The 144,179-nt window shown below is 40.0% G+C and overlaps 1 protein-coding gene across 11 annotated transcripts; it reads right to left on the reverse strand.

Annotated features, from left to right (window-relative positions):
• Positions 1-558: 558 nt before the first annotated feature.
• GSAP (gamma-secretase activating protein) lies at positions 559-91,943 on the reverse strand. 11 transcript variants are annotated; one of them, XM_047097007.1, is made up of 31 exons: positions 91,758-91,939; positions 81,062-81,138; positions 79,914-79,970; positions 77,664-77,733; positions 77,282-77,335; positions 70,650-70,738; positions 66,526-66,595; positions 65,288-65,337; positions 55,412-55,516; positions 55,103-55,162; positions 54,101-54,144; positions 51,580-51,665; positions 43,841-43,945; positions 43,087-43,164; positions 39,531-39,623; positions 39,180-39,397; positions 36,715-36,784; positions 36,059-36,141; positions 32,793-32,846; positions 21,850-21,978; positions 20,939-20,997; positions 20,250-20,281; positions 17,916-17,977; positions 14,109-14,204; positions 11,232-11,302; positions 10,443-10,534; positions 5,050-5,169; positions 4,138-4,199; positions 2,001-2,102; positions 1,741-1,840; positions 559-1,312 (listed from the first exon to the last, which is right to left on the reverse strand). In XM_047097007.1, exons 1-31 carry the CDS (start codon positions 91,864-91,866, stop codon positions 1,221-1,223), a joined length of 2,589 nt encoding a protein of 862 aa, XP_046952963.1. In that variant the 5' UTR covers positions 91,867-91,939; the 3' UTR covers positions 559-1,220. The 11 variants fall into 11 exon arrangements, 9 of the variants coding, with proteins under 9 accessions (XP_046952963.1, XP_046952964.1, XP_046952962.1 ...); XM_047097008.1 differs by having other exon boundaries at positions 10,443-10,537; positions 43,841-43,918; positions 91,758-91,938; XM_047097006.1 differs by having other exon boundaries at positions 10,443-10,537; positions 91,758-91,938.
• Positions 91,944-144,179: the final 52,236 nt, after the last annotated feature.

The raw sequence follows: 144,179 nt of genomic DNA on the forward strand, positions 1-144,179 counted from the left end.
GTAATGAATAGCAAATCATTGAAAGGCTAGGAGCAGGACCAGTTTCAGCGTTAAGTCTGAGGAATCAGACTTTAGAAAGACACCAAAACGCAAGTGTGAAAAAGAAAAGGGTAGGGAATGAAAACCAATGACCTTCTCAAGAGAAAAAAAAGTCTAACATGCTGACAAGGCCCCCAGATTTGCAGCCTCTGTGATGATTAAATATGTGACCAAAAAGGGAAATTCTGTAGTGGAGGACAATATTTGGAACACAACTATGATTTCAGAAAAGAAGTTGAATTATGACACCAGCTAGTGATAATTATAATCGTTAAAATTTCACAAGATCACTGCAGGAAACAGGGTGAAGAGAAAAAAAGCAAAGGGTAGACTGACCCCGGGCAAGCAACTACCATTATAGATCAGAATGTAGTCACTGTAAGAGAGAGAGGGAAGAAAAAAGAAAAATAGGAGAACTAGTTAGGTGTCATGGGGGCCTCTGAGGGAATATACTCACAGACTCATGATTCCTGGCTGGGATAAAAAGGCCATGTTGAGAAAATGAAAGAGGCCAAAACCTTCAGTGTTTCTTATTTTAATGGCAAGATATTACTAAATCAAACTTTTATAAATACACACAAAAAAAGAACTTTAATATATACATACAGTTCCATCTGAACCATTATAAAAACAAATCCTACTCTAAATACTGGATGTACACACTGCCGTATGTTACAAATTATTCTATTCTAGAAATAGCAGATTTGACCTGGTCCAAATTCAGCTCTTTAAAAAGTATCCTCTTTCCAAATACAGTTCTTATGTAACATTTAATTTTTCTGCTTGTCCTATGTTGTTTTCAACGACACAGCTAGTTTCTGTTTTTCTACACACTGTTCCCTACATTTTTTTAAAGCATATTTTATTTCAGAGTGCAACAGAAACTAGCTTTTGGCCTAGGAAGCCACTAGGAAGGTAAGCCACTAGGGAAGAGCATCACTGATGACACTGCGTGCCTCCTGGGACTGTCGGTCACTGACCTCTTGTCTGCTGTCCAAAACTGGGATGAGGCACAGCAGTTTGATTCTGTCTCAACAAGTACCAGACTGAAAGTCAGACGGCTTGACAATGCATTCTGACTTTGGTTACCAATTTTAAATATTGGTCAAGGATTCCTGACAGAGGTCAAGCTAATGAGCAAGATTAAACTATTGGAGGCGGGTATAATTGCATTTTCTCTTTTACAAGCCTAAAAGCATCATGGTGTGTTTCAGAGCTGCTTCCTCTACAAATTTTGCATCCACATTGTCATGTCCTTCAAAAGCATACAGGGCTGGGAAAAAAACAAAAAGAGAGAGAGAGAAAGAGAGAGAGGAGAAAAGAGTTACTATGAAGCCATGGAACTTCTATAACATTGTGCTCGCAGCTCGTTGAAATTGTAATTCTTTTATATTTTGGTAATACACATTATTCTGAAAATGTGTGGTTAAAATTTATCAAACCTCAGCCCTAAGCAAGGTCATTTGCAGCAACCAAATGGGTTTTGAATCTCTTAAATCCTTTTAAAACCTCAAAGGTGATTATCCCTTTGGTAATTTACTCTAAGAACTAAATTGTACATTACAAACTAAGACCAACTGCAGAAAGGACTAAGTTGTAAGTAAGGGGTATTCTGGAAAGAAAAAGCTACACAGAAATGAATTGGGACTGATGTGTCAAGAGAACAGCAGGGAAATGCTAAGAGTGGAGGAATGAAATTACCTTGATTGGAGGATTCTATGTCTGTCAGTATTTCAACGAAGTAGTTCAGAGGCAGAAATTCCACACTGAATGACGACTTGTGAATCACGGAACTTGGGGGCTAAAAGAGAAACCACTTCTGGTATCAGTTGAATCTCCCCAACATGCACAAACTTACAAAAAGGGCACAGAATGACAATTGCTGCCTATATGGATACATTGAAGTGGGCAGACAGGCTCCAAAGAACATTTAGTGGGGCTGTGCTTTCCCACGGACTCACCTTTTTCTTATAGTTCTGCAGCAGTCTCTTCACGTGGTTCCGGGAAATAATGTTAGAGCTCATAGGATGGTCCCAAAGTCGACAGATCTTCTGACCAATAAGCTTTTATGCAAATTGAAAAATATGTAGAGGGGGAGTTTTAGGGCAGTGGAAACACTGTATGATACTATAATGATGAACCCATTGCATCATACACTTGTCCAAACTCACAGAATGAACAACACCAAGAGTGAACCCTAATGTTAACTATGGACTTTGGGTGATTGTGATGTGTCAGTTAGGTTCATCAGTTGTAACAAATGGACCCCTCTGGTGGGGGATGTTGATAATGAGGGAGGCTATGCGCATGTAGGGGCAGGGGGCATATGGTGAATCTCTGCACCTTCCACTCAATTTTCCTGTGAACCTAAAACTACTCTAAAAAAATTAAGTCAATAATAACAATAAAAGAACGGAAAAAATATAGAGAGGAGAATATAGCTTACAGTGCATTAAGTAAATGTACCTTGTATCTATTTATAATTTTAAAAGAATGGGGGCGCCTGGGTGGCTAGTTGGTTAAGCAGCCGACTTCGGCTCAGGTCATGACCTCACGGTCCATGAGTTCGAGCCCCGCGTCGGGCTCTGTGCTGACAGCTCAGAGCCTGGAGCCTGTTTCAGATTCTGTGTCTCCCTCTCTCTGACCCTCCCCCGTTCATGCTTTGTCTCTCTCTGTCTCAAAAATAAATAAACGTTAAAAAAATTTTTTTTAAATAATAATTTAAAAAGAATTATTCAAAAGTAGCTAGTTTCGGGTGCCTGGGTGGCTTAGTCGGTTAAGCATCCAACTTCAGCTCAGGTCATGATCTTGCAGTTTGTGGGTTCGAGCCCCACATAAGGCTCTGTGCTGACGGCTCAGAGCCTGGAGCCTGCTTCGGATTCTGTGTCTCCCTCTCTCTCTGCCCCTCCCCCACTCTCTCTCTCTCTCTCTCTCTCTCAAAAATAAACATTAAAAAAAATGAAAAAAATTTAAAAACAAGTAACTAGTCTAAAAGAGAGGCCCTTTATGGTTAATGGCCCTTGAAGAAAGGCCATTTCCTATGAGCTGTGCTTCTGAATTTTGAATAAATACTCCCTTAAATGCAACCCTCAGGAAAGTAGCTTATACACTGATGTTGCCAAATTCTTTTTCTGAAATGGAGTTCATCTGCTACTCTTCAAAATCGGGTACCTGCAACTCTAAGTGATACCTTGATAGGAAACAAAAGTCTGTAGCCATGTTTCTCTGCCAATGTCTTGCCCAGAAAATTATAATTCCCTAAGAGTTTGAGGCAAAAAAAAAAAAAAAAATTAGAGACCGAACTAAATGTTCAGAGGCCTTCCCCAGAGAGATATAGCCATGGAAAGTATGCTTTGTTTTCTACCCTCGCCTTTGCTTCACTAAGCTGTGAGGAGGAGAGGGTGTTACAAAGGAAGATGATTAGGTCCAGAAAGGCAACGGACATCCCTTTGTGGGAGGACTGTGCCAGAGATACGAGTGTTCAAGGTATGCAAACAGAGCAGAGAGCTGGCCGAGGCTCTCAGGGTCAGGAAGTTTGTGGAGTCCAAGGCTCTGAAGACCTTGCTGTGGAATTTCATATTTTCTTAGTATTTCTGACTCAGAGAGCTAATATCCTCCATAGAAATAAGGAGTGTCTGGATAACCCTTTCTCTCACGTTCCTCATTCTTCCTTCGACCTGGGAATGTTTTCCTGCTGTGGTGGAAATGACAGTGGGAGGAAATGCAGTTTCAGAACCTTCTGACCTCACCTGTATTTAAATTTCTTATCAGTTTAAATGCCAAAAGCACATGTTTCCCTTGTCCCTCCCCTCAGACTCACAGACGTAAATATTAGCGTGGTTTCCTAAGAGGGGAAAATGGCTCAGTGCTTCAGGCAGGCTGTGCCAGGCAGTACAAAGCCAGAGGAACAAGCCCTTTGTGGGCGCAGCAGGGAACGGCCGACGGGTGGGGATGGATGGGATTTCTTGGAAAGGACTGAAAAGTGAAACAATTCAGTTGACTTTAGCCCAAAACAAGTAAATGCTCCCTTTACAAGAAGAAACTGAAGGACGTTCATACCAAGGCTTATGGAGAGAATAAAATATAATTCAGGATTACCGGGGGAAGCCGCACAATGATGCTGAATTTTAGTTTTTCATTTTTCTCTGTATTGTCCAGATCTACAAGAAAGGTAGATTGGCAAATAAAACAAACCTCCACTTTAATATCTGAGCAAGCCAAATACTACTTTAGTGGTTCATTCTGATAACACACATCCCAACCTTGTATTCTCATGTTAAGTCTAACAATACCTTGAAAATTTTAGTTTGTGTCTCTGAATAAAAGGGCTTTGTTTTTATTGAAGCTGTTTCTATATGGCGTGGAACATGGCTGCCAGCCACAGAACAATTTTACTAACTTAAAACAGAAGGCACCTTGAGGAATGGCAAATACTTTAACACACATTAACAAAACTCATCTATAAAATACCACAATGAATAATTTCAGCAAGTGATTATACTAGGGGCTGTCGAGTGCAAATTCATGTAAGCCCTGCATCTCTTAACTTTTCTTGCATTTCAAGCCTAAGTCTGAGATGACAGAGTTAATCAGCTGAAAGTAAGCCATTTCATGACATTTTCTTGAGAAACAAGCCTTCAGAGTCTCGTATCCTCAAGTGCCCCCGTGTACAGAGAAGGAATGTAATAGCTGTGTGTGGACTGAGAAGCCCTTTGGGGCCTCTTGAAGGTCTAAGGCACTTTAAATGAGCCCAAAGGCTGGTTACAGGAAATGAACAGGACCAATGGCATATTACGTGGAATCCATTGCCAAAGGCCAATGAGGATCCCCTTGTTCCGCTACTAAGAATTTCAAGATTTAACGCAGAGCATTCAACAGGGCACAGGGCACTCCTGAGTGCAGCGGGGCCCCGTGTGATCCCACAGGGTCACACCCACGAAGCCAGCCTGACGGTGCTCAGCCTGGAGCACTCTGGCAGTCTGGCACTCTGGCAGACTCAGAGCCTCGTACCTTTCATGAGCCTTGTGACAGCTGTTTCCGTGAGAAGCAACACTCCGCTATCAATGTAATGCAGCAGGTTGTGCAAAGGGAGACAGTGGACACCCAGGATCGTGTGCAGAGTGTGAAAACCTAGCAGAGAGATCAGGAGGGTAAACACAGTCGGCCAGCATCCCAGCCTTCCAGAGGAAAGGAATTCGGTGATGAAGATAAAGCGCTCAGCTTGGTCCCTTGGCACCTAGAGTCAAATAAACGCTGCTAGAAGACAAGGTCCAAGTTTCCTTCTTTGTGTTATCACGACCAAGTAGTGCTCTGGGTACATAGTAAGTTCCCAACAAGAATGTACTGCCTTCACCTCATGTCCCTTCCTAGGCAAACAGACAAAATGCAAGGCCTGCCCAATGAAAAATAGTTTTACAGTTTAATAGGTTTGCGATTCTACAATAAGATGGCAAAAGAGAACAATTAACAAGAATTTCAAACCCCATATGGCCAGGCCAAAAGGCTGATAGATGGGGACCACATTGTTGAAGAGGAAACATTTTGGACCAGAAGAGGACAGTCTATATGCCTGATCTCTGGGTATGCCCTAAAGAAAGGCTTTGGGGGTCTACTTGAAGTAAATTATAAAAAAGAAAAATGTAAATAATATGGTCAGATAGCATATCTATAGGAATTCAACAGAGAAGATGGCCCACCCTCATACCTAAGTCCTGTGGGGAGGGTTACTCAAACACTCAGAAACCTAGAGTTCTAAGTACACTGTTAGCAACACACAATAAAAACAGGGGTGCCTGATGGCTCAGTCGATTAAGCGTCTGACTCTTGGTTTCAGCTCAGGTCATGATCTCACGGTTTGTGAGTTCGAGCCCCGCATGGGGCTCTGCGCTGACAGCACTGGAGCCTTTTCAGGATCCTCTCTCTTTCCTGTCTCTGCCTCTCTCAAAATAAATAAATAAACTTTAATAATAATAATAATAATAATAATAATATAATAATAATAATAATAATAATAATAAATAAATAAAAACAACATCCATGGGAGAAGAAGATAGCACTCCAGCAGATAATCAGAAAAGCCCTCTTGGAAAAGACAGCATAGAAGGGGACCTTTGAAGGGTAAATGCGATTCCTGTGTGTGGAAATGAGGCCAGAGAACATACAGAGTGGAGACAGTTTAAAAAAAAAAAAAAAAAGCCAGGCTTGTCATGAGCAGACCAAAGGTAGAATCCTGCCGTGTTGCTTACTCACCATAGGTAACTAAGCCCCTATGATCCTGTTTCTTCATCCCTAAAATGGAGCCACCAGTACGGTTCCCACAGTGTGGCTTTGAAAACTAGAGCAAAGTCTATGAAGCGCAGAGCACGTGGTAGAACAACAGTGACAAATAACAAACACGTATTGAGGCCTTCAGTCTAGGCACCGGCCAACTTGATCCTCATACAACACTATTAGGTGGGAACTACCTGATTCCCATTTTATAAATGGGGAAACCAAGATCCACAGGCACTAAGAAGGTTGCCCAGAATCATACCATTAGTAAGTGGCAGAGCTAAATTTGAAGGCGGGCTATGGAATTTTAGCCTATAACATTACCCTGCACCAATAACTGGCAGCTGGGTTAACGGGACAACAGGAACAGAGGCCCAAAAGTGAGAAAGTACAGGGCATGTTCAGAAAGCATTAAATGACCCAGCTGAGTTGGAATCAGGTGTATGAGAGGAATGGTAGGAGGTAAGGCTGGAATGGTTAGTTTATTTAACAAATCAGATGCCTTCCAGACAGCAGGCAAGGAGCTGGGTGCACGATAATGAGCAAAACAGACATCACTGCTGCTCCCATCCACCTTCCGGTCTGATGGGAAGACAATCAGATAGTCACAAAATATACATTCTTAAAAATGTGATCAGTTCCATGAAGGAAAAGTGCAGGGTGCCCTGAGTATTGGCAGGGACTAAATGCTGAATGATGGCAAGGAATATCTTATTTATTAGACTCTGGAGAGGGATACTGAAAGTTTCTGAGCAAGATGGAAAAAGGATTTCAGTTTTACTCTTGGAATATTAAAATGGCAACAGGCAAAGAATGGACTGGAGTATCAACACTTTGCTACAAGAGGTATGGAGACTTACAGGAGGCTACTGCATGAACCTGCACCAGAGGTGATGAGGGCATTGACCCTGAAAGAGGAAGGGAGGGATTGGGGGAGACACGTGGCAACAGGTACAGAATTGGAAACTGAGGGGGTGTGGATAGGGAATAACAAAGGATCACAGCCTAATCTTAGGAATTTACATGACAAGGGAATGATGCCCAAAGAGCAGGAACTTGAATTCAGAGCCATCATGGAGTTTTCTGTCTCTGAGCCCATGAATCATGAGCAATGAGGGACTGAGTCCGAAGTTCTGGCCACATCAAGGGTCAGATAAAGTGAGGACTCTGCCACAAACAGATGTTAATGGGCTGACAGCTGGAGGAGTCCACTGGCTTCTCTGAATCCAAAAAAAAAAAAAGTGACTTTTACTAACTAATCAACAACATGAGATTTTTCACATGGATTTGGACATTCTTCCTAAGATTAAAAACTGTTGTGAAATTAGTTCTCAAGAAAAGTTTACCTAAGCGTCCTATAGGTTTCCTGGATTCAAAATCCCTTCTCCAGCCCTGTGTCTGTGTCCTGGAAACCCCTGATGATGCTTCATTCTCTATCCCTAGGGCATAGCCCCACATCCAACAGTCCTTTCTTGGCTGCCTCCACACATCAGCTCCAAGTAACACAGCCAACTGGCTCCAAGTAGGCATCAGTTCCAAGGCAGAGCTTTTGCAGCCCCCGTCCGCATCCTCCGAGGCTCCTGGCCTCAGGTAGCCAGTGAGGGGAACCCAGGCTCCCTTCAAACTACAAATGCTCCAGCTATGGTTAAACCGTGACTTCCTTTTCGGGGTCCTTGTTGCCTTTTCCTCTTTAACCAAATGGATTACAAGTTTCTGACCCTTGGAACTCAAACAGTTCTCACTAATCCAGGAGGCTTGGAAAGCAAGCACACAAACACAAGGACATGGGAAAACACCGGTGTTTACACACACATACACATGCACACCCACGTGATCCAACCTCACTTCACCTCTATTTCCACGTCAAATGAGGGAAACAAAGATTTAAAAGAAGAGGAGAGAGGGATACTGCTCTTACTTGACCCATGGACACAAACCATTAAGTGTACTCCTAATTAGGGGCGCCTGGGTGGCGCAGTCGGTTAAGCGTCCGACTTCAGCCAGGTCACGATCTCGCGGTCCGTGAGTTCGAGCCCCGCGTCAGGCTCTGGGCTGATGGCTCAGAGCCTGGAGCCTGTTTCCGATTCTGTGTCTCCTTCTCTCTCTGCCCCTCCCCCGTTCATGCTCTGTCTCTCTCTGTCCCAAAAATAAATAAACGTTGAAAAAAAAATTCTTAAAAAAAAAAAAGTGTACTCCTAATTATTCTCAGCCACTATGGATAACACTTTTCCACCATGTTTCCCCTCCTTACACATGCCTGTGGAAGAATGTGATGTTCCACAGAAAGTAAAGTCTTCTGATCTCCCAAGTATAATGTTTTCCCCATGAGTCATGTTCATTTATTTACAAAAGAGGCTTGAACATCCACGGTGAACAAATCTGGAAGTGTCAATCATTCCTCTAACAAGTCTTCTGTGTTCATGACAAATAATTAAGAGCTTAAGGCAGAGAGCTATAATACAGTTTTCATGAAATCCCTTTAGTCTTTCTAGAGGGCATCTTGCAATTCAGATTCCATCAGGATCATTTAAAGCCATCTATAATGTTCATGAATGGTCACTTTCAGATCCCTACAAAATCAAAAGACACTCTTTTTGTACCTCCACTACAAGCAGCTCTTATAAGATAAGGTGTATGGATAGAGAAAGCATGAAGGATTCCAAAGCATGAAGGATGTATCACAAATGCTGACAAGCCAAGACTGCTGTGGGGATTCCTGGGCCCATAAATAGTCAATGTTTCAGCATCAACTAATTCAAATGGAATATAAAATTCAAGAGACAGCACAGAATAGTAGCTAAAAGCACAGATTCTGGAGCCAGACTGCCTGGATTTGAATACTGGCTCTGTTGCTTAATAGCTGTGTGACTTTTAGGCAAGTTGCTTAGCCTTTCTGTGCTTCAATTTCATCATCATAAAAGGGGAAGAATCATAAGTGGAACCCTATGAAAGTGCCATTTTTGTTGGTCAAAAACTGGTTGGATATTGACAATTTAATGTGGTTCAATTTAAGTTCCTACCATTTAGGACTGGTATGAAGATTAAATGTGCTTATTTATATAAAGTACTTAGAACAGTAATGAGCATAAAATGGGCACCATACTCATACTGGTTTAAATTTTTTTTGTGTGTTTATTTTTTTTGAAAGAGAGACAGACAGAATGTGAGCAGGGGAGGAGCAGAGTCAGAGAGGGAGACACAGAATCTGAAGCAGCCTCCAGGCTCTAAGCAGTCAGCACAGAACCTGACTCAGGGCTCAAACCCCTGGACTGTGAGATCATGACCTGAGCCTAAGTCAGACACTTAACCTACTGAGCCACCTAGGCTCCCCGATCCTGGTTTAAAATGAATAAATAAAAGAATGAATTACTGGTATATTATTGGATAGATGTATGTGTATAAATAAACAAAACTGGCTGATAAACATTATGTAGTGATAGTTATCATAAAGCTTAACACTCGTCAGAACTTAGATGTAATGAACACAAAGCCGATGGGAGCTTATTTGTTTCGTATAAAGGATACTGATTTATATACACCTGTTCCCAACTGGACTTCTGTTAATTTTTGTAACTGCTCTAATTTCTAGCACAGTACATGGAATGGAATTTAAAAAACCAACAAATTGTTTACTGAATGAACAAATGACCAATTAAATGAATGACTGCGTACGCACATGCCAAGGTTGTTTTGAGGCCTGACTTGCTCCTGTTTCAAAGTCCTAAGGGCAATTTTTAGCTTCCAAGCACATAAGAATCAGCTCAAGTTCTGACACCCAGCCAGACCCACTTCCTTCTGAGTGTTAACTTTCTCAATCAGATAAACTAAGCCTGGAGACATCAGAGAAAGATCTCCATGAATCATCTTCACTGGTTCAAAGTATCTTAGCAAGCTGCATGGGGACCAGCCTAGGCTCCCTAAAGTTAGTGACAAGGCATAGCATAGTTTAATAATTGGAGAGATCTGGTCTGCAGAGAACCAATGTCAGGCCCATCTCTCACGGTGACACCAGATACCCAATTTCTCAGACACAGGAGATCACATCCTTAAACTCATAATGTGCTAAGACTGGGACCACATGAAGAAGAAAAAACAAATTTCTTACAACAAAAGACAAAAGAGCCAAGACTTACCGGGAGGCAGCGGTAAAAACAAACTCTTGGTAGCTTCCAGAATCCTGGTCATGATGTGAAAGACTTTAAATTCAGCTGCACTGGCCCTCCCACTGCTGGGTAAAACGACACAGCCACAGTCAGCCAAGGGTTAATCTCTAAAACCCTGTTTGTAGGGGCACCTGGGTGACTCAGTCAGTTAAGCCTCTGACGCTTGATTTTGGCTCAGGTCATGATCTCAAGGTTCGTGAGATCGAGCCCCGTGGGGCTCTGTGCTGACAGTATGGAGCCTGCTTGGGATTCTATCCTTCCCTCTCTCTCTGCCTGTGCTCCACTCATGTGCACTCTTTCTCTCTCAAAATAAACAAACATACATTAAAAAAAAATCTGTTTTTCTAAGCAGTGGCTCTGAGTACCTAACAGAGATGGAATTCATGCTAATGGTGAAAGGCTAGGCCCTGCTGAAAGCCTCATAAGTATGATGGCGACCGTCAGTCTAAAGCCTAGAATCTAACCAGACAGAAGGCACATAAATGATAAATGGTATTAATTGAAATTCCCCTTCCTAGCAGTCCTGAGCTCACACGTCCCTCCCTCCTCATCAACCACATGTCAGGGAAAGAGGATGGGTGAAGTAACAGGGCGATTCCCTAAATACTGAGTATAGAATTAAGATAGACAGTGTCAGGGCTGGTGACAACTGCTGTCAACTGTTAACTTCCAAAAAAGCTTTGCCCAAACAGGCAGCAGTTAGGGTTGTTTTAACTCTTTGCACACCTTGATAAAAGAGAGCAAGAGATACTTGCGTACAAGTGGGGAACACAGGGGTGAAGACTGTGTTTTCTCCAACTGGTTTCCATTATCTGGCAGACGAGATCCAGCTGGAGGATAAAGACAGCCTGTTAGCCTTTGCCCATACCCTCTCCCTCAGGGGTCCCTATAGCTAGCCCTCCACAGGCCTGATGGGCACACTCAGGGCAGCTGGCATGTGGCCTGTGCCCAGACACAGAACCAGCCTTTCTGCAGTCCATTCTGAGGCACTGGAATCCAAAATGGAAAGACTGAAAATGCACACCAGAGTCTAACAGAGACCCTTCTGTCTATGCAGGCAGTGCCCCAACTGAGCTTCCCCAGCCTGGTTAACAGGCCCTCAATCATAGGCCCTCTGCCATCAGCGAAGGTCAAGTCCAACTGGATTTGTTCTAGGCCTGGTACATGACAAAGGTCAGCGGCTGACAATGAGAAAAAAGGAGACACAGAAGAGAATGGAGGTCCTGAGTGTCGACTGTGGAGTAAGACTGCTTTCAAGTCCAGGTCATACATTTGACTAGTTTGTCAGCAACAGAGCAGTCTCCATGGGGCTGTTGCCAGCCATGAATCCATGCACTACACATGTAGGCTTAAGGACAGGGGGCACAGGGGGCAAATCAGAAAGGATCTCCATACAGGCACAGGCATAAGAGTTTATTCTCAGTGACAGAGATTCTCAGTTTCTCTTTGGCTGAAATCAGGTAAGATAACTCATAAGCAATATAGTCTGGTTCTGCAGCAACTTCCTCCATTTGTTTTAGAAAGCCTGTTTAGCCACCCTCCCGAGAGGATTGGGAGACAAGGCTGTTTGCTGCTGGGCAGGAGCAGGTGGATTTGGCCTCCATCAGTGGCAGCCAAGTCTAGTCACGGGTATTGAGTTTTCTGAGGCAACAGCTCTACCACTTCTGGTCCTATTAGTTCTGGTGGTTGTTAACACAAACTGCTGTTAAAAGTTTTATGTGGGGGCGCCTGGGTGGGTCAGTCAGTTGAGCGTCCGACTGCAGCTCAGGTCACGATCTCATGATCTGTGGGTTCGAGCCCCATGTCGGGCTCTATGCTGACGGCTCAGAGCCTGGAGCCTGCTTCCGATCCTGTGTCTCCCTCTTCTCTGCCCCTCCTCCACTCTCACTTTGTCTCACCCTGTCTCTCAAAAATAAATAAATGTAAAAAAAAATTAAAAAAAAGTTGTATGTGATTAACTGCAAGGAAGCATGACGCCTGAACAAAAATCCTTTAACACATTGGAAGGTGAAATTTAAAGTCAACAGAAGGAATGATGACAGATGGACATGTTAAATAATTGTGTTATTAAAGGACAAAGAAAGCAAGTTAACGTCAGCATGGGAAGATCAAGAACACGTTCATAAATTGAGTTCCTGGGTATAGTTTTACTACAAAGAATTATTATTTAAGAAAGTTTCAGTGCCGGAGAGCCAGAGCTACTCAGTCGGTTAAGCGTCTGATTCTTGATTTCAGCTCAGGTCATGACCTCACGGTTCATGAGTTTGAGCCCTGCATCGGGCTTTGTGCTGATTGTGTGGAGCCTGCTTGGGATTCTCTCTCTCTCTCTCTCTCTCTCTCTCTCTCTCTCTCTCTCTCTCTCTCCACCCACCTGCCCCCCCCCCCCACACAACTGCTTGTGGTCTCTTTCAAAATAAACAAACAAATTTGGGGGGAAAAAAAGATGAAGAAGAAAGTTTCAATGCCCTGCTTGTAAATATCAATATATGAGGATTCCAACCTCTCCTAATGTATTAAAAACTGTGAAATTCAAAGATACTATTTAAAAAGACACTGGTGAGGGGCACCTGGGTGGCTCAGTCGGTTGAGCATCTGACTTCGGCTCAGGTCATGATCTCGTGGTCTGTGAGTTCAAGCCCCGCATCAGGCTCTGTGCTGACAGCTCAGAGCCTGGAGCCTGTTTCAGATTCTGTGTCTCCCTCTCTCTCTCTGCCCCTCCCCTGTTCATGCTCTGTCTCTGTCTCAAAAATAAATAAAACATTTAAAAAAATTAAAAAAAAATGAAAAGACACTGGTGATTGTAATAAAGGCAGAAAACTATAAAAGGTAATAAAATTAAACAAGAAATTCAATCAGGGCTATACCTAATACATATATGCAAACATATATGCTCACACACTGGTCATTTGCATACTGTTCTTACCCAAACTTGGAGAAATGGAGTGTTCTTTCTCTTTATGTGAATTTAAATACTTCAAGAAACTGGTCTACCCACACTATTTCTAGGTTCTTAGTAGGGTCACACCTGAACTCCATACACTTTCTGAGAGACTCAAGACTGCCTCAAAATTCAAACTGGTCACACCACTTCTATTTACACATGGACTGGTGTTATTAATTTGGATCACACAACTTCAGTGAGTGACTACTGGCTACTGAGTAGATAAGCTACCAATCCCATCAGCAGATTCTAATGTGGGAGTATTTATACAACTGAGCTAGAATCTGGCCTAATTGGGCTGTTAGGCACTCATTAAGAATTTAAGTTCAAGTTCTCTCATGTCTTCATAAACCTCCATGTACAGAAATCATTACCTATGGTTTAATAAGGAGTTAGAAGATGCCAAGATGACATATGACATATGAACATTTGGCAACCATGCCAAGTTCATTACTGTTCTATCCTTCCATGAACATAAAAATCACCATTTGAAGGAACTGCAATAAACTACTTTCATAACATTCCTTTTTTGGTTCTTTTTTCCCTTTATTCAATCTCCAGCACCAAATATACTGGTTTGAGGACAGGAAATCTGTAAAAAACCTAATCTGAAAAACTGAACCATATACTGGGAGCTACATACTGGGAGACCAGGGTGGAAGGAGCATGATAGAGAACAAAAAAGCAAAACTAACCAGTTTTGAAACATAGTCCAGAACCATCTGTTCAATTTTCTTCTTTTCTACACCCTGTAGGTGTCTCAGAAGATGGTCTTTTAGCTCAGACACCATCTGAAAACAGGATACAGATTAGATAAGTCACAACCTGCCCACTCACACCTGCTACTGGTTTAAACTAGATCCATTTATTAACACTCTTTACCAATATGAAAAATACTGGGTCTGAAGGTCCCACCAGCAGAAATGTACAAACCCATAGTGTTACTTCAATAGGCATAAGTCAAGGGCACCAACGTTCTCCTCAAGAGGAACTACTGATGATTCCCTCAGTGAGCAGCCAAGAATCAGATTCCCAGCCTTAATTAGAATTCTCCAGAGAAGCTGGGCAAAACCATTAACTTAGAAGTCTTTGGGATGTACCAGATGGTTGAAGTCTAGTGCTCCCAGCCCTGGAGAACTAAAAGGAACTACTCTAATCATAGAACAACTGGGAGTTGGAGGGGGGGAGGCATGGTGTGGGACCTTTGGAAGGACAAAGGCAGGAGTAAAAAGGAAATGCATCAGATACCTCCCTCTGCGCAGTGGTTACAGACACTGAATAAAGCCCCTACATGGAAAAGTAATGAACTTATTGATTCTATTGCCTCCAAACAGGCTTGTATACCTATTCTGTTCTTGGAGCTCACCAATCAGTGTGGCATCCCAGCCCTCCCCACCTTTTGTTTTTCTGTCTCCTTCCTTTCTTTTCCCCTCCCCTTTGCCTAGATGCCCTACTCAGCTAGATGCCCTCCTGGCTAGAGAGATTTTTGCATGAATAAACACCATGAGAATCGTACAATTGACATTATATGTGCACATATCTTCTATTTTAGCAGATTTGCATGTATAACATCCTAAGCAAAAATTAGCCTGTGGCATTCTGGGCCATGTGTTCATCAATTAGGCTTAAAATTTTTTGATTTATGACTACTGCATGCTTTTTTGTGCTTTTCAATTTTTCTATAATAGCTATAAAGATGAAAATTTAAGTCACCCATAATCCTATCATCTATGTAAACATTTTGAATTTTTTATTTTCCTTTTCTCTAGTGTGCACATTCATTCTAATGTTTCCTAATTTGTTTTTTTTTTCATATAATAGTTTATGTCACTAAATATTCTTAACCACACAGGTTGTGATGGCTGCACAGTATTCAATTTTAGGAAAGTACTAGAATTATTTATTCCCTTCTTACACATTATGAGATGCTTCTTATGCAAGTGTTAATAGTACTGAAAAAAATCCTTATACAATATTTGTTTGCCATATCCCCAATTATTTTCTCAGGCTAAATTCCTAGAAATGGAATTTGTTGGGTCACGTACTTAAGGTTTGTAGAGACACTGCCGAAAGACACAGAGACACCGTGGTTATACTAATTTTTAGCCACATCACATGAGACTGCCCAATTTCCCGTATGCTGAACTTTGTAATTTTTAAATTTTTGACAATTTGATACACACATACATAAATTTTTTATATTAGATTCTTTAATCTATCTAATATTTTTGTTGGTTTATGCTATAAAGTAGTGGTATTTGGGATAGGGGGACTTCAATTGTCTTTTCCAAATAGCCAGTCATTGATTGAAAATTCTTTCTTTCCATGGTGATTTTTAAATGCCTCATTTATCATACACTGAACATTCAGATTAAAACTAGAGTCTCCGGACGGTCTATTTTGTACCAGCACCACATTGTTTCAATTATCGTAGCTCAACAACATACTTAGCTATCTGGCAATGCTAGTTCCAGTCCTCTTTGTCAAGTGAGTCACTTGGTCAACTGTCAGAGAAATTTCATTGGCTTGTTAGTTGTAATTTTATTAAACCTAGAAGCTAAGGATTTGGAAATGGAATAATGTTTTTCATTTACTTTTCTAACTGGTTAATCCTAATAAAAAAGAAAATAAATTTAGAATCACCAGCTTATTAACTTTTTCCTTATTATTTCCCATTTCCCCAGTTGATTATTTTATTTGTTTGTTGCACTGGACAATCATAGCATCTTCTTTTACTTTTGTTTCTTATTGCACTGTATAGAATTGCTAGAACAATATAAAATTTTAGTGAAAATAGCAAGGATCCTTAACTTCCTTCTGATTTTAACAGGAATGCCCCCAACATTCCATTAAGAAGGGTGTTAACCGGGGCGCCTGGGTGGCGCAGTCGGTTAAGCGTCCGACTTCAGCCAGGTCACGATCTCGCGGTCCGTGAGTTCGAGCCCCGCGTCGGGCTCTGGGCTGATGGCTCAGAGCCTGGAGCCTGTTTCCGATTCTGTGTCTCCCTCTCTCTCTGCCCCTCCCCCGTTCATGCTCTGTCTCTCTCTGTCCCAAAAATAAATAAATGTTGAAAAAAAAAAAATTTAAAAAAAAATAAAAATAAAAAAAAAGAAGGGTGTTAACCATTAGTATTAGAATATCTTTTTGCCTAATTGATGTATTCCAGGAGTGGGATTTTACTTTTATCAATTTTAAGCACCTATAAAGATGATCTTTTTTTTCCCTCTTTGAACTAGTGATATGATGAATTACATTAGTGTATTTGCTAATATTAAGCCTTCCTAGAAAAAAGCCCACCTGACCATGCCATATTTTTCAAATGGACAACTGGAAAATATTTTAATTAAGCTTGTGGTATCTATGTTTATAAGTAAAAGTGGTCATTGTTAGATTTTGGTTTTAAGGTTATGCTAGCTTTCTAAAGTGACTGAGAAGCTTCCCATTTTTTTCCCCCCCAAAATAATTTACATAGCATGGGGATGACCTAGATCCTTAAGATCTAGATCCTTAAGCCAGTTTGAAAGAACTGACTCATTAAATAATTTGGTGACTTTTTTGAAGATAATTTTTGACAATTTTTTCAAATTATTTATGGTTATTGTGCTTTCAAGGACTTCTATTTCTTCTTGGCTCAAGTTTGGTATTTCTCTTTATTAAGGAAAATTTAACTGGAATTTTCAAATGTGTTTTTCTCATATTTTAAAATTTTCCGTAATTTAACGTAATGGATTACCCCATTCCTAAGCCTGTACAGTATTAAAAATATTTTATTAAACTTGTCAGATGTCTCTTTAATCATTTTTTAAAACATATTTTGGATTTATTTACCAATTCCGCTCTTACAGTAATTTATATAACTCTCTCTGGTCTTCCTACAGTAGGACTTCTTGAGAAAGAATACTTTATTCTGTTGTGTTTTAAACCCCAAATACAAATGCCACAGAGACATTGTTCTTTCCTTGTTTCAAAAACTCAGTGGAGTACATTTCCTTATGATGTTCCGTAATTATATATTTTGGGGGGTGACTGATTTATGTATGTCTCTCCCACTAAACTATAAATTCTAAAAGTGCAGGGGTGCCTAAGTGGCTCAGTTGGTTAAACGTCTGACTCCAGATTTCAGCTTCAGGACCTCATGGTTCATGAGCCCAGCGTTAGGCTCTGTGCTGACAGTGTGGATCCTGCTTGGAATTCTCTCTCTCTCTCTCTCTGCACCCCCCGCCACTTGCACGTGCTCTCTCTCTCTCTCAAAATAAATAATTAAACCTTAAAAAAAATTCTAAAAGTGCAGAAATCTTATCTGTGTTGCTTAACCACTGACCACACAGGGCCTACAGGGCTGATAACAGCTATATGTTAAAAGAATGAATGAATGAATGAATGAATGTGAATGAAAAGAATGAATGAAAGATAAGGTTAGCATGAGAAGTACAATCTAGCCCTTTCCCCTTTTCTTGAAGCCTATCATTTTCCAGCACCCAAATGGCCCACAGACCGCTTACCAGACCCATAAGCAGTCTCTGGTGGTTGTCCTCCTCCTGGAAGAGGGGTGTTAATCTTGGCTCTGAAATTAAACAGAGCACGAGTCAAGCAGAGTGGTTTTCAGAAAATGGGCTAGAAGAAGAGAAATCAGCCTGGGTTTCCCTTCTCTGACTTATTGGGAAAACTGAACACTTTGTTGATAGGATGAAATTTTTCATTACATGTGTGACCTATTCCTACAAGCTGAACTTATCACTCAGGTGATACGCAGCTCTATTCTAACAGAGGTAGAGACTAGGAAAGAAAGAAAATGAGGAACACATTTCCCAACACCAATAGGATCTGGCTTTGATTCCTCTTCAACATGAAAACTCACCACTAAGAATCTCTGCTTCACTGGTGTCAGGGAGACTTGCGTCCTCTTACTGCCAAGGAGGGCATAACTCAGGGACAGGGACTTGGTGAAAGGATCGCATGACTCCCTTCTTTGTGACCCCCTGTAGTTTAGTGACCTTGAGAGTCACAGAACTGAGGGGACCTGTCAATTCCTGCATCAAATAATACTAACTGAAACAAGTTATCCAACTAAAAGGTAACTAGATCAAGATGGGAAAGTGACAGGGAAGGGGCAGGCAAGCACAGTCTCACTAGATGTGCCCTCACACTCCTCTAACAGCACCTAGGTGCCCTGCTCCTCCTCTCCTGCAGCACCTGAGCCACAGCACCTGTCAAGAGAGCAGAACTTCCCCGCTCAGCAGGCTGGTGACCCTATGTGGGATGGCACAGAGGCCTCTTGACCCCTTTGGATAAATTCTACTGGATCCTACACAACCTTCCTGATTTAGATGAAGTCATTCCAAATTTGACTCCAGCAGTCCTGAATTTCACACAGATTGTTCTGTTTCTGTTAGCAATGACGTTCTTCCTAGGAAACTAGTACAAACTAAGCACGTGAGAGGAAGGGACAAGTCCCTAATGTGCCCTCAAAAAGGATACTGGTCACAGGATGCAAACTGGCCAAAAGTACAGGGGCAGGAGTGACGGACACGACAAAATCCTGGACAACCAGCAACACTTCCCAGATTGCAACATTCCCAGCAGTACGTGGAGGGTGAGCATGAATCAGACACATTCACACCCTGGCCGCTGGGCAGGACTCTGGCTAGTGGCAGAACCCCCTGGCTTCAGGCACGGATGGCCTGGTAACACAGGCTGAGGATGGTTCCCTTGGGGCTGTTCAGTGAGCACAGGCTCTGTCGGCCTGGGCTGGATGACAAGTTCACTATCATGGTTCACATGGGCTGTGCACACAGCTGCAGGATGTACCCCAACACACTATATAAAATAATTTCTGTTAGGGTCAGCCAATATGTACCTAAACACCTGAGCCTATAAAACAACAGTGGGATATAAAAATAACAGCTTTTCAAATGGAGGCCGGCCTCTATGAGGCATGAAAGGGTTCCAGGGGCAAAACCACAGAAAACTTGCACCTGGGTATGCTTAACATTCTCTTCCCCCAGTTTCACCTGGACAAACACCCTGTTCATCAATACTTACCTCAGATGTTGCTCCCTCTGGGAAGGCTTTTCTCACCTCGCTCTCTTCCCCAATCACCCCCACTCCTGACCCTCTCCCTCCCCCACTATGGTTCTATAACACCTGTCACCTGGTTTAGAAACCATGTGTTAGCACCTCTTCCTCACACATTCATGACAAAGCAGCCACCTCGCTGTGCTGTATGAGGCACTATAAACATCAGCCCATTCACACTCATTTTCTCCTCACCTTGCCCTAAAAAGGATAGACGGCTTGCCCAGGAGCACACTGAGAGCACTGTGGACAAACTGGAAGTCAAGCCAAGTTCTGTCCAGGTCCAAGCCTGTGCTCTTCCCCCATAACCACACAGCTCACCCAGAGACTCCTCATCTTTGTACCCCTATGGCCTAGCCTAGTGAGTGCCCGAGTGTTAACCAAGTCACAGACTCTCGCATGATCAGCCCGCTGGAAAGAAATCAGCTCTAGGCCAGGGGAACTGCCCAAGTGCATCCTGTGGGTACAGCCACAGGGCATGGTAATTAGATCAAGTCCATGAAGAAAAATAATGAAAACCACAAGGCTAACACTGAAGGACTGGCCCAGCAAAAGTACATTCAGCAGCTGCCCCTGCAGGTCCTGGTGCCAAGACAGACAGGGAAGGAGCTGGGTGGTCCCTCTAACAGGAAGATATTCAAGGGTACTGCCTTCATTATACTATTGGGTGTGATTTTCTTGCCAACTCACAGTGGTAGGAAAGACAGTGTTACAAACCAAACACTGACATCCAGAAGGCTTTATTATAGGTCTTTTCTTACCCAAATTCCTTGCTTCTAGGTTAGAAATCACCCTACAAAGAAATTAGCCAATGTTATTCACATATAAAGATTAAAAAAAAAAAGCCACAATACCATACAAAGACATCCTCCATAAAAACCACTGCAGAAACTGTTCTCAGGTCGCTGAAAACCTCAAACACTTTAATCAACTTGGCAAAAGCCACATTAGGCAATTATAAGATCTCAAAACCCTTTAGTGCAAACAATGACAATAATTCAGAACAATCGCAGCTCTCAGTTATTGGAAATAATGGGAACAGAAAATAGAACAGGGCTGGAATGGGGCCTACACTTGTAGCACTCTGAGATGACTCATCTATCCAGAAAATGTGCTTTCAAAATAAGAGCCAGTTCGTCAGTCCACTGACACTTTTTAAATGAACCTACTGTCTCTACCCACCTTAAAGTGCTCAGTTAGTAAGAGCTTTATCACTTATAATTCATCCATCCTCTCAATGAAAGTCTACAAGGTTTAACACATACAATTTTCCCACTAGAAACTCCAGCACTGAACTCAAGAATAGGGCCCAGGTGGCTGCATTCATTTAAGTTGACAGCATCATCTGAGGGTACTCAACAAAAGTAAGCTACTTCCATGAAAGTTACCCAAAAAAGGAATCGCAAAAGATAGCCATCTTATAGGAACACCAATCCCTAATTTTACTTACTTCGTTGCATTATCAAGAATATTCTTCACATACACCATGGATCTTCTTCTTCCTGTTTTCTAGAAGGGAGAACATGTCAGAGGTGTGGAAGGTAGAGGTTTTGTGGGTGACATTTTTCACACTAAGGACATAATGCAATATAGGAAAGAAGTATAATTTTAGCAAAAAAGAAATACACTTTCCAAGTAACCAAAATACCTAGGTTCTTAAAAATTAGTTTAGAAAACATTGTAGTCTGAAATTATATTTGTAGGAAGGTGCAAGTCAACTATACACTGTTGTGTTATACACAACAAAACTACAATTATATACAATGCTAAAGAGAGATTTCATGTACTCTCCACCCGGTCTCCCCCAGTGTCTCCATCTTCTATAAACAACTATAGTACAATATCAAAATCAGGAAACGGATGTTGGTAAGATGAGGGTATAGTTTGATGTCATTTCATCATATATGCAGATTCATGTACCATAGTGCACCACCTCGATCAAGTTACGCAACTGTTCCATCTTTCCAAAGATCTCCCTTGTGCTGCCCGCTTTGTAGTCAGTCCCAGCCACTCTTTTTTCAACTATCCCTAATCCCTAGCAACCACTAATTTGGGAACACCTAGATTTTTAAATCAAATTTTAACTATACAAGTACTGCAAGAACCCATGTTAAGACCTGGAGGTTAATCCCATTTCTACTATGAATATGCTGTGTGTATCCCTTAACCTCTGTGCACTTGATTTTCCTCCTCAAGAGAACAGAGAGCAGAGAAGCACTTTGGTCTTCTTGCAACAATGCAAAAGGACCTGGCAACTGGAGAGACCTGCAAATTTAAGCCAGCCTCAAGACTTAAGGGCATCACCTCATCAAATGTACTATGCTTTTGCTTTTTGCTTTATTCTTATGAATCCATACAAACCTCTTCTGAGACCAGGCTGTGCCATTCTCTCCTGACCATGCTGTTGTTATAATGCAAGTGTGGCTTGGAGTACTTAACATATTCCAGGTTGGAGTTCAGTTTTTCCCAGTAACCCTTAAAACTATGCACCTGTAGGAGACAAAAACATTGGTGAGCTTGAGAAGCAGGGCCTGTGGCCAAACTACCCGGTAAGGATCACTGGAGCCTTGCTGCAAAGCTGGGCTTGCTTTACTTCCTCAGCTCTCATAGGGTAGCATTTATGAGTGAATTCTTCCCACGAAAGATGGCATTTCCCTCCTGAAAGGAATTCTAAATTGGAGAGACCTGGGGTGCCTGGGTGGCTCAGTCGATTAAGCATCTGACTCTTGATTTCGGCTCAGGTAATAGTAATACATTTTTTTAATGTTGAAGGATATATTGACACAAATTGCTTTTAAAGTTTTAAATTTTAAATTTAAGTATAATTAACATACAGTGCTATATTAGCTTCGGGAGTGCAACACAATGATTCAAGACTTCTATATATGAATCAGTGCTCACCATGGTAAGTGTAGTCAGCATCTGTCATCAAACAACATTATTACAATCTTATTGACTAGATTTCCTATGCTGTACTGTTCATCCGTGACTTATTTCATAACTGGAAGTTTCTACCTCTTAATCCCCTTTATTTAATTCACCCATCTGCCCCCCACCCCAGATGCCCTCTGGCAACCACTAGTTTGTTCTCCGTATTTAAGAGTCTGGTTTTTTTGCCTATTTTTGTTTTGTTTATTAAATTTCACATAAGTGAAATCATAAGGTATTTGCCTTTCTCTGTCTGACTTATTTCACTTAACATTATATCCACTAGGCCTATCCATGTTGTTGCAAATAGCAAGATCTCATTCTTTTTTTAAAACTGAGTAATATTCCATTGTGTATATATACCACTTCTTTATCCATTCATCTATGGATGGACACTTGGGTTGCTTCCATATCTTGGCTATTGTAAATAATGCTGCAATAAACACAGCGGTGCATATATCTTTTCAAATTAGTATTTCACTTTCTTTGAGTAAATACCCTGTAGTAGAATTATTGGATCATATGGTAATTCTATTTTTCACTTTTTGAGGAACCTCCTTACTGTCTTTTTACAGTGGATGCACCAATTTGCATTCTCACCGAAAGAACATGGAGGTTTCCTTTTTCTCCACACTCTTGCCAATACTTGTTATTTCTTGTCTTTTTGATTCTAGCCACTCTGACTCTGACGAGTGTGAGGTGATATCTCATTGTGGTTTTGATATGCATTTCCCTGATGATTAGTGATGTTGAGCATCTTCTCATGTGTCTGTTGGTCATCCGGATGTCTTCTTTGGAGAACTGTCTATTCAGATCCTCTGTCCATTTTTTAATAGGATTATTTGGTTTCTTGGTGTTGAGCTATAGAAGTTCTTTATATATTTTGAATATTAACCTCTTATTGGACATATTCAGTAGATCGCCTTTTTGTTTTGTTGGTTTCTTTTTCTGTGCAAAAGCTTTTCATTTTTATATTGTTCTAATAGTTTATTTTTGCTTTTGTTTCCCTTGCCTAAGGAGACATATCTGGAAAAATGTTTCTGTGGCTGAGGTCAAAGTATATACTGACACAAACTGTTTTCTTAAATCAATGAAGATAGATTTATGATACACTTTCTTGCCAAAATATACGTGTTTATAAAAGATAGGACTGGAGCCAAAGGTGCAATGTGTAGCCATAAAACAAAGTGAGCTAATGCCTAGTGTGGTGACAGACTTGGCTGCATTGCAAGAAAAAAAAAAGAAAATTTATACAAAATATGTCTCAACCAAGAAAAATGCCCTTACGTTAAATTATAGCACATTATCCAAATTCTTATTGGAAGTCCATTGGTTCAAAATGAATTTTGGAGTATCAGTAAATTACATAATAATATTAACTTACTGTTTTAGAAGGCTGAAAGGCCCATCCAGCCAACATCCCTTCTCACAGAGACAAGAAAAACTATGTTCAAGAAAAGGGCATTTCTAGGGGAAACTGGCACACTGGCCAAGTCACACCACCAACCTTGACCTACCTACCTCACCTTTTCTTCCCCTTTCAATTTATTTAAAATTAATATACCTTTATCCACCCTTTGGTCTTCCTTCTATTGAAAAAAATTATAATGAAAGCAAATACTGCCAACATTTGGCAGTATTCAGTCCCTGACAGGAAGTCAGTACAGCTTTCTTGCTATTCTACCCCTGGGTTCAGGCACTCTAGGGCCAAAGCCCAAAAACTAATTGGTATTGTGGTGACACCTAGTGGTCAGTTAAAATACTAGCTCTGCCTGCTTTGCCACCACAGTCCCACCCCTCTGATCTTGTGAGGAACACGGATGCCCTTTTATCTGTCATGGGGCCTCTTCCCCTCAAGCCAAACACCACTGTGCTGTCTGAAGACCCCACTCACACACTGTAACTCCTAAGACAAGATCTCTCCCAAGCTACCTTCCTTCTCCTTCCTCCCCCATTAAAAAAATCCCTGTTCTCAGCTGAGAATAAACAGATAAAACAAGTCCATAGATAGGTTTCCAAGAGGGTTATGAACCCACTGATTGTATGTAAAATGGAGTGACTTGTAGGAGTAATTTTCTGGGGACAAGGTCTACAGCCTGCACCAGATGTTCAAAGGAATTCATAACCTAAAATAGTTCAAAACCACTGGGTTAGAAGGAGAAGGATCTAAGTTTTAAAAATAAACAAACAAAAAACACTTTAAATAAGAAACAACTGTTAATCAAAAGTCCCAGAAATATTTTACTTAAAACGGTGGGTCTTTCAAGAATGTCACCGGGCTGCATGCCATAACATAAGTGAAAACAATTAGTGGCTGATGTCGCTACATGGTATCTACAAGGTAAGTGATGTAATTTTTTAAGTTATGAAAATTCTCAGGGATCATTGTAATTGGAAAGTCTATTTGGAGGCCTAAGTAATAGATAAGACCCAGAGTTTGAAAATAGATTTGAGTACGTAAAAGACAAGGGGAGGATGTTCCAGATGGGGCATGTAGGGAGGGAGCAAAGACTGAATGAAAGACTGGAGTGATCCGGGGTTTAGATCAGAGAGCATTAGAGAAAGCAGAGAAAGCAAACAATAGTACTTGGTTCTCTGTGGCAAAGATTGCTGCCTCTAGCACGTCACTCCCAACCTCAGTAAACACCTGGCTTGCATCCACTAGACATTTAACTGGTGTGGGGTGTGACCTGAGCTTCCTGAGTTTTAGAAGTTCCCTGGGCAACCCCAATGCTCAGCCAGGGCAGAGAACCCTGCTTCAGCATGCCTGCCCAGGTAATCCCAGTCTCCCACCCAGCCTCGCATATTTGCCTCATCTACACCCCTGGTTTACAGGTTGATGAAGAACCAGCTGTCTGAAGACTCATGATTGTGTTGTTAAATAGTAGGAGAAAGGATCAAAGAGAAGGTCAGCCAATCTAGGACAGATCTCGAACGTCAATGAAAAACAAGCATACTCATTAACCCAGAGAATTCAAGCAGCTCCAAGATAAAATTTTAGATGCTTTAACACAGAAAGAGGGGGGGAAGAGGGAGTGAAAGCTACACAGTCACATCCTAACAGTCAACCTGGGAGCACAGAAAACCACTCCTGTGTTGCTCAATTAGCACTTATGGAACCAGTTGTGAACTCAACATGGTGTTCATCAGAAACAACAGCATCAACACAAAGTAAAAGCCACAACAGCCCAGAAAGAACATTGCAGGCTACTTCAGAAGAGCTCAAAGCTTTAAAATACAAAAAAATACTTTATAAAAAAATATTGATGAATTTAGCTACTTCTGGGAGATGCTAGTGTTAGAAGCCATCAGATCCTCAGGGAAGCCCCAGAAGTATTTTCTTGCACAAGAAGGAGTTTTAAAGTTTGATTCTGAAAGAAGGCAAATTTTCCCAGGTCTCCTCTTGAAAAATAATCTCCTTTTATCTCTTAGGAGGACATGAAATAATTATTAAAGGAAGCCCATCAAAACTATTAATTGAACCAAAGGACCAAAGAATTACATTAAGGGACTGTTCCCCATTAATGATTTGGGTTGCCAGTTGATTTTAGGAGGGAAAAAATATCCCTGTGGTACTGGCTCATCTGCAAATTACTGCCAGGAAAAACAAAAAACAAAACAAAACAAAATCTGCCTTTTATTTCTAAAAGTCCCTCTGGCTTTGGTTCTACATCTGATTAACCATCATCTTCTTAGAGGAGAAGAAGCCAACTCAGAGACCTTTACTCTTCATGCCAGGGCTCAACTAGCACAACTAAAGCATCAATCCAATTTGTTCAGTAGATACCATCTCAGTATCAACTTCTATTTGCAGCCCAGAGAAACACAGTGACCCACTACCTCTAGTGCAGATAAAACATAGAAACACCTGTGTGTCCATAAACTCAGCAAAGCACCATATTAAGCCAAAATGCTCTAAACAGATCATTAGATCCATACAGAGGACCAGTGACTAGATCTCCTGAAGCTTCCCACAAAGGGGACTGCATGTTGTAAGTGCCAGTTCTCCTACTTATAAATTAACTTACTCTTTCTTCTCAACACCTAGGAAAAAACAATCTCTCTTCTTTGCCCAGCCAGGTGGCTCCCTTAGCCATTTTTAATGGGCTGCATTTTAATGTAATCACTAAATATGACTCTAAACTATTCCATTTCACATTTCACAATCAGCATATACCCTGAGGAAGCCAATGCTATTTCCCTCCTTTCAACCTTAAGCATTCAACAGAACATCTCCAACCAAACCTATGAATAACAGCAGCACAGCCTAGTGACTCAGTCTGTTCCTCAGTTTCATCATCTGAGATATAAACTGAAGATACCCCCATCTCTGTAGATATAATAGAAATGAATATACCAGCCTAGTGCTCCATTTCTAATAGGTAGTATTTCTTTGTAGCATCATAAAATTATGTTTGACAATATTCACTGAACTTGTCATAACTCACCGCCCCAGAAAATATGTTGTACAGGAAAAACTTTTCTACAACAGTCTGTTCACAGAAGACTTCACTTCTGCTGTCACTAAATGTGTGAGCTCCACCCCTGCCCCCATCCATTAATTCTCCAACACCACCTGGGTGTCCTATAGTTTAACTCAGTTCTGATACTACCTGAAGACAGCATCAAATCCCACAGGCTGCCTATAAACTGGAGGTTCCCAACACCCCCTGGGGTTTGATAATTCACTGGAGTAGCCCACAGAAATAAGAAAAAAAAACCAGTTTACTTATTATATATTGGTTTATTGTAAAAGGATACAACTAAGGAAAACCAGGGGCACTTGGGTGGCTCAGTCGGTTAAGAGTCCAACTCTCGATTTCAGCATAAGTCAAGATTTCACGGTTCTAACATTGAGCCCCTTGTTGGGCTCCCCACCAAGCATGGAGCCTGCTTGGGATTCTCTCACTCTCTCACTGCCCCTCCCAAGCTCACTCATACACAGTGCCCATGTCCTCATTCCCTCTCTCCCTCTCAAAATAAAGAAACATTAGTGGTACCTGGGTGGTTCAGTTGGCTAAGTGACTGACTTTGGCTCAGGCCACAATCTCATGGTTAGTGGGTTTGAGCCCTGCATGGGGCTCTGCGTTGACAGCTCAGAGCCTGGAGCCTGCTTTGGATTCTGTGTCTCCCTCTCTCTCTGCCCCTCCCCCACCCCACACACACACACTCTCTCTCTCTCTCAAAAATAAACGTAAACAAATAAATAAACAAACATTTAAACAACAACAACAAAGGAACCACCAGATGGAAGAGACGAATAAGACAAGGCATGGGGGAAAGGGCTCAGAGTTTCCATGCATTCTTCAGGAACACCACCCTCCTACAACTTCACCTGTTCATCCATCTCAGAAACTCTTCAAACTCCTTCAGTAAAGGTTCTTTATGGAGCCTCCATTACATAGGCAGGATTGATTAAATCATTGGTCATTGGGGACTGAACTCAATCTCCAGCTACTCTCTCTTACCTCTGGAAGTGAGGAGGGAATGGGCTTAAATTTCCAACTTTCTAATCACGTGTTCGGTTCTTTAGATAACCAGCTCCTAGTCTTAGGTGCTTTCGAAAAATCACCTTATTAACATAACTCGAGTGTAGCTGAAAGGAGCTTGCTATGAATAAAAAAAAGACATTCTTTACACCTTTGTGCCCTGGGGTGATTTCAGGCACTGGGAACAAACACTAAATATAACACAAGATGTCCCTGTAGCTCTTACCACTTAAGAAATTATAAGGAACTCTCTGTCAGGAATCATGGATGAAGACCAAAAGTGTATTTCTAGTTTTACCATAGTATCACATATATACAGACTGATCTTTGGAAAAATCACTATTTGTCACATAACCAATTGACATTTCTGGTAATGCTACGTTGTTATCAAAGCAACAATCTTCATTTTTAAAATTGTAAGCTATTACGTTGTAATTTTGTTGTTACTTCGGATCTCTAACCAACCTTTTATTTAAATGATGGTGGTTGTCTGTACTGGGAGGGTCAAGGGAAAAAGTGTTGTATTTCACCAAGCACTTAATGACACCCGTGCTCTACCCAATTAAAACAGTATTCTTAAAACACTTTTTAAGTGAAGAAGCATAATTAAATAAATAAGCCTCTACACGGAGAAGAGCCCAGGTGCCAATAATTGTTTTCCCAATTGCTCAGGGGTACTGAGACCCCAAATAGGCATTTGACATAACACCCTCACTTCTGAGTGGAAGTAAGCGGGAAGGGGATTTAAGTCTCTGACTTTCCCAGTCTCTGGGTCAGATAGTTAATCTCTAATCAAATGACAAAAAGGTTTCCTTACTTTATAAAATGAAAATAGAGATGTCTGGCTTAAAAAATACTTTGGTAGGGGCGTCTGGGTGGCTTAGTCAGTTGGGCATCCGACTTTGACTCAGGTCATGATCTCATCATGGTTGGTGGGTTCGAGCCCTGCGTTGGGTCTGTGCTGACAGCTCAGAGCCCAGAGCCTGCTTGGATCCTGTGTCTCCCCCTCTCTCAAAAAATGAACAAAATGTTAAAAAAACAAAACAAAACCCCAAAAAAAACCTTTGGTAAAAATTCCCCATTTCTCCATCTGTGATATGCTTGTTCACCTTTTATCTTTATATCCAAGTAGGTGGTTTATATATTTTAATCCTTAGGTGCTCCTGTGGTTGGACAGTTTTAATAGTTTCTCTTCTCACCATAAAATCAAAGGTAATTTTGGGGCGCCTGGGTGACTCAGTCAGTTGAGCGTCCGACTTTGGCTCAGGTCATGATCTCTCAGTTCGTGAGCAGCCCCGTGTCAGGCTCTGTGCAGACAGCTCAGGGCCTGGAGCCTGCTTTGGATTCTGTGTCTCCCTCTCTCTCTCTGCTCCTCCCCTGCTCACACTCTGTCTCTGTCTCAAAAATAAATAAAGATTAAAAAAAATTTTGTTTTAATCAAGGGTAACTTTAAACCTTTCACAAAAATGGCCACTTCCCCAGAAAAAACCATGTTTTATGAAGGGGTAAAATCATTCATAGGAAGGTCACTCTTGATAACACTGCTTTTAAGGCAAGGACCTTGTTCCAATATACTTGTTGTTTAATTGTTTAAGATCTTTTGGAAACCATTTTATAAAGCAAGGAAGCCACTTGTCTTTCAGGTGATAAACTTCTAATGTAACTGTTTTATGCTAGTTAAATTACATATTCATATGTTAAACGTTTGTAAAGTACTCCACAGGAGAATTATTTGCAGAGAGAGCAGGAAGAAAGTGCTTATCTAGTTTCACTTTGCCTTTCCCTCTCCTGACTCCTTATCAGGGCAGTCATCTACCAAGGAGAATGGAAGCAAGTGTGGTCAGAGTAAATAGGGGTCCCTTGGGCCTCATGGAAATTCCGGCAGCAAGCATGCATTCAAAAGGTAACTTGTGATTCAGGTCATAGGTACTCAGAGCCAAGTCCTGTAGCTGAATAAGCATGGCAAGAACAGTCATATAACTGGGACCGGGGAGGGAGGAGCGGGATGGGGGTGGTGGGGGTTGAGCCACTGCAAGCAGGTCCATCGCAATATAATTAAGCTGGGACTTGGGGTAGAAGAAGTAGGTCAAAGGCAGTGGCTTATAGTGAGGGGTATTGTGCAAGCAGAAATGAGGAAACGTGAGACAGATCAGAGCCAGGTGTCCTGTGAGCTGGGAGGTTCTGATTAGGGTCTCCCATGCTGAGTGATTGGGGTGGGGGCTGGGTAGCTGGCGGAACCAAATTTAGTACCATCTCCTCCTGAGCCCAAAGCCCATCCCAGCAGTGTACCTTCAACTTCCCAGACAGATCTTGTCTGTGAGGACAAGGTCAGGTCGTGAAGAGATCTATAGTTGGAACCTGTGCTATTGTAACCCTTCCTGCCAGCGTGTAGATACATGTAGAGCAGTGGGAGAGCTCCTCAGCAGGTTTGGAAGACAGCTGTCTGCAAGGCCAAATGCTAAAGATAATTAGGGGAGAGGAGAAATTAGTGAGAAGGCAGAGGGAATATCAAGGGAGAGAAAACATGAACAAGATAAAAACGCATCATTTTACACACAAATACGCAAATAGAAAAAAGAAGAAAGAAAAAGTGCAAAAACAAGCCACTTTGTTCCTAAGCAAAGCAAATCATATTCTTAGCATTAAGCCAAGGGGTAAAAAATGAAGAGAACCTTCACATCACTCTTTTATACTTAATTTTTTAAATGAAAATATACAACAGTGATAAGGTTATAGTAAAACTGATGAACTCGTACATTCCTTGTAAGTTAATCACAACTTTTTTTTAAAGTTTATTCATTTTGAGAGAGAGAACGAGAGGTGGAGAGTCAGAGAGAGAGGGAAAGAGATCATCCCAAACAGGCTCCATGCTGTATGCACTCAGCCCGACACAGGGCTTGAACCCACAAACCGTGAGATCACTTACCTGAGCGGAAATCAAGAGTCAGATGCTCAACCGACTGGGCCACCCAGGCTCACCTGCAACTTTTTTTTTTTTTCAACGTGTTTTTTTTTTTTTTTTTGGGGGACAGAGAGAGACAGAGCATGAACGGGGGAGGGGCAGAGAGAGAGGGAGACACAGAATTGGAAACAGGCTCCAGGCTCCGAGCCATCAGCCCAGAGCCCGACGCGGGGCTCGAACTCACGGACCGCGAGATCGTGACCTGGCTGAAGTCGGACGCTTAACCGACTGCGCCACCCAGGCGCCCCACCTGCAACTTTTTTTAAAAATACCAATTTGGCAATAAGAATCAAAAGCTATCAAAACTGTCAGTCTTTCACCCAGTAATACTCCTGGACATTTAACCTTGGGGGGAATAAATCAAAGGAAAAACTGTCTATATAAAAATATTCACTGAGACGTCATTTTTAATAGCAATTTTTTAAAACGGGGGCTGAAGACAAAGTAAATATTTCAAAACAGAAAAATGATTAATGAGGACACAACAACCCAGCAGAATTCTATGGAGCCATTAGAGATCATAATCATGACATCATGTGGCAGCATGAAAACTGCTTGATATGATTTGCCATCTTTATTCAGTATCTCTAGATGGCCACTACTACTAGGTAATAAATGCATACCTAGGACAGAGACCAGGAGGAAGTGGGGGGGGGGGGAACGACAGTTGATATGTTAGGACCTGTAGAATTGTGGGTGACACTGGTTTCTCTTTAAAATTTTCCATTGTGCGGTTTATTGTGTGTCCACTAAACACATTATGGGTTTGGTAGGACTAGTGATAAAAGCAGAAAAAAAAATGAAAGGAGAGAGGGTCTTAAGAACCTTTTAAGCTATTAATCAAACCTTTCTTTCCCCTCCATCTTCCTCCCTTTGTCGAGCTTCCCAGTGGTCTCAGGCTGTGGCCGAGAACCATCACTTGTTGGTCTCCTTGAAGGACCCTTCTTAGGACCAAAACCCAGAACCACTACACCTGCCCCCATTGGCCCTCTCTCACTCGAAGGGCATCACCGTAACCTCAGACCTCATGGCTTTCACCCCAGCTGCCCAGGCCTGGCCTGCCCTTCATGAACCCACAAGAATCAAGTGTAAATGAAAGGGCACAGCACAGTGAGCTGCCTGCTGGCAAAACTTGAGATTTCCCACTACACACCAAACTACAATTAACAGGAAGCAATGCCAAAAACAACAAAAGAGCTTCAAGAATACTGCTAAAATACTCTCCAGTTTTTAACTACATACACATTCTTTTCTGCTCACCCCACCCCATTCTCCCTATTGTACTCAGAAACTCTTCTGAAACCACCAAACTGCAGAAAGACACTAATAGCTACCACTTCGTGGCAGGAAGGGGGTATGCAGAAGCTTCACAGAGACCACATACAGAGCCACTACAGATCACTTTTGAGAAACAGAAAAGCGGTTCTTAGAACCAGAAGGAAAGTAGATAATCCCAGTCCAGGTTACTTAATGGGTGTGTGTGTGTGTGTGTGTGTGTGTGTGTACGCGCGCACATATGACGAGGAGGTGGGAGCACAAATGAAGTAAAGAAACAGCTATCAGGTCCTCCAAGGACAGTTTACAAGAAAGAACTCCTCCAGTGTGAACTGATTTGAGGTGCGGTGGAAAGGACCAGTTCTATATGGTTTCCGTTGAGCCCTGTAATTCTCTATCTTCAGAAAACTGCCCTCTCCGAAGAGTATTCTTAAGAATTGCCATAATATCACTATCAGTGACTACTCAACCCCTTAGAATGGATTTTCTAGAGAACTAACCCCTACCCACATCCTCCCCCAACAGCTTACAAGCCCCCCTGGGAACCACCTTAATACTTGGGGCAGCAGGGACGGGACTCCAGTTGGGCCTAGAGACCAGCAAGGAAGCCCTGCACAGCCGTGGTCTTGCCTCTGCCTATAAGGACTTACCTTCATGAAAGGCAACGCGATCTCTTCTGTCACAAGGGTTATTCCAGGAATTTCCTATCGTGGGGAAAAAACATACACACAACTGCTAAACCTATCAACCACCACAAGCTTGAGCCTTCAGGAAGTGTTTTCTGCACAGACAGAAGCTGAGGGCAGCTCCCAGTTTGCTAACCTCTACTTTAAATAAACCTTGGGGTTTATAAATAACAGTGAACACAGCCCATCTTTTGCCTCGGGAAGGGAAATGTTCTTCAAAGTTATGATTACAATAGATGACAGGGTTTCTGAAGGAAAGGAGAAGACTATTAGGAATACAGAGCAAATAGTTTAATATTTACACATTTCCATTTAAGAACAAATTAGGCAAATTACATTTGCACCATGAAGTGTAATAATCAGGGGGACATGTTCCTTCTTTTTTTTATTGCTTCTTCGTCCCTCTTCTTCTCTTTTGCTTAAATGTATTACATTATAGTTAGCCCCTGCCTCACTAGGAGGAACCAAGATTAATGGGGTTCTTTTTTGACTTTAGCGGAAGATTTTTCTTTACCTCATTCTCCATCATAATCTCAGAAATAAAAAAATCTCCATAAAGAGTTTATACAGCAGTATCACCATGACAAATATGAAAGATATACAATTCACACCTGGAAGACCAAATTATAACATTCTGCTACCTAGTGAGCATTAAAACAAAAATTTCAGGGCACCTGGGTGGCTCAGTTGGTTAAGTATCTGACTTTGGCTCAGGTCATGATCTCACAGTTTGTGAGTTCCAGCCCCGTGTTGGGCTCTGTGTTGACAGCTTGAAGCCTGCTTGGGATTCTCTGTCTCCCTCTCTCTCTGCCCCTTCCCAGCTCATGCTTTGTCTCTCTCAATCTCTCTCTCAAAAATAAACATTAAAAAAATTAAACCAAAATTTCAATAAAAATTATAAACTTCCAAGATTGCCTTTCATTCAGTTATTTTGGAAGTGTGTTTCTATAATAATTATGTAGGTTAGACTCTCAACTAGTGAATTCACCTTTTATTTTCTAAAAAAAAAAAGATGATATACTAGAAATTAATTTAGAAGGTGTTATGTAGAAATAAAATCTGGTATTTATTTAAAACTTAAATGTCCTGGATTTTTACTGACCTACAACATTCCTGTGGAAAGGGGCATCATAGCAATGGAGAAATAAATTTCCAGAATATTCAAGCAACTGAGTTGTCTGCTATGACCACTGAAAACCAGTGATAAAAATATATTTTGTGTTTCACTTATCACTACTCAGTAGAGAAGACACTTTAAAAAAGCATTAAAATTTTACTACAGGTTTAGGTTATAAATGGCATCTCAAAATAGGTAGAACAAGGATAATTGTTTGCAAAGCACAATTCAGGATTATCTATGTGTAAGAGCATTGTATGTTCTAGTAACTTAAATACAATTCAGTTATTTACAGAAATAATCTGTCTCCATACAGATGCATGAAATTAATATCTCCTACTGTGGCAACTGTTTATTAAGGTGTAGGATTAAGAGCATTTGCAGATTAGAAAAAGCAAAAGTAAATGATTTACATCAGTGCTAAAGATATGCATACACTCAGAAATTTAGGATTAGAAGAGAGCTTTAAGGCAACCTACTCTAACCACTGGAAGTTTAGGGCAATGTGGAAAACACTAAAACAAGCTCAGTAGATGGTGATTACAACTGGGGGTTTTTTACACTGTACTGCTCACAGGACTTGCTGCCATCATTCTATGTGTCTACAAGAGCTCCTCTACCCCCACAAAGTCATGAGAAATGCAAAGGTGAAGAATTGCCTGTCAAGATGAGCCTGTCATGGGTCATCCAATGAACACATGCTCCATCCTTAAACACAACTCTGGGAATTAGAGGGGTTCCCGGTCCCCACCTGTCAGACACTGAACACAAGAGGATGACAGGGTTGGGTGGAGGGGAAAGGAGGCAGAGACGTGTATTTCCTGACTCCCTGTGGTTTAACCTGCAAACTTCCTGCTGCATCACTTACAGTCTGCATGTCTATTCACAAAGGTTCTCAAAGGAAACAGTGAGGGCCTGGTGAAGGAACAAGCTCATCTTTTCCTTGTTTTTCTACAGCGAAGCAGGAAAATTTAATAACTCTTTACAGTAAAAGATGGAAGGGCCTTTAGGAAAACACTACCACTGTGCATACAGAAAATTTAGGAATGAATCAAACACACCTGATTATATTTAGATAGTCTAAATACAAAATGGGCAAGTATCACAATTTATGCCAGTACTTATTTTCCTATGTCTGTGTTATCTAAAGTAAATTTATTTTTCTAAATGCCTTTTTGATACAAACCACTGCCTTGAGACTAAGCATATAGTTCTAACATCTAAATACAAAAGAAGAAACCTTTTTCAGGGGAAGCCTATACATGGTTTTTGCTTTAAAAAAAATGTTCATTTATTTTTGAGAGAGAGGGAGACAGAGCACGAGCCGGGGAGGGGCAGAGAGAGAGGGAGGGAGACACAGAATCCAAACAAGGCTCCAGGCTCTGAGCTGTCAGCACAGAGCCCCCTGTGGGGCTCGAATTCATGGACCGTGAGATCATGACCTGAGATGAAGTCGAAGTCAGACACTTAACCGACTGAGCCATCCAGGCACCCCATGGTTTTTGCTTTCTGATCCAACAAAAACTCAGTTTACTGCCCCATGTTTAGGGGAAAAGAAACAATATTTTATCTCAGCACTTCCCAACTGAAAAGTAGAGAGGAAGGACCAAGAGGAAGAAAAGGTTGAATGGAGTGAATTTGCTCAGGATTACTAACTTCTACTGATCTTGAAGCTCTACACTTATTACAGATTTTCCTTATGAGGCTGGGAAGAGGTCTTAGTAAATCTACTTAGTAAACAGAGCAGCTTACAAACAATAGCATTGGCCCAGCCCTTCCTCATTAATAAAAACCTAAGAAATATTTTAATCCACCCTAGTTGCTAAAGAAAATTAAAATACCATTTGAAGATGACAGATGAGGCTTAATTCTTAGTCGTAAGAAGAGTAACACATATTCTATACCTTCACCTTCAATTCCATTTTATATAAATACTTTGGCTCACAGCAAGTATTTACTATTATTTTTCTGCCAGAAAACTCCAACTCAGATCCTTATCAGTCAAAAGACAAATGAAATCACAGCCATGGTTACTGTGACAGGGATATCCTACAAACGACCCACGACGGTGAATCAATTTTAATTACATAAAGAACACAAAGGGTTAACTTACTGTATTCCAAGTGAGCACTGAGGAATATGGCAAAAGTTTATCCATGTTACTGGTCTCTGGACATATGCTCCAATATGAAGAAGCTGAACAGATTTGTGAAAGGAAAGGAAAAAAAAAAAAGACATGGTTTAATAAGAATAAGGCAGTAGACACTGTCATTCACCATAACAAGCAAACCCAAAAGTGTTTTTATTGCCTTATCCTTACCCTGGAAAGCCTAGCTATTATGGTTTCACTTTCACTAAATGTTCAGGTTCTGCTCTTTATAAGGAGAATAATAATAATAAAACTTATTTGGTACTTCTATCTATCCCAGTGATGTTATACCACTTCACATGGAACTGGCCAACACAAAACTGAACTAAGAAAGTTACATCTCACAGGGGAGAAAAAATCACTAATAAGGTTATAGAATAAAGATCATATATCCTATCAGTCTCTGAATGGCCGCAACTTCTCACAGACCATGAGAGAATGAAATTTAATTAGCTGCTGACTGAAATAGAGTTTAAAAAAAAAAAAAAAAAAAAAAAAAAAAAAAAAAAAAAAAGCTCCTAACCAACATTTTGACAGATTGAGCCATTATCAATTTACTGTTCTCCCTCCAGTAAAAGGGTCAAGGATTCAACTTAATATGCACCATCAGCAACACCTACCAATTATAAATTCCTGAATGAGGTCAAATGAATGGCAGGTAGAGATATTCTCAGAAATCCACTGAATAATCTTTAAGAAGTGAGAAGACAATTCTGTTAGTATTTACATCTGCACCCTGCCCCCACCACCAAAGAAGTACAAAATATATGCAAATCTTTGGGGCGCCTGGGTGGCTCAACCACTTTGGCTCAGGTCATGATCTCGTGGTTCATGAGTTTGAGCCCCACATCAGGCTCTCTGCTGTCAGCACAGAGCCTGCTTCAGATCCTCTGTTTCCCTCTCTCTGCCCCTCCCTTGCTTGCTCTTTCTCAAAAATAAACATTAAAAAAGGATATACATGTGTGTATATATATATATATATATACACACACATGAATATACATACATATACACATACATATATATACATACATACATGTATGTGTGTGTGTATATATATATATATGAATCTTTTAAAATTCTCTATTTTGCTACTGCCAAAGAACACACTCACTTCTACGTTCTCTTCAAGACACATAATGCAAGACTGTGGCTTAAGTAATATTATAAATCAGGTCCATTTTACACATCTTTTTTACTAAATGTCCTTGGTTGGAATCCAAGTAAGGCTTCTTCGACCCCATGTTTGTTTTTGCTAGGGTACATCTCGTTACAGCAAAATACCAGTGTGAAGGGCTGTGAGATACAGGAGAAAATCAAACCAAACCACACCACTAAGCTTGGAGGCAGCAGACCTGGGTTTGAATCCAGCTAAGCCATCAGTGTGAATATTGTCACACCATCTAACCTCCCAAGGGCATGCTGTATCAACAACTCCCTCAGTCTCCACAACCATCCTTTCCTGCTGGAGGACTGAAACTCCTTGTTCCCAGCCTTCCAATGAAAGGATACTATCAGGCTTACCTAGCCACAGAGCACTCTCACGTTTCTGCTCCTACCAATAAGTTGCTGTTTTTATTTCCAAACGCATTCATGCTAGTTACACTTATTTTCACAATTAGGTAATTTAATAAAATATTACCATAGATGAGTGAAATATGGATGCAAAAAGAGTGTTGTTTGGTCAATAAGAGTTGAATGCTTTGTGGGTTTTTTTTTTAATGTTTATTTATTTTGAGAGAGAGACAGCGAGAGAGAGCGAGCATGCATGCATGAACAAACAGGGGAGGAGCAGAGAGAAGGGGAGAGAGAGAATCCCAAGCAAGGTCCATGCCCTGTGCAGAGCCCCATGCAGGGCTCCATCTCATGACCTTGAGACCATGACCTGAGCCAAAATCAAGAGTCAGATGCTCAACGGACTGAGCCTCCCACGCCATCCCAAAAGTCGAATGCTTTGGAAAGACTCAAAGGCATGTCTAAAACACTTACTAAAAAAAAATTAGGTATGAGATAACTAGAAAGGATTAGAAAAAAATGGCCCAATATACACAGATTGTTTTGAAAGATCTTCAAAAACTTGCTCTCCTTAGATTAAAAAAAGAAAAAGAAAGTAAGGTTAAAAAAAAAAAAAGGAAAAAAAAAAGCAAGAAGTAACAGGAAGTCAGAGACAACACATTACTAGTGGTTTTATGTAAGAAAAATAATTGTGAACTCTAACCACTAATATACAAAGAAAGGGTCTTAGTCTACCTCAAAAGACAGGTGAATAAGTGCACATTTTTTTGGTTTAGGTTAAAATGTTTCAGACATCTTTTCTTCAATTACCCAACAACCTGCTGGTCCCAATCAAGTCTAAATGGGCAGGGGGGGGTTCTCCCAACTTCAAAGGATAGCTGTACAATTAAATGACAAAGTGTATGAAAGTGCTTCTTCAATTATATCATGCAGTGTAAATATATGCTATCTTTATTAAAATATAATAAATATATGCCATCAGATTTAGTTGTTTTGACACTATATATCATATAGAGACCAGGAGGAAAAGTAGATATTTGAGAAACTATTTACTGTTCACTGAGCACTTTCTTGGAATGTTACTGATATAGCTACCATTTTTCACAGTATGGAAAAGACAGTAGTCAAAAGAACAGACATGCTCACAGTCTGAGGTGTAGTTGGGGGGTCTATAAAAAAGCACAAGAAAAATATTCAAGTTAGGATGGAGACCATAAACTTCAATTAATTATTACAAACAAAAATGACTTCCATCCATTTCAACCACAAATATATACAGTTGGTGTTGTCCATTTGCCAGTTTTTTTTTTTTTTTAAATTTTTTTTTTTTTCAACGTTTATTTATTTTTGGGACAGAGAGAGACAGAGCATGAACGGGGGAGGGGCAGAGAGAGAGGGAGACACAGAATCGGAAACAGGCTCTAGGCTCTGAGCCATCAGCCCAGAGCCCGACGCGGGGCTCGAACCCTCGGACTGCGAGATCGTGACCTGGCTGAAGTCGGACGCTTAACCGACTGCGCCACCCAGGCGCCCCCATTTGCCAGTTTTTAAACTTAAGCTACATAACCACCTTGGCTTCCAGGAACCGGCGGTCTCCACCACAGGAGAGCACACAGTGCAACACGGCCATCTTCTCACAGTCTAGCCGAGTGTTCCATAGGAACTGTAATAAATATGACTGGTTGAGGAGTGCCCTATAGAGCTTTCCAGAACACCAATCCAGTACCAGGGACCCTGACAGTGACTGTAAAGGACTATGAGGTAGCATATCAACAACTTCACTGTTTCCTGGTCAAAAAACAAAAAACAAAAATTACATCAGCAAATAAAAGAAACTCTTCTCACCCAAATATAAATGTTGCCAAGACAAACCCAAATGGATCATGTTCATGAATGAAAAATTACAGCCATATCACCATACCTGTCAGAAACAAACTGTGGCAGATTAGGTCTGGATGTTGAATGTTAAGTAGATGAAAAAAATGACCAGGTAAGTAAACAGCCAAGTAATAGTCTGTAGAAGAGAAAGATTTATGTTATCTGCATGTGGCAAGAGCTACATAGGCAAAGATAAAGCCCAGAACTTCACAGTAGCCCTCTTTGTGCCTCTTAAAAACACAAACGTTTTGACCAGTATAATAATAAGCTGTCTTATATCAGTACATTTCATCTCACTAGCCAGATCTCATTTATTTCTACCTGTGGCTAATTTTCTTCGTACATTTAGTCATGGTTATCTTAATTGACATCTGTAATTCCGTTTCTAAGTGAATTGTGGCTTTATATGAACCTAAATGACCTCTGAAAACAAATTAGAAAAAAAAATCAAGCAAGATGAATTCTTCCTTTATCGGATAGTCTGGGAACAGCTTAAAATGGGAATTTCCTTCCTAGTTTCTGCCAGCTTGGGGATGCTCTAAAATTTAGTTTCCTGTGTTTGCCCACTCATTGTCATCATCGCTATCATCATCGTCATTTTGTTTAGAGAAACTTTAAATTGATATTCATCAAAACAATCTCTGCAGGCACTCTGATGCTTTGTGAAATACTAATACATTTCCTTGCATAGCTAACTGCTGAGAATTCACACCTTCACAGTCCCTGCATTAGATAATTTTGTACCAAGAACATTTGTACACAGATTGAAGCAAGGTATAAAAATAGGTTTCTGGGGAATGGGAAGGTGGAAGTAGCCCTTGCCAATAATTTTTCTAGGACCTTAGAAAAACAGAAAAATTCATGCAATAGCAGTGAATTTCACATAGAAGACACATTTAGATTTTAAGTGAGCCAGCTGGACTCTTTTTTTTTTCCCTAAGAAGCAAAAAAAAAAAAAAAAATCATTTGCATAGAAGGCATTCAGTGGAAAGGAAGGGAAAGAGGATGTAAAACTTGAATGATTTGACTTAGAAGTGCCCTCTCAGTCACAGGGGATTAAGTGATGTTCAAGTCTATAGCACAAATGGTTGCAATAATGTTCTTATTATGGTAACATTTAAGTAGAAAGACACAAATAATGATATAATAGCATACAGTGGAAAGGGTCTAGGCATCAAATGATCTAAGTTAACTCCTAGTCGTAGCATTTAACCAGTTAATTAGGGTGGTAATTTTGTCCCTGGGAGACAAGGCATTTGGAAATATGTCAGGGTGTTTTGAGTTGTCCCAGTCATTGGCGTGGTAGGGAGTAAAGGTTATTAAATCCCTCTATGTGCAGGACACTCTCACACAAAAAGTATTGTTTCATCAAAAATGTCAACAGTACCTGTGGTAGGCCAAATGTTGACCCCCAAAGATGTTCAGGTGCTAATCCCAGAGCCTGTGAATATGTTACCTTAAGTGATAAAAGGCACCTTGCAGATGGGATCAAGGATCTTGAAATGGGGAGAGTATACTGGAACATCCAAGTGGACCCAATGGAACCACAAATGTGTTCACAGGAGGGAGGTAGAGGGAGACTGGACTACAGAGAAAATCATGTGAGGATGAAAGAGATGGGAGTCATGTCGGTCACAAGTCAAGAAATGCTGGCCTCAAGATGCTGCAGGAGGCCAAGGATGAATTCTTCTCCAGAATCTCCAGAAGGAACCATTTCTACCTACACCTTGGCTTAGCCCCTCAAGACTCCAGATTTCAGAATTCTGGCTTCCAGATCCCTAAGACAACATTTATGTTGTTTCAAGCCCTAAATTTGTGATAATTTGTTATAGCAGCCATAAGAAACTAACACAATGCCCCTGACATGAGACACTAAAAGAAGACTGGGTACACATCTCAGCCTTTCTGAGCCTCACTTTCATTATCTGTAAAATGGGGATAACATCACCAAAAAGAACTGTTTTAAGGATCAAGATAATTTAAATAACAAACTTAGCATATAGTATTCATTTTTCAAAATGATAGCTTTTTATTTACCAATGTATCTTTCTTATACAGAGGTGTTTGGGATTTATAGAAAACGTCCCCAAAGCCCAATCCTTTAGTATTTTAATCAATATAAGCCCCCTTTTAATAGGGTAGCAATCAGGAAAATTGCATGCAATTTATAGGAAAAAATACATCACTCACAAAGCAATACTGTTGTCATAAAAATTACTCCTGGAATAGTTTTAATCCTGGGTATAATTTTGTGCCTATGAGATAAAATGTGTTTAAGAAGGAAAGATAACTTATGTAAGATAGCCTATTTTTACAAAGCTCTAGTATTTCTGCTGGCTCCACGGTCTGAAGACCATCGATTAAATCATGCCTGCCCTTTTTTAAAGTCACTCTCTGGGGAAAAAAAGGAAGGCTACCTTTGACCTCACAAAATGCTAAGGTTATTTTTAGTGGAAAGTTTCCCCTATCACTCTTAGATGGGATGTTGATGTAGCATTCGCTACTTGATAATAATCAAGTCTCAGACCCAGGAAACCTTATATTTATCTCTCTTACCACAGGAAGCAGTAGAATCAGGCCTCTCTAAAGTAATTTCCCACAGGTTCAAAGCTCATGTTAACATTTGCCACATACTAGCCCACTCAGCCTTAGATACCTCACCAATAGTATCATTCAAAAGAAAAATATTTTTATGTATTTTCTTATCATTTTCATTCTCATTTTGCCAAGTTCCCTCACATCACACCTTCCTAAGCCTTTGTCATGATAGTAGAAGGACTGGGGAACAGGAATAGGGGAATACATCAAAGAATCATGTGCTCTAAAGCTGAAGCTTTTCTTTTTAAATATTGTCATGCCCCTTGGGTAGGCAAGCAATACTTCTGTTATTTAGTTCTGTGCTAACCTGTTTGTGACCCTCACCCCAAATGACATGCAAAAGCAGCTTTCAGGAGGTTGGTACAATAAACTCCTTCTTTATTTTCTTCATTATAGATTCCATTAATATGTCCCAACCTAACACTCAAGTTCCCTTACCATATTTACTCAATGAAAATCAACACATTCAAGCTGATCCGTAAATCATTTACAGGACTTGGAAGGCTCTAGCAACAGGAAATGGACGATTTTTCAAAGACCTTTGTCCTCTCTACAATCAGTAATGAAACTGAGGCTCAGAAGGGCTGAGATGTGTGCCCAGGCTTCTTTCCTACTAAAAACATAGGAAAGCTCACAGCCTGTGTTCTCTAAAAAGGGAGATGCATCCCCCCCCCCCAAAAGGCTGATCTGGATGGAGGGACACAAATATGTCCATTAGAGTTGGTCTATAAGCCTTGAAAAAGGTCAGGAAAAAATATATTATAAAAATATTAACTAACTTAATACAGTTGACTATTGAACAACAGACAAATTACAGGTGCTAATGTGTCCAGAGAAAACCTTCCCCTATCAGGTTTCAGAGAGGTCAGTGATTGTCCTCACAATCTGAGTCCTGAAGAGGTAGGAGAAAATGGGGTGCACAAACGAGATATAAAAGGCTGAGTATCACATGTACTAGAAAGGAGTGTCAGAGTAGAGAGACCCATCTCCCTCTCACTCACCAAGGTTGAGAAAAGTAAGGCCCTTTGTCACATGTGAGTCAACACTCCCAAGAGCAGCAGTGAAGGTCTTGCCATGCCCTGTGGGTAGAGAACAGGAAGCCAAGAAAAGAATGGTAAGAAACAAAGAGCCGGAATCCCACCCAAGGCTATTACTCTATGTGGTACTCTCAACATTTAGGAGCTGTGAAACTGACAAAGCATGTGTCTGACTTCTGGATTTCGTGGTTCCCCATCATTCTCCAAAAACCAGCAGAGACAATGGATCACAAGTGCAATCACCATCTAGTACTTGTTCTGGGCTTCGAGTATAATATTAGACTTTATAAGATGGGTTGTGCTCAGATAGAAGGATCTGAAGCATTTTGTTGTAATGTTTATCACTTAACATTTATCATAAACAGTCAACACATATATGTTATGTGTATTCTACATTGTACTCTAACAGTAAAGAAAAAATATTAAGAAAAATTGTAAGGAAGAGAAAATACATTTATAGAACTCTACTGTGTTTATTGAAAAAGCCCTGCATGTAAGTGGATCTGTGCACTTTAAATCCACGTTGTTCAAGGGTTAACTGTATTCATCATTAATGAATTTATTCAGGAAACATGTATTATATAGGTATAAAGGTATAGAATGTACTGATAAAATTCATTACAAGGTAATAAGTCTTTAAAATTTATCTAACTTGCTACCATTTGGAAAAAGTGATTATGTAAAAGTAAAAAAAAAAATAAGAATAAATGGCATGTACCTTTATGAAAGTGAAACACTGAATATGTGAATTTTTCCCAAGAGTCAAACTTCGGACTGTAACACACACATAAACTTCCTAGAAGTAAGAAGGTATTTAGTAGAGCTGAAAAGAATAGGAGACAAATAAAAAGTTTCCTAAGTCACTTAACCTGACTTTTATTCCTTTAGATGTTCTGCCTCAACTTAATACAGAGATTATTCCCCAAATCTAGAAATGGTCTATTAATAAGTCAACAAGTTGCTAATTCCACAGTTACTCAGCACACACATAAGCAATGTATTGTGATGAGCTACTAAAGAACAGGAAAATGAATAGAGATACACTCCTACATATGAAATCATGAGTGTCTAGAGAAATTTACAAAGCTTCATAAGATTCTCCTAATATACATGTACTGCCCTGCTCTCTTATTTAGCTTGCCTCCCAGGCCATTACTAACAGCTATAGACCCCAGTTTAACAAAAATGTACCTCTTCTTTACAGAAAGTTTCCAGTCTTCTTTGTTATCTGGAATGGAAGGCAAACTGGGCCAATAAAAGCAAATGTGTGTTGGGACCATACCCACACATATTTGGGTCACCAAGAGCCTTGGTCCAAGGGCAAAGAAGAGTTCGTGGCACAAAGCAGTCCTCCCAGATGAGCCCTGACTGCCTTTACTTACCCCATCACTCCAGAACACCCTCAGCCTTCACCCCTCCTTCAGTGTGTAATATGTCCATCATCTCTAGCAGCTGTTGCTATGTGGATAGACTAGATATTCTCATCAAAGACCTACCATTGAGGGCATTATACAGAAACTGATACTTCCAACGCTAATGTTTATGTGATTACCCAAAATAGGAGATTTCCAGGAGGAAAGGAACTTAACAAGGAATCTGGAAACCTGGGTTCTGGTCCCAGAACTACAATTAGCTAGCCATGTAAATTCAATCATTACTTCAGTGAATAGCAGTATTTCCTCTGTTATACTTCACTAGGTCCTTTGTCAAAGAATCAGGGTGGCCCCCCCCCAAAAAAAAGCGCCAATTTTCTCTAAGAAGGCTATTCAAAGACATATATGAGAATTTTGTTATAATATTTATCATTTGTGACTATTTTTAATGACATTTAAAACTGCACCATATTGTTAGAAGTACATTTTATTGCAATATCTTAAGTACAAAAGAATTTAAAAGAGTAATTTTATCAGATAAAAATAGTAACAATTCTACTAGATGTAAAATTACTGTTATGGCTACTGAGTATACAATAATAACTTTTCTTTAAAATTACAGCAGACTAAGAAACCAAGTAACACTATACTAAAGCTTAAACAAAAATAGTAATTATAACAGTTAAAAAAGTTCTATGTACCACTTGGACTATTTTTATAAAGTAAAGATACTACCAGCAAAAAACTACTGGTTTACCCTGTCCTTTTATGTTCTGTGATCACAAGGAGAAAGAAATTTTTAGCAAACATAGTTAAAAATTTAGCCTCTCTAGTAATTACAAAATAAAATCTTTTTTAAAGGCACCATATTTTTTCTTTCAAATTAGCAAAGTTTTTAAAATGATAATCAATTCTGTCAAGGGAGCAGTAGGAAAAACATTCTCAAATAAGAAGGAAGTTGCTACAACCTCTCTGAAACACAGTTTTGCAGAGGATTAAATATATTCACACCTGTCAACCCAAATTCTTCTTGTAGGAATCTATCCTGTAGCATGAACATGAAATGTCCACAATAAAGAAGATGATATCCCCCCCTTCTAGCAAAATCCTCCACACCATCCTTTAGAGAATGGAGGTCATCATTTTTCTTGTTTTGCAGAAAGTTGAAGTGAGATGTAAAATGAATGTACCCAATTACATTCACCAGGAGCCATCTTCAGATCTCATAAGCAAACATTTCCAAATAGTTACTAGGTTGTGGCTTAGTTACCCTTCCCTAGCCCAAAGGTGGGAAAAATAATAAAGACACAGCAAGGTGACACGGGTGTGCACCGACTCTGTGAAGCTTGTCCCATGGATAGAACTTTCTTTGATAATGGAAATGCTTTATATTTGTTGTCCAAATTGGTTGCCACTAGCCACATGTGGCTATCGAACACTTAAAGTGTACCTACATAAAAACAAGGATATCAGAAAATTTTTGGATGGTATCTATGTTTCTGAAAAAGGCTGATGAATAAAATCTAACTTGTCTAGCTACAGAAATACCAAGATGCCAGACGATTTATCAGACTTGTTTGTGAATTTTAAAGAGGCAATAAAAGCTGTATTGATTTGGGGAAAAATTTTTTAAATAAAATGTAGCTACTGTGACTCTTTTCTGTTTAACTTTAATAAATGTAAATAGCCACATGTGGCTAGTGGCTGCCATACTGGACAACACAGCAATGGAGCACTGGTTCTCAACCTGGAAAGCATATTAAACTCACCTGGGGCTTACAGATTCTCAAACCTCCCCTTCAATCAACTGAAAAAGAATCTCTGAAGGTGAGACCCAGGCATCAGTATTTTTAAAATGTGCCTAGGGCACATTAAGTTCTCTAAACTTCAGTTTCCTCATCTATAAAAGAAAATATAGAACCTACTTCATATAGTTCTTACATAGGAATTAAATGAGATGTATGTATAAAGCTCTGCCAAAGAAGTTATGTCTGGCTATAAAGGTTAGCTGAGATTATGATTATTCCAGAATGATTCTGCTGCTATTTACAAGTTGGGGGAACTCACTTGGGGGAAGTCAGAGTTTCAAAAAAAAAAAACAAAAAAAAAAACAAAGCATGCTCTTAATGGTGTATCCAGAAAGAGATGTTTAATAAATATTCATCAATGATGAAGATAAAATCTCAGAGTTGGCTAGCCTTTGGGAAACTATTTGGACAATGAAAGCTATTATGGGCAAAGTTTTCCAAGGGAAATTATCTCATTGTAAAAGGCTCTATAAAATGCTAAAACACAAGACTAATTCTGGGAACTTGTGAAGGGCAACTCTTGAAATTATATGAACAGGAAAAGAGAATTTACACTTTTCACCCCTCACTACCTCCCAGTAGGTGGTGCACAAGAAAGAATACAGCCACTGACTGAAGTACAGCTATAGAGTGGACTATTAGGAAAAGAATATTTTCCTTCCTTCACTGCTTTAGGAAGTCTCTGATTTACCCTCCTGCTATAAACTATCTTTAAAAATCTGCATTAATTATGGGGTGCCTGGGCGGCTCAGTCGGTTGAACATCCAACTTTGGCTCAGGTCATGATCTCACAGTTCGTGAGTTCAAGCCCCACCTCAGGCTCTATGCTGATAGTTTGTGCCTGGGGCCTGCTTTGGATTCTGTGTCTCCCTCTGTCTCTGCCCCTACCTTGCTTGCACTCTGTTTCTCAAAAATAAACAAACATTAAAAACATTTTTAAAAAATCTGCATGAACTCAATCTTAATACATAAGTGGCAGCACTTTTGCCCACCATCACCGCTCATGAGCACCTCCATCATCCAGGTTTTCAGCTCTAATTCCTTGGAAGGTAGTGGATTTCATTTCTTAGGGCAGGAAAAGTCAGGACATAGATGCTTTTGAGCATGTAACAAGCAATGTTGAAAGGACAGAGTAGCTCTTAATGACCAATATGGGACAAATGAACACCAAACATTATTATGGCATCAGTGATGTAAGATTGGGTTTGTTTACAACCCTGAGTCTGATCAGCATTCACTTCATGAACCCTGTTCTCTGGTCTCCACACCCGAGGAAAATTAAGCTCTCTGGTACAGAAGGAGCCATATAGGGATTAGACTATCTGTTCCCTTCTCCATTCCTACTTCACTGAACTAGGCTTTTGTTTGGTAACTGCAAAGGTGAAAAATCATTTTTATAAGAGCAATTTGGGAAATACATGAGGTGACAGCTTGAGTTAAAAACCAAAAGGATGCTTCCTGGCTTGTTTGATTCTTACATCAGGACGTATCCCATTTGAAACAGGCTTATTTGTATTTCGAAGCTGACTGTGAAGAACAAGGCTCATTTTCTACTGTCCTAGACATTGCTGGGAAAGGAAAAAAAGCAGACTCTTCCCCTTCTGGTGCAGATAAACCCAACATTTTATTGAATAAGATACATCATAGATCACCGATCTGTAAGTTACAGCTGCTACTGTTCGTGAGAAATTCCTATGGGAATAAAATGAAAAGGAATAAAAGCTTCAAAGAATGAAAGCCTAAAATGATTGTTTATATTTGGCAGATTTAAAATAAAGCACCAGGGAAGAGCCTACCCAGGTCCCTCCACACGAGCTCAGGATTCCGTTACCTCCCACCTTCCGAGCAAATTCGTTGTACCAGTGATTCCTCTCTGCTGTGTGTTGTCATCTTTTCTCTTGCCACTAAATACCATGTAAGCATTCAAGCATACTGGAGTCTCAAAAATAATACTCCCTAAATCTTGCTACCCCTTCTAGCTGCTGCCCCTCTCATGTCTATACCTGCTATGATTTTTTTTCACCTCCCATGTGCCACTACCCAGCACAACCAGGATTTCACTGCAATCACCCACAGTAACCTCCATGCTGCCAGACTACACGGACTCCGCCGCTCACTGCCTAGTAACAGTTAGCCAATTTCCCCTTTGTAAAACCCCCCTCTGCCTTTGGCTGCTATAGTAAAACAACTGCTTTTCCCCTTCTCTCTCCAGACCTTCTTTTTCCTTTTTCTTTGGATATTCCACCCAATCTTTATATATTTTGCTTCTCAGATGTTATTCCTAAACTTCTTCCCTTTTGACCCTACACCCCTCCCATGACTTCAAATGCCAACTGCAGACTTAATGACTTCCGCATTTATTCATGTCCAGTCCCGACCTCTCTTCTAAGTCCCAGATCTCTTAGTTAACATGTCCAAAACAACCCTCACAATCTCTCTTTCTAAGCCTGACCCAAACCACTATACCTCAGTAAATGGCACCACTGTTCACCCATGTGAGAAACCTGAGAACCATTCCTTTCCAGCTAATTGACAGCAAGTCTTCTCAGTTCCATCTCCAAATGCATCTCAAACCCACCAAATTACCACCTCTGCCATCCTAGTTCAAGCCATCCTCCTCCCAAATGTACGACCATAACCTCATCCTAACTGCTCATCTCCCTACTTTTTCTCTTGCCTCCTCCTATCCATTCTTCACACAGCAGCAAGCGATCTTTTAAAAATACATATCTAATCACATCACTGCCTGCTTAAAACACTTCAGTGAAGGGGCACCTAAGTGGCTCAGTCGGTTATGTGTCCGACTTTGTCTTAGGTCCTGATCTCATGGTATGTGAGTTCAGGCCCCACGTTGGGCTGACAGTACAGAGCCTGCTTGGAATTCTCTCTCTCTCTCTCTCTCTCTCTTAAAATAAATAAATAAAAACTTAAAAACCACAACATTCAGTGAAGGAGCATCAAGGAGTGCCAAGTAAAAAGCTGTTGGGGACTAAGGCAGTCACATGATACTACAATAGCTCACAGGTTACTCCTGCAAAAATTAAAATGTACCTTTTAAGGGAGACAGACAGTGGTTACCACGTGACCAAATGACCAAACTTAGCATCACAAGTAGTAGGACATCCTGACATTATGTGCCTCCCCATCTGGTGCGAGTAAATTTCACAATATTACCCATGAAGTATTCTTATGAAAAAATTTTAACTTACGTGTAACGATGCCTTTCAGTCTAATTACCAACATACAGAGAATGTGGAAGACAGAGGAAGACGTTAAATACTTCCACAAGGAATCCAGACAAATCCAAAATTTTAACTTACGTGTAACGATGCCTTTCAGTCTAATTACCAACATACAGAGAATGTGGAAGACAGAGGAAGACGTTAAATACTTCCACAAGGAATCCAGACAAATCCAAAATTTTTAACTTACGTGTAACGATGCCTTTCAGTCTAATTACCAACATACAGAGAATGTGGAAGACAGAGGAAGACGTTAAATACTTCCACAAGGAAACAGACAAATCCAGTGGCCTGGACACTTCAAAATATCAATGTTGTAGGGGAAAAAAAATACAAAAAAACAGGGGGCGGGGACAGAGGATAGGAGGAGGGGAGTGGTCTACATTAAAAGAGACTACAAGGACATAACCAAATATAATAACAAATCTTCATGGGATCCTGACTTTAAAAATGATGCACACCACATATATTCATTTTTATACATACACACAAATATATAACACATATACAAACATATATAGAAATCTAAACACATATAGGACTTTTCTGAAATAATTATGGAAATTTGAATATGAAATTATTACTGATTAGTGTAATTCATTTTTTTCAGTGATAATGGAACTGAGGTTATGTTAAAGAGTGTCCTTAACCTAAGGAGATACATGCTAAATAATGTACTGGTAAAGTGTCAGGGTGTCTGGAACTTACTTTTGAATGGCTTAGTCAAAAGGAAGAAAATGGTACCTGTGTTTGGGGAGAGTGATCAAGCAAATACTGTAAATGATACAATTAAGTAAAAGGTACATGAATGTTCATTCTGTCCTTGAGACTTTCTGTAATGTTTGGGCATTCTCAAAATAAAATGTCAAAAGAAGAAAAAAAGACCTTTAATGACTTTAGACTCAGGATAAAAATATAAAGTCGTTCATGGTCTGCAAGGCCCTATGTAACCTGGCTCAAGCCACCTGTCCGCCACAGTTCTCTCCCCCTTGCTCCCTCTACTTCAGTCACACTGTTCTTAGCTCATTTACACCCTCCAAGTCTCATGTGAAATATCCCTGCCTTCCTAAACTCTCAAGACTGGTTTATGGAGGGACTTTGTGCCTGAGAGAGACCTGGGATGAACAGGAAAAACTGGGAGAGACTAAGAAAGAGTGAGGTGGGAAAGCAGACACTTTTCAGGACTAAGACAGAACGTGCTGGAGGGTAAGAGCACAGGGACAGACTAGCTGAACTAGAACATATTTGAAGATATTAGTACCTTCTATCATACACTCTCATGACTTCCTAATTCCTACAGTTTATCAAGATTCTATTGAAATACTCTGTGTGCACTTATTTAATGTCTAAAATTCAAATAGTGGATTTTACTAATGAAAATTAGGTCATTTTTTCTCATCATCATTTCTCCAATACCTAGCATATGGTAAGTCTCCATAAACATTGGCTTAGTGAATACCACATAATCTGGTTTTAAAGGAATACAGTTTTATTCCAAGTGCTACTTAACTCAGTGGTAACTGTCTACTCAAGCTAGGGTATTAAAAATGGCTATCAAATTTAGTTATTAGTGTTGACTTTGTAGAGGCTTACAGTACACTAATAACTTTATGTCAAGCTTTGATTGCTAGCTCAGTAAGTTCTAGAATGGCTCTTAAAGCAGCCTGGTACATAGGTTTAGAGTCCAAATATATTAGTAGGCCTGACACAAAAAGCATCCTCATAATTGTATGACATTTGTTAAAAGACGGAACAGGTGAGAAAATGTAGATTGATTACATACGAATCCATCCCCTCTATTAAAAAGCACAAAAAAATAACCCTGCTGACTGTGGCTTCCTTTATGCAGACAACAGATGTATAAAATTGGAGTGGAGAAGATAATTTGATACACTGTATAAATATCCATAGGATCACTTATGTAAGATTGTGGCTCTATTATATTTTAAGGATCCATATATCTAAACAATGACTAAATTTTTTGTAGAACTCAAGTATAATTGAATAAATTGATAAATATAATCCTGGTTCTACCTGTATGGTTGGTAAAAACGCACAGGGTCAGGTGTTTCGATAAGTTCTCTTGGTCTTGAAGATCATCACATCCAAAGTTTACAAGTCTAAAAACATAAAGCATAAGAAACTGTGAATGCCTTTAAAAATTAGTTCTCTTGGGGTGCCTGGGTGGCTCAGTTAGTTTTGGCTCTCTTGGTTTTGGCTCAGGTCATGATCTCAGTTTGTGAGTTCAAGCCCCATGTTAGGCTCTGTAGTTGGTAGTGTGGAACCTGTGTGGGATTCTCTCCCTCTCTTCTCCGCCCTTCCCCTGCTCTCTCTCTCTCCCTCAAAATAAATAAATAAACTTAAAAAAAAACTAGTTTCCTCTTTCACTTAACGCAGGGAGCATTGAATAATGGACTATGTTGTAAACTTGAAACTAACATAACATTGTGTGTCAACTACACTTGAATAAGAATCTTTTCATTGCTTTATATTTATTTGCTTTCTTATTTATTTATTTATTTATTTATTTATTTATTTATGAGAGAGAGGAAGGAAGAAGGGAGGGAGAGATGGGCAAAGAGAGTTAGAGAATCCCCAGCAGGCTCTACACTGTCAGCACAGAGCCTGATGCAAGGCTTGATCCCACAAACCATGATATTGTGACCTGAGCTGAAATCAAGAGTTGATGCTTAACTGACTGAGCCACCCAGACACCCTTAATAGGAAGAATTTTTTAAAAATAAAAAATAAAGTTCCCTCATAAAGGATAGTAACTGCTATAACATACCCACCAAGGTAGAGACTTGTTCCTGAGAAATTTAAGTAGATAATGTGGGCCTTTTTGTTTAAAAGTTCTATAAAACTGGGAATGCAAGCTGGTGCAGCCACTCTGGAAAACAGTATGGAAGTTCCTCCAAAAATTAAAAATAGAACTACCTTATGACCCAGCAATTGCACTGCCAGGTATTTATCCAAGGGATACAGGTGTGCTGTTTCCAAGGGGCACATGCACCCCAATGTTTATAGCAGCACTATCGACAATAGCCAAAGTTTGGATAGAGCCCAAATGTCCCTCGATGGATGAATGGATAAAGAAGATGTGGTATATATATACAACGGAGTATTACTCAGCAATCGAAAAGAATGAAATCTTGCCATTTGCAACTACGTGGATGGAACTGGGGGGTATTATGCTAAGTGAAATTTGTCAGTCAGTGAAAGACAAATATCATATGACTTCACTCATATGAGGACTTTAAGAGACAAAACAGATGAACATGAGGGAAGGGAAACAAAAATAATTTAAAAACAGGGAGGGGGACAAAACAGAAGAGACTCAAATATGGAGAACAAACTGAGGGTTACTGGAGGGGTTGTGGGAGGGGGGATGGGCTAAATGGGTAAGGGGCACTAAGGAATCTACTCCTGAAATCATTGTTGCACTATACGCTAGTTAATTTGGATGTAAATTTACAAAAATAAAAAATAAAATTAAAGGAAAAAAAGTTCTTTAAAAACGTGATCCAAAAAAAAAAAACAAACAAAAAAAAACAAAAACAACCAAACAAACAAAGAAACCCAGGAGGCACCTGGGTGGGTCAGTTAAGTGTCCGACTTCAGCTCAGGTCATGATCTCACAGTTCCTGGGTTCAAATGCCTCATCAGGCTCTGTGCTGATGAGACTCTGTGTCTTCGGACCAGACATCGGATTCTGTGTCTCCCTCTCTCTCTCTGCCCCTCCCCCACTCACGCTCTGCCTCTCTCTCAAAAGTAAACAAACATTTAAAAAAGAAAAAAAAAACCCTACCATACAGAAATGGCATGGTCCTGGCAATAGAGAAAAAAATACATAAAAACAGAAGTTGAAAGTGATGTAACTTTTTTCTAATGAGAGTGCTGCATATACTGTTTCAAAATAAGTACAACTGAGTGTTCCTATGTGATGAAATAAAGCTACTGAAATATAGAACAGTTTAGGGTTATCAGTAGTCTAATTCAAGACAACTTTCATTTCTTCTGTGCACTAGTGGGCTTCTGCCTATTTTTTCAAAAGTGTTCATGTTTTTATTATGTGTAAAATAGTCTGGGGGAGAAAAGCTCACCTTTTGTGTAAAAAGGAAAACAAATAGCAACGCAACAGATAAAACTGAGCTACATTCCTCTTTGATGGCAACAAGGAAAGGGTTTTGATGTTGGATTCTAAATGCAGCCCTCCCTGATTCATCAAATCCTTTTATTGAATCACAGGGAGAAGAGTACTTCCACAGATCAAAATAAATGGAAACATCCTACAGAAATAAGTGGCTACAAAAATCAATGTGATTGACTTTACATGAAAAACCCTGTGTTTGTGCTTGATAAAGTCGTTTATGTTCCCTATAGAGGACAGAAATCTAAAAAATCACACACACACACACACACACACACACACACACACACACACACACGGAATACTGAACTGTCCTTTTATCTGTATACCACAGATTAGGTATAAGTATAAACATTCTGCCCACAAGTGTCTATAAAAATTAGTTGTAAACTATGAATAACTTACTTAAATCCTGAGTCACTTAATGTTATATCCAAGGGTGCTTCAAACTGTCAAAAAAATCATGGGAAAATAAACCAAAAAACAACATTAAGTGTTGATAGTTCTGAGCCCAGAGCAAGTCTGACAATGCTGTGCTTGCCTTTTGATGAAGAACCTATTTATTTAACCATCATTATCTTCAGAGATTATCTCCTAAATCCACAGCACAGGAAGTCCACTGGAAATATTCTGGCGTTTACATACAATCACAAGCTTGGTGTATATTTATTTCTTAAAGGGCTAATACTTGGCAAACTTTGCCTCGGATCTGAGTATCATAAATAGGTTATATAATAAGCCAGTCAGTAGGGGTAGACTTTTACAAGACACAGATGACCATGTACGGAAGGAAAGACTGGGTGTCTTTAGAAGGAGAATGAGTTTAAAAAAAAAAAAAAAAGGCAGGAGGAGTAAATGAAATTCTTGTAACAGTATGATATCAATCTATATTAGACACCAATATTAATCCTAGGGAAGAAGAATAACATTCTATCCATCACAGGTAAAAGATACTTATAATTCCTCCTCATGAGACTAGCATTCCAAATGGCTTTGCCAAGAGTGATGCTAGATTTTTACTAATCAGACTATACACTCTCACTGACATTTTACTCCATACTCAAATTCACTATCCTCACAAGTCTTTTTGGGTCAAATGACTTGTAATTATTTAAAGCTATCTACTATAGATAATTCCTATTACCTTCTACTAGACCTCACTTATATACTTGTTCCTTTAATGAGAGACATTCAGTTAGCAGAAATTTCCTATGTGCTCTTCTAATCACCTATATTAATTGTATATATTATAGAGTTGAAGCCTTAAGAGGCAAGAAATGTGCTACTTGCTCATACAAGTGACTAATGCAACAAGAAGTCTAAGATGCTCTTTCTGATAACAGCTCTCTCTAAACGGAGGCCATGCGTTATAAAATTTCCTATAGTCCAATCATTCTCTAGACTTACCATTAAGTTAAACTTCTCATCAGCAGAAAACTGGAGGCATTTTAAAATACTCCTTGATTTCTAGAAGAAAAAACAGGATAAATGACAAATCACAATTTAAAAAAACAATAAAAACACTAGTAAAAAAAAGAAAAAGAGAGAGGGAGAGTGAAAAGGAAGCAACCAAGAAGCAAACAGTGATGAAAACCTTTTCACGTTTTTAATAAACCTTTGTTGACTTCCCCATTAATGAAAATGCAGTAATTATAACAACGATAATGTCAAAATTAAATTGTTTCTGTGAAAGGAGGCCAGTGGACTCATTTTTACCTTTAGGTCAATGTAGTATAATCTCTGCTCTGACATATCCCATTGAGCCCAAACAAAATCCTCAGCTACTCTCTCTCTCGGGAGATGACCAGAGTCTTTAATTACCTAAAGAGGCAAAGAGATTTTAGAAATAAGTAACTATTTTAAAGGAGACCATATCTGGATTTCATTATTATTCTGCATATTCTATCTTTATAATACATACAGATATTTCCACGGTTTATTTTTCGCAGTCCCTGATCCCCAACACATATACATGGAAAGCCTTTCCAGAAAAGATTTAAGGCATTATTTCATTACTTACTCTTTCCAACCATTTTATAATAAGCAGTATTATTCTTGTCCCTAGTTTGCCAGATAGGCCAGGGCTGTTGAAGGCAAGGCCACACCTACCACAAATCAATACCTAGGCTAACAGAAGGTTCAGAGTTTCCCATTCTGCACCTAATCCACTCAGGTATCTGCAGACAAAAGGACTTTACTACCAAAGGCAGCAGCTGTGAGGCCAAGGAAATAACTCAGGCCTAGGGGTGAGGGGTATTGGGCAACAATCCCAGATCGGCCATAAAGTATTCATGCCATGCTTCTTACCTTTATCTCTTCCACAATGAGTATGGTGATACTGCCCATCCTTCAAGCAATACTTTACTACACATCCTTCAAGGCCTAACTTAGGCACTGCCTCCTGTACAAAGCCCTCCTTCACCTGTCCCCAAAACCAAGGCAAAACTCACTACCTCTGTATTTCTATGGTACTCTGGCATATTTCTTTTTTTTTTTTTTTAATTTTTAATTTTCAAGTTAGTTAACATAGAGTGTGGTCTTGGCTTCAGGAGTAGAATCCAGTGATTCATTCCTTTCATACAACACCCAGTGCTTATCCCAACAAGTGCCCTCCTTAATGCCCATCACCCATTTTCTCCACCCCCATCGACCCTCAATTTGTTCTCTGTATTTAAGAGTCTCCTATGGTTTGCCTCCCTCTGTGTTTTTATCTTATTTTTCCTACCTTCCCCTATCTGTTAAGTTCCTCAGATTCCACATGAGTGAAACCATGTGATATCTGTCTTTCTCTGCCTTATTTTGCTTAGCATAATACCCTCTAGTTCCATCCACATTGTTGCAAATGGCAAGATTTCATTCTTTTTCATCACCAATTTGTATTCCTGTATGCATGTATATGTGTATGTATACACACCACATCTTCTTAATCCATTCATCAGTTGATGGACTTCTGGGCTCTTTCCATAATTTGGCTATTGTTGATAGCACTGCTGTAAACATTGGGGTGCATGTGCCCCTTCGAATCAGCACTCCTGTATTCTTTGGGTAAATTCCTAGCAGTGCTACTGCTGGGTCATAGGGTAGGTCTATTTTTAATTTTTTGAGGAACCTCCACACTGTTTTCCAGAGTGGCTGCACCAGTTTGCATTCCACCAACAGTGCAAGACAGTTCTCCTTTCTCCACATCCTCGTACTTTGGCATATTTCTATTACAGTTACATTTAACTAATCATATAAGTCTACCCCAATGAGTATGCACTGCCCTTCAACACCTTTATATTTTCAACAAAATTCTTAACTTTGGGGAGCCCATCTTATTTCCATTTTTTCTGAAATTTGTTAAATTAGGAGAGATTTGGGGACTTACAGAGGAATATACTGGCAAGAAAATGATCATCAGAGTGTGGCAACCCAAGTTCACATCTCAATTTTGCCCCTCTCTGGAGTTACCTCACCTCTGTGAGCCTTGGCTGTATTCTCTGTAAACATGGGGATAATTATAACACTGCCTACCTATTGCAGGATGTGATGAATGCATGGAACTGCACACTGCCTTAAGACTGTCATCCAAGCCTTTAAAGAATAAGGGCAATGATGCTTCACAGAAGGGCACAAAAGGATGGAGTGCTGAGGCCACACTATGTTGGCTGCTGACAGAGGCCCTCACTCTGCAGTGTCTCTCGTGGTTCTCAGCCCCTCTTCTAACCAGCCAGTCCTCTGTCTATACCCACTTCTAGTCTTGTTTATTTCACTGACCTGGAAATCCTAGAGAATGCTCTCCTCTAAACTCACATTGCTGGCTTTCAGATTCTACCTTCACCTTTCCTCTCTGGTCTCTTTTCTAACACTAGCCCTGTCCGTGCCCTGTCATCCATGCCACTGGTGGCCCAGAGCTCCAACCACTTTCTATGGTTGTCTCTGACTACTTTCTAGTCATTTTCCAGCCAGCCTCTTGAGTTGAGATTTCAATCATAGATACATAATTAATAAATGACATTTTTCATTTCAATGTTGTTTATATAACTTTAAAATTAAAATCTTCAGAGAAGATTATCTTGATGAAGACTATTTAAATAGTGAAGGAAATAATTTCTAATACCAATAATATATTATTATGTTACATTAATTGTCAAGAAAAAGACAACTCAATAAAAAAACAGACAAGGATATAATTAGGCAATTTTCAGAAAAACAAATTCACATAGCCAGTAACATTAAGGGAAATACAAATTAAAATAATGATATCAACTTAAAACCATTAAAGTGGAAAATTTTTTTTAAATCTTTATTTATTTTTGAGACAGTGCAACAGGGGAGGGGCATAGAGAGAGGGACAGAAGATTTGAAGTGGGCTCTGTGCTGACAGGCTGACAGCAGCAAGCCTGATGTGGCGTTCGAACTCATGAACCACAAGATCATGACCTAAGCAGAAGTCTGATGCTCAACCAACTGAGCCACCCAGGTACCCCTGGAAATTTTTTTTAAAAGGCAAATGCAGGTGCACCTGGGTGGCTCAGTTGGTTAGCCATCTGATCTTGATTTCAGCTCAGGTCATGATCTCCTGGTTCCTGGGCTCGGGCCCCACATCAGGCTCTGCCCTATCAGCATGGAGCCTGCTTGGGATTCTCTCTCTCCCTCTCTCTCTGCCCCTCGCCTGCTTGCACTCTCTCTCTCTCAAAATAAATGTAAAAAAATAAAAATAATAAATAAAAGGCAAATGTGGCTATGACTGGTATGGGTAGAGGGAAAGCATTCTCTTACACATTGCTTGTAAAACTGTGAATTGTTACAAGGTGTTCTGGAAAGCAATCTTAGCAAAATCTGTTGAAATATATTAAATGCATACATCCATCAATCCAATTATCCCTCCCTGAGGATTTAACCCAAAGAAATATGTGTACCATATATATATAGCTATGAAAAACATTTGAGATGATTTATAAAACAGATTTTTAAAAAAAATTTTTTTAACGTATATTTATTTTTGAGACAGGGAGAGACAGAGCATGAACAGGGAAGGGTCAGAGAGAGGGTGACACAGAATCTGAAACAGGCTCCAGGCTCTGAGCTGTCAGCACAGAGCCCGACGCAGGGCTCGAACTCACGGACCGCGAGATCATGACCTGAGCCGAAGTCAGCCGCTTAACCGACTGAGCCACCCAGGCGCCCCTAAAACAGATTTTTAAAAAGTGGCCATCTGACAGAGCTCAGTTTGGCGGGGAACAAAGGCGCTCGCCAGCGCCATCTCCCTCGCCCATCCCCCAGCCAAAATCCCAAAGGGAACCAGTTCCTGCCAGGGAACTTACTTGCTCCATGCAAACACCCAACGCTGTGCTTCTGCGGAGCCACCCCTCCGGCAGCGGGTCTGACTCCCTCCCGCTGCCACAGGGCCCCTCCTGAAGTGGATCACTGAAGGAGAAGCAAGCTAAGCCTGCCCCTCCTGCCCCCTGTGCACCTTGCCTACCCACCCCAGCTAATATGCCAGATCCCCAGCACCACAAGCCTGGCAGTGTGCGAGTAGCCCAGACGGGCCACACCACCCCACAGTGAATCCCGCCCCTAGGAGAGGGGAAGAGAAGGCACACACCAGTCTGTGGCCCCAGCGGTGGGCTGGGGGCAGACATCAGGTCGGACTGCGGCCACGCCCACCAACTACAGTTATACACCACAGCACAGGGGAAGTGCCCTGCAGGTCCACACCACTCCAGGGACTATCCAAAATGACCAAATGGAAGAATTCCCCTCAAAAGACTATCCAGGAAATAACAGCTAATGAACTGATCAAAAAGGATTTAAATAATATAACAGAAAGTGAATTTAGAATAACAGTCATAAAATTAATCGCTGGGCTGGAAAACAGTATAGACAACAGCAGAGAATCTATTGCTACAGAGATCAAGGGACTAAGGAATAGTGATGAGGAGCTGAAAAACGCTATAAACAATATGCAAAATAAAATGGAAACGACCACTGCTTGGATTGAAGAGGCAGAGGAGAGAATAGGTGAACTAGAAGATAAAATTATGGAAAAAGAGGAAGCTGAGAAAAAGAGAGAGAAAAAAATCCAGGAGTATGAGGGGAAAATTAGAGAAATAAGTGATGCACTAAAAAGAAATAATATACGCATAATTGGTATCCCAGAGGAGGAAGAGAGAGGGAAAGGTGCTGAAGGGGTACTTGAAGAAATAATAGCTGAGAACTTCCCTGAACTGGGGAAGGAAAAAGGCATTGAAATTCAAGAGGCACAGAGAACTCCCTTCAGACGTAACTTGAATCGATCTTCTGCACGACATATCATAGTGAAACTGGCAAAATACAAGGATAAAGAGAAAATTCTGAAAGCAGCAAGGGATAAACGTGCCTTAACATATAAAGGGAGACCTATAAGACTCGTGCCTGATCTCTCTTTTGAAACTTGGCAGGCCAGAAAGGCATGGCAGGAGATCTTCAATGTGATGAACAGAAAAAATATGCAGCCGAGAATCCTTTATCCAGCAAGTCTGTCATTTAGAATAGAAGGAGAGATAAAGGTCTTCCCAAACAAACAAAAACTGAAGGAATTTGTCACCACTAAATCAGCCCTACAAGAGATTCTAAGGGGGGTCCTGTGAGACAAAGTACCAGAGACATCGCTACAAGCATAAAACATACAGACATCACAATGACTCTAAACCCGTATCTTTCTATAATAACACTGAATGTAAATGGACTAAATGCGCGAACCAAAAGACATAGGGTATCAGAATGGATAAAAAAAACAAGACCCATCTATTTGCTGTCTACAAGAGACTCATTTTAGACCTGAGGACACCTTCAGATTGAGAGTGAGGGGATGGAGAACTATTTATCATGCTACTGGAAGCCAAAAGAAAGATTGAGAGTGAGGGGATGGAGAACTATTTATCATGCTACTGGAAGCCAAAAGAAAGCTGGAGTAGCCATACTTATATCAGACAAACTAGACTTCAAATTAAAGGCTGTAACAAGAGATGAAGAAGGGCATTATATAATAATCACAGGGTCTATCCATCAGGAAGAGCTAACAATTATAAATGTCTATGTGCCGAATACAGGAGCCCCCAAATATTTAAAACAATTACTCATAAACATAAGCAACCTTATTGATAAGAATGTGGTAATTGCAGGGGACTTTAACACTCCACTTACAGAAATGGATACATCATCTAGACACATGGTCAATAAAGAAACAAGGGCCCTGAATGATACATTGGATCAGATGGACTTGACAGATATATTTAGAACTCTGCATCCCAAAGCAACAGAATATACTTTCTTCTCGAGTGCACATGGAACATTCTCCAAGATAGATCATATACTGGGTCACAAAACAGCCCTTCATAAGTTTACAAGAATTGAAATTATACCATGCATACTTTCAGACCACAATGCTATGAAGCTTGAAATCAACCACAGGAAAAAGTCTGGAAAACCTCCAAAAGCATGGAGGTTAAAGAACACCCTACTAAAGAATGAGTGGGTCAACCAGGCAATTAGAGAAGAAATTAAAAAATATATGGAAACAAACGAAAATGAAAATACAACAATCCAAACGCTTTGGGATGCAGTGAAGGCAGTCCTGAGAGGAAAATACATTGCAATCCAGGCCTATCTCAAGAAACAAGAAAAATCCCAAATACAAAATCTAACAGCACACCTAAAGGAAATAGAAGCAGAGCAGCAAAGGCAGCCTAAACCCAGCAGAAGAAGAGAAATAATAAAGATCAGAGAGAAATAAACAATACAGAATCTAAAAAAAACTGTAGAGCAGATCAACGAAACCAAGAGTTGGTTTTTTGAAAAAATAAACAAAATTGACAAACCTCTAGCCAGGCTTCTCAAAAAGAAAAGGGAGATGACCCAAATAGATAAAATCATGAATGAAAATGGAATTATTACAACCAATCCCTCAGAGATACAAACAATTATCAGGGAATACTATGAAAAATTATATGCCAACAAATTGGACAACCTGGAAGAAATGGACAAATTTCTAAACACCCACACTCTTCCAAAACTCAATCAGGAGGAAATAGAAAGCTTGAACAGACCCATAACCAGCGAATAAATTGAGTCAGTTATCAAAAATCTCCCAACAAATAAGAGTCCAGGACCAGATGGCTTCCCAGGGGAGTTCTACCAGACGTTTAAAGCAGAGATACTACCTATCCTTCTCAAGCTATTCCAAGAAATAGAAAGGGAAGGAAAACTTCCAGACTCATTCTATGAAGCCAGTATTACTTTGATTCCTAAACCAGACAGAGACCCAGTAAAAAAAGAGAACTACAGGCCAATATCCCTGATGAATATGGATGCAAAAATTCTCAATAAGATATTAGCAAATCGAATTCAACAGCATATAAAAAGAATTATTCACCATGATCAAGTGGGATTCATTCCTGGGATGCAGGGCTGGTTCAATATTCTCAAATCAATCAACGTGATACATCACATTAATAAAAGAAAAGATAAGAACCATATGATCCTTTCAATCGATGCAGAAAAGGCCTTTGACAAAATTCAGCACCCTTTCTTAACAAAAACCCTTGAGAAAGTCGGGATAGAAGGAACATACTTAAACATCATAAAAGCCATTTATGAAAAGCCCACAGCTAACATCATCCTCAATGGGGAAAAACTGAGAGCTTTTTTCCTGAGATCGGGAACACGACAGGGATGCCCACTCTCACCGCTGTTGTTTAACATAGTGTTGGAAGTGCTAGCATCAGCAATCAGACAACAAAAGGAAATCAAAGGCATCAAAATTGGCAAAGATGAAGTCAAGCTTTCACTTTTTGCAGATGACATGATACTATACATGGAAAATCCGACAGACTCCACCAAAAGTCTGCTAGAACTGATACATGAATTCAGCAAAGTTGCAGGATGCAAAATCAATGTACAGAAATCAGTTGCATTCTTATACACTAACAATGAAGCAACAGAAAGACAAATAAAGAAACTGATCCCATTCACAATTGCACCAAGAAGCATAAAATACCTAGGAATAAATCTAACCAAAGATGTAAAAGATTTGTATGCTGAAAGCTATAGAAAGCTTATGAAGGTAATTGAAGAAGATATAAAGAAATGGAAAGACATTCCCTGCTCATGGATTGGAAGAATAAACATTGTTAAAATGTCAATACCACCCAAAACTATCTACACATTCAATGCAATCCCAATCAAAATGGCACCAGCATTCTTCTCAAAACTAGAACAAGCAATCCTAAAATTCATATGGAACCACAAAAGGCCCCGAATAGCCAAAGGAATTTTGAAGAAGAAGACCAAAGCAGGAGGCATCACAATCCCAGACTTTAGCCTCTACTACAAAGCTGTAATCCTCAAGACAGCATGTTATTGGCACAAAAACAGACACATAGACCAATGGAATAGAATAGAAACCCTAGAACTAGGCCCACAAACGTATGGCCAACTCATCTTTGACAAAGCAGGAAAGAACATCCAATGGAAAACAGACAGTCTCTTTAACAAATGGTGCTGGGGGAACTGGACAGCAACATGCAGAAGGTTGAAACTAGACCACTTTCTCACACCATTTACAAAAATAAACTCAAAATGGATAAAGGACCTGGATGTGAGACAGGAAACCATCAAAACCCTAGAGGAGAAAGCGGAAAAGACCTCTCTGACCTCAGCCGTAGCAATCTCTTACTCGACACATCCCCAAAGGCAAGGGAATTAAAAGCAAAAATGAATTACTGGGACCTTATGAAGATAAAAAGCTTCTGCACAGCAAAGGAAACAACCACCAAAACTAAAAGGCAACCAACGGAATGGGAAAAGATATTTGCAAATGACATATCAGACAAAGGGCTAGTATCCAAAATCTATAAAGAGCTCACCAAACTCCACACCCGAAAAACAAATAACCCAGTGAAGAAATGGGCAGAAAAATGAATAGACACTTCTCTAAAGAAGACATCCGGATGGCCAACAGGCACATGAAAAGATGTTCAATGTCGCTCCCTATCAGGGAAATACAAACCAAAACCACACTCAGATATCACCTCACGCCAGTCAGAGTGGCCAAAATGAACAAATGAGGAGACTATAGATGCTAGAGAGGATGTGGAGAAACGGGAACCCTCTTGCACTGTTGGTGGGAATGCAAACTGGTGCAGCCACTCTGGAAAACAGTGTGGAGGTTCCTCAGAAAATTAAAAATAGACCTACCCTATGACCCAGCAATAGCACTGCTAGGAATTTACCCAAGGGATACAGGAGTACTGATGCATAGGGGCACTTGTACCCCAATGTTTATAGCAGCACTCTCAACAATAGCCAAATTATGGAAAGAGCCTAAATGTCCATCAACTGATGAATGGGCAAAGAAATTGTGGTTTATATACACAATGGAGTACTACATGGCAATGAGAAAGAATGAAATATGGCCATTTGTAGCAACGTGGATGGAACTGGAGAGTGTGATGCTAAGTGAAATAAGCCATACAGAGAAAGACAGATACCATATGTTTTCACTCTTATGTGGATCCTGAGAAACTTAACAGAAACCCATGGGGGAGGGGAAGGAAAAAAAAAAAAAAAGAGGTTAGAGTGGGAGAGAGCCAAAGCATAAGAAACTCTTAAAAACTGAGAACAAACTGAGGGTTGATGGGGGGTGGGAGGGAGGGGAGGGTGGGTATTGGGTATTTAGGAGGGCACCTTTTGGGATGAGCACTGGGTGTTGTATGGAAACCAGTTTGACAATAAATTTCATATATTGAAAAAATAAATAAATAAAAGATATTTATTTACTCAAAAAAAAAAAAAAGTGGCCATCCATGGGAGAATGATTGAAGTTGCATACATCCACGCCAGGGACTATTATGTGTTTCTAAAAAGAATGAATTGACATATTCAGGTTGACTTGTAGGTAATGCCACAAAGTTATAGGAGGAAGGAGTGGATAATAAACAAACCTCTGGGTGTGTCAGGGGTGGGGATGAGATATATACACGTATGAAGAACAGCATGAAAGGACACATAATAGGTTGTAGACAAAAGTTAGAGGAGAAAACTCAAGGAAGAAGTAGCATACAAGCAGAAAAAAAAAGAAAAAGAAAAAAGGAAAAAAAATTGAACTGTATTATCCCCCAGCATATATGTTATGATCCCATTTATTCTATGTATGCATAAAAATTAGTGGAAAAGGTTACATTCCTAATTAAAAACCTACGGGGATAGCCCTGATATACTAAGTAAAAAGCAAAAACAAAAATGGCAAATTAATAGATTCTCTTTTGGTAAAAATCACTGAATTCCTGCATATGTGTACGTTTGTATGAGCAAGGTAAAGGTGTGGGAAGAGTCACACAGGCTCTCCTGAGTTATCTCAGGAGACTGAGATTGGACAGTGAGGTCAAGATAAAGGAGATAATTAACTCCTTCATAGATCTCACATTATTTCACATGTTACAACATCAAGTCTGTAATCTGAAAGACGTTGAATAAAGAAAATGGTCTGTGTCTGTAACATTACCCTTAACAGTCTAGAAATGTCACTCTGTGGGAAAAAACTGTGAAGCAAGAGAAATTTCAAATATTTACCACTCTACTTCCATCTTCTTGGATGACTTGGATATGAAACTTTTCGATATCTTTAAAAAGATAAACAAAAGAAAGACAGTTTAACCTTTATGAAAATTATGAGCACCTTTTTACACCTAACAGTGGTGAACGTTTATTTATAAAAGCAATGCAGATGAATCAACTGGCTGGAAAAATAGTATTATCACAGAGAGCAATTTCATAATATAAGTGCAAAACAAAACCCACCTTTCTCCAGCCTCTCTCCATAGTCTATTGCAAATCTAGCATTTACTCTGCTCCTCAATGCCAACAATGGATGAGACATTTAACCCTTCTGCTCCCCTGGGTTCCCTCAAATGTTGGCCTCCCCTGCACCATCAGTCTTATTTGGAGCTAACAGGGGTTCCTTTGGCAGGGTTTGTCTCCAATTTCCAAATATCATATGAAAATATCATACGAAAATAATGGGGAGAAAACTCATTATACAAGATATTGGGGGGTATTTTTACAGGGATCAGTTTCACAATAAGAGAACTCTCAGCAATTTAGGTAGATTTGTGGATGGTCCCTTTCTCTCAGGAAGCAATCTAGAATTAGCCATACTTAACCTTCTGCCAGACTAGGTACAAAAATGGGAGATAGATAATTGGTCAAGAGCATAGAAAGCGAACATGAACCTAACACCCCCAGGCCTGTTCTTCTCATTATCAATCAGCGATTTCATTTTATAACATGAAACATGGCTTACTAGGTAAGATCCATGAGTGGATTTTGTCCCTTCTCTGCTACCTCCCCATCCAAAGTGAAAAAAACTTCATTAGAGGATGTCCCAATCTTATTTCAGGTAGAATGTGACCAAGTATGTGTCCTCAAATTCTACTATCAAATTCTACTGGCTTCTAATACCTTCCTCCTTCTCCATCCAAGGTGACAGATACCCTGAAGAAGGATGAACTAAAGAAGGTAAAAGTGACCTCCACAACTGTTCTACACTCTACCATGTGACAAACATGGAAATCCATGCATATAGGAGCCCATCATTCCTGGGATGGGAAACAGAGCAGAGCCTAAGGGGACAAGTGGGGCGAAAAGGAAAAGCCCTTCCACAGGAGTGCTAGATCTGAAATGAACATCAAAGGTCAGTTGGACCTTCAGCACTGGTGAGTGAACATCTAGAAGATTCAGTCAAGTCCCATACTTCACTAGGAGATGTGCCCTTCATGAAGTTTGTATATATCATCTAAAGATACACTTACATTTCTCTTCTGAAACCAGTAACAGATGGTTCTCTGGAAGGGGGTGACTTTCCACATGGGGGTAGAGAAACTATAAAAAGGAAATGAACCAAAATCATAAGCAAAGACTACCTTGCTTACACAAATATTCCAAAAGTGTTTGATCACTGTACTACTACACAGCCTAGAAGGTACTGGGAACCACCGAATAGTTTACAGACACACATTACAAATGGAAGCAAGGAGGAAAAAGAAACACTTTCAGGAGCTCAGTTTTCCAGGGGGAAATTGATGGCAGGCCAACATAATTCATTTAAACAGTAAGGCTAAAGTATAAGCTTATTTCTAGAGATGGTGCTTCCTATTTTGGAATGTGATTTTGAAGCTAATCAGAAACAATATAAACATCAGTACAGAAAGTTCTGTTTTGCAAGCACACAAAAAAGGGGTCAATACATCTGTTGTGCAATTAAATGTAGTATTTAATTTGACAACCAAGTAAATGTAGGCTCTCCTACAACTTCCAAAGTCCCACATCCAAAAGACAAAGCACAACGTAACACGGGACTTTCCAATGCAGAAGAGTGAGTCACGATGTGGCATGTGGTGGAGGATTTGCAAGCCTCAAATAATAGAATGACTGCCGTTGGGAAGAAAAGGCTCCATCCACCCTACTCCTCCTTCTCTATGCTCTCCCATACGGGTCAGCCCACAGGACAAAGCAGCCAGCCAGAAACAGCTTGATGTCATCAGCAGTGATAATGAGGGAAAAGGGGCCCTGGGATGACTCCAGTGACTTAATTCTTTCATCATCAAAAGGGTGACTATAAATCAGCAGTTTCATTTTGTAACATGAAAAACAGCTTACTAGATAGGATCCACCCATGAATTTTGTTGTTTCCCTCCACAGTTCAAAGCATTATGAAAGAACATAACCTTTTTATGTCCTTATTTTATAATCGGCAGCCTTTCTAAAGACTAGGAACATTTTTGACAAAATGTATTACCTGGTGTTCTAACTTTTCATGATGACAAAATTAAAATAGAACTGGCAATTTTTTTTTTAAGTTTATTTGTTTACTTTTGAGAGAAAGAGCACAAGCAGAGGAGGGTCAGGGAGAGAGAGGAAGACACAGAATCTGAAGCAGGCTCCAGGCTCCGAGCTCTCAGCTGAGAGTTCGATGCGAGGCTGGAACTCACCAAAGGTGAGATCATGACCTGAGCTGAAGTCGGACACCTAATCAACTGAGCCACCCAGGCACCCCTAGAACTGGTAATTTTTTTTTTAATTGTCCACAGTCAAGTTTCCTTTTTAGAATTGAAAAACAGAACATTAACAATACACCATTTTTCATGGCAAATCTTCAAAATTATAAAATAGTACTGTAGAATTCAGCTATGAAAATAATGTAGAACTTACTATGTCCTGATTTGTGAAATTGTGCACCTCAAACAGAAAACTGCCTGTCCTGGGGTTGAGGAGAAGCAAAGCTGAGTGACACCATACAGATAGTGGAAGAGCCAACATTCGGTGCCTCAAAACAAGGAAATATTCCTAGAGAAGATGATTCGGCCTCCCTTGGGACTACAGAGGTGGCCAAGGCATACTTGCCTAGGGCTGTGACCTGGAGTATGATGCTGACAAGTTCTAAGCCTTTGCCTGGTGTTTGTGCCGCAATCAGTGAGAACATGATTTTAAAAGTTCCATTTAGGTGGTGGTGGTTTTCCTTTCTATTATGAGGCAGTCTTAGAGCAAGGCCTAGAAATGAGAATATAAATAGACTTCAGGGCACCTGGGGGGGCTCAGTCAGTTGAGCGTCTGCCTCTTGATTTCAGCTCAGGTCATGACTTCACAGTCTGAGACTGAGCTCCGGTGTCAGGCTCTGTGCTGGGCACGGAGCCTGCTTGAGATTCTCTCTCTCCCTCTTCCTCTGCCCCTCCCCTGATTGCATGTGTGCTCATTCTCAAAAATAAAAAGAGACAGACAGACAGGTTTTAGACACAGCTCTATACAAACATGCAAGGTTTTTTGTTTTCTTGAAGTTTGAGTAGAGATCTATATAGATTACATCGTATTAGGGAAATATTTATCTTCACAGATATGGAGCTAGACTCTGATTATTAATACTCAGTTGGAAGATATGCACTATAGGTGGATATCTGGAGCCATTTGGAAGATGCAGGTCATGCTGGTAGGCGATTCTCCAAAGGTACCGGGTTGGGATCCAAACCCTGACCACTACTGTCCTGCTCAAGTTTCTCTGTGAAGGAGGTCAAGGCTGCACATACAGACTTGGGGAAATGTACTATCAGAGATCACCATGAATGTTTTGGTAAGGAAAGGGAGACAGATTTCAGGGCAAGACCAAATTCAGTGGACAATGAATGGCATTTCTCTAAAGGGGAGAAGGAGGGAGAAAGGGAGGTGTGGGGGTTGTCCTGGATGGAAGTTTGGAGGATTTTCTCCCTCCAGAAGCATAAGAATGAGGAGCAGGGAGCAGGGCTAGGCACAGAGATGGGTCCTCAAGACAAGTACGAGTTTTACCTCATTTGGGTGGGGACTTCCCCTTTGGCCTATGGATGCAGTCATGCATCATGTACTATTAATTGCTTTTAATTAAGATAAAATTTGCATAACAGAAAAATCACCTTTTTAACTGTTTTAAAGTATACAGTTCAGTAGTTGTTAATACATTCACAATGCTGTGCAACTACATACTTATAAAAATCCTTTCCCTCCTGTGCTCTAATTCCCTTTAGCTGCCCTAATCCTTCATTAGTATCTCCATTGCCTACTCAGCCCTGAGTGGACATGCTAAGGAAGCCAAGAACAGACCAAAAAAGGGAAGTGTGGTCTGCCCCATAGTCACCCCTGTACTGATGACAGTGTAAACATAGCAGCTTCCTGACGGAGGAGGAATACAGCCTAGGAGCTGGAAGCAGGCAGTGGCCTCCAGTGAAGGACCTGGGGGGGTGGGGATGGGAGAGAGGTCCCTCTCCTGACACATTGCAAGAGGGAGACCCACTGGCTTGAGGCTGGGAGTAGGCGGGGGTGGGGGGGGAGCAACGAGAAGCAGAGAGTTCAGGTTACATGAGGAAGTTATGCTATAGCACTGCATGAACATGTACAGTCCACTGTCATCTGTGGTAGTCAGATCGCATGGAGTCACCACAAACACCGTATACTGAATGCTGAACCATTACTCCTAGGGGACATACAAGGACAGGCTCCTGCCTGGTCACAACATTTCTGTCAACGAATTAATACATAATTTTGTTTCGTGTGTATTCCTGTTTTTATAAAACACATCTTATTTTATATATATTGTTGATCCATTAGCATTAAACTCATGGTCAACAGCACTCATGCCCTAACGAAGCTAACCTAACCCACATATTCTCTCTATAAAGCATATGGCAGCCTTCTTGAGCTTAGGGACAGTAGCCAGCACTTTAGCACTATGCATGGGGGACATTTGAAACAGTGAAATCACCAACAAAAATGTGAAAATCATGGCGCTAAATAGATCATAAAAATGACATTCATTTATAGGATAAGAACTCAATCAAGAAGGCAGTGTCACGTTGTTCAACCTCAGCTGAGTGACAAATTTTTCACCACTTTGCACATGTCTGTAGATAACTGTGACGGCACCAAGAGTATTGACTTTGATGTCACAAATAGATTTTAGTGAGTAGGACAACTCACAAATTCAGAATGTGCTTGTAATGAATGTTGACTAGTCTGGTCTATTCACACTGTACCTACAGTGCTTCTGTACCATTTCATAGAGCTGACAAATTCAGTGATTTAGCCATTTAATCATGTGTACTCTGTCAACTATATGAATACACGAAACAAACTTTTCTTTAAACTTACCTTAAATGTGTGTTGATAGTATTTTATCATGTAAAAACATTACAAACCATGACATAACAGAGACAGAGGAACTAGGTTTGAGTTTTGAGTTTTGATTTCCGTGTTTGCAAAAGGTGAGCTGATAATTCCAACCATACCCATCTACCAGATTGCTTTGAGGATTGAATGTGATAATGGGTGTGAAAACACTTCGTAAGCACCACTGCCTCTAGGTTTCACGCCTTCTGATTAGTGAGATGAGTGATAAATGGACATGCTCGCTTACCTGCACCCAAATATAGCTATCCACGGCTTTTAGAACCTTCACATTGTTAACAGGATGGATTTCAACCAACAAAGTTAAACACTTTGATCCTACAAAGGAAAGGAGGCTTTTAGTAAGAAGATGAGAATGTCATTCATGATCTTCTCCACGTACGTCTGAACTTGGAAAATGTAAACACGTTACCTGTTGTATTAGCTATTCAACCAGGAAAAGTAATTTTCTTAAAATTTACATTGACAGTTCTTAAAACCCACAACAGATAAAGAAAACCTCATGAAAGAGAAAGCAATACGCGTTCATGAACAAGTGAGGAACAAGTCCTTGCCCACTCCTCAGCCACTTGGCACAGCTTCATAGGCCCTCTGAGTCTCTAAGTCTAAGCAAACACAACTCAATTCTCTATAACTCCAATTCTGCAGCACACTGGCAAATACTGCTTGTGTATGAAAATGTAAAGATATTTCTGAAGCATGAACATGTTACAGTTGAGAGTGCCTATTAAGAGGACAGGGGCTTGGCTTCCCTTGGGAAAGGTACTGGAACTGCCCTGATAAAGACCCACTTACTTCCTCAGTGTCACATTGTAGCAAATGTCCTAAAAGATAGCAATTAAAAGGGAAGTCCTTGGACACAGGCTACAATGGGATTACCACAGATATCTACATTTAGGCCAAAAGTTCCCCTCCCCTAAGACTAAACCTCAGAGAAGAAGGAGTTGTCTTATATCTGAGTTCTTATAAAGACTTAACTATTCTCTGATGCTTTTTCAATGACTTTATTTTGAAAAATAATATACAATTTGGAGACAGCACAGCAACCTGGAATTGAATCAGTGCCAGTTTTCACTATTTAAGTAATTAACCTGATAGCATTGCTTAGGAAAAACAACAACAACAAAAACAAAACAAACAAACAAACAAACAAACAAAAACCCCCAAAACCCAAAAAGTCTCAGGTAGGGCGCCTGGGTGGCTCAGTTGGCTAGGTTAAGTGTCTGACTCTTGATTTCGGTTCAGGTCATGATCTCACGGTTCCTGGGGATCAAGCCCCGTGACGGGCTCTGCACTGACAGCCCAGGGCCTGCTTGGAATTTTCTCTCACCCTCTCTCTCTCTGCCCCTCTCCCACTCCCGCTCTTTCTCTCTCAAAAATAAATAAGTAAACATTTTTTTTTTAAGGCAAAGAATGTAAAACAATTCCTGGGATATGGCCTCACAATTGCAAGGACTGGATATCTCTGTAAACATGCTTTTTAAAGATTACTGAGAAAGCAAGACAGTGAGTTATTATGTGGGATCTGAAATATACAAGGGCAGAACAAATGAAAATCAAATACTGTTTGGTCAATGGTACTTACAGCTTGGGATAAAAATTCCAGTGACACTGCGGCACCTGGGTGGCTTAGTCGGTTGGGCGTCCGACTGCGGCTCAGGTCATGATCTCATGGCTTGTGGGTTCGAACCCCACATTGGGCTCTGTGCAGCACAGAGCCTGAAGCCTGCTTCAGATTCTGTGTCTCCCTCTCTCTCTGCCCCTCCCCTGCTCGCACACTCTCACTCAAGAATAAATAAATATATAAAAAACAAAACAAACAAAAATCCCAGTGAGACGATCATACACCAGTTCGAAAGAACTATACTTCTAATAACTGGGACAAAGGTAAAGGTCAGGAGCTTTGGGAATCTGCTTGATCACTCAAAAAGAAAAAAAAAGGGGTTCTAGGAATAAGAAAAACATTGGTACCAATGATACTTAAGAAAAATAGAAATGTTTTGTGAAATGTGACAATGAGAAAAAAAAAACTATTTTCCTTATTATTTTATACGAAGTATGTATAACTAAGTAAATAAAGTAGTATAAGTTGACATTTGGGTATTTTATCTCTTGTCCTAAAAGTCTGTATATTCCAATTTGGGGAACAAAAAAACCCCCACCTTTTAAGGGGACATGTAGAGGATCCTACTCATTGCAAAAGTAAAGAATCACCTCACATTTGGATTTTTTGGCAGTGAATTTGATAACCAGCTATCAGCTAAATTCACTTGATTTTAAAATGGGAGGATTTTCAAGGACAGAAACTATCTTCCTACACAAATCTTTCCCTTCTTTAGGGCAGCCCAGACACTTAACTAATATAATCAGCATAATCATAAGAGTAATCGTGGAAAAGGAATTTCTCTCAATAACACACCATGTGCTTTCATGGTGTGATATGATGCACTCTGGATCAGGATTCTAGAGACATCAGCTCTAGTGTCAAGTAGAAAGGATGAAGCTTTCCAAGGCTTTAGTGCCTTGCTATTAAAAAAAAAAAAAAAAAAAAAAAACCTACAGAATCAGATCATTTCCACAATCACTTTCAGTCATGAAATCCCATGATTCCATGAAGTACTTACAGTTGTCTTAAGAAGTTAGAGAATACTGATCTCAGGGGAGACTGGGAGGGCATCACTGAAGGGCAAGACGGATCCAGGCAGGATGTAGATATCACAGAAAGTAGAGACAGCAAGATCAAAAGTGACAACTTGGATGGACCTTGAGGGCGTTGTGTAAAGTGAAATCAGTCAGAAAAAGACACTGTATGGTATCTGTTATGTGTGGACTCTTGGAAAGAGAGAAAAAGAAACATGCGCATAGATACAGAGAACAAATTAGCAGTTACAAGAGGTGGGGGGTTGGGGTGGAGAATGGGAGAAATAAGTGAACTGTTCTGTCTTTTTAGCTTAAATAAATTGAACAAAAATTGAAAAAAAAATAAAAGCATAGGGATAGGCATGGCATGGGGAGGATAGAGTGGGCAAAAGAACCTGGTGAAGACACATGCTGTGAAAATTCTAGTATTTTAAAAGATGTGATCATTTAACTTCACTAGAGGTGCACCAAACTTTAAAGACTGACAAGGTTGGTAAAGGCCAGTAGGGCATGGTTCTGAAGCAGCTCTGGTTACTGGAGCTCTTGAACCAAAGCACAGCTCCAGGGAACATCCACAGCACTCAATTATCTATAATGACGCAGGGGACCCCAGGAGAGTCTCAGTGGCCAACACATGTGGACACCCCAATAGCTGCCCAGGGGGAATCTACTGTGCCTTGGGGCAAATGCAATTCCACCGGGGAGGGTGAAGGGGGGAGCTAGGCCCTTTAATTCTTTTCTTTCCCTAAATCTTTTTTATTTATTATTTTTTTAATGTTTGTTTATTTTTGAGAGAGACACACACAGAGTGTGAGTGGGGAAGGGGCAGAGAAAGAGAAAGAGAGAGAGAGAGAGAGAGAGACAGAATCCGAAGCAGGCTCCAGGCTCTGAGCTGATGGCACAAAGCCCGATGCGGGGCTCAAACCCATGAACGGTGAGATCATGACCTGAGCCAAAGTCAGAAGCTCAACCACCTGAGCCACTCAGGCTCCCTATCTTCTTCTTCTTCTTCTTTTTTTTTTTTTTCCAAGTAAGCTTGACCCAACATGGGCCTTGAATTCATGACCCTGAGATCAGAAGTCACATGTTCTACTGACTGCCAGGCATCTCTTTTTTCCCTCTTTTCCAAACAAAACATTAACTCTGCCATAGCCACAGCCAACAAGAGAAGCACTATTGATAAAAACTGTGCTGTAAAATATGTGGACCAAAGAACCCTGTATTGTTCATAGGAAAGACGTGACAGTTTGTCTCACTTACAATGGAAAAATCCCATAAGCAACAGAGTGTTAAACAACACCTCCAGGCAAACCACATTTTATAATTGAATGGCTTATCAGGTCATTCATGGACAAATAAAATAAGGCTTTCCAAAATAACTGTTCAAAGGGCAAAACATTATAATAGATTCTACAGTGCTTTCTGGTCACATCATTTCTAAACTCTTAACTGAACGAAGATCTCATAAGGGTCTCCATGATCTGTCTGTACTTTGGCCCCGTTTTCCTCTGGCCTTAGTTCCTACTGATTTGCCCCTTTTCATTCAGCCTCACTGACCCCACTATCCTTTTTTTTTTTTTTTTTTTTTTCCTCCCCTTTTAACCTCCTCACTGTCCTTGATCAGCAAATCCATCAAGTACACTCTGGCCTCAGGACCTTTGTGCTGGCTGTGGTCACAGCCAGAAATGTGCTTTCCCCACACCATGTGCTTGCTCCCTCCCTTCTTTCAGATCTCCGCTTAAATACTCTTCTAATAGTATTTCCTAGCATCATCCCTCAAATAAACTAATTTCATTCAAATACTTGCCTCAGACTCTACTTTGGGGGGAAAACCCAAACCAAGACAAGAAATAATCTCAGGGGCCAGGATCACTTTAGCCCTGAGGGCTGGCGTGAGGGAGTGGGCAGCATGAAACAGGAAGAAGAGTCTACCACTGTAAGGAACCCAATCCAATTTGTGACCACTGTGGGATTTGAGCTGCATGCAGCGTGCCCTCAGAATGATCCACTTAAGGGATGGAAAAAAGAATATTTATCCTTCAGCTCCTTGGCCCCTGGTTGGTCATGGCTTATGATACTGGGAATCCTTTCCAGCCATGCTTCCAGGTGGCACGCATGTAGGTAGCAAAGGGGTAGCATGTGCCCAAGGGCTCTGGGCACAAAGCAAGAAGCAAGTAGAGCAGCAGAGTTAAGGCACTGTCTGTCAAATTACGTTTGCGAGGAGCTGGTTCTTACCATGGCGGCTGGCATGAAAGGTGAGCTGAGAAGATATAAAGCATGAGGTAGCCAATACGATAACTAACAACGTTCATTTTAGTATTTTTAAAGATGCAATCAGATGATCTCACCAGAAGTGCACCAAACTTTAAGAGTAAGCATATCTGAATAGGATTTAATTTAATAAAATTTACAGTAAAGTTGGTCTGAAAGTGCATTTTGTAATGTACATAATTGCCACTGTTCTGCATGACAATCAAGCACAGATGGTAAACATCAGGTGAAGAATATAGGTTCTACTAGTTTACCAGCATAATAGGAATAGGGGCCAAAAAGAACAGGGAGGCACAGGGAGCTAATCCAAGGATGTGTAGAGATGCCCAGGCTTGTGATTGGGAGAAGCACAAGAGACGAGGCCTTTCTCTTCTTAAGTAAAGGAGATTGAGGTCATATGCCCTTGTTTTAGGGTCAGGACACCAATGTCTTAGATCCTATTTCACTTAAACTAGTCCAGTTCCATCAGTTCCGAAGTGAGCATTGCACTTCATTCTAAGAGGAGGAGAGGATGTGAAGAGGGGGACATGGCACTCAAGAGGGAAGGTGGCTGTTGTGGTTCTCCGTGTAACACGGCAGAAGGGAAGGTAAGGATGGTATAGATCATCATATAGATGATGAGGTTTCCAGGTGAGCCTCCTGCCCAGCAGCATCTCCCATAATCTCTGTGCCAAGCTCCCTGAGAAGATCCCATCCAGACTTGACTCTGCTTCCCTTGACCCTCTAAGCTGACTCTGTGGGAACCCAGGACTGCCTCATAAGCCCCACGGGGAAGGAAGGTGCAAGAAGTTTTTCCATCACATACAACCACAGAAGAATACATCTGAGTGGGAACTATGCTAACAAAAGGAGCTTAAGCCCCAAATAAACACAACAGATGGGAAGCGCTGCAGGATGGGAATAGTAAGGGACTGAAATGAGAACTTGACCAGAGATTGAAAAATGGTGGTAGTCCATGGGCTACATCAGCCACAGGTGGTTATCACTGCCTGAGCAGAATTTTTAAAAAAATATTTGAGCCAAAATTTAAAATAAAATTTTAGGGGCACCTGGGTGGCTCAGTCAGTTAAATGTTCAACTTTGGCTCAGGTCATGATCTCATGGTTCATGAATTGGAGCCCTGAGTCTGGCTCTGTGCTGACAGCTCAGAGCCTGAAGCCTGCTTCAGGTTCTTGTGTCTCCCTCTCTCTCTGCCCCTCCCCTGCTCATGCTCTGTCTCTCAAACATGAATAAATGTTAAAATTTTTTTGATTAGATTAAAATTTTACATAAAGGTCCATACTTCTCTTGATAAATTGAAAAGCTGCTCCCACAGGGATTACTGCCATCCTTTGAAGATGAGACCCATACCCCAGGGGGCACTGCACCCACCATTAGTCTCTATAGCTCACCATGGCAATTGCCACACCTCTCTTGCATAACATTGCATTCCCAGCATCAAACACAGTGCCTGACCCACTGCAGGCACTTCTTTGTTGAGTTCTGGACAGATGGATGACACATAATGTTAAAAAGAAGGGGGGAGTATCACATAGATAATAAACTACAAAGTGACCTTGGCAAATGGGAATTTTTATTTAGAATTGGTGGACTACTCATAGTGTATTATGTACTGCTCAATAGTTCACCAGATGTTAAGAACAAAAATGCATTCTTGAAGGAATATCAACCCTTTAAAAGCCCAGCCATTTACACCAGCTTCTGAACCATAGGATTCTAGTGTGTCCTCAGTGTTTATTTAGTCTGCAGGTACTAAATGCCTTTTTAATACTTCTACTATTCACTGTAACATTATTTTCTGTACTTTCTTGTTCTCTTGAAAAAAATAAAAAAACATTTTCATGACCTTTGCCTTTTCATTCTGAGATAAAGCTATTTGTAAAGATGTTTGAAATTTGACTTAGTTAATAAATCTTCATCTTTCAATAGACACTAAAAACTATGTCATACCTGGTTGAAGCTCATTCTTTCTTCCTTCTTTAGTAGAATGAACTAAACTCGCAGCTAATGGAAAAAGAAAAAAATAATCCATTAGCAAGTGATCCATGCAGTGGCTGGTTAAAGTTTACCATTTTAGACCTGAAATAAGTGAAGGCTCAAAAAATCTGTCAGTGGATGATAAAGGTAATGCAGAATGAAGTCTTTTTTTTTTCTTTTTTTTTTTTGTAGGTGGATTCCACAGATTTTTTATTTCAAAATTAATCTCCCAGGAGCATCTCCTCCCAGAAAATCATTGTTATAGACTAGTCAAATATAGCAAAAGTCCAATACTTTGAAACTCAACAAATGTAGTTTAGTTCTTGACATGTAGCAATAAAAGAGTCCAACTTACCAAGCAAAGTTCTATCACTATTGACAGAACAGCTGACAACGTGCAAGTCTTTTTCAAATGTATAGAGATGCTGTTAAAACAAAATTATTTTTTAATTTGGAGTTTTGTGTTAAATAACAATTATAGAATTCAAATTCCCATTTAGCTCTGAAACAGGTATAATGGTGGCAAGACCTTTTATTAAAGAACCATCAATGAAACAGTTTATCCATACTGAGTAGCTTCAGATTATTTTTTTTTAACTTTTTATTTATTTTTGAGAGACAGAGAGGGACAGAGTGAGAGAGGGGGAAAGGTAGGGAGGGAGAGAGACACAGAATCCCAGGCAGGCTCTAGGCTCTGAGCTGTCAGCACAGAGCCTGATGCAGGGCTCAAACTCACAGACCGCGAGATCATGACCTGAGACAAAGTCGGACACTTAACTGACTGAGCCACCCAGGTGCCCCTCAGATTATTTTTTAAGAAAAAGTCTGCAATCATAGACCAGAGTTGGCATTGAAGCTTAACCATGAGGCAACATGGCCAAGTGGTTAAGAGTTTAAACCTTGGAGCCAGGTTAAACACAGGATCAAATTCTGACTGTGCCACTTACTAGCTGTGTGACTTTGGACAATCTCTATCAGTAAAATAAAAATCATAATACCTATTTCATGAAATCCTTAGAAGGATCAAGTGAGATGATCCATTCAAAGCACTCATTATAATGTCTGCCACCCATAATAAGCATTCAGATGTCAGCTCTTATAATTATTGGGACAAGTAAAGTTTTAACCAAATTGCCTATGATATCATTAACTATGGCTAAGACACAATCACAAGTGCATCTCCTCTAAGACTCTCATATTCAGAGCCTTGGCAAAGTAATCTTCTGTTTTTATTTAATCTTTATTTTTTAAAAAATTTTCTTGCTGTTTGAACAAGCAAGATTCCATTTCCTTATTAAATATTAAAGAAAATGAAAATGGTCATACAGGAGGAGGATATGACATGCAGATTTAGGAAATAAAGACAATTGTAGTTATATTAGGCAAACTCTCTTACAATACACTGAGAAGGTAAGAAAAGATCAAGAGTCTTAGACCTCAGGAGAGAACAGGCTAAGAGAAACAACACATGGCAGGAGTACTAGGAAAGTAATTAGTACCTATAGATACAAAAAGTACCAAGAATACACTAAAATCCTATGGCCAGAAGTTGAAAAATGTTGAGAAGTCACTAAACACTTGATTAGAAAAAGTGGACTTTGAGTGAATAAGAAGGCTCTCAATTCATTTCAGACATTTTGGTCTCTTTTGACTCTTGCTCTGAGGGATTCTAAGTTATAAGTAAGAAGAATTATGGTTGTACACACTTAATTTTTAGTGTTTTACCTTTTTAATTATAAAATAACACGAGTATAGTCTCAGTGTTTAAAACACACAGACACCATCAAATATAAAGTCAAAGCTCCCTGCTATGCTCACCCAGTACGAACTACCTTCCAAAAGGAAACATGTTTTTATTTACTCGCTAGGCTTGCAGATCTTTTTAAATGAATATATGTTTATGCATATGTATTGCATACTTTCTTGAAAGTTTTTTTAAACATAAATGAAATGTATTATTCTGGCAATTTGCTTTTTTCAGGTAATAGTATGTTTAGAGAACCTTCTGTGCCAGGGTACATTTCTAGACTTCCTGGTCCCTTAATATTTGTAAGTTGCTTTTACATAGGCACAAAGGGACCCCATTGTATTTACACCGAGACTTAGGTAAGCCTGTCATGTCAACCATTGCTCTAGGTGGGTGGTTTGGGGAAAAATTAAGAAAAGGAGGCTGCGTTCTATACCTGGATGTTTAAGAAGTAAGAGAAGTGAAGGTTAAGGAGAAGAACACAGAGCCAGAGGTCAATATGAGATCCTAAACTTGTGAGAGCACATACACAAATCTCAGGAAGGCATTGGACTTCCTACATTCCTATGGAATATTGGATAATTGATTTGAGCCAATTTTGCTTAAATCTCAAAGGACTAAGAAACCTCAGGTAATGTTTTGGTCCAGGAGTTCTTGCACTTCGTTCATTCATTCATTCATTCATTCATTCATTCTTCAAGATAATGGTCCAAGAGATGGTAAAAGGGAGGAGGCAAAAAAAATTTTTAGAAAATGAAATGAGAATATGTATCTAGAAAAAGGAGGCAGAAAGAAGTAAAAATCTCTAAAAACAATAAAGTAACTAATGAGTTATCTATGAATTATAGTAATTTTTACCTCATTTTGTCTGGTCTGGCAGTCATATAATCCAAAGAAGACATTTCCCTTATTGTCCTTAAAAAAATTAACCAGATATTTATTATATACCATTGTTCAGGAAGTTAGGATGTTGTTAGTCTTAAACCTGCAATAATTCAATCAATATTAGCAATTAGCACTCTAAAGGTAGCATGTCAGAAAGGGACCAAACCTGTTTCAACTAGTAATAGGGGCTCAAAGAGTGAAATGAATGAAGAGTGTACAGTTTGGTGAGTCTGGGGGACCCAGACTGGGGGGACCCTGGCTAGTAGGACAGAGCATAGTAAAGGAGTGAATCTTTTTATACTTCCTTTTATTTAATATAATATATATGATAGAGATTGGGAGTGGCTAAAACAAGTCTATGATATTCCTATAAACAAAACTTTTTGAATCATATAGTTTCCTTAAATGCAGCATACTTATAGACACAACTTAAAATAACTATTTTTTTTAAAGATTTTATTTTTAAGTAGTCTCTACACCCAACATGGGGCTTGAATTCACAACCCTGAGATCAAGAGTTGCATGCTCCACTGACTGGGTCAGTCAGGTGCCCCAACTTAAAATAACTTTTAAGCAAAAAAAAAACAAAACAAAAAGCAAGCAAACAAAAAACAGTAATACATCTACGCAAAGCAAACTGGCCAGTAAAATTATTCTTTCACGTTTCCCTACTATAGTAATCAGTAAAGTTAAATTTTCATTCCTGATAACACTGAACATTGAAAACATGTTAAATAATGCCTCAAAACAGATGATACCTAAACAGATTATGTAATCATATTTAATATGTTTCAAAGATCAAAACTTTACATATTAATTAGGTTTAAACGTCTTTCACTTAGCATTTGTTCCTCTGAAGAATGGAACTTGATTTATTCAAAAAATTTGAGTGCTGGGTCAGATATTGTGTGTAATTTTTGTTTAAAAAAATATTTCCTAAGACTCAATTTCAATTAGTTTGTTGAATCTCATAAAATAAAAGTCATGTTAAAAGTTAAATGCCAGCACTTATTCTTACCCCTCAGTAAGATATAGCATAAAATTCTGTGAAAAAACATAAATGGTTAAAATAGTAAATTCTATGTCATGCATATCATACCACAATAAAAAAGCATACATACCTTATAGGTATAAATAACATTTCCATTTCTTTCAACATTTAGTATACGTAAGCTCTCATAATTATTTTCTAAAACACCTAAAATGATAATAATAGCAAGTTAATATTTAACAGGGAATGTTTAAAAACATATCTAACAAATATTAGTGAAAAGCCAAATACAAAAGAGTACATACTGATGATTCTGTTATATAGAGTTTAAAAATAGGCAAAACTAATCTACTTAGTGACCTTTAGGGAAGAGGAAAGATCTAGTGATTGGGAGGTATCACTGGGTGCTGGTAATGCAATATGTGTTGGGTATACTGATATACTCGCTTAGCAATAACTCACTGAGCTGTACACTCTTAACCTAAATACTTTTCTGTATGTTATACTTCAATACATTTTAAGTAGCTATTAGTTTGTGCTTTATGTATTTTGAAACTATGTTATTAGAGGTATAAAAATTTAGTGCTGTTATAGCTTCCTGGTGGATTAACATTTAGGAACTCAGCAGAGTTATCAGATGAAAGCAACAAGATAAAAAGCAAGTAATAGTCAAGTCTTTTCTCACTGGCTATGATAATATAAGGAAGAGTCTATACCAGAGAACGCATCAACTTCTCAGTTTATTTTCTCCCATTGAATGACATGTGGTGGAGGGTCAGGTAGATCAGTAGAGAGGTGGGGAATCTCTCACTGCTGAAGGAGCCCTCAACAAAAGGCTCCTGCAGTGTTGTGAACCCCAGGGTTCTCAGGGCAGAGAGAGGGAGAAGAGCTAACATGGACAAGTACTGAGTCAGTGTGGAGAAAGAGTATCTTCAAGGTTCCCCTCCTTTTCCTGGGGTGGTTTCAGCACAGGTACCTAAAGAAGGTCTGTGTTGATAGCTCCTGATAAAGAGGCCTCTGAATGAAGGCACCCCAGCTGAGAACGCAGCTATGGATAAGATGATGGCCACCCAGAGGGGGCCTGAGTCGACTGCAACTCCCTTGGAGAACTGCAGTGCACTGGCTATGCACCAAGTCTGGTTGGGGGGCGGGGGCAGCTTTCCCCCCATGAGGGCTGCCAGGTAAAGCTTCTTTCTTTATTTATTTGGGGGGGGGCAGGGTGAGAAACACAGAGAGAGAGAGAGAGGGAGAGGGAGAGGGAGAGGGAGAGGGAGAGAGGGAGAGAGGGAGAGAGGGAGAGAGGGAGAGAGGGAGAGAGGGAGAGAGAGAATTCCAAGCAGGCTCTGCGCTATCAGCACACAGCCCGATGCTGAAATCCAGAATTGGATGCTTAACCAACGGAGCCACCCAGGCATCCCTAAGCTTTTGCAATTGCATATGGTTGTGCCTGAAAAATCACACATAGCTTTTTAACCAGGAGCTGGACTAGTTAATCCCTTTTTTCACCATAAAATGCCCTTTATCATGAATACATTCTTTTTGCTTTTAAAGTTTACTTTGATTACAGTATAGCAACGTCAGTTGTCTTCTGATTAGTGCTTACATAACATTTTTTATCCTTTTATTATGAATCTTCCTGTGTCCTTACACCTAAGATATGTCTTACAAGCAACATCCTTTAGAGTATGTGGTCCATTTACATTTAATCACTGATATATTGGGTTTGTATCAACGATATTACTATTTATTTTCTATACGACTCAATTGTTTTTTCTTGTCTTCTTCTGGATTAATCAAAAAACTTATTTCATTTTCCTACTTATTAATTTGTTATACAATCTTTTAGTATTACTACTTATCCTAAAGATTACAATACTAGTCCTTAACTAATTATGTTTTCATGTTACGGGATGCAAGAAATGTGAAGCAAGTGAAATGTCATACACTGCTAACAGGAATATATATTGGAAAACTGGCAGTAGCTACTGAAGCCGAACATACATGGCTCAGCAACTGTACTTGTACATATATCGCAATGGAAATATACACTTATTTCAGCAAATGACACATGTAATTTCTATAGCACTATGGTTCATAACAGCCCAAGCTGGAAACCCAAAATATCCATCAGGCAAAGAATGAATAAATTGTAGGATACCCAAACAATGGCCTATTGTACAATAGTCATAATAACTTGCTATGATGTACAACATAAATAACTGAGCAAAAGAAGCCAAGATCCTGCCCCCTCCCAAGAAAGGTTCAAACTATATGATTTAATTTATACGCAAGTTTCGAAAACAGGCAAAATGAACGTATGGTGCTAGTTGAGTGATTGCTGGAAAGGAGCATGTGAGACCTTTGTGGTTCTATTAATGTTCTCTTTCCTGCTCTGAGTGCTAGTTACAAGGGTCTGTTTCATTTTGTGAATATTAACTGAGCTGTACACTTATGATCTGTGTACTTTTCTGCATGAAAGCCATATTTTGATGAGAGATAGAAAGGTCCTTTATACAAAACATTTAACTTGTAACTTAACTGACCATCATATTTTGGTCAAAATTTTAGTATATTCCTCTCAATTCTACAATTAAGGGATTTAAAAAAATTTTTTTTTAATGTTTATTTTTTTTTTTTGAGAGAGAGAGAGAGACAGGGTGTGAGCAGGGGAGGGCAGAGAGAGAGAGAGGCAAATCCAAAGCAGGCTCCAGGCTCTGAGCTGTCAGTACAGAGCCTAAATGAACTGTGAGATCATGACCTGAGCCGAAGGAGGACACTTAACCGACTGAGCCACTCAGGCGCCCCTACAATTAAGGGATTTAAACATTAGTAGATACAGCTTTGATAATTATCATTAATTGGAGAGAAATACATATTTCCCTAATTTCCACAAAATTGCTTCAACTTGACTCATTTTCCCCACACATGAATAGTGTTTTAGATGTTAAATTATGTTGATCATGACAAGTTTCAATATTCAGACAAGACATATGACAAACATTCTCCAGCTCAGAGCAAATTTCAGTTTGTATTCCTGATTTAAAAAGAAAAACAAAACAAAACAGGATAATTGGTGACCTGGAGCCTTGTACTGGAACTGGAGGTGGGAAACATTTCAAAAGACAAAGAGCAGGTTTTGTAGAAAATGTAGGAATCATCCTGGCATCTCTCTTCCCCATCCCTCACAGGAAGAAGCTGCCTGGATCTTCTAAGAGCAAGGTAAAGGCAGGGGGCGAAGTGCTGTTTTTGTTTTAACGTGGGCACATCCATTTTTCTTTCTTTCTTTTTTTTTTTTTTTCAACGTTTATTCATCTTTGGGACAGAGAGAGACAGAGCATGAACGGGGGAGGGGCAGAGAGAGAAGGAGACACAGAATCGGAAACAGGCTCCAGGCTCTGAGCCATCAGCCCAGAGCCTGACGCGGGGCTCAAACTCACGGACCGCGAGATCGTGACCTGGCTGAAGTCGGACGCTTAACCGACTGCGCCACCCAGGCGCCCCAAGGGCACATCCATTTTTCAATGTATAATGAGCTGTCAGACTCACTTCCTACTGATTTAAAAATAAGGATAATCACCTAGTCTTCTTAGGAGAATAGTATGATTCAATAGCTCACCGATAAATAGCACTTTACAATTTACTGAGTTATTTTTAGCTCATCCACACTGTGTCAGCTTTTACAGGCCCACTGTACTAATGAAACATTTGAATTTCAATGAGGTTCAGATATTTGGCCAATGTATCAAAAAAGTGGCACAAACTAATCTCAAACTCAGAAAAAAGGTAAACAGAATAAACTAAGTTTCCTGTATCATGCTTACAATAGGCAAATGGATAATTACCAAAAAAATCCTTCAAGGTAGATTTTGTAGACATCTAAAGAGAATTTCAGGGAGTTTGTTTTTTTTTTTTTTTTCATCCTGCACATGACTCAAAACTTCTGGAATGTAATGTGTCAATATTTTGAGAAGCACTTTTTTTTCTTTCAAGATTATAAGGATGCTGGGAGAGACCCTCTCCAAAGTACACTTAAAAGGTTTCAGCTAAGATAAGAAACTCCTTTACAAGAAATCTCGCTAAGAAAATTCAATTTACTTGCAAAAGCACATCTATTTTCAAAACACTAAACAATTTTTAAAAATCCCCATACAAATTACAACAAATGATATATGCTTGTTCCATTAAATTGGTGGTTCTCAACTCTGGCTTTGGGTTAGAATGATTAGGGGAGCTTTTATTTTTTTATTAAAAATAATTTTTAAATGTTTATTTATTTTTGAGTGACAGAAAGACAGAGCATGAGCACGGGAAGGGCAGAGAGAGAGAGAAAGACAAAGAATCTGAGCTGTCAGCACAGAGCCTGACGTAGAGCCCGAACCCACAGACCACGAAATCCTGATCTGGGCTGAAGTCAGAAACTTAACCAACTGAGCCACCCAGGTGCCCCTGATTAGGGGAGCTTTTAAAAGAACATGGATGCCCAAGCCCTACCCGAACTATCCTGACTTTATTGGGCTGGTGAGGAGCCCAGTCTCTGGTGTGTGTGTGTGTTTAAACTCCCCATCTGATTCTAATGTGCAGCCAGGGTTGAGAATCACTGAATCACATATTTGTATTATATATTAAACAATATTCATTAAATCACATAACTAGGACCAACTTATAATGTAATCATGATAGAGTTGAAAAATAATAAAAATAATGCCTTTGTGGATCTGTTATGTAGTAATAACTGCAGTCTTAAAATAATCCTGTAGTTAATAAGTTCACGGTTCTCATCTCAAAAACATCTGAATTAGACAAATTTGGCAATGTTGGAAATCCAGACACCAGTGTCTCACCACACACTATTAACCCATCCTCCCTGGATTAGTTGCTCGTGGTTTAGACACACCCTTTTAAAAAAGAAGTAGTCAATAGCTTCTTTGCTTATTCATTCTGACTCTTCTCACAGTAGTTCATCACTGGAAAGTCCAGAAGAGGAAGTTTAGCAATTCAAATGAGGAAATGTGGTTTAATTTTACAGTTCAATGTCCTCAGAGTTCATGAAGCAAAAATGTAGATACTTGCATAAGTAAACCTACTGAAGAAAAGGAGAGTACCTCCACACTAAAGTGTTGGCAAGGCACAGTTCACGTGAAATCAAAGCTGGTTTGTCAGATACTCTCGTGCGTTGCAAGCTCTTCTTTGCCAAACACAAGTGATTTCCTTTTATAGGAAGATGTTTGCCAAATGTGTAAATTTTGTTCCCAGCTGCATTCAGACAAAAATCAGATGAAAGTATTTGTCTTCCAACGAGGTTTCTCACAGTGTTACACAAAAATTTGAATTGCTCATATATGGATCAGGAGGTGCTAAGATAGGATTATACCTACAACACGTGTATGCTGTAAATAATTCATATAAGTATTTGTCTCAACGTGCCGAGATATTATAATTCCTAAACTTATAAAGTAAACATCATTATGTGGTTTATACCCATATTCTGAATGAAATGAAAAAGAAAAAAAAAGGATGGGGTGCTTTAGTTAAGAAGCAATAAGAAAAGTATGACAATTAGAAAAGGAGGCTAGGAAGGTAGGGGAAGGAAAAGCGAAAAGGACAGTATCAATACTGGCGTGCAGCGCTGGTGGTATAGTGGTGAGCGCAGCTGCCTTCCAAGAGAATACTGGAACAATGAAAAAAAACAATGTGGCTAAGCCAGACCTCTGGCCCCCAAATCTGTCTGGGGGTATATAGGAGGCAACAAAAAGACATTACTCTTGAATCAGTCATCTGGTAAAATGTATCACTTCTCTGGTAAAGATGAACAATTACAGTATTTGAAAGATCAATCTGTGTATCAGATCTAAGAATATCAAAGAAGGCAAGAATATATACGCAAAGAAGTCTACACTCTTTCTGGTCTTAAATATAGATGACATTTAAACCTTCAGAAATATGCATACCATATACACTTTCTTAGTTTCTTGAAAGTGATACATGGCAAGAGGGGATTAAGCATTGGATAAAAAATTAATACCCTAAGATCTGTTGTATTGCAATATACCAATAGGTAGAACATGTGATTTTTAAGTGTGCCATTTATGGAAGCAACATAAAATAACAACCTAGAAATAAATCTAGCAAAAAGTGTGCAGAACTTCCTTGAAGAAAATTTTAAGACTTATTAAGATCATAAAGAGAATCTAAATAAATAGGAAATTATACTTGGTTCATAGTTGGAGGATTTAATATTGTAATGATGCCAATTCTCCCAAAGCTGATGTACAGATTCAATGCAACTCAAATCAGAATTCCAACAGACGTTTTGGTGAAATCTGGTAAGCGGATTCCAAATTGTATATATATGAGATATCAAAGGACTTTGAATAGCCCAGATGGTCCTTAAGACTGCCGAGGTGAGGGGGCTTACTCCACCAGGTATCAAGACTTATCATAAAGACAGTTATTAACACGTCTTCATCTTAAGTTGACAGAAGGAACAAAATTAAGAAGCCAGGAAGGGAGACCCATACATATGTGGAAACTTGATATGTCACGGAAGTGGCTTTGCTGTCAATGAGAAGAGGTAGGTTTATTTGGTTAGTGTCACTAGAACGATTAATACAGAAAACCAAGACAATTTACAAAAGAACATTTTAACACATGTAAGCTATAAATAACAAAACCAAACCATTTACCCACCACCCAGCTTAAAAATAGAACATTATCAAGACTTTTGAAGGCTCTTGTGTCCCCTCGTCAGATTCCTACATCGTATCATGTACAAAAATAAATTCCAGATGGATTAGAAAACAAAATGCAAAGAGCAAAACCCTGAGAATTTAAAAATGTCTTCGTAACTTCTAAATAGGAGAGGATTTCTTTACAATATCCAAAAAGGCACAAACCAAAAAGGAAAAGACTCATAAATTAGACTACATTAAAACTAAAAACTCTCAATTATCAATGGCACCCCATAGCAAACTGAAAAAAACAGGATGAGAGAAAATATTTGCAACATATGATGATGAACCAAGGATTGGAAACCAGAATAAAGAACTCTTAAAAGTATGAAAAAAAAAACACGATAGAAAAATGGACAGGATGAACAGACATCTCATAAAAGGGAAACTTGAATCGTCAATAAATAGAGAAAGATGCTCAACTTCAGACCACAATGACATAATGTTTAGACTCACCCATTTGACAAAAAATTACAAATCTGGAAATACCAAGAGTACCAAAAACATTTCTAAACCACAAATGGGGTTGTTAATAAAAACAACTACTTTGGAAAACAATTTGGCACTACCCAGGAAAAATGAAGAGGTACATAGCCTGTGACTCAGCAACTCCAGTTAGATATCCACCTTGGAGAAACCTGTGCATGCCTGCACCGGGAGACATGCATAAGAAAGTGAGTAAAAGCACTGATTGTAATAGCAAACCCCAGAAACTTCCCAAATGTCACCAATAGAAAAAGCATAAGCAAAGCTAGGAAGCATCCTGAGATGGATTAGTATCCATGATACTTACCAGTGAGTGTTCAGGGATGTGGGATTAACACCCTTAGGAGGAAGGGGAAGGAAGGAGGTCCACAAAGTGGGGAGAAGACAAGCTACCATAGCCTCAGGTGATCTCAGAATCCCCTATTGGAGAAGCTCTCAAACTGAAATGGATTGTCAAAGCTGTCCTCTGTTGAGTCAAAATGGTCAAGACTTTATATCCCACTTTAGTCCCTAACTAAAAGTGGGCCACACCCAACATGTCCTGACTTTGGGTGAGGAAGGAAACCTTCTGTGGAGGCAATCCCTGAAGGGGCTGACAGCAGAAGATTATCTGCTAACTACCCTCAGCACCTGGGACAAGCCCTTCCTTGAAAGGAAGATCTAAGCAGGGCACCTCCATGTCCACCATAGCATTGTGTATTCCCACAATGGAATACTATACAGCGGTGAAAAATAATGACCTATAGTAATGTGAATATAAGAAGAAAAAAAGCAAGAAATACCTATAATATTCTTTCATTTAAAGTTCACAAACAAGCAAAATGAAATGATATTTTGCATAGGGATATCTATACCTATCTACATAGCTTAAAACTACAAATAAGATCAAAGTTTAAGTAGTTGTTACCTCCAAGAGGTGAAGGATAGAGAAATAGGATCAGATAGAGAGACACAAGAGCCTTCCAAAGTCTTGATATTATCCTATTTTTAAGGTGGGTACATGGTTTTTGTTATGTATAGCTTATATGTGTTAAAATATTTTGTATAATTGTTTTAATTTTTAAAAGAAACATTTTTTCTATTTATTTCAGGAAAGACCGTTTTCCCAAATTCAACCCAGAACCAGGAGCGTATGTAGTAACCAAATCTGATCTCCCTACTCTGTAACCCCTGGTTGACTAAAATACTATCACACAGGCACTTAATTTCCATGGCTAACTTAGTCCAGCTCCCTGGCTATTTTGCCAGGAATATGTCATACTTAGAGAGTATTACTTAGCACCACTAAGAAATCTTTAATTGTATTTGTTGATGTAAAAATATTAAGGCTTCAAATCTAGGAAGCAAGTGTGTAGAGAAGAGACATTATAATGGTATAATTACTTATAATTAACATTTGAAAAGCCGAGACTTTGAAAGGAAAATAATTTGTCAAATGTGTGGAGTAATAACCATGCTAGAAATAAATCAGAATCTCAGATTCCCTTGCCAGTGCTACAAATTATGGAAGAGGAATTAACTGTGTGGTTTTTTTTTTTTTAGCTACCACCCACTGGTGATCCTTAGGAGTAACAATTCTGGGGGCACCTGAGTGGCTCAGTCGGTTAAGCATCTGACTTCGGCTCAGGTCATGATCTCACGGCTTGTGGGTTCGAGCCCCGCATTGGGCTCTGTGCTGACAGCTCAGAACCTGGAGCCTGCTTGGGATTCTGTGTCTCCCTCTCTCTCTGCCCCTCCCCTGTACACACTCCGTCTCTCTCTCCTTCAAAAATAAATAAACATTTAAAAAAAAAAGGAGTAAAAATTCTGTTAGCATAACAGGGCTACTAATCTTGCCAAGGTGCTCTGCAAGAGGGAAATACTACTGATATCAGAAAAAGCTGGTATTTCTAGTAGGTTTACCTTCTGAGAACCCAAGTGCATCTGTTTAGCGGAATGTCAATACACAAGTTTATATTTCTTCACAGATGAGTGAAAGGCACAGGAAGCTAAAGCTGAACTGGCTCACATAGAGCTTTTCAATCACAACACACATTACTGAAACACAAGACTGGCATTTCACACTTCGTGTAACTTCTCATTTGCAGACACCTGCCATTTAGCTATAGGAGGTGAAGGCTCAGAGAAAAAACTACTTTGTGGTGGAAAGCAGACTTGGGGCTGCCTATTGTATTTTAAAAAGTTAAAGCTTCCAAAACTCTTTAGGAGACAAATTTTTTTTTCCAAAAAAAGCTAAACATTACTAATAATGACACTACAACAAACTCAAGTGTTAAGCTACAGGAAGATGACTCCTTATTTGGAACTAACAACCAACAGGCCAAGACAAGCTACCCTACAAATAATTCTGTTAAAGACATAGGATGGTGTGAAGACAGAAGGCAGGGAGAGAAAACTTTCACCAGAGTTAAGGAGAAAGAAACTGTAGATAGAGATAACCCTTCCAAAACAACACCCTCCAGCAGTCTAGAGCGTGTAGGGAAAAACAAGGGCAGGGGCAAACACACTGAAAAGCTCCTGTGAACAAGATGGAATCCAGGGTAGCATAGCTTTTGAAGCTGAAGTTAAGCCTTGAGAATGGATCATTATTTGCAGCAAGCTTCTTAAAAAGAAAAAAAAAATCTGAGAAATCAGAGTTCCCCTTTTTTTTTTTTAAAGTTTTGACTGATTAATGCTGGAAAGGCTCAAAAGTCACTTTTCTCTCCCTCATCAAAACCAAAACAAAAGATTTTTGCGACAGATGAAAACCAAAGCCTCAACTGTGAAGGAAGTGTTCTCATTCACCCTGAGGAAGTAGAACAGCAAACCTGTCACTGTCTCACACTCCTCTTGCTAGCCCGCACAGGCTAGTGTTCTGGGCTGGTGGCGATGGGCTTAGAGCTTCTTTGGAAAACCGGAGGCTCGAGTTCACTGCTCACATCCTGCAAGCAGACCCCTGCCCTCTCGCGCTTCACATCTGAAGAGGCACGTCCACTTCGCTCAGAAACACACCTCACCAATGTGAGGACAAACTGTGCAACTGTTAAGTATTTTTATGGTGGCCTTCTTGGTGGCCTTGATTCATCTTTTCTCATAACGCAAGAACTTCCAGGAGCCCCCAGTCTTGGCAGAGCCCTTACAAGGGTGATGAACCTTCCCAGGCAGGTGAGATGCCAATGAAGCACGCAGAAGACCCTGTCCCACTCCCTGCAGCCTTGGACCGGAGGATCGTGCTCCTCCACGCCCTGCCCTGATGAGGTGATGCTGAGGTATCACTAGTGTCCTCAGCCTTTCTATTAAAGGCGACTGACTAGGCAACAAGTGAACCAGAAGCTGGAGGACTCGCTAGAATAAGCAGTGTAGTACAGCCGCGACCTTGCCCAGGGCTTGCCCCTCCGACCTGCACCAGTGCCCCGGGGTGAGGGCGGCAAAGCCCAGACTCCAAAGAGGGAAGCTCACCCCTTCCGCACCAACCTTCTCAGGTTAGCGGGGGCTGCAGGCAGCTCCCCCTCTGGTCAGCGCCCCCTACCCCCTCCGGTCCTGGGAACCCCCTCGGTAGGAACCACTCAGACTCCACCCCTCGCCGGCCCGCACCTGCCCCCCGCCCCTGGCCCGGACGCGCGCCTCCAGCACCTGGGCCGCCGCCTCGGGCCCCGGCGGCCGCTGACGCCACCCGCTGCGCCCGCAGCCACGGTAGCACGTCCTTCCGGAGGTCGAAATCGGAGACCAGACGGAGAGCCATCGCCCGGACGCGGCCAGCGGGCGGCTCGGGCCCCGCGCCGCGGGCATTCCCGGCCCTCCGCCCCGCGCGCCACCTCGCCCTTCTCCCCTGCGGCGCCCGCCCCTCCTTCCTCTCCCCCGCCTCCCCGCGCCGGCCGCTTTCGGTTCTGCTGCGGCCCGGCCCGGGAAGCCCGGGGCGCCGCCTCCTGCAGGCCTGCGCCGAGCCCGGAGCCTCGAGCTCGGCACCGCAGACTAGGAGGAAAGGGGACTGGGGCATGGCGACCAAGCCCACCCGGTGCGAACCCTCCACGTGCGCCCTTCGGGCGGAGGGCAGATGAGTGGAGGGATTTAAGGGCCATGGAGATGTCGCTGAACCGATGGTTTTTAAACTATGCTGCGCGTTAGAGGAGGCTCTAGGCTTATTTTTCTTTTCTTTTTAAATCCCCAGGTGCTTCCTCTGCAGCAAAGTTGGAAACCACTTGACAAGAGAGAGAGGTATTTTAGCGGGATCACCTGAGAAGGTTCTAGTTCATCGCGGGGCTCGAAGCCTGCAGTATCCCGGGCCTACTGACCCAGCTGCCGGGAGATAAGGTTTCATTAGCAGTATTTAGGTAGCATCGGGGAGCTTGTGAAGAAGACAGTTCTATTTTGAGGGAGATACTGAGACCCTGGAAAGGGTTAACAACCTTAACAGAAACAGGTCCTCTGCCAGTTCAAGAGGTTCCCTTTTTACAAAGGGAATTGTTTAGGATTTTATGAACTGGCTTTTACAAAGCTGAATTGTTGACTTGTTTAGGATTCCCGCTGTGACTAAGTGCTCTCATTCTTCTATCTTGGGCAGGACACCTTCTCATCCCCACCCCTACAAATAAATCTGGTGTTTTCTTAGTCTCACCACTTTGCTTTTTATATATACATATTATATATATTGTGTGTGTGTGTGATCTGATTTTTTAACTTCATTTACCCATTTTGAGGGAGAGTGCACGTGAGAGTGGGCGAGGCAGAGGGAGAGAGAGAATCCCAAGCAGATTCCACGCTGCCAGCACTGAGCCCAACACGGGGCTCTATCCCACCAACCCAGATATCATGACATGAGTGGAAATCAAGAATCAGACTCTAAACCGACTGAGCCACCCAGGTGCCCCTAGCTTTCTTCTGTTTCCCATGAATGCACCCTCAGTAAGTTTAATGGGTGTTGTGCCTTTGGCACTGACAGATTCAATCCTGAACATCAACACCCAGTTATTACTCCCTAAAACAAGGCTACCCTCATGTCCCTAGGCAGAAGACCTTGAGTAACAGCTGATTGCCCTAGGATAAAGTGCCTACACTTTAAGGGACTTTCCAGCCTTTGCACCTAGAACTTCAGCTCCAGACTGATCTAATTTCCAGAAGCTGATTCCTCTGAAAAACAAACAAAAAACAAAAAAAAAAAAAAAAAAGAAAAGAAAACAAAAATCAAGTCCTTCCAATCTGGATCCACAAAACCTTCTCACAGCTTCAGCCCACAGCGATCTTCCCAACCCTAAACTCCTAGATACTGCCAGTGTGCCTCATTTCATAGTCATATACTGCCTCAAGACGTGAATACCGAATCTCGAGTCTTGGCACATCCCTCTGCCCTTTTGCCTCCTATCAGGGGCACCTACCAGAGCACCTGAAAAGTGCTCGACAGTTATTGAAGAATAAAGAAATACAGTAATAGATGGAAGAAAGCCTTATCAGATGTTTCTCAAAGTTAGGTTCTGAAAACTGCCTGCCATGCAATCATCTAGGAAGTTGTTTTACAATTCTTAGGCTCTAGTATAGACCTGGGTGAGGCTCAGAAATGAGCATTTTAGCCAGAACCTCAGGTGATTCTTAGGCTAAGGTTTGAAAATTATCCTAAATCAAGGTAAAGGAAGCTATTGATTTTGCCCTAGAGACATGTGTCTCCACCTGAGGTAGTGGATGATTTCAGGTAGAACCCCACTACTTCCCACCACATACCTGGGAAAACCTTCCCACCTGTAAAGTGCATGCAGGTTTAACAGAAATGTTTAAGGAGGCTACTGATAATCCTGCTGCACAAAAGGAAGACTAATGAAGTCATGGGGAGCTACTACAACAAATGCTTCATACCAAATGAAGCTTGTTGCTTTTGTCATAAAGTCTTTCCTTGTCTATTTTAAAATTCAGTTACGGGGGCGCCTGGGTGGCGCAGTCGGTTAAGCGTCCGACTTCAGCCAGGTCACGATCTCGCGGTCCGTGAGTTCGAGCCCCGCGTCAGGCTCTGGGCTGATGGCTCAGAGCCTGGAGCCTGTTTCCGATTCTGTGTCTCCCTCTCTCTCTGCCCCTCCCCCGTTCATGCTCTGTCTCTCTCTGTCCCAAAAATAAATAAACGTTGAAAAAAAAATTAAAAAAAAAAAAAATAAAAAATAAAATTCAGTTACGTTTCTGGTCCCCCCCCCCATAGTTAACCTCTATTTTTGCCAAGCAAGACTGATATTATCCTCATACATAATCCTCATCAAGCAGTGATTATATAAAAATTCTCTTCAAAATTAAGTAAAAAGGAACATAGAGAACATAAGAACCAAGATAGCAGAAAGATGAGGCCCAAACTATGGAGGAGTACATGAATGGCTGAGCTCTGAAGATCATTCGCTAGAGAAAAAAGACTGGTGAATGGTGACTTACTGGTTTAAGATTTGTGAAGGGTTAATAGAAGAATCCTAGCGGATTATCCTTCAACTCTAGAGAAGACAGAACTGGAGACAGTGCTATCCTGTTTATTTAAAAAGTTGCCTCATTGATGGATGTGTTGACTTGATTATGGTTCTCATTTCACAATGTATATGTGTATTAAGTCATACTGTACACTTTATATATAATTTCATTTGCCATTTATACATCAGTAAAGCTGGAAACAAAAGAAAGCTGCCTTACATAATCATTAGGCACTGGAATTGACTTTTGGGGAGAGAAGAAATATTTCTGCTTCTTGAGGATTTTAGAAATAAGCCACTGTCTTCCTTAAAATCAGCACATAGCACAGAATTGGAGACGTAAAGATCTTGTAATCAAGGCCTTTATTTTATAGAAGAAGAAACTGAGGCTCAAAAAGGTGAAGTGAGTGTCTGGTATAAAACAGCAAAGTTAATTAAGCACAAAGTTGGGGGCTCAGAACAAGTCTCCTGCTACTGGTGTTTGTGTTAATACATCCAGTGAACTGAACTAAAGTACTCTTACCTTACAGCCTGACGATTTCTAGTCATCCGAATACCACACCCTGACTGGGGGTGGAATTCTCAGACCACAGTGAGAAATTGCAGAGCTTACAATCGGTTACACTTCTGGCTCTTTTGATTTTGGCTCGGGTCATGATTTTGAGGTTCGTGGGATCAAGCCCCACGTGGGGCTCTGCAGTCAGTGCAAAGCCAGTTTGGGATTCTCTCTCTCTCTCTTCCTGCCCCTCCCTTGCTTGCATGCCATGTGCTCTCTCTCAAAATCAATAAATAAACTTAAAAAAAAGTAAAAGTGAATCAGCTCAAAACCAAACCCTGCATTTTGGAGGCTAATCCTTTGAAAGCACAGCTGAGAATTTTTTCATGAAAGTGAATAGAAGTTACCAGAATGTCCATTAGAATCTAAATGAAGGTAAAGTTCCTCTGCCCTTCACAGGAAATAATCATTAAAGTTCAGTAACTAAGATGCTCACTCACAACAAGGTAGATACATGTAGATATTGAGAAGGCTGCTTCCCTATAATAATTTATTTTTTAATGGAAATATTTAATATGTACTTAAGTAAATAAATATTTAATGTGGTGATCATTTGACTTCCCCCAAATCCACTTGCCCCCAGTCAGGTGGTAACATATCCTCTGGCCGGTGATTGATTTGGGAATGGGCAAGTGCATCAGTCAGGATTAAGTTCACCGGAGGTTAATGAAAACCTAAATTAAAAGTGAACCAAACATACAAGCTTTTATTTTCTTACGTAACTGGAGGTGGGCAGTACAATACTTGTGAGGGCAAGTCCCTAAAGTTATCAGGGAGCCAGGCTTCTTCCAGCTTTTTGTTCTACCAGCTCTTTGAGTGTATCCTCATCCTCATGATCTAAGATGACCGTAAAAGCTTCAACCTTTTTTGTTTGCATTCCGGAAATCAGAATGGAAGACAGATAAAAGAGGATGCTGCTTCTCTTTTTAAGGGTACTTCCTGGAAGTTCTACCTAACATTTTTATTACATTTAATTGACTAAAACTTAGTTATATGGCCAAATATAGATGCAAGGGAAGCAAGGGAATCTGGTCTTTAGCTGGCGAGCCATATGTCCAGATAAAATCAGAATAATATTACTGAAGAGAGCAGAGAGAATGGATGCTCACAAGTAATTAGAGGCCTCTATCATGGGCCTGAAACCTAATCCTAGACAATGGGCTGTAAGGAAACCTATGCGATGTTATTTCTGGGAAAGATTTATCTACTCCTTAAAAAGGAGACATGGGAGAAGGTCTTTTTCAGCCTTTATGTATTTGAAGGCCTGCATATGATTCCTGGAACTTAACCAGTCTAGCTCTGGTCTGAAGACGGAATCCACGGATGGAATTGGGCAGAGCCCAGAGAAGTGCAAAGAAAGGGAGCCCTGGCATGCCATTCTTGGCACCCGCCCTACCTTTGGCCTTTCTGAGATTAAAGATAACCAACTTTCTATTGTTTAACAAGATTGAGTCAGGCTTTTATTTTACTTGCAGCCAAGGGTCTCAGCTTTAAAGGGCTATCATTTCAAAGTTCTGGTAGCTTCCACCAAAGAGTGGTATGATCATAACAAGTTTTTTATTTGAACAGTTACATTGTCCTGTATCTTTGTATTATTCTTATTAACATAAAACGAAATAATGTGAATGGGGTCGGCATGGAGGGAAAAAAGCCCAGATAAGCAAAAAGAGTTCTGGAGTCCAAAAGACTTAAGAACCCCTGGATCTGATCACCCTTGAAACTCATTCTATCAGCACATTTTTCAATTACAGGAGCCACAGATTTCCTTTATTGTGTTAAGCCAGTTTGAATTGGATTTTGAGTTACTTTTGCTAACCGCACGTCAAATCAGGGATTCTCAAACTTGAATAAGCATGCAAATCACCTGAGGATCTTGTTAAACTGTAGATTCTGAGTGGGCAGTCTGGGTTCTACACTTTAACAACCTCCCAGGTGATGCTGCCACTGCCGGTCCACAGATGACACCATGAATTGTAAAGCTCTGCTGCTTATTGCAGTGATCTTTCCACCTGTGTATTCCTACTTTCCTTTCACCCCCAAGGAGAGCCCGGTGAGGATAGACTGGGATGTGCTAGGTGTGGAGACACCCCAGAGTCCAGAGAGAAGTCTAACATGGGGGTGAGTACAGATTATGTAAGTTAGAACCAGGCCATGGGCCACCAGTTCCAGTGGCAGACCACAGAAAATCAGGAACTGAAGGCAGGATGGTTTAGAAAAAAGGAAAAGGCTGGTAGTCCAGGACTTCCGGAAAGTACAGCCTGGTAAAAATTAAAGTGCCAACACTTTTTAGGGGAGGTGCAAACACAAGGCAAGAAAGAGGTGAAGCAAGGCAGTGAATCAGGGTCTGCAATTTATCTTCTTTAATGTTTACTTATTTTGAAAGAAAGAGAGAGACAGAGAGCAAGCAAGTTGGGGAGTGGCAGAGAGAGAGGGAATACCAAGCAGTCTCCATGCCATCAGTGCAGAGCCTGATGTGGGGCTGGAACTCACAAACCGTGAGATCGTGACCTGAGCCAATGTCAAGAGTTGGATGTTCAACCAGCTGAGCCACCCAGGTGCCCCCAGAGTCTACATTTTAACAGATTCCTGGATGATTCATGTGCACATTAAAGTTTGAGAAGAACAGTTCTAATACCATATATGAAAAAAAAAGAGTTGTCTTCTTCCTTTTCTGTTTGTTTGTGTCTGAATTATTGGTTTCAAACCTGTTTTGATATGGTGCAGAGCAGAAACCTCACTCCAAGATCCATGAGTATAAGAGTCCTTCAAAAAAATAGCCTGCTCTGTGCACATCAGAACACAGTGATCCTAATAAAATAAATGGACATCTAAGTCAAGATCTTCTTTACCTATGTTCAGACTTCTCAGTGTTTTATTTAATGTAACTCTAGTAACAGTATTAGAGATCTAAACAACTGGAGATGGAAAAAATATGACATCTTTCTAGAGAATTTTTAAAAACCTACAAAATGTTCAAGGTGGGTAATCCATATGTCCCTAATCACCAATTCCAAGTTCTGTTATGATAAGGATGTTTTTACAGTCATTTTTTAGTATTTTTAAATTCTGTCCTAAAAATTAAAATGAATCACATAACATCCCACACACTTTCTTCATCTAAGAAAGGAATCATACTTAGATATGCTTAAAAATAGAAGATATAGTCCTATTTCTTACCAGCTACAAATGGAAGTCCAAAGACTGTCTCAGCTGTTAACAATAGTTATCTCTGAGAAATGTAATTATGTGAAGTTTTTTAAACCTTTAATTTTTTAATTCTGAAAATAGCTTTATATATATATACACACACACACACACACACACACACACACACACACACACATCTTCACTCTGATTTTTATAATAACAGTATTGTTCAAGTTTTAAGGAACCATGTTTGTGCCAATTTTTGCCCCTTGTTGTTGTGGAGATGGCTGAATGCTAAGGGATATCATATGGTTTTGTTTTGTTTTTTTTTAATGTTTATTTATTTTTGAGGGAGACTGAGACAGAATATGAGTGGGTTAGGGGCAGAGAGAGAGGGAGACACAGAATCCGAAGCAGGCTCCAGGTTCCGAGCTGTCAGCACAGAGCCCGACGCAGAGCTCTAACTTACGAGCTGTGAGATCATGACCTGAGCCGAAGTCAGACGCTCAACCGACTGAGCCACCCAGGCGCCCATCATATGTTGTTTTTACATGTTTCCATAGAGAGCTGACACTGTATTTAGCAGTGACTGATCGAATAACTTTAAATCTGCTTACTTATCATTTGTGATGTTAGTATGAGAGCCTCTCCCTGTAATTTGTTGAAAAGAAGACTGACGTAGATCTTTTAAGAAAATGTTATAAAGAATGATAGCCTTATGATTTTGAGGGAAATAAAGCACTGACCTTGAACAAGATGGACCAGACAACAGTCTGAATCCATTCTAAAGGAATTATGTCTGATTTAATCATGGGATAGGGAAGAAGTGGGATGAAACAGAAAGGGTACTGAACATTTCTGGCAGCAAGAATGCTTCACCAAGTTCCTGGGGAATTTACTGATGAGTAAATACTAAAACTGGGTGGAATTACTGTATCTCAAATAGGAAGAACAATAGATATACAAAATATGAAAAGATCATCCACAAAACATATAATCATGTGAAAGTTGGGCTGCCACCTGTAATACATGGATTTTGTCAAGACCAGGAAAAAAAATATTACATTCTATGTCAGAAAGCACTCCATTTCTAAGTGCTTCTTAGATTCTTTGTATTTAAACCATATCACATTAACAAAAACTTAATCTGCTTACTTGTGATCTATTTCAACATGTGTTGTTCTTTCTCCTTCCTTGTTCTCCTTCCTTTTTTTTTTTTTTGCCCCTAATTCCCTATACTCCCTTTCCTCTTCTGTTTCTAAACAATTACATCCTGGGGCGCCTGGGTGGCTCAGTCGGTTGAGCGTCTGACTTCAGCTCAGGTCACGATCTCGCGATCTCGCGGTCCGTGAGTTTGAGCCCCGCGTCGGGCTCTGGGCTGATGGCTCAGAGCCTGGAGCCTGCTTCCGATTCTGTGTCTCCCTCTCTCTCTGCTCCTCCCCCATTCATGCTCTGTCTCTCTCTGTCTCAAAAATAAATAAAACGTTTAAAAAAAAAAAACAATTACATCCTTAAACCATCAGATGGGGCAAAGGCAGGTAAGCATCTACACAGTGGGGTTGAGGGCAGGGTGTCTGCCAAAATTTGGATTTCAGAGCCCAAGAAGGGTGGATAAAGTGTTTGTGGGGTGGGAGGAGTCACCCAGTAGGAGGTATCAGAATCCAGTCCAATACAAACATTGCAGGCATCCATGTGGGTAGCAGAGGGGTGGGGGTTGTCCAGCATGGGGTATCACATTTCAAATGGCTTGGGAGGGCATCTGTAGGAGGATGAGAATGGCAGCTGAGATGAGAGTTTGGCTACTTACAGGAGGATTGATCAGTTAAGTAAATATATTAAGAATAATGTAAGTTGTGTTACTGTTAGGCCAGGGTGTCACAAAAAAAGAGAAAAAAAGCTAAAATAAACTACATAGTGTTGGATTGGAATAGGAGGCACTGGTGTAAACTTATAATTTCCACTAGACAGTGAGATGATGATGACAGAGATAGACAGACATGTAGATGTAACATAAATGTGTATATGGGTAAACGTGTATACATATATATTCCCTAGTTCTGTCCACTGAAAGCCTGGGAACAGCAATACCTCCAATATCAGTTAACACACCTGGCACAAGAAAAAAACAAGATGCACGTGAAACATCTCACAGTGCCAGAAAGCAAGAACATTATTCAAGTATGATTAAGACATGTCAGGACACAGAAGTCAGTGTGAAGGGGCTCCCAAATGGCCAAATCTGGAATAATCTGAGTATCAAAATAAACAATGACAACAAAGGATTATGAACTTAAAAAAAATAGGTATATTAAAATTTAACATTTTATTTGAACAAAAATCCATTTGAAACCAGGCAGCACCAAACTGGAAATGGTTAGAAGTGCTCTTCTGGGGGAAAATTTTTATAGAGAAAAGGAGAAAGCAGAGTAAGGAAACTACTGATTGGCTATAGTTTAAAGCTTGGTTGACTGGTTTTCGTTGGGTTTTGATTTCATAACATTGAGTCATTTATAGACCTAGATTTTGATTTGCTTACAAAAGCCACCATGGCATTAGAGCCACTTCGGTCTAATGGCCTCCTTGTTAAATTGAATTAATTTAACAAACATGTTAAATAAAAAAGAAAACCATAGGAACACACACACACACACACACACACACACAATCTGATGTGGAACAGGATATCTAGATAATTTCCAAGTACTATCCCAAAAAATACTTATTAAGCTTGGTATACATCACCTAAATCAAGGGATCAAAGTAAACAACATCAGTAATGGAACAAATGGAAATTATAGTATATAATCACTCCCCAAAATGATAACCTTAATCTAATCATGAGGAAACATCAGACAAACCCAAGTGAAGAATATTCTACAAAATTATTGGACTGTTATTTTTGAAAGTGTCAAGGTCATGAAAGCCACTGAAAGACAAAGTATTTCAGACAGAAGGAGACTGAAGAAACATGGCAGTTAAATTCTCCACATGATCACGACCTGGGTATTTTGCTATAAAATTCATCATTGGGTCAACTGAATAAAATTGAATGAGTCTGAGGGTTAGGTGGTAATGATGTTTTGAGGTTAGTTTCCCGATTTTCATTGTTCTACTGTGTTTATGTAAGAGAATGTTCTCGCTTGTAGAAAATATATACTAAAGTTTTAGAGGATATTGGAACATCAGATTGGCAGTTATTCTCAAATGGTTCAGAAAAAAAGTTATTTATAGGATACTTCCAACTTTTCTGTAAGCTTGTGATTGTTTCAAGATGTGAAAAATATTTTTAAAACAAAAATATTTTCATGGGGTGTCTGGGTTGCTTGGTCGGTTGAGCGTCTGACTCTTGATTTCGGCTCAGGTCATGATCTTGAGGTTCATGGGATCTGTGCTAACAGTGTAGACAGAGCCTGCTTGGGGTTATCTCGCTCACTCTCTGCCCCTCCCCAGCCATCTCTCTCTCAAAATAAATAGATACATGTAAAAAAATGTGTAAACAAAAATAAAAAATAAAAACAAAAATATTTTCAAAATGACTGGTGTTTCAGAAGCTTTATAAAGTATTTTTTTTTTTCGTTGAGGTCCCTGGGTGGCTCAGTTGGTTAAGTGGCTGACTGGACTCTTGATTTCAGCTCAGGTCATGATCTCATGGTTCGTGAGACCCAGCCATGTGTCAGGCTCTGCACTGACTGCTCTAGCCTGTTTGGGACTTTTTTTTCTCTCTCTCTGTCCTCTCTCTCTGCCTCTCTGCCTCTCTGCCTCTCTGCCCAATTCCCCCCACCCCGCTCTCTCTCAAAATAAACAAATAAACTTTTATTTTTTTCCCATAGAAAAAACTATCATTTTTGTGTTAAGAGCAAACTTTAAATAATGACATGGGTGGGTGGATTTAAAACATCAAATTATCAGAAGATGTAAAGGCTTTAAATTAGATTACATTTAAAGAAATGCAAAGAAAGTTTCTGAACTTATTAACCTTGTGCTTTAAGAAGTATATTCTCCCTTAGGGCCCCTGGGTGGCTCAGTTGGTTGAGCGTCCAACTTTGGCTCAGGTCATAACCTCTACTGTTCCTGACTTTGGGCCCCATAATGGGCGGGCTCTCCGCAGTCAGCACAGAGCCTGTTTGGGATCCTCTGTCCTCCTCTTTCTGCCCTTCCCCTGCTTGCGCTTTCTCAAAAATAAATAAACATTAAAAAAAAAATAGTGAATACTCCCAAACTGACTGAAAATAAGCCATAGTCGAATAAAAGCAGAAGCATGATGGAACACTGTATTTTTTCACCTCTTCAATGACTTTTTTCCCTAATAGGAATCTTCCATTAACTGGCCTCAGGAAAAAAAAAATTACTAAAATGAAACATTTTTTTTCAGAGCCATCATGACTTTATTTCATAGGGAAATAGATGGAAAATGATTAAATAATACCTATTACAGAAACACTTTCATTAAAAAATGTACACATTTTTTAAATGGCACTTAGCCATTTAAAAAGAAATATGTAACAGGTATTTGTGTGTGCAGCAACTTCTATGTCCAACTGCCATGTGTTTTGTATGCAGATTTATTATTTTTCTTTCAGATTTCTGAACACAGTGGAAGCCATGAGAGAGAATATCTGAAGCAATTCATTAAAATCTTGGCAGCCTGACCCTGAGCTCCTGCTTTCCCTGAAAGCTGCCTTTACTGAAGCTGAACGCTCTCCCAGCAGTCCCCTCCACAGAAGACCTATTGTCAGGGCCTTTGGAGGGGCAATTCCTGGAGGAACCACATCAGTCAATCTAGGTCGTGAATAAACAAAACCTACATAAATAAATTACCATCCCGAAAGCGGTGGGTTAGTGTGTGCTTTCAATCCTCCTAGGAAAATACATTCAATTAAAATTAAATATTTTGTTGTAAGATGTAATGCTCCGATGCAGAAGATTCTGGTGTCCCTCCAGTGAGTGTCAGCTGTTGGGGGAGGGGGGAATGACAGGCTGTCCTTCAGCTGTTGAATCAAATGAACCTCTTTTCTTGGGCAAGACTGTACACTGAAAACATGTAGGTAATCTAAAATAAAAGATGTTTCTCGTTGCTAAGAATTGCATTTTTCACCTGTTTGTGGTTCCGAATTTTTTCCAGCTGCTCTCCCCTGCACTTGGCTTTGGTTATTAGGGCTGGGAATTTCCTGATTCCAGTGTTGCATGGTAGCCTTTTCACTCCCTCCAGTTTCCTCCCAGTGGCCCTATCTCTTTGGTGTCTTTGTTCTCAGCACAAAATAGTCCCTGCAAGCACTGATCAAAGTTCTATGAATACACACTGACTCATTAGCTACTTAAAGATCTTCCTTAAGTAGCTTCTTTTCAAATTTCAGTGGTGGTTTATTTATCTTACCATGAATCACCATATACAAAGGGAACATGAATTGACCTGAAGTATTAAAAAAAATCTGTATCATAGAAAATCTTTTTGAAAAAGATTTTACCGTGCCAAAAAAAGAAAGAAAAAAAAACCCCAAAAAGTAAACCTCTGAACCTTTCTCTAGGTGCATGCTAATACAGACTACTTCAGAGAAATAACTAGCTCAGTGCATTTCAAGAGGATCCAAACGGTTAGTAGCCAAAATGACTATGCGTTTGTAGGTGATTTTTTTCAAGTTTAATTGAGGATTTCATTAATGTTCCCCCTTCAGTTCATTTAATTTTTGGAAATATATTAAATTTAAACCCTCCTCATTCTCAAAAATCCAAGATATTTATGTTAATTAAGACTGGTCTCTGGGTCTGTTGAAAGAATGGAAGAGGAATCAGATCTCTTGCTCTTAAAGAGAAATCAGAATACCATCAGAACACTTAGTCCTAATGGCAGCCTAAAGCCTGCAATGTGTCACCTTTCTCTCCAGCTTTCCAAATGTTCATCTAATCTGTGTCTACCCTTGGGAGCGGTTCCCCATGTAGGTGTTCTTTGATAGTATCAAATCCTCCTTGCTTAAGAAAAAGCCTGATATTCACACCATACTGGCAAAATGCTCCAGGAATCTCAAGAGGGTAAAGAATTTCGGGTATTAAAACAAACAAACAAACAAACAAACAAACAAAAACAAACTAGCAAAGTAACAGGGTGATGTACTCAGTCCTTGACTGTGAGTTAAGAATTTGAATTCTTGTGGGGCGCCTGGGTGGCGCAGTCGGTTAAGTGTCCGACTTCAGCCAGGTCACGATCTCGTGGTCCGTGAGTTCGAGCCCCGCGTCGGGCTCTGGGCTGATGGCTCAGAGCCTGGAGCCTGTTTCCGATTCTGTGTCTCCCTCTCTCTCTGCCCCTCCCCCGTTCATGCTCTGTCTCTCTCTGTCCCAAAAATAAATAAATGTTGAAAAAAAAAATTTTAAAAAAGAATTTGAATTCTTGGGGTGCCTGGCTGGCTCAGTGCAACTCTGGCATGCAACTCTTGATCTTGAGGTTGTGAGTTCAAACCCCACATTGGGCACAGCAGTTACTTTAAAAAAAGAAGAAAAAAAAAAGGCCAGAATTCTTGTCTCAGCTCTAGCATCTAGTTCTGTGACCTTGGGCAAGTCACTCAAACTTTCTGGACTTGGTTTCTTTGTTTGTAAGATAACAGAAGTTGGACTATAATCTTCGAAGTCCCTTTTAGTTATAAACAGTTCTATGATTCTGAACAGTAAGTTCTGTCAGTAAGTTCATATGTCAATAGAGGCTTCGGAGAAAAATTGCAACTCTAGTAACCAAAGAAACACCAGAATTTTAACAAAGATACCCTATATAGATATGCTGTACAAAGAAACCCAGAAAAATTGAATTGAGGATTAAGGAATATTAGGGACTTTTTAAAAACACCAATTTACTTCTAACCCTCAATCCCCCCCTCCCCCCGCCTCAAAAAACAAACTGTAGGTTTATCCACAGTCCACTGGATAAATGCCTGATAGTTCTTTGGGGATAGTTAAACCCCTCTAGTTAATCTAAGATTCAAGCAATGTTGCTAGTATTTGCTTTAAAATGACTTAGTTGAGGTTTTTTCAGTGTTAGACAAATCTATCTCCTTGCATATGGATTATATGGAACCCAGATAAACCAACCCTTCTGTCTTCTGTCCTTCAGTCACTAGTCTCTTTCAATGTATGTAGCTGAGTAGTCATCTTGCAAAAAAATTGATTTTGAAATAAAGACTCAGATGTCTAGTGACTGAGTCCACTCAGTTTCCCCTCTTTCATATATTTACATATTAATTTCAAGCCATAAGTAAAAATTAAAGACTGCTCTCTCCCAGTCTCTTTGATGATACAAAGATCAAAAATTTCCAAAAGGAAAGCTTTCTTGCTGGGAATACTGATTCCAAGCATGACTGGTCCCTAAATCTGACTGCTGAGACTGTGTGCGGAGGAGTGACAAGCTCTGTGCCCCTCAGGAAGTTGGGAAGCAGTCAGGCACTCTCAGCCAAGGACTAGTGTAGGGATGGGCTGGCCTTCCTATTGAGGGTTGGGTCACCAACAGCTGACATTGGAATGTACATCAGAGTTACATCCTGTTGAAGTGAAAGACAAGTTCTATTTCCAGGAATTGCTTTCCGCAACCCCCCCCCCCCCAAAAAAAAGCAGAAGGAAGTGGGGTTGAATACTGTTATAGCTCTGGTTAGTGAAGGTGCAACTTGCCCTTGGAATCAGAATCTTGTTGGTTAAAGGGTGAGGCAGGGACTGGCCTGGGGCATCCTCCCTCTCTACACCATCTCTAGTACATAGCTCCCCTTCACTGTTTCAGCTCTCCCAAAATTCACTGGAGAGCATGCCGGACCCAGGGAGGTCAAGAGGCAAATGGGGAAAGAGTTGTGGGACAGGGTAGTGGAAAGGAGACATGGTAATGGTAGGGATCAAATCTTTTTCAGGCTCTCTTGTCCCCTTTCCCTCCTTCTTAGGTCCCTCCTCCTGCTCCATAAGCGAATGTCATGACAGCAATAGAGAACAGCTTTGTTTTCCCGGCACACAGTATTAACCACAAATTGGAATATCTCCCATTTGAGCATTTTATCTGGAATGAGATCTGACTCCCAGAGAAGAATGATTCTCCTCCCCAAATGCAAGTCCTGAGGTGGCGAGAGGTGCACCCCCTAAGGAGTCAGAGGAATGAGCTCTGTGCTCGGCCACTACTCCATGCTGCCCACAGGATGCCCAGCCCAGTCCCCACCTCACCATTACCCAGTGAAATTCCAGTTCTAAATGACACGTTTAATATGTATGGGAATCTCCTGGAGGGCTTGTTAAAACACGGATTGCTGGGCTCCAATCCCAAAGCTTCCTATTTGAATTTCTAACAAGTTCTCAGGTGATGCTGATGTCGTTAGTCTAGGAAAACGACTATTCCCACACATAGCAGGCATTTAACAAACATTTGTTGTTCATTTTCATAATGGGAGATCAGGGTTGAGTGCTGTGGAACATAAAAAAAAACAGGAATCAGTTCATTTGCATTTGGGAGTTTATAGCTATTTGTTGTAATTTTCCTCACTCTGTTTCCCATGCTGTTGATGCAATTTTAGCAATTTTCAGGAAACAGCTGTTACTCACCTCCTTGAAAGACAATGAAAATTTAATAATAGGTAAATTGATATTTTTGGAAGAAACTAGTGTTTCCTATATATCTGTGATAGCCATGCCTCTAACATAATTGACAATTGAAATTTTAGGGGTGATGTCAATTGACATTAAAAAAAATTAAAGTATACGTGTCAACTGACTTTTCAAATCTTTAGGAAAACTTATTATTTAAAAAGGTCCAGGTGTAGGGCGCCTGGGTGGCTCAGTCGGTTGAGCGTCTGACTTCGGCTCAGGTCATGATCTCGCGGTCTGTGAGTTCGAACCCCGCGTAGGCTCTGTGCTGACCGCTCAGAGCCTGGAGCCTGCTTCAGATTCTGTGTCTCCCCCTCTCTCTGCCCCTCCCCCACTCATGCTCTGTCTCTCTATCAAAAATAAATACACATTAAAAAAAATTTTAATAAAGGTTCAGGTGAATTTAAGATACAAAACAGATGAACATAAGGGAAGGGAAACAAAAATAATATAAAAGCAAGGAGGGGGACAAAACATAAGAGCCCCTTAAATACAGAGAACAAACTGAGGGTTGCTGGAGGGGTTGTGGGTAGGGGGGAATGGGCTAAATGGGTAAGGGGCATTAAGGAAGACACTTGTTTGGATGAACAATGGGTGTTATACATAGGGGATGAATCACCAGAATTTACTCCTGAAATCATTGCAATATATGCTAAGTTGGATGTAAATTAAAAAATAAACAAATACAAAATAAAATAAAATAAAAAATTACAAAAAAATAAGAAGCTTCTGTACAGCAAAGGAAACAATCAACAAAATTAAAAGGCAATCTACAGAATGGGAGAAAATATTTGCAAATGACATATCTGATAAAGGGTTAGTATCCAAAATATATAAAGAACTTATAAAACTCAACACCACCAAACCAAATAATCCAATTAAAAAATAGGCAGAAGACATGAACAGACATTTCTCTGAAGAGGACTTTTAGATGGCCAATAGATGCATAAAGAGATATTCAATATCACTCATCATCAGGGAAATACAAATCAAAACTACAATGAGATATCACCTCAGACCTGTCAGAATGGCTAAAATCAAAACCTGAAGAAACAAGTGTTGACAAGGATGTGGAGAAAAGGGAACACTCACACATTGTTAGTGGGAATGCAAACTGGTGCAGCCACTCTAGAAAGAGAGAGAGGGAGAGAGAGAAACCAAGAAACAGACTCTTAACTATAGAGAACTGAGGGTTACCAGAGTAGAGTTGGGTCGGGGGATGGGGTTGGGGATAGGTGATGGGGATTAAAGGATACACTTATGATGAGCACTGAGTAATGTATATAATTGTTGAATCACTATATTGTATACCTGAAACTAATAAGACACTGTATGTTAACTATACTGGAATTAAAATAAAAAACTTAATTAAAAAATTAAAAATAAAAATAAAAAAATAAATAAGGTCCAGATGAATTAAGAGTACACTTACCATGAGAAGCAGTGAGTAATGTATAGAATTGTTGAATCACTATTTGTACACCTAAAACTAATGTAACACTGTTAACTATATTAGAATTGAAATAAAAACTTAATAAAAAAAGGTTCAGGTGATTTGCAAAGATTTACACCAGAACTTAGACAAAACCAAAACAAAACAAAAAAACAGAAAGAAGCATTTCTGACCTGAAGAAATCTTTTCTGACTCAGATGGTCATTTTTTATTATAGGCCAGAAAAATATTAGAGTCTGCACAGTGCAGCTGAGGATTGCTGGTTTTTTTTTCATGTCATTTCTTTGGCTCATCTCCTTTAGCTTCAAGCCTGAACACAGTTAAAAGAAAGTGGATTATTTGAAACTTACCTTTGTGGCTGATGATCTGTTCTCCAAACTCTCTCCTCTTAGACATACACACCTTGGGAAAAAACACACAGAGTATGTGAAAAATGTGTATTCCTCTCTACATTGATGACTGAAATCACTTTCAGTGATTCAGATTAAGTGATTTCAGATATTTGTCAGGACCACTGACGTGACAGTATATTTTTTTATAACTCTTTCGTGCTCAAAAAACTTTACAGACTTTTTAAATGAATCTTTGTACCATCCCTCTGAGGCAAATGAGGAACAGGTGTAATTATCCCCTCTTCACAGATGGATAGGCAGACACAAAGGAAGGGACTGAAATCCAGCCCAGAAGGAAATCCAGCTAAGGGCCCAAATAATTCTAATACAATCTGCCTCTCCTATCAATGCTATTTTCCTTTGATTCATGAAAATGTGTTGTGGGAAACTCTGAAGGCATTATTTTTCCATTCTTCAGTGATGTCCCAAACTCTGTAGGGACATCTGAAGAGAGGAAATGATGACAGTGGTAAATGTGGGCAGCAGCAGTGTGAGTCTATGAAACCAAAATTTAACCTTCCTGAATAATATGATCAAGGTCTATGCTGCATTCCATCAGTACCTGATCAGCCCGCACCATGCTGTTATTTGCATAAAAGCAGACAGGGTGTAGGGTGTGGGCGGGGTAGTATTAAACTAATAGTCATAATTGCACAGCTGCAAACCTCTAAAAGTACCCAACATTTGGGAAGTACTAAGGTACCGGGAATTTTTCTGAATGACAATAGCTTTCAGTGCAACAGGCTTAGAAAATATGCTGTTCCTGACCAGAAGCCAGACTGCTGACATGAAAGTGGAGAGAATACAAGGGCCTCAAACTCTGCACTATGCAATGCCTTTCACATGGTACTGTTTTCTTAAGAGATTCCCATTGGGGCACCTGGGTCGCTCAGTCAGTTAAGCATCTGACTCTTGATTTCAGCTCAAGTCACGATCTCATGATTTGTGAGATCAAGCACTGCGTCGGGCTCTGTGCTGACACTGTGGAGCCTGCTTGCAATTCTCTCTTTCTCTCTCTGTCTGCCCTGCCCCACCTCTCAAAATAAATAAATAACTTTAAAAAAAAAGAGAAGAGATTCCTATTACACAAACTGCGACTTTAGGAATTACTGGTTTTAATAATCTCACCGTCTAAGCAATGGACATTATGACAGGAAGTCTCCAGACTGTCAGCTTCCACAAGGCCCTCACATATCCCTAGCATCTGAGGTCTTCCAGAAGCAGCAGCCCATTCCAGCATCCCAGTTCCCCCAATCTCATCCCTGCCCTTCATACCTGCCAACCTCCCTGGAGGCTCTCCTCCCCAGAAGCTCCCTCCCAGTGAACCTGAGACTGTAGGGAATGAAGGGTGACGGAGCCCTCAGAGGGTGGAGCTCTCAAAGGACAAAACTTCAGGGTTTCCCTGGGTTTCCCTTCCTGTAAGTGCTGTTCTTCACCAAGTGGAGTAACTTTTGAAGTGTGGAATTCTATTCAAGAAAGGGATGGAGCAGAAAAGAACAAAATTCTCAAAAGATACAGACTATAAAGTGGGTGGCTTACTGACCCAACAGGGGTTTGCCTGAAATTTCAGAAAATAAGAATAAAGAAAGATCTTATCTATGCACTGTTCCTTCTAATATTTTAAAATCGAGAAGGTAACATGCTCATACATGACAACCTACGAAGATGGCATATATAAAGATATAAATAGGTATTCAGAGGGAGGCAAGTTACTGTTCTAATCAAGTTAAAACTTACAGCTTACTTAATTGGACACATTTGATGTTATACCTAATTGTGCAGCAAGATAATAAGATACAACAGTAAGGAGATCATTGAAAAGAAAAGTAATTGGTACTACTTGACACAGCTTGACCAACATTTTCGGTTTATTTTTTTAACTTTGATAGTTCAGTATAATTTGCCACCATCGATCTTTCCATAATGCCATGAGTGCTTTTGATTATCAGCATTCACACAGATATATTCATACTGGGAAAAGAAAAAAGAGTGTGTGGGCACCTGGCTGGCTCAGTCAGTAGAGCATGTGACTCTTGATCATGGGGTCATGAGTTTGAGCCTCATGTTGGGGGTAAAGTTTACTAAAAACAATCCCAAAAAACAAACAAAAAAACCTCAGAAACAAAAAAAAAACAGTTAAAAAAAAGACTATTAAAAAAAAAAACCCTGCTGAATCAAATTCCTTTTCACTCAGAAAGGTCTCTGTCCCTCCCCACAAACTTATGTCCCTATTCCTCATGAGTTTTCATCCTCCCTATCCCTGCTACATTGGCGGTTTTTATTCAAGTTATCAAATCAAATGAAAAGAATTGCCTAACGCATAAGAAAAAAAAGTCAGGCCCACTCAATCAGTCTTGAGGGGAAGAGCTGAGGAAATCTGTATTTAACAAGCAGCAAGGTAATTCTTCCTTTTTTTTAATCTTTATTTATTTTTGAGAGAGAGAGAGAGACAGAGCATAAGCAGGGGAGGGACAGAGAGAGAGAGGGAGACACAGAATCCAAAGCAGGCTCCAGGCTCTGAGCTGTCAACACAGAGCCCAATACGGGGTTCGAACTCACAGACTGCAAGATCATGACCTGAGCCGAAGTTGGATGCTTAACCGACTGAGCCACCCAGGTGCACCAGCAGCAAGGTAATGCTTACCAGGCAAGTTCAGGAAATACTGGACTATGGGGTCCCTATTTTCCAAGTCAAAATCAGAGCTCACAGATTTTTTTTACTTGTTAGTGAATTTATTTACAACACATGTTTTATTAAGATATACTTACTTACCTCAAATACTTTTATAAATAAAGTGGAATACAAATTAATGGCTTAAAGATATAGATAATAAATTGCACATTGACATCTTTTAATAAAATTCCCTTTTGGTTTTTCCAGAGATGACTCTACGTGAAATGAGAGCCATCCAAAACATATGGCTGCTGGCTGGCTAGGTAGGAGTTCTGCCCTGAGAGGGGTGAAGATCAGGGGTGTGAATGGGGAAGGGCAGACAAGAGCGTTGGCACAGAAAAAGGAGAGGCGAATGAGAACAGACTGGATCTGAGGCTGGGAAGCAAAAGGAGAGAGTGTTTTGGAATCAAGGGGCCAGGACTGTGCGGGTGGTGGGGCAATCACTACTATCAGCATCTTCCACATAATAACCCTGAGCATCTGCAGGTATGGCTACTGCTGTATCCAACATACCCTTTGGATACAGAATAAGGTCAGAGAAGACAAACACTAGGACGTCAGTTTCTTAAATAGCTCCCATAAAAAACAACATAGCTGATTTACCTTCAGAGCCACTCAAGTTAGAACTGGATTTCAACAGAAAGATAGACTGTCCCCAAAGAAATATATATTCCTTTAGGAACGAAGGGAAAAAGATCATCTATCATGAGCTTGCTCTGTATTAAGTACTGTGGAAGTAGCTCTGGCGTGTGGGTCCAATATTCATTCAACAACTCCTTCTTCAGTGTCTGTCAAGGCTAATCACTGGGTTAGGTGTTAAGAATACACAACACAAAAGAAATGGTCTGTGCCCTCATGAAACTTAAAAAAAAATTTTTTTTAACGTTTATTTTTGAGACAGAGAGAGACAGAGCATGAACGGGGGAGGGTCAGAGAGAGGGAGAACACAGAATCCGAAACAGGCTCCAGGCTCTGAGCTGTCAGCACAGAGCCCAACGCGGGGCTCGAACTCATGGACTGCGAGATCATGACCTGAGCCGAAGTTGGATGCTTAACCGACTGAGCCACCCAGGCGCCCCTCATGAAACTTTTAATACAGTGCAGATAGACATTTAAAAATAAACACATAAATGTGGGTTGTGTAGTGAGTTTAAAATTTATAGTCACAGCCCAGATGTGCTGGAATGTGCCTTTATCTTTTTCTGATGGAATTCAAACTTAGCTCTTGAGTCCCCTTTCTGCTGATGGAAGGAAAATGAGCTCAGTCTTGCCACTTGAAGATAACTCAATATCTTTCCTTTTAAAACTAGTAAATATTCATTCTGATTCAAAGTTTTCCTTCCCCTTCTGTTTCCCTTTTGAGGATTAGCAACTTCCCCAGGAACCCTAACTACCCTGCAGCATCGGTGCATGAGGGGCCTCTGTAGTGTGGTTGTCCACATGGTCGTTGGTGGGTCACATACATGAGCTGAGGTACAGTCTATCGCAAGTGGTATATGGCATCCACTGGTGGTGTCCATGGTCCCCACCATTGCTTCCAGCCTCAAGGTTCGCACACAAAGTCTCCCCTGGTTGCATGGGCATTTTGCCACCACCCTCAAATCCTTCAGGGGCTTAAAACCTCTCAGCAATTTCCTCACACCACTCTGACATGTGCAGTGTTCTAGAATGCTGCCCTCACTCAGACCATCTGCCAGAATTTACTCAGTCCTCGTTACCCAGGCGTCCTATTGGCTGGGTGCTATTCCAAACTTGAGATTCATCTAAGTAAATCCAGATATTGCAATGACCTCCCTTGGTTTTGCCCCGTAGGGGACAGGGTGCCTGTGCTTCTTCTTGGCACCCGTTGGCATCTGTGCTCCACTCTTGGCTCCTCGCAATCTCCTCTCCTTGTCTGTTTGGAGGATAGATGGGGCACAAAGATTTTACAGATCTGTGAAATCAGGATGAATGCAAAACGAAGACACAGCCTCAGCCTCTCAGTTACAGGTGAGGGCTGAGTAAAGAACCGCATATATACAGGATGACCTTGGCCCAGGAGCTTTGTCCTCCCCAGGGAGAAAAGAAGGGGAAGAAAAAGTAAATGTAACTTGGTGTTTAGTCACAAGAGACAAAGTTCCAATGTGGAAATGATTATCACGAACTGTCAAGTCTGTGTCATCCCGTTCCTAGCTGGAAACCATGGTTTACGTGTTCTTTAGAATTCAAAGTCACATTCATGCACTCCTGACTTTTCGGAATATAAACTGGGGAAGCCCACTACATTTACAAATTGTTACCCGCTCCTTGAAGGAAAAGTAGAGGATGGTCTGACACTGTATCCGTAACAAGAGGCCCAATGGAGTTTAGAGAGCAGGAAGGGCCTGGGGCAGGAGACAAGCTTTCTCAGCCTGACAAGCACACCTCAGCCAGTCACAGGGTGCTCACAGCCAGCTGGGATCCACCAGCAAGGCCGCCTCCCCTGACCTCTAGCTGTTATCACCAGGGCCCAAAATAATACCACCACATTGGGTGAAACCTGACCATAATGTGCATGAACACTTTAATATTTAAATCTGACTTGGAACTACGCTACAGCAATGTAAGCAGCAGAATCCAGACTATGAGGAAAGCTACAGGTCAAAAATAATCTGTCTTCTTAAATCTGAATAAAGAGAAAAGTAATATACAGATTGAAGGAGAAATAATCACAATGTGAGAGGATTAGATCCCGATTCAAAAAAGGAACTAAAAAAGCTGATGTATATACAGCAACAGGAAAATTGAATACCAACTGCCTATTTAATTATATTAACGAATTTTAGGTGTGATGATCCGGTGATTATTTTGTGAAATGTTCGTTTCTTCTAGGGAAATATGCTTCAGGTACCTAAAGATGACATGATATGAGGTAATGTGCTTCAAAGTAATACAAAAGGGGGAGTGAATGAGGGAAAGAATAGAATAGGACTGGATTTAGGTTAATGGACATTGGGACTGAGTGATGGGTACATAAGGATTCATTGTACTATTCTCTCTATTCTGTGTATATTTACAAATTTCCATAGCAAAAGTAAAAAACAAACAAACAAACTACTTAGAACCTGTCTTGCAACTCTACCCTTCATATATAACGGTAAACCGTGCCAGGGAACTTTTTTAAGAACACATTTGCAATGTATTCTTCACACACAGAAAGTGAAATGCAACTGGATTCTATTCAATTTAAGAAGAATAATATTGTTGGGGCACCTGGGTGGCTCAGTCGGTTAAGCATCTGACTTCAGCTCAGGTCATGATCTCACTGTTTGTGAGTTCGAGCCCCGCGTCGGGCTCTGTGTTGTTAGCTCAGAGCCTGGAGCTTGCTTCAGATTCTGTGTCTCCCTCTCTCTCTGCCCTTTCTTTACTCATGTTCTCTCTGTCAAAAATAAACATTAAAAAATATTTTTAATAAAATAAAATATTTTAGTTGGTGTACCTCGTTTCTCTTTCTCTTCCTAAATCTTTTCTGTTATAGAAAAATTGACATATAGACAAAAAATAGGGTGAATATTTGTAATGAAATCCCATGTACATATCTCCTGGCTTCAACAATGACAGATTCATGACCAGTTTTGTTTCATCTATATGCCTCACTTCTCTCTCATTTGTGAAACTAAACACAAATGTCATCTTGTTTCACATGTAAATATTTCCATTTGTATTGCTAATAAAAAAGGCCTAAAAAACTCCACAATACTGTATCTCACTTAAGTAATAAGTTATTTCTTGTTAGCATTAAATAATCCAGTTAGTAAACAAGTTTCTCCCATTTTAAAAAACAATTCGTTTGTTCAAATCAAGATCCAAACACTACAGTTTAGACATATCTCTTAATTTTTTTTAAGTTTGTTTATTTTGAGAGAGAGAGCTGGGAAGGGGCAGAGGAGAAAGAGGGAGAGAGAATTTTAAGCAGGCTCCACACTGTCATGCAGAGGCCAATGCGGGGCTTGATCCCATGAACTATGAGATCATGACCTGACCCAAAGTAACTCTGGGAGCTTTGTATTAAAGATGGCAGAGCCTTGGGGCACCTGGGTGGCTCAGTTGGGCAAGCGTCCCACTCTTGATCTCTGCTCAAGTCTGGGTCTTAGGTTGTGAGTTCAAGCCCCACGTTGAATAAAATATGAATGAATTAAAAAAAGAACGAATAAAATAAAAAAAACTAAAAATACATGAAGAGAGCAGAGGCTCCATCACCCTTGGCTCCTAAATGGCTGTAACAAGCATAGTGCTCCCATCACCACGATCAACCATACACAAATACTTACAATACACAAATACACTATCATCACTGAACAAGAAGTTTACTTTTATGATGTTAAGCCACTGAGATTTGGGGTTTTATCTCTCACGGAGGCTAGTACACAGGTCAATTGCTAGGTGGGATGTTGCAGTGTATATTCATGGGTGAGAAATCATTGCAGTTGTGAAATTAGAAAATGTTTCATGGGGAAGGCAGATGGAGCTTGAGCTGTATTTTGAACTATGAGCTGTATGTCAGTGACCAACTGGAGAGAAGGGGTGGGAGTGGGAGTTACCAGAATAGGAGACTAACAAAGGAACCACAATAGGAGTTCACGTGCAGCCAGGGAATGGGGAGACCACCTGATGAGCAGGTGCAGGTTGGGGAGAATGGGAAATAAGGATGAAGAGAAGAGTGGGAGTAGGGTATGAAAGATCCTTGAGAATTTAGGACCTGATTCAACAGCAGCCACTGAAGTTTCTGAAGAGTGCCTGTCGAAAGGTCTATATTAGGAAAGTCAGTGAGACAAAAGAGTGCAGGATGGACCTGAAGGAAATAGATTAAATCTGAGTGACAATCCAGTTTAGATAACATTAGAGATTATATTGGTAAAGGCAGTAGAAAAGAAGGGGTAAATGCAAGTGTCATCTTAAAGCAAAAACCCATAGGGCTGGACAACAGAGGAAAAAACATGAAACTAAAAAATTATTCAATCAGATCTATGTCTAGTCCTATATATAATAGTAACTCCTCAAACTGTTCAAAGTTCTATTGTTTGAGACATAATATTTAATATCTGTAAAATGAAGGGATAGAACCAGATGATCCCAAAGTTATTTCCATCTATAGAGCCCTTTGGTTATGAAATCATAAAGGAAAACATAAAACAACACAGGTGACACATCCAGTAGGAGGTAGAGAAGGGGTAAGTGTTCCACTGGATGGCTGAAACAGTTTGTTCGAATTGTTGCCAATCTTTTGTATTACAATGTAGCAATGCATGATGCAAAAGTACTTAACAGTCTCCAAGATTTTCACTAACATCTTGCCTTTTTTTTTTTTTTAAGTTTATTTATTTATTTAGAGAGTTTGAGCACGTGTGAGCAGGGGAAGGGCAGAGGGAGAGAGAGAGAAAGGGAGAGAGAGAATCCCAAGCAGGTTCCACACTGTCAGCGCAGAGCTCACTGCGGAACTCGTGAACTGTAAGATCATGACCTGAGTTGAAATGAAGTCAGATGCTTAACCCACTGAGCCCGCAGGCACTGCTGGAAGTTTGTACCTTTTAATCCCCCTTATCTATTTCTCCCACCCATCTCTCACCACCTCTCCTCTAGCAACCACCAGTTTTGTTTTGTTTTTTTTTTTTCTGTATTTAAGAGTCTGTTTCTTTGTTTCTTTGTTTCCTTGTTTTGGCTCTTAGATTCCACATATAAGTGAAATCACATGGTATTCCTCTTTCTCTTTCCCTTAGCATAATATCCTCTAGGTCTATTCATGTCGCTGCAAATAGCAAGATCTCATTCTTTTTTATGGCAAAGCAACGTTCCGTTATATGTATGTGTGCCACTTCGTCATGCATTCATCTATTGATAGGCACTTGAGTGGCTTCCATATCTAGGTTATTGTAAATAATGCTCCAGTAAACATAGGGGTGCATATATCTTTTCAATTTAGTGGGTTTTTTTTTCCTTTGGGTAAACACCCAGTAGTGGAATTACTGGATCATAGAGTATTTCTACTTTTAATTTTCTGAGCAACCTCCATACTGTTTTCTTCAGTGGTTGCCATAAATTTACATCTCACCAACAACGCATGAGTGTTCGCTTTTCTCCACATCCCCACCAACACCTGTTATTTTTTGTCTTTTTGATACTGGCTTCTGACAGGTGTGAAGTGGTACCTCATTGTTGTTTTGATTTGTATTTCCCTGATGATTAGTGATGTTAAGCATCTTTTCATGTCTGTTGGTCATTTGTATGTCTTTTTTGGAAAAATGTCTATTGAGGTCCTCTGCCCATTTTTTCATTGGATTGCTTTTTTTTTTTTTTTTTTGGTGTTGACATGTGTAAGTTCCTTATATATTTTGAATGATAACCCCTAATTGGATATATCACTTGCAAATATCTTCTCTCATTTATTAGGTTGCTTTTTGTTTTGTTGATGGTTTCCTCTGCTATTGGGGGGGGGGAACAAAAAATAAAAAACAAACAAACAAAAAAAAACAACTTTTATTTTGGTGTAGTCCCAATAGTTTATTTTTGGTTTTGTTTCTCTTGCCTGAGGAGACATATCCATAAACATGTTTCTAAGGATAATGTGTCTTTTCTTTCTTTTAGGAGTTTAATGGTTTCAGGTCTCACATTTAGATTTATCATCCATTTTGAGTTTATTATTGTGTATGGTGTAAGAAAGTGGTCTAGTTTCATTCTTTTGTATGTAGCTGTACAATTTTCCCAGCAGCATTTATTAAATATTCTTTTTCCCATTGAATATTCTTGCCTCCATTGTCATAGATTAATTGACCATATATGAGTGGGTTTATTTTTGGGCTCTCTATAGTGTTCCATTGCTGTTTTGTTTTCTTTTTTTTTTTTTTTTAATTTTTTTTTTCCAACGTTTATTTATTTTTAAGACAGAGAGAGACAGAGCATGAACGGGGGAGGGGCAGAGAGAGAGGGAGACACAGAATAGGAAGCAGGCTCCAGGCTCTGAGCCATCAGCCCAGAGCCTGACGCGGGGCTCGAACTCACGGACCGCGAGATCGTGACCTGGCTGAAGTCGGACGCTTAACCGACTGCGCCACCCAGGCGCCCCTGTTTTGTTTTCTTAGATTTATAATTATTCATAGATTTGTTTCATTTTGTATCACTTTATAAATAGGAAGGTTACTAGATGAAACTATTTTTTTTTTTTTATTTCTTTAAATAATCTTCACTTTCTGTATGGGGCTCAAACTCATGACCCCAAGATTAAGAGTCACATGCTCTTCCAACTGAGCCAGCCAGGCGCCCCTGAAACTATTTTTCAAAGTAAACTAAGAAAGTGCTAATTTCCATCCTGAAAATAAGCCACTGAAGGGCAAATAGAAAAACTAGTTCCTGACATTCAACAGTTTTCAGGAGTCCACCATTGCCTTCCTATGACATTAAAGAAAAATATAGCAGGTATTTATTTTAAAAACTTATAAGCGTCTTGGACAAGCTATGGAGACAATATACCGGTTCAATTATGCTACAGCATGGACACCAAGATGGATGAAATCAAAGAAGAAATGGGTTCACAAACATATACGACAAAAGACTGGTATCCAGGTTACACACAGAACTACGGCTCAAAAATAAATAAACAAACAAACAAACAAACAAACAAACCACCTAATTAAAAAGCGGACAAAGATTTAAACAGACATTTCACAAAGATAGGGCTATAAATGGCCAGTAAGCATGTCAAAAGTACTGAACATCATTAGTCATCAGGAAATGCCAATGAATACCACAATGGGTTCATTGTGTACCCACCAAAATAGGTAAAATCCCGAAGAATGACAACACTAAATGTTGGCAAGAACGTGGAGCAACCAAACCTCATACGTTGCTGACAGAAGTGTGAAATGGCACACTTTTAGAAACGGGTCTGGTAGTTGCTTATAATATTAAGTATACACCTATGGCTCAGCAACTACATTCCTAAATACTTACCCAAGGCAAAGAAAAATAATATTCACAACACTTGTACAAAAGTGCTCATAGCAGCTTTATTCATCATGGCCAAATGTGAAAAACACTCAGGTTTCATCAATAGAAGAACGGATAAACCAACTGGTACAGTCATATAGCAGAATACCATTCAGCAGTAAAAAGGAACTAATTATTGGTTCACACAATAATTAAAAAATGGGTGAATCTCAACACTATGCTGAGTAAAAGAAGTCTTGCCCATAAAGGCATATACTTTCTAATTCCATCTATATGAAGTTCTAAAACAGGTTAAACTAATTTGTGGTGGTAAAATATTAGCACAGTGGTTGCCTGGGGGAAGGGGCAAGGTGAGTGAGGATCACCTGGAAAGAAGCATGAGGAAATTTTCTGGAGTGACAGTAATGTTCTCTGTTTCAATAGGGGTTTAGGTTACACAGGTATCTACATTTGTCCAAATGCAGCAAATGGCAACCTAATATTCGTACATCTCATTACATGGACATACCGCTTGAAAAAAAAAATTGTAAACGAATATAGAACTCTAGTTAATGATATGCAGGCTGAAGTACACTGGTATCTGTAACTTACTTCATCAAAAACTTAAGATGGACTGATGGACAGATGCATGGAAAAATGGATCAAATGCACAGCTGGGTGGTAAAGCAAATATAGTAAAATGTTCATAATAGAATATGTATATGTGGGCATATGGATATTCACTATACAATTATTTCAACCTTTCTGTCTGTTTGAAGTTTATCCAAATAAGATGTTGGGTGGTGAAAGAAAAAAATGAAAGAAAAAATCATATTTCTTATCATGATGCTTGATCAAAAGATAATAATTATTGATAAAATAAATGTTAGAGCAACAGGAAAAGAGGGATTTAGACATAAAATGAGACTAAGTGAACATTTAGTAAGCTCCTGATTCCCTAAGGTGTGCCTGGGTTTTTATGAAAGATACTAGATTTAATAAAAGTGTTAAAACTGTGGACACGGATGTCAGTATCCATCATTGAAAGGATTTGCAGAAAGAAAATCAGTGTGGGGAAGAGGGAGACTACAAAGAACAAAGGAAATAAAACTGAATTAAAGAGAATTAGGGAAAACTGAATGAACAGAACAAAACGTACATTTTCATTTTGACCAATTTCGTAAGAAAACAAAATGGCCAATTTTGAACTCTACAGAATCATGGTAGTGGCTTTTGTACACACATTTTTAGGTTCTGAATTAAATGCTTCAGTGAGATTTTACATACTATTTGAATACTTATTATTCAAAATGGTTGCAACAGAAAAATAGGCACATTGATCTTGGTTTTAGTATCTGTCAAAGCAGTAATTAAAGTAAATGTGACTGGAGTCCCCACTTCAAAAACCAAAGGGAAGGGCAGAAAAATTCAGCTGACAAATTGAGGTTGGTGGGGCAAAGAAGTGTTAATACGCTAACAGAGAGATGATGCTTCCAGAACTGAAGATAAAAGGTATTGTCATTAATGGGATACAAATCTGTCCATAATGAAGTATATGACTCATGTCTTTCTCAAAATAGATTTTCCTTGAGCCTTAAACCCTGAACTGTGCTGTGTCCCTGAAGATATCACAAAATGGCCTATTTTCACTTGTTAATCCCAGACCTAAATACTAGTCTTTTACCTCGCCTATTAGAGGATAGTTTAAATTAGCTTTATTGATCGCAGAACTAGGCACCCATTACAATGTCTTTTATAGTTCCTGACCTAGAAGAGCATGAGAAGTATTTGAAGTATGAAATAAACACAGAGTGGTGTTGGTAGGGGGTTATATTTTAAATTGCAAGCACAACACTGATTTAGTTTCTGTTTTGTAGATTCTTTTAATTCTACAGAGAAGAAAATTACTTGCAATATTGAACCACAATTGTCTGCAGGAGGTAAACATAAAGAATCTTAAATCAATTGACTTAATCAGTTTAGCATGTTTCATGTCTCTTCCAAGATAGAATAGAAATTAAATATCTTGCCACTATAAGAACCTTGACTGTAGTCTTGACACACTGGTTACAATGTTTTAGAAAATAATACTAGAATTTCACCTAGTTAACCTCATTTTAATGTAAGAACTTTAAAAACCTGTTTATTTAAGGATTAAATAATTTGTTTTGCTGTTATTAAACACTGTCAAACTGTATTTATGAAATCAGATTCTGCAAAATAATTATTAATCCAGAAAAACCTTAGACTTGAAGGCATTTTGAAAAGTGATTTTACTTGCCACTTAAAGCATGAATATAACTTGCCTTCTGCAGTTTTGCTGGGGTGATTTGGTCATGCACGGTGACTCTGAGCCTGGGGAGCTATAGGGTACCTGGTTTGGCTAGTGGGTGGCTCACAGGTCCTGTACACACATGCACATGTGGGCTTATGGAGAGGCACTTCCACGGATGTGCAGTAGTGACAGCCAGTGGACCAGAGACTTCAAATATTCAGGAGCAGAGCATATGGCTTCCTCCCAATGCCTCTATCCTTAGAATCTGCCTTAAAATTACTGAGCCAGTTGGTGTGGGCCACATAGGAGGTGTAGTACAAGGAAGTAAGAACCATCAGGAAGGGCTCTGTCATATATGTACAGATACAAAGAGATAAATATAGAGAGAGATGCAGATATCTCACTTAATCCTCACAAACAGTTGAATGAAATAGTTACTATTATTACCTCTTTTGCACAGATAAGGAAATTAAATGTCAGAGAAATTAAGCAATTTGTCTAGAACCACGAGGTGGTCAGGAATGGAACCTGCACTCAAACTCTGGACTGCAAGACCCTGCATTTAACCACTGCACTACAGCAACAGACCTGAGCCTCACTGCCCAGGGTAGCTTCCCAGACGAATAAGAAGAGGAGATGGGCAATACAGATTGCAGGGATTGGATAAACGGAAAAGGAGAGGCCTTTCTAGGATGGGGAGAGCAGAAGCAAAAAGACAGATATGGGAATGCTTATTGATGGAACAGGCCTGACTGGGTTAAGGGATTCTTTTTTTGTGAATAAAATCATAGTATTTTACTACTTTAAAGCACATTCATACCCATCTAAAGGGTCCTTGAAATAATTCTTTTAGTAAAGCAGAAGGTATTATAATCCATCTCTGCATATATACAGAAATTAAAGACCAAGAGGGTTATACCTCCATCACATGCCCTACCCATCACAGGGCTTTTGTACATGTTGCTCCTTCTGCCTGGAGAGCAATTCTTCTCCTCTTCACCTTGGTAACTATTACCCATCCATCAGTTCAGTTCAACACTGACCTCCTAAGAAAGGCTTAGCTGACTTCCCCTGCCTTGGTCAAGTCCTTCCTTACTGTATGCACTCACTGAGCCAAGCACTTCACCCTGTTAGGATGTATCATACTTATTCTACTTACTGGTGGGAACAAATGCAAAAAGAGGAAGTAACTGAATAAAAACAAATCAAGAGCGCCCAGGTCTGCCTAGGCTGGTTGCTCATATATTTTTCACTTTAGTACACTATTTATAAAAGGTCCAATTGGAAGATCTGAGGCTATTTTACCTGGCAAAGAGGATTTAGGGGAGAGGATCTGACAGCTGTCTTCAAATGTCTGAAGAACTATCATGTTGAAGGAGGATCAGACATATTCTGCATAGCTCCAGAGGGCAAAACAAAGACAAATGAGGTGAAAGACCAGGGAGGCATATTTCATTACACTATGAGGAAGTTAAATATGTAACAATGAGACTTGTCCAAATATGAAGCAGGCTATCTGTGAAGGAGGTGAGTATTCAAACAAAGGCTGGAGGAACGCATGTCAGGGCTGTTGCAGTAGAAATTTCTGGTAGGGAAATTTTTAGCCGCTTAGGCTTTTCTGAGACTAATGTGCTTCTACAGGTCTGGGAGGGACTTGAAGGCAAACTGAACTTGATTTAAACTGACCTCAAGGAGGGAGAGTTGCAATGAGTTCTTATGACGCCGGACTAATACTGGGCTCTGTAAGTAATACATCTGCGTTTGTGGGTGGCACTTAGGTGCCATTGACGTCTTTGAGAGCCAGCATTCCAACCGTAGCTAGGGCCTTGCAGCTGCCACTGTGACTGAACAGCAGGGAACACTCCAGTGTACAAGGGACTGATTCCAGGGTCACCCCTCCTCCTCTGAGTAGAATATGTCTCTCTTCCTTTTCCACCCCCACCTGCAATCCACATATACACAAATACATTTCTACAGTGGAAGCTGTCATGGGATGCTGACAGATCTCTACCAAATACTCTTGGAAGATGTTCTTTTTCCCAGCTTCTTAAGGCCACCTCTAATGCTGAGCACACTTTGACAGTAATGCTTCTCTCTCCTCATGCAAACACTCCAATAATGAAAGAGCCCCTGAGAGAAAATAAACTAAAAATCATCTTTTTAAGGCACCATTTCTATCTTAATTTCACAACAACAAAGGCCTCAAAAACTATGTGGAGGCTAAAAACTAGGAACCCTGATCTGGAAACTGAGGTCTAAGGACACCAATATTCGGAATGGAGGTGAACGGATCTCTAATTGTTATTCTTGGCAGATGCAGGCCTGGACCAACGATGACAGCTTTTCTATAGAGACATGTAATCTGTCAAATAACCAGTTTGCAGATTCTGGAACTCAACTCATTTGGGAACAATCAAATTCAATACACTGTAATGTTAGAATTTCAGGATAAATGATCATTTATAAATCAAACCACAGTGTCTATTTTGCTGTGTGACAAGACATTTGGTAATCCAGTCATGAAATATTTCTTGAGCCCTGTTACCTGCCAGGTAGTGTGCCAGGCACTGGCTCTGGAGAGGTAAACAAAATGGACGTGATCTGTGATGTTACAGGGTTTATTCTCTAATTTAGACTATAAAATAATAAGCACCAAATCAATTCATAACTACAAACTGATAATGTATATGAAGGGAAAGGGTCAGCAGACTCCTAAAGCCACAGTAGGCTTTCCTGAGGAAGAGAACTTTCAGTGAGAAATTAAGAATAAACGAGAATTAACTGTGTGAGAGGTAAGGGAAAGGACATTCCTGGCAAAGGGCGCACCCCAAAGCCCTAGGGTATGAAAGAATGTGGCTTCTTTAAGAAATGGGGAGAAAGCCAATATAAGCAAGGGGTAAAAGCCTGGAGACAACACCAAGGAAGAATGCAGGGGCAGATTCTGTAGTGTTTCAGCAGCAACTAAGTGCATTCAGAAGCCCCACAAGAGGAGAGTGATGCAATTTATATTTTTAAAATGATTATTCAAAAGGTCAGACATGTGGAGAATGGATTAAGTGAAGGGAAGAACCGTGTCTCTTTTTACATAAACTCTCCATTCACAAAAATGACAACTTCCGATTTATAGCCATATTAATGTAGCATATTTAGAGTCACTTCTTTTAAGTGATTATAAGAGCCTAACATCCCACACATTTTTTTTGTTTACTAGGCAACTCTCTCCCAAGGAAACATACTATTGCTAAATGGATGAAAATTGAAATATTTTTTATTCAGGCATTATAAATTCTAACTCACATTGAGATGAAGACAAATTACTGTCTCCATGCAGAGGAGGGAGTAAAAATAAATGTGTTTTTATGTAATGTTGCATTTAGAATTTATCTCTATTTTATAATCAAGGGAAACTATGCACACTGAGGATGCTGGGATAGAAACAGAGCCAGAATTAGACATTGTCTATTCTTGACTATTTCTCTCTGTTTTTGTTGCCTGGTACTATTTCTTTCTGTGAAGCACTGTAGGAGTAGGCAGCTGGTCCTCTTCATCATTCTCATCAAATTTAAGTGTAGACTGGGGCGCCTGGGTGGCTCAGTTGACTAAGCATCCGACTTTGGCTCAGGTCGTGATCTCACGGTTCGTGAGTTCGATCCCTGCATCAGGCTCTGTGCTGACAGCTCAGAGCCTGGAGCCTGCTTCGGATCCTGTCTCCCTCTCTCTCTGCTCCTCCCCAACTCACCACCCTCTGTCTATCTAAAAAATAAAATAAACACTAAATTTTTTTTTTTAAATGTAAGTGTAGGGGTGCCTGGGTGGCACAGTCGGTTAAGTGTCCGACTTCAGCCAGGTCACGATCTCGCGGTCCGTGAGTTCGAGCCCCACGTCAGGCTCTGGGCTGATGGCTCGGAGCCTGGAGCCTGTTTCCGATTCTGTGTCTCCCTCTCTCTGCCCCTCCCCCGTTCATGCTCTGTCTCTCTCTGTCCCAAAAATAAAAAAATAAAAACGTTGGAAAAAAATGTAAGTGTAGACTTCTAACAAAAGTGAATAGATGTAATTGGATGATACAATACTGTGGAAAATGTGCTCTTCTCTTCCTGGTCTGAAAACAGTATCCTTGGCAGAATCCATTAGTCAGATCCATCAGGAAAAGGGCTGGAAATTAGTATTATATTAAAGGAATGCAAAGACAAAATAGTTTCTGGCATTCAAAATAGGATCATGCAGCAATCCAGGCTATTTTCCAAATACCTATTATTCCTTCTCCTCTCCCCAACAAAGCCCAAAGGACCCGTTCTTTTTTTTTTTTTTTTAAGTTTATTCATTTATTTTGAGAGAGAGAAAGAGCACCAGTGGGGTAGGGACAGAGAGAGATGGAGAGAGAATTCTAGGCAGGCTCTGCGCTGCCAGCACAGAGTCCCATGTGGGGCTCGAACTCATGAACTGCGAGATCATGACTTGAGCCGAGATCAAGAGTCTGATGCTTAACAGACTGAGCCAACCAGGTGCCTCCAAAGGGCCCATTCTTATGGTTTGGTTAGTTTAGTTTGTTAGTTGCTTGTTTTCTTTTTTTTTTTTTTTTAAATTTTTTTTTTCAACGTTTTTTATTTATTTTTGGGACAGAGTGAGACAGAGCATGAACGGGGGAGGGGCAGAGAGAGACGGAGACACAGAATCAGAAACAGGCTCCAGGCTCCGAGCCATCAGCCCAGAGCCTGACGCGGGGCTCGAACTCACGGACCGCGAGATCGTGACCTGGCTGAAGTCGGACGCTTAACCGACTGCGCCACCCAGGCGCCCCTAGTTGCTTGTTTTCTTAAGTGAGGTTGATATGAAAGTGGATGCTTTATCAAAGTAGGATATTAGGAGAAGTAAATGAAAGCTCACTGTTTTTTAGTCCCAGGGAATTATGGAAGGAATAGAGAAAGAAACCAAGAGAGAAAGAGAATCAGTCAATTAAATATGTATTCTGACACCTCCTTTTAGTGAGTTGCATTAAATCCATGGTTCGCCAACTTAACATGCCTCAAATCACCTAGAAGGCTTGTTCAAACATAGTTGTGGGGCTCCACCCCCAGAGTTTCTGATTCAGTAGGTCAGAGGTAGGACTTGAGAGTTTGTGCAAGTTCCTAGGTGATGGTGATACTGCTGATCCAGCGACTACACTTTGAGAACCAGTGTTGAATAAATGAAAGTAATACCAATGGCATCAAAGTTTGTCTTTGATTTTTTTTTTTCAACGTTTATTTATTTTTGGGACAGAGAGAGACAGAGCATGAATGGGGGAGGGGTAGAGAGAGAGGGAGACACAGAGTCGGAAACAGGCTCCAGGCTCTGAGCCATCAGCCCAAAGCCTGACGCGGGGCTCGAACTCACGGACCGCGAGATCGTGACCTGGCTGAAGTCCGACGCTTAACCGACTGCGCCACCCAGGCGCCCCTGTCCTTGATTTTCATGTAGTGCCCTGGAAAGATCATTTCTGTGGCTGACCCTTGCTGAATGCTGGTGTGCAGCCAAACCTTTCTAATTCACCCCAATAGCGAAACAATAAACCACATCCCTCTTCCCATTATAACAGGGCATCTCCTTAAGAAGAGAAACAGAACAGGTGGGGGTACCCCGGAGATTGACCAGTTTTTCCTAGAAAGACATAATGTTACCTAAGGGACATAATGCTACCTAAATTTCCAAATCAATCTTCTCTTAAATCATACTGGACACATGGTCAGGTTCCTTTCTCCTTCATTTCCCTTTCTAATAATCATTTCAGGCTTCGTAAGACCATCTCTGGTTCCCCCTTTCCTTTTCCCACTGGATAGAATGTGGGCCCAGTTGGGATGGTGGTGAACCATCTTCTGCAGTGTGAATGATAAAAACAACATCTTCAAGGATGGCCAAGCCACAAGACAGAAGAAGCCTTGGTCCTAGACACTGAGAAGCCACCTTATAGAGTCTGGATTTTCCTTGTTTAACTCATTATATGTTGGGCCCCTTTGATACAGCGGTCTATCTAATCTGCATCCCAACCAATACAAATGGAATGAGAGGTAGGAGTTTGTGTGGGGATACACACATTAATTCCAACACGGTGCTTAAATTGTGCAAACATGTTGTTCCTATGCCCCACTCTTCCCCTTGATTGTCAGTGACTCATCAGGGCTACAGTTAGATCAGTCCTTCAATGCTTCACTCTTCTCATTTCCAGTTTTCCCTCTCCTTGACTGTTCTTTGTCTATCATCATTGCATTTATTCAAGTCTAGCAATCTATGTAATTACACCTCATGCTTTATTAGTATTTCTTCCATAGCTGGTTTAAAGTTGTTATAAATGTCTCAGGCATTTTTAAACTTCAAAAGAACTTGTGAGTATCTGAGTAAGTAAATAAATACCCAAAAGAATATAAGTGTTTTAGGTTGTCATTATCAACCTTTCACTTTTTTAAACAAAATTTTTTAATGTTTATTTATTTTTGAGAGAGAGACAGAGTGTGAGTGGGGGAGGGGCAGAGAGAGAGGGAGACACAGAATCTGAAGCAGGCTCCAGGCTGCTGTGAAAATTATATCCAGCTGAAACTTAGCACAATATACCTAAGAATATATATATATATATAGTCATGATTTACTTATATGTACATATTTATTTACATATATTTACATAAATATTTCCCTGGACTTTGATTCATATATAACACATAGATAGTTTCTATTGAATAAAAAAATCCTATAAAATACACCAAATCCGTGTTCACTTAGTAGTCAAATAGTTTAATCAAGTTTGTCTCTTTGTAAATTCAACAGGTATTCATATAATGTTAAATATTTTTGAATTTGTTTTTCCCCCCAAATAATTAATTATTTGTTAAAAAAGAAAAAAGACTTCCCATTATATTGGCACTCAGACAGTAGGGCATATATCAATGCTAAGGTCCTATTCCTTAAGTCCTGATTGTATACCAATTTTGAAATATGTTGGTATTTACAGAAGTCACAATTCTTCAGAATCAATTGCTCAAAGCAGCCAGTAAGTACTCTTTGAATTCCTTTCTGAACTGTCACTTCACTGACCTGGTTTGGCCAAGATTAAACAATGGAAAAGCAAATATACATTACAGTTCATCTTCCTCTTGGGCTGACTAATATAACACTGTTTTGTACCTCCCTCCATTCAAAGCATCAACAGTTAGGCAGTCCTCTTTCCAAAGAAACAAACAAAATAGAACTGTAAATAGTATAATAAGTACTCAGAGCATTATCAATACAAAATTATGGCAAATTTTATTTAAAACATTTTAGAGTACTTTTAAATATAGTTTCCTAAGAAGGGAATTAAGTGTATATATTCTATAGCTCTAATGCCTCAGGAAACTATTTTATCACCTGAGCCAGCTACTGATCACAGATAGAGATGGGGTTAGAAGCCATGATTAAGAGACTGAGACATTGAACATTTGTGACCAGGCACAGGAATACAGCAAACCCAGAGACATATGATCACCTGGGGATCAGTGCTTAAGACAGAGCCCATAGTCACATGTCTGGAGAGCCACTGGGAGTTAAGGAGCATATATACGCAGGGTTTAAAGCAAGTCTTGAATCACATAGAAAACAAAGGCCAAAGCAAGGCAGAGAATCAAGAATCAAAACAAGAATTGAGAATTATATACATGGAACATCACACTGTTCTGTCCATTGGTCATTTGAGTGGATCTAGTCACAACAAGAATTGTGTGTGTGGTTGCTACAGGTAAATCAGTTCCAGCCATTTCTTCCACCACAGTGGCCTCCCAGAGACTGCTAACCATGCCATTCGTTTCACCACTATCCATCAGTTGGGGCTTCAGAAAAGCCAGACTGGTTATAGACTAAATAAAGAACTTATATTTTCTCTTTGTGTCTGGGTTGTAGTGTGAGTTAAATTTCCACCCTGCCACATTAGCTATTGGCTGGACTTCAGGCAGAATCAAAGGGCAAAATGAGTTTGAAATTAGGCACGGGAACGTCCATCTAGCCACAGAAGTACAAGAAGACAAAATTAAATGAAAAACACACAAAACCCCTTTTCTCTTTTTTTTTTTTTAAAGTTTATTTATTTTGAGACACAGGGCGTGCATGAGTGGGGAAAGGGCAGAGAGAGAGAGAGAGAGAGAGAGAGAGAGAAAGAGAGAGAGAGAGAAAGAGAGAATCCTAAGCAGGTTCTGTGCGATCAGCACAGAGCTCGATGTGGGGCTCGATCTCTGGACTGTGAGATCATAACCTGAGCTGAAATCAAGAGTCGGACGCTTAACTGACAGAGCCACCCAAATGCCCCCCTCTTTTCTTTTTTTTCAGCTTTACTGACATAAAATTCACATACAATATAATTTGCCCATTTAAAGTGTATGACCCAACAGCATTTAGTATGTTCATAGACTTATACATCCATTACCACAATCAATTTTAGCACACATTCATTACCCCAAAGAGAACACCCACACCCCTACCCTCTGCCATCACTCTAGGCAACCACTAATCTACTTTCTCTCAGTACAGATTTGCCTATTTAGAAATCTCGTATAAATAGAATCATAAATATATGGTCCTTTATGACTGTTTTCTCTCACTTAGCATGTTTTTAATATTCATCCATGTTGTAGCATGTATCAGTACTTCATTTCTTTTAATTGATAAACAATATTCCATTTAATGGACTTAACACATTTTATTTATCCATTCACCAGCTAATGGACATTTAGGCTGTTTCTATTCTTTGGCTGTTATGATTAATGCTGCATGAACATTCATGTACCAGCTCCTGTGTGGACATATCTTTTCATTTTTCTTGGGTATACCTAAAAGCGGAATTGCTGAATCATATGGCAACTCTATGTTTGACTATTTGAAGAAATGCCAGACTGTCTTCCAAAGTGGCTACACCATTTTCCATTCCCATCAACAGTGTATGAGGGTTCCAATTTCTCCACATTCTTACCATTTAGTTGCTATTATCTTTTTCATTATAACCTCCCACCCCCTATTTAAAAATCTCAAACAGATCTTCTGGATCTTTGGATCTGGAAAACTGAACCAGTTCCCTGGTTAGCGAAGAAAGGCAAAATTCTGAGCACACACATGCCTAATGAGCAAGCAGGAAGAAAAGACCAAAGACGTCTGGATGTCTGGGGGGTTATGGGGGAGCCAGGGCATCCAGTCCCTTCAGACTGTAAACAAAAGGAGGCCTGGATTGAGATTGCTTCTACCTGCACTTGTTTGAGGCATGACTAGGGCATGATATGTAGGTAAGAGAAGATGAGTAAGGGTTGTAATTTCACTTGAAAATTAACTGGAGAGAGGAATATGGAGCCAGTGCTAAAGTGAAACTATTATCTTCTCTCCTCCATTCCTACTTGGTATTTTTCCACCAGAGTACATACTGAAAACCTTGGGGATATCCTCTACCTTTAAAGTTCTATGATTCCATGACTTTCTTCCTGTAAGTGCAATTTAAATTGATCGTGCAACTCATCATCAGGGAAATACAAATCAAAACCACAATGAGATACAACCTCACACCTGTCAGAATGGCTAAAATTAACAACTCAGGAAACAACAGATGCTGGTGAGGATGCAGAGAAAGCGGAACACTTTTGCACTGCTGGTGGGAGTGAAAACTGGTGTAGTCACTCTGGAAAACAGTATGGAGGTTCCTCAAAAAATTAAAAATAGAACTACCCTATGACCCAGAAATTGTACTACTAGGTATTTATACAAAAATGCTGATTCAAAGGGGCACATGCACCCCAATGTTTATAGCAGCACTATCAACAATAGCCAAATTACAGAAAGAGCCCAAATGTCCACCAACTGATGAATGGATAAGGAAGATGCAGTGTATATATGTATATATACATATATATACATATATACCCGTGTATATATATACATATATATACATACTGTATATATATACATATATATACATACAATACACACAATGGAATATTACTCAGCGATCGAAAAGAAAAACATTTTGCCATTTGCAACAACATGGATGGAAAAAGAATGTGTCATGCTAAGCGAAATAAGTCAGTCCAAGAAAGGCAAATATCATAGGATTTCACTCATATATGGAATTTAAGAAACAAAACAGATGAACATAGGGGAAGGGAATAAAAAATAAGATAAAAACAGAGAAGGAGGCAAACCATAGGAGACTCTTAAATACAGAGAACTGAGGATTGCTGGAGGGGAGGTTAGGGGGGATGGGCTAAATGGGTGATGGGCATTAAGGAGGAGGGCACTTTTTGGCATGAACACTGGGTGTTATGTAAGTGTTGAATCACTAAATTCTACTCCTAAACCATTATCATACTATATGTTAACTAATGTGGACTTAAATTAAAAAAAAATAAATTGATCGTTCAATGTTATCTTTTATAAATAGAGGCTTTATCTTAATAAGATTCAGTTTAAGTGTTTTTAATGGTTTTAAAAAATATTTTTACTTTTTGTAAACCTGAAACTAACATAATATTGTATGTCAACTACACTTTAATTAAAGAAAATTCTACTTTTAATGTTTCCTGAAGCTTGTTGAAATATAACTCTATCTATAGCATTAGTGCTTCCTGGAAGTCACTAAAAATTCCTAAAAGTCTACCTAAGAAAAAAGATGAATATAGTTAAGAGGAAAAAAGTACATTTATTCTTTGGAAAGTACACTGATTACTATACAGCTAGTTAGAGAATTGTGTTCTTTCACCCTTGAGAACTGTGCCATGGAATAAATTAATTTCTTTGAACTGAAATATAACTACCACATCTGAAAATAGGAAAAAATGTATTAAAAGGAGGGAGGATTCAAAATAAGAAGGGCCAATGCCAAACAAAATACCAACCAAGCAAATTAGAAGACATTACACATACTCTTCCTTACTTAACATGGAAGGAAATTGCAGTTATTATTTGGTTAATAAGGCACTTCCTGGGCCTGAAAGTTACTAGCTCTTCCCTTCAACATATATTTGCTGTGCAACTGCTGTGAGCCGGAAACCTTGTTAGCTTTGTTAACTGCCAAAATAAATAAGAGAGTCTCTGCTGGCAAAGAGCAGCAGAGGGCCTGGCCTCTGCCAGGCAGATGCAAACTCATTATCCAGCTGCAATCCATTCTACGGCTATGATAGGCAAGAAGCAGAGTGAAGATGGTGAAGAGGAGTTATTTACAGTTACCTAAACTGGGGTAAGAAGGGGAAGAGGAATGTGATGGCAAAGGAATAGAGGGTAAGGGGATGACCAGTGAACCTGGCTTCATAAGGAAAGGGAAGGATTTCACCAAGCAGAGAGAGACAAGACATTTGTGAAAACATTCTAGTGGGAAAGCAAATGTTTTGGAGATTTATAAAGTTTAACCATATGAAAATGTCAACGGTCAACCATTTTTGGCCGATAAAAATAGCACATTCATACAGTTTCAACTCATACAAAACAAAATAATCCCCAGGATGTGTAGGGTGAATTCTTAGGACTTATAGGAGAATTAGATAGACAAGAAGTTGGGGTCAGAGTAGAAAGAACCTAGAATTGCCTTCTAAGGTTTCAACTTTATCCCATAGGTGATGGAACAGTCAATTCACAAAAGAACTTTTGACAAATGACCAACACATATATTTTTAAATGTTTAAAGAAGTTCAGGCCTAAATGAAAACTGTCTATCATTTTCAATATCACAAAGAAAAAATTTTAATGACAATATTCAATGCTATTAACGCCTGAGGGAAACAGGATGCTCCCTCACACTACTGTGTGTGTAAACTGGAATAATCTTTCTGGAAAGCAATCAGAATACCCTTTGACTAAGCATTCTACTTTTAGGACTTTATCCCAAGGAGAGTCATGGCTATTAAAACAAAAACAAAAACAAAAACAAAAACAGTTTATGGGTGCCTGGGTGGCTCAATCAGTTAAGCATCTGACTTCGGCTCAGGTCATGATCACACGGTTCGTGAGCACAAGCCCCACTTTGGGTAAGCCCCACTTCTCTCTCCCCTCCCTCTGTCTCTCTGCCTCTTGTGGGATTCTCTGTCTTTCTGCCCCTCACTCACTTGCACCCTCTCTCCCAAACAAACAAACAAAAAGTTTAGGCGACAGGATATTCTTAATGTCCAAAAATAGCAAGTAAAACAAATCAGGAATCATCCTTATAATTGAACACTATGCAGCTACATTAAATATTTAGATGAATATTTAATAACATGGCAATGCTCATGAAATTTTGTCTTATGAAAAAATCAGGTTATGAAACAGTACATGTATCAGATAGGGCTCTTAAGAACTAGGTCAGACTGACCAGATTTGAATTTCAAGACCATTTAAAGTCCTGTGACCTTGAGCAAGTAACTTAACCTCTTTGTGGCTCAGTATCATCATCTGTAAAATGGGGATAATGCTAGTACATACACAATGAGTTGCTATAAATATTAAATGAATTAATATACATAAAGCATACTTTACATGTAAATATACTTTGAAATTTTCCTGGCACATAATTAGCACTAAGAGTTAGTTATTGTTAATATCATTAGTATGCGTTGCCAGTAAATTAAGTCAACTTTTAAGCTAATTTAAGAAGTAAAGGTGGAAAGATAAACCACTGGGCAAGAACCACACCCAAAGCACTCTGAAAAACTGGTTTTGTGAAGTCATTACCACAGCTGCCAAGCACTGACCTCGTAATTTGCAATGCCAAGTCCTTGGATGCTGGACACTGCACACTGCCACAGAACAGCTGTCTCTCCCGCCACTGGAAACCGGATGCAGCTGCCATTGCTGCTATGCCCTGGCCAGAACGGATTCTGCGTCATCCCTGCTGCTTTGAGTCACCAGTTCTTGAATCAAAGTCTAGAGAGGATGCATCTGCTTGGCTGCACCAAGTCCCGAGTTCCCAGATGTAAGAGAGGTCAAGAAACAGAGCAGTGAGCATTTTTATCACATAGAGAAGGCAGATTCTACTTTTTAAGACAGGGGATTCAACACGCTTAGCATATTTACACATTGGGCAACTAAAGGAAGAATGATTCCTCTACGGTTTTAAAAATATAACTTAAATATATTTATAGACAAAGAAATAAAGGACTAAAAGGATATATCTAAGTGTTAATGATTGTGAACTGACCTTTATGGCTGATTTGAATTTTTTACCTTCTGTCTCTGTAATTTTCTAAATCTTCTAGGACATAGAAAAGACATTTTCTCTTTTAAAGCAAGACCAGGCAATATCAGATCTCTATTTGTGAAAGAGAATTAAGTATTTCTTAGATATGGCCACGGACCAGGAAATGAAAGACTGTGTTCAAACAGCCACTGTTAACCTATAGCAGGCCTTTGTTACTCCAAGTGTGGTGAACAGACCAAAAACCAGCTTGACTCAGAAGCATATTAGAAATGCCGAATCTCAGGCCACATTCCTGACCTACTTAAAGCAAAGAAGAGGATGAATCAGGAAATATTCTAGAGATATAAGCAAGAAGGGTTGACAACTGACAACAAGGAAAAAGTCACAAACGATTACAAACCTTGGAAACATTTCCAAACTTGGAAAAAGACAAAGTTATTAACAGAAATGGACTCCTGGAACAGGAGCCAGTTTTAAAGGAAAAAGATAAATGTGGTTTTGGATATGTAAGGTTTGAGAACTTGAAAGGTGGCCAGATGGATATGGTCAGTCTGGGACATGCAGAACTGAGAGCCAATAAGAAATATCAAGATTGGGTTTACAAATTAAGAGTCATCTAAGAAAAGGAGATGATAGAAGCCAGAAAAGTGGTTAAGAATACACAAAGCAAGAGAAGAAATCCAAGCAAGATCCTCTGGTGGTGCCTGTATTTTGGAAACATGGGAGAAAGAGAAGTCAGAAAATGGGTTGCCAAAACTAAGATCATCATTAGTTTTGATGGGCACCTGGGTCGCTCAGTCAGTTAAGTGTCTGACTGGCTTGGGTCATGATCTCGCAGTTTGTGGGTTCGAGCCCTACATCGGGCTCTGTGCTGGCAGCTCAGAGTCTAGAGCCTGCTTCAGATTCTGTCTCCCTCCCTGTCTGCCCTTCCCTGGCTCATGCTCTGTATCTCTCTCAAAAATGAATAAACGTTAAAAAATTTTTTTTAAACAAAGCTAAGATCATCAGAATATAGTGTCAAAAAAAGCAAAGGACAGATATTTCATTACTATTCAATTCTCTCCTTTCATGACAAACTGGGAGTGATTTATACAATTACACTTAGATTAAACAGGACAGTGATGGATTAATGGAGATCTTAATTCTTGAGACATAAAATGGCCAAAGTATTGGGAGGGGGTAGAAGAGGAGAACACATATACCTTAGATTTCTCATCACCAGAAACCATCCAAAGTTATCTGGCTTTTGAAAAAAGTTTTGATGAAAATTTTATAATTTTTACATGTTGCAAATCAAACAAGACCATGACTTGTCTTTGTTTTATTCATTCATTTATTCATTCAGCAAACATTTTTTGAGAACTTAACTATGAGCCAGGCATTGAGGATACAGCAGATAACAAAACAAACAAAACCCTTTGACCTCATGGTGCTTACATTCTGAATGGGAGACAGATAATAAACAGAAGAAAGAATAAACATATTCTATGTTAGACGGTGATAAGCATTATGGAAGGAAGGGATGAAGGAGTGGGGTGAAAGCTGAAATTTTAGAAGAGGCGAAAGAGAAGATCCCACTGAGAAGATGAAGAGACCTGAAGGAGGTCAGGCAGCCACTCCTGGAGATTTCTGAGGGAAGCACTTTCCAGGGCAAAGCTGTACTGGACCTTGTGTGGTCAAGGAGGCCAGTGTGGCTGGCTGGACAGTGAGGGTAGGAAAAGAGGAAAAGAGGAAAAGAGGAAAAGAGGAAAAGAGGACTGGGTAGGAAAGGTCATTGGAGGTTTTTGAGCATATAAATGACATTACTGGGGCACCCAGATGGCTCAGTTGGTTGAGCCTGACTTAGGCTTAGGTCAAGATCTCATGGTTCGTGAGTTTGAGCCCTGCATCGGGCTCTCTGCTGCCAGCTCGGGGCCTGCTTTGGATCCTCTGTCTCCCTCTCCCTCTGCCTCTCCCCCATGCTCTCTCTCTCTCTAAGATAAATAAACATTAAAAAATAAATAAAATGATATTATCTGACTTGGATTTTAACAGAATCGTCCTGGCTGCTATTTTAAGGACATACTGAAGTAGAAAAACCAGATGGGTAGCTACTGTAAATATCTAAGCAAGAATAATGGCGACTTGGGCCAGGTACCTTTGACAGTTTTATCTCTCTTCAGATAACTACCTTTTATATCCTTCTACTGTATCATACTGAAGTGGGTGGGAGGGAGGAGAGACTATGTATGTAGCAGAGAAAGGAGCACAAAACTCTCAACCCTTCTATTTCTATAAATCTATGTATTTTCACATTTATCTTCAGCTACACAGAACAAAATGTGTAAGCAATTTAAATACTTAAATTTTATGTAAATATTTAATGTGTTTAAATAGTATGTTTGAATCTTCTACATTATTACAGCCTCAAATAAATGTTTTAAAAACCACTAAAAGCCATTATCATCACCATGTCAATAAATTTATATTTAGGCCAAGGTAACAATAAAAGAACCTGATAATTTATTTTAAAGACATGAGCAATATTTTTGAAACACAGAGTCAGTGAATAATGACTAGTTCTGAAAGGTGTAATTTTAAACCTTCTACTCTTTCAATGCTATAATTAAAACAAAAATGAAAGTGAGATCAGAGAGTACACACACAGACCTGGGTCACACTGGGACATGTAATTTGCTTTTTCTATGGCTATGAGACCAAAGGCTCCATTTATTTGCTAAAGATTAAAAGGATAAACTGATTATTTCTTATTTTAAAATACAAAAGATACTAAGTCAAGTTAAATATTGATTGAGAGAAAAAGTTGTCAACATTGTATTAATATTACCCTACATCTGCAGAGGTTTACTGTTTACAAAGCACTTTCACTAGCATTACTAGTTTGAGCCTCACAATAGACCCATTAATATCATTGTTCTTAATTTACAGAGCGCTTAAGGGACTTATCCAAAGGCACTCAACTATCTAGCAAGTGCCAGAGCTGGGAAGAGAACCCTAACATCCTGGACCACTATTCTTTATACTATACCAAACTGTATTCTTTTCCAGATACAGATTTGGGGCATGTTTTTCTCATGCAGGGACCATCTGGGTCAGCAGGACCACAGGTGGAGAGCGGCACCTATGGAAAGGTGCCACGGTAAATGGTGTTATCCCCATTTAATGTTAGAAAAACCAAGAAACAGAGGTTTATTAAGTCAAACTCTGGCTCTGCAATTACTCAACGGCTGGTGTCATTTGCACTTACCCTGGTCTTTTTCACAACTTCTAGTTCCCTTATGGCTTGCTTGATCTCCAGGCCTGCTCTTTAACACCTCCACCAGAGGGCAGGCAGGGCAGGAAGAAGAGCATTGGTAACTGGTTTGCTCAAAAAGTTGGAAGAAGAACACTTAGGACATTATCTTAATTTAGATTTTTAGAGGCTTTCTAGATTTCATTATTAATGCAAAATTTGCCACCGTTCTTCTATGTAGACCTAGAATAAATAATGCAGTAAAATGATTTCAGAACTAGAGAATAGAGTTTTGTTATACATCTTCATATTTCCACTGCTGATTTTTCTAAATGATAAATATAAAATGTTAGATCTTTAAAAATATAACACTTGGGAAATAGATGGGCAATGAACAAGAACAATTCACAAAGAAGAAATTCAACTGGCAGTGAACATGGAAAAATGTTCCACTTCACAGGCAATTAAAGAGATAACATTTCAAACAAGAAACTGCCATGCTTCATCTGTCAAATTAATAAACATTATAAATGAGAATTACTGGTGAGGGTGTGGTGACATGGGCACTTTTATATATTTCAGTAGAAATGTAAATTGCTACCATCTTTCTGGAGATAAATCTAACCCTTTAGACAGATGAATTCTGACAGAAGAAAATGGGAGTAATTTCCTACTACCTAAGTTGGAACTAAAATCTGGTTCTTTTTTCTCCAATCAAGAGAGCCCTTACACAGAGAACATGGATGTATGACACATGACAGAAAGAAACACAAGCTTTATGCCACCTCATGCCCTCCGCAAACTCGCTGAGATGGAAAGATGAGGGTCCCTAACCCCACGAGAGAGTAAGGGCTATAACTCCCACCACTCCAGGGAAGAGGCAGAGTGTACTGGCAATGGAGAGAAATGGGAGTATCTGAAAGCCTGTGGGTCTCCCAAGATCACAGGGTCTGCTTCATAACCACAGGAGAGAAAAGTAATGCTTTCTGCAGGTTCCAGCAGGTGTAACACATCACAGTAACCAACATCTTACTATGCCAGGTTGTTCGAGAGAGAGAGACAGACAGACAGACAGAGAGTCAGAGGGCTCTAACGTTTATGGGACTATTCAGATATATATGTGCGTCTTTTCAGTAAAGGTCAGGCTTGCCTGCTCTGGACCACCCATGCACCCTCAATTACACTGCTATCAGTCTTACAGGTCAAATACATTTGCCCCTAAATTCAAACTACTGGACTATGGATAGAGTTGCTTGATCTTGCTTATAACTTAACAACTACTAGCTTCAGCTAATTTAAAAGACAGTCTAGTGGTGAAGAGTCTCACTATAACAGGAATTTGTTTGGAAGGCCCAGGCCCCCACAGAAAGAGAGACTCCCCTGTGTTCTAACTATGAACTCATCACAATTTATAATAGGGAGAAACTGGAAACAACCTAAACGTCCAATCAAGAGTGTGGTATGCACCCATTAACTGTTTCATCAAAATGGAAAATGCTTATTCTACGATAAGAAGTTAAGATACAGAATACAGAGGTTCCATTTCGACGTAAGCTGACTCTATCCTGTCCCACCCACTGAATGCAGACATAAAAGGGGCAGAATACATGAGTACTCTAAAATGAAATGGTAGCAGGCAGATAGGGAAAGAAGAAAACTGAAGTCCTGCTGAACCAGAAGGGAGTTTCCCATTTTCTTTTCTCTCCAGGGTCTCCTAGCCGGGACTCAGGATAGCCCAAAACCAGAAGTGGAAACCAGGCCTAGACAGAGAGAATTCCAGAAGAAGGCTCTAGTTCTGGTCCAATGAGCAAGAAAGGAGATCTCTAATGCTCCTAGAAAACAGAAAAAAAATCACTTAGGTTTTTTTGTTGTTGTTTTTAATCTTTTTTTTCCTACTTTTCTTATTTTTTCATCCTCCACACTCCAGGCAGCCACAGTAATGAGAGCATGGGGGCCGCGGTACCTAAAACTCTAAGGGAAGGGACATTTATTGAGAAGGAAAACCCAGTGTGAGGTTCTGGGAGGGGAATTACAGCATCAGAATTGGAACAGCAGACATGGTTGGGCAAACTGCCTGTCAGAGATGCCATGTGGACTTGTGTCAGGTAGGTGGAAATGTACATCTAGAACGCAGAGGAGAGGTCTGGGTGAAAACTTTAAGTTTGTGAATCATCTGCAGTCAGAAGTTATTTAAAGCTAAATACTCTAGATGTTTTCTCTTATTACTGAGTAACAGCTAATTACTGAGATTTTCTTACAGCTTTTTTTTTTTTAACCACTGAAGAAGGAAATAAAGTGATTATTATAATTCTAAAGATGGAGTCTATATTACCACTGGGAAAAATAGATTTGATTCAGTCTTAGGCCCTGGCTCCTAAATGAGTCGTCGTTAGGCTCTGCTTCTATGCTCCCTAAAATAATTTCGGAAAACTATAGTCCCTCACACATTTTAAAATTTGTACCTAAACTTTTTCATCATAAATTTAAATAGTGGCAAAGGATGTGTACCATAACTATTGACATTATTATATAATTATATATCTGGTGTATTATAACCATTGACATATTGTTTAAAAAACTATTATGTGATTCTGGGGCGCCTGGGTGGCTCAGTCGGTTAAGCGGCTAACTTCAGCTCAGGTCATGATCTCGCGGTCCATGAGTTCGAGCCCCACGTCGGGCTCTGTGCTGACAGCTCAGAGCCTGGAGCCTGTTTCAGATTCTGTGTCTCCCTCTCTCTGACTCTCCCCCATTCATGCTCTGTCTCTCTCTGTCTCAAAAATAAATAAACATTAAAAAAATTAAAAAAAAAAACCACAAAAACTATTATGTGATTCTTAAATATAATCCGGGAATGTAAACACCAGAGATGTTTAATTCCCACATCATTAAAAAAATACATAGGAACAAATTCTTTTTTTTTTTAAATTTTTTTTTTTTCAACGTTTATTTATTTTTGGGACAGAGAGAGACAGAGCATGAACGGGGGAGGGGCAGAGAGAGAGGGAGACACAGAATCGGAAACAGGCTCCAGGCTCTGAGCCATCAGCCCAGAGCCTGACGCGGGGCTCGAACTCACGGACCGCGAGATCGTGACCTGGCTGAAGTCGGACGCTTAACCGACTGCGCCACCCAGGTGCCCCATAGGAACAAATTCTTTTATGTCAGAAATTTCACATCATGTTTTCTCCTTAACTCGTATTTCCATTCCATTTTCCCCACAAAATTTTATTCTAATATGGCATATTTTTGATGCTTGAAATCCATGATTGGTCATTCTATCATAATTCTTCACAATAAAAATACACATACAAATCGAAATGTTCTCTGGTTCTATAATGCTGGCATTTCTTTCTTCTGTTGTTACCATTATAGTTATTTAATGACAACACTGATCAACCACCACGAATGACACATTTACATAAATGTTAAATATAGTTTAACATTTTACTGTCAGCATATGTTTTAATGAGATAACGGGGCCTTTTTTTCAATGAGCTTTTGTATCTGTGGGTTAATATTACTTATGCTAGAATTAGACTTACATGTAACTTTCTTTTTTAATGTTCAAGTGCCGAAAAACTTAGTCACATACATAAGAACACGAGACTGAAAGTTTTATTACAGCAATGACCTACAATTATTTGAACCCCTTCAGAGTTATATAATTGAAATCACATAGTAATGAATCATAAAAATTATTTTTTAATGAATCACCAGCTGACCGCTCAATTAGTTTCCCCTTTAATTCTGTTCAAAGTAAAGAACTGAAAACCTCCTGAGTTTCAAAAGGATTATTATAATTATTCCCCCCTTTCACCATCCAAGCCAATAATTTGAATTGTCTTCTTGTCTGCCACTTTAGAGGTTCTTCCACCCCAGGGCAATGGGCTGCAGTAACCTCTCCAGGGGGAGGGAGGCCCTTTCATAATGAGGGAGGTGGAGGGGAGGGGGATTATGCAAGAGGCAGTGACAAAGGAAACAGCACCACACCTCAAGGATATCTTCAGGCAGATCAGTTTTAAGGACAGTGAAGGAAGCTGAAGATCCAGAAACTGGATTCCATCCAGGAAATCTTTCTTTAGGCCCTTGTGCTTTATAGAAATCTTGTGTACCCTCAGTGGGTTTAAACTAACTAGCATTTCCTCTTGCATCATGCCCTATTTGGGGGGGGGGGGTTGGAGGGAAGGAGACATAAGAAAGAAAAATAAGTCCAAGAGTATTTTCTGAGGGTTGTAGGAAAAGCCAGTATGATTCCTAAGGATAAGTTAAATTCCTCAGGGAAAGGGATCTGGGGGTGGAGGGAGGAGAAAGGAATGGTAGGTGTCCATAGTTAGAGTAATTCAGGGAATGTACCTACCCTCTATCCCCAAAAAGTGGTAGAACCTTGAGGTAAGGCCTCTCCTTCCTGAATCAGCACCCTGGGACCGCACTTCATTTATTCAACAAACATTTGCTAGGCACTTTCTCTGTTAGCCTCTGCACCAGGGCCTAGGGACACAAAGACCTTTATAGTCCTGGTCTGCAAGGAGCTCACACAAGTTGATTAGGATTCAGGCTCTTGACTGAGGTGCCCCAGCCCAGACAGCCACCCTCCCTGCTTCCTGCCACATGCTCTCTGCATCCTGGGATTTCTCCCCATAACCCTGTTCCCTATTCCACCACCACCGAAAGCCATGTTCATTTCATTTCCTCCACACTTTCAGGTAGAGTGGGCCATACCACAGTGGGTGATGCAAATGCATTATGGTGAGTTACAGGGATGTCCGAGATAGCTCTTCAGCTCCTCAATAAGTCAGGGTGGGCCGGGGTAGGAGAGGGGATGAGACCTAGGCATTAGGAGGCCACAGTTCAGATATCTCCAGGCAACAAGAAGCTCCTTTCAGTGTGCTGTACGAACGTTATCATATCTTTATGTGTGCTCTGGTTTCAAATATGTTGGGAAGCACTGTAAATTAATTTATCAAACTATGGACCAATAGGTCTGAGCAGAAAAGTCCAGATACACTCCCCGGAAGCTACATTTGTCCTACAGACATCTTTGGTGTGGTAGATACAGTGCTTCACCATTAAAAACTAACTTACTTCCAACATCAAAAAATTTCACACAAAAATCTAGATATCTGGCTTCTCATGAAAAGTTGCTATGAGCTATACAGCAGTCAACTGGCAATGAGTACCCTTTGAGATAGGGTTTGCCCTTCCACTGTACCTGCTTTTTCTCATCCACACTCTTTGTATGCCCTCCCCAATTTCATCATCACTTAAGCTTATTTCTACTGCCTAGAATACAGTCGGCCCTCATGCTACCTTCACACTCACCATGGGTGCACATGAGCAGACACACATACCTCTGTCTCAGTAATAATACCCTCAAAAGTAGAACACAGAAATGCAATTTAATTATTTTTATTCTAGAAATGATAATGTGTATTAAAGAAAATTTAGAAAAATCACAAAAATGAAAGGCGAAATTATTAAATCATCAGAGATCCTGTTGCTCTGAAATAACTAATGTTACACCTTAGAATGCATTTTTTCTGATTTTTTTTGTATTGTTACATACATAAGGCTGCACAGATACGTATGAAGTTCCAGGTGGGCTTATATTTTCATGTACTTCGAAGCCATTATTATTTTCCTATGTGTTTAAAACCACGGGATTTGTTTCATGGTCATGATTTCCTATTGATAAAAATCACCCACTTCTCACGATATTGTTCAGCATATCACATACACTGAACCTTATATAATATTTTAATTATATAGATGTAGAACTCTATATAACTGATGTAGAACTCATTATACCCATTAACCTTACATAACATTTTAAACTTATCTGAAATTGCTTTGAGCTTCTCAGAGCTTAGTTAACAAAATCTATCACTTGGTTCTGGTGGAGAGCAGTATGCTATCACTTTTGTTTTCACGAGCTCAGATGTCTACAATAGCCAATGGGGCACAGCCTGTAATTTTACCATGTCACTTGTTTCATGTGTGTGTTGAGATGTGGCTGGTTAAAGGATGAAACTAAGGACCAAAGACCCCTTCTCCCTGCCCCTCTGATGCCCAGAAACTAAATCAGTCCCTAGACTTCAAGAAGAAAAGAGAAGTCCAAATTGAGCTTAAGTTTCTGTCACCTCTCATTCTGGCCTTCCTACTTGGCCTGATATAGAAATTAAGTCTATAACAGGCACATAGAAAAGTGAGGACGT

Source organism: Lynx rufus, unplaced genomic scaffold (genome assembly GCF_022079265.1).
Source record: "Lynx rufus isolate CCGP_SWC_20201006 ecotype Redwood Valley unplaced genomic scaffold, mLynRuf1.p SCAF_4, whole genome shotgun sequence".
Taxonomy (NCBI): Eukaryota; Metazoa; Chordata; class Mammalia; order Carnivora; family Felidae; genus Lynx; species Lynx rufus.

What these genes read in the sequence shown, in the direction of transcription:
- GSAP (XM_047097006.1), bottom strand. Translation starts at nt 91,866, where the DNA reads ATGGCTCTCCGTCTGGTCTCCGATTTCGACCTCCGGAAGGACGTGCTA. An exon ending in ACTGGTTTCAGAAGAGAAAT is followed by an intron (nt 65,338 to 66,525) that starts GTAAGTGTATCT and finishes ATCTTTTTAAAG; the next exon opens with ATATCGAAAAGTTTCATATC. An exon ending in TGTCACAAGGCTCATGAAAG is followed by an intron (nt 4,200 to 5,049) that starts GTACGAGGCTCT and finishes CCTTTCTTGTAG; the next exon opens with ATCTGGACAATACAGAGAAA.